At 38.8% G+C, this 114,166-nt stretch overlaps 2 protein-coding genes and 2 pseudogenes across 3 annotated transcripts; all 4 read right to left on the bottom strand.

The window, feature by feature from the left end:
• Nucleotides 1–323: 323 nt before the first annotated feature.
• Nucleotides 324–68,862, bottom strand: CR1 (complement C3b/C4b receptor 1 (Knops blood group)). Of its 2 annotated transcripts, XM_045536119.1 has the most exons (31): nt 68,730–68,862; nt 63,452–63,635; nt 62,704–62,799; nt 58,184–58,269; nt 57,331–57,726; nt 56,148–56,324; nt 55,955–56,057; nt 54,555–54,640; nt 52,445–52,663; nt 49,232–49,411; nt 48,571–48,670; nt 45,291–45,376; nt 42,988–43,383; nt 41,414–41,590; nt 41,221–41,323; nt 40,722–40,807; nt 38,939–39,166; nt 37,062–37,241; nt 36,338–36,437; nt 26,105–26,190; nt 23,767–24,165; nt 21,456–21,632; nt 21,260–21,362; nt 19,868–19,953; nt 17,509–17,736; nt 16,336–16,512; nt 14,076–14,261; nt 10,610–10,633; nt 9,778–9,853; nt 4,613–4,717; nt 324–813 (listed from the first exon to the last, which is right to left on the bottom strand). In XM_045536119.1, the coding sequence occupies exons 1-31, from the start codon at nt 68,845–68,847 to the stop codon at nt 801–803; spliced, it is 4,761 nt and encodes a 1,586-aa protein (XP_045392075.1). In that variant the 5' UTR covers nt 68,848–68,862; the 3' UTR covers nt 324–800. The 2 variants fall into 2 exon arrangements, with proteins under 2 accessions (XP_045392075.1, XP_045392074.1); XM_045536118.1 differs by lacking the exons at nt 4,613–4,717; nt 63,452–63,635; nt 68,730–68,862 and having other exon boundaries at nt 62,704–62,797.
• Nucleotides 22,160–22,918, bottom strand: LOC123626917 (annotated as a pseudogene).
• A 7,339-nt stretch (nt 68,863–76,201) lies between the features above and the next one.
• Nucleotides 76,202–102,566, bottom strand: CR2 (complement C3d receptor 2). The gene is made up of 20 exons (XM_045536120.1): nt 102,498–102,566; nt 97,327–97,716; nt 95,767–95,955; nt 95,581–95,680; nt 95,256–95,338; nt 94,331–94,738; nt 93,534–93,710; nt 93,363–93,453; nt 92,995–93,071; nt 91,703–92,110; nt 91,130–91,306; nt 90,968–91,052; nt 90,520–90,602; nt 89,625–90,023; nt 88,382–88,567; nt 87,117–87,302; nt 86,441–86,473; nt 85,677–85,749; nt 79,705–79,813; nt 76,202–76,925 (listed from the first exon to the last, which is right to left on the bottom strand). The coding sequence occupies exons 1-19, from the start codon at nt 102,553–102,555 to the stop codon at nt 79,720–79,722; spliced, it is 3,297 nt and encodes a 1,098-aa protein (XP_045392076.1). The 5' UTR covers nt 102,556–102,566; the 3' UTR covers nt 76,202–76,925; nt 79,705–79,719.
• Nucleotides 102,567–106,882: 4,316 nt separating this feature from the next.
• LOC123626808 lies at nt 106,883–107,623 on the bottom strand (annotated as a pseudogene).
• Between the last annotated feature and the right edge of the window lie 6,543 nt (nt 107,624–114,166).

The raw sequence follows: 114,166 nt of genomic DNA, 5'->3' as shown, positions 1-114,166 counted from the left end.
TTTTAAAATAACAATTATTCTTTTAATTTTTAGTATGTTTCTTATGCAGAATATAGTACAAAGTGCTTTTAAATAGAGCTTAGGAAATATCCAAAGCTTAATTTTTTTCTCTTGAGTCATCTCTACCATTCCCCCCATAATCATTTAATGCCTTTTAGGTAAACAGAAATTACTTTTCTTCCCTAGAGAAAGTAAAAACTGATATAGCATACATCTTATTCCAATCTGTTTAAAAGAAGTGGGTTCTGCTCTATAAAATAAAAGCAAACTAAGAAAAAAGGAGATATATATGTAATATATGTAAAGAAACATATGAAAAAAGATTGGCAGAAAATAAATTTATTAACAGTGGTTATCACTAGGTAGTATAATTATATGTGACATATTTATTTTTCATATCTTCCTGGATTTTCCAATTCTCCTTAATGAAGCCATTCCATATTATGAATATTTTAAAATAAGGAAAAATGACAAACTTGTAAACCAGAAATCCTAGGCGACACCGTTTTCCTTTAAGTAATCCAAACTGTGTTCTGTATCCTAACTGTAGAATTTCTCCTGACTAGATGATGCGTGCTTTTAGCGTGAGGACAGAGGGTGAGGGTATCACAAGAAAGTGGCCTAAAGAAGAAGGAGCTTCGCTAGATGCTGGGAGAGGTTCAGCATCTTCAAGTACACGTCATCTCTGTGAATTCACTTCAACGACATTATGACTCTCAGATCTTACTCTGTTGAAATGAATTGGCTCCTTTCCAACCAACATTTCATTCAAGGTGTTCCCGGCTTCATAGCATACTTTGTCAGGCAAGGACACTGAAATAGCAGGATATGTTTATTTTTATAACAGCACGATCGCCAACTGAACTACTCAGAATTTATATGCTGATAATCATGCTAGCATTACATATAAATGACAAGGTTATTAGAAATATTTATCGCCCTCTGTGGCGATTGCTGTGTAGGGCACAAGAAAGTATGGCATAAAGTGAGACACTGAGTAGGTAAAAGATTAATGAGTAACTTGACCCTTTCCTTTTTTCTTTTGTCAAAGAAAAAAGTATTCTCAGAGTTGAGCAACTAAATAAAACGAGCCTGGTTCCCAGAAAACATACAGGTCACTCATAACACAAAAAGGTATTTTTTGAGTCTCTTCTGAACCAAGGTAGTATCAGGGAGCAGAAATAGGAGCTGGTAGTTTTAGAGGAGGGTCAGCTTCAGAAAGCCTGTCCTCTTCTAATTACAGTCAAGAATGAGCTAGGGTCGTGTACTCAGTATGGGATACCTGACTGCTTCTCTGGCCATACTGGAGCCTCTCTTCTCAAGGCCAGGAATGGAGTCCTTCCACCGGTGGACAAACCCCAGCCCACCAGCTCACCTGACCTCCCCTTATGACAGCCGCCTGATTCCTTATCATTATTCTCTATCTCACAAGACTTCCCGATACCACCTGTTACCTGCATCTCCTCCAAGCACTCTCATGTCCTTCCACACACGCCTGTGTATTTGCAGCCTGCCTCTTTAACTGTGTCACCCACTCCACCCCGGCACCTGGTCCGGCTGCACAGCTCTTACGCCTGGCACAGACTCTAACTCATTCCTCACCTACCATATTTTGCCACAAATGATTAACCTTGTTCCCGTGGAACACTGTGATAAAAATCCCAATCTTAAAAGGGAAATTTGTGACAAAATTATTAAGGACATCCTACCTTTCTATTAAAAGGGAATCAGTAGTCAATGTACACAATTTGAGGTGGACTTTTATGTAAAAGAATGTTTCCAAAAAGTTGAGAATAAGTGAAATTTTGATGAATTCATTCTCAAGTATTTACTGAACATTTCTCATTTAAATTCACTATACTTAGAGGGTTTTGGAAATTTAAAAAAATGGTCTCTACTTACAAGAATTAATAATTTAGCATGGGAAAGAAAACACCTAAATCACAATGTATGGTACACAATAAGTGGTTAATGAATGAAGAATAAACGTCAAGTATTAATAGATGAATGCATTAGAGTTAATAGGCAAAATACAACACATGAAATGTCAAATACTATGAGGTATGTTTATATACAGTTTTAACAGTGGGAAAAATATTTGTCATTCGGTAAAAAAAGTAGGATTTAATATTGTACAATCAATATAATCTCAAACGGAAAATTATATGCGAAGAAGCTTAAGAATGCTAACTACTGTGTGGAGGTTATTATAGGTAATTTTTATATATTTTATATTTTTCTCTATTTCCTCTTTTTAATAATAAGCTTGTATTACTCTTAAAAGAAAACAATTCATTTTAAAAATGGTACAGTCCAGAAGTGTGAGTTTCAAAGAGAGTCATAATTTTGGACTGGAGTTGTTTGGGAAAGCTCCTTGGGTGAGTGAATTCTGAGCTGGGTTAAAGAAATTTAGATAGGAATCAAGTTGAAAAGTGTTCTGAGCAGGTTACCTGCCAAGAATGAGGCAAAATCAAATTACTTAGTACTGTGGAATATTTTAAAAATGAACTCTTATAAAAAATAATCATTACCCTTACAGTCTGCTGTTATTTTGTCCGTTTATACTTGGTGGCAACACAGCTGGCTTTGAATCAGTTCTGCACAACTTCCCCCTCAGAGCACCCCAATAGTAAAGGAGAATGGATGCCTCATCTAAGAACCTTGCAGGCATAAGTTAAAGCACCCCGGAAAGCATGATATTATCTATCTTATTTTATCTTAAAATCTCCTGCATTATTTGCCTTTTGTTCCCTTATATATGTATTTGTGTTAATATAGAAATAATGCTATTTTCCTTGGAACTATTGGATTAACATTAGAAAAGATATTCTCCTAGGAAACCATGCCAGTTTCATCTCGTGACTTTCATATTTCCCCTTGGTATATTAACCAGGCATCCCCAAGGCACACATGAGTGCCCATTTGAAGAAGGATCAGATGAAATGATTATTAAAAAGTAAAATATCAGTTCTGAATTTTTATAAAAGCAATGCCTATTTCATTTATTTTCACAAACAGTAATGAAAAATAAGCCATAAGATAGAAGCAAAGTGACTAGGAAACCAGATACTAAACAGGTCATTGCAAATTCATTTCTATTACAGAAGAAAATAGGACATGACCTGTATTTGCTTTGTTTGGAAAAATTTGAATTGCCTATACTTATATCTTGCTTAACTATAAAAATGCCTTTCCCAGCCCCTTACCTTTTCTGTGGCCTCTTCTACTATTCTCTGTTAAATTTAGGATTTCTGACATGTATGCAGGTATAACATGCCCAGTTTAGATTAATGCACATTGATACAAGAAAGAGGTAGGACATAAAAAGAAATTTAGTAATGAATGTGATACTTTTGCTTCCACTTTCTATAGGAGCGGCCTAATTCCTTTCTAGGGCATATGGTGGTGATATTGTTTCTGAAAGTGTCCTGGATACCTATGGTCAGGAAATTTTAGAATTCCTGGGCATAGCCAGAGTGAGCAAGAACCAAATGAATTGCTCTGTATGATAAAAAAAAAAAAAAAAAATTGAGTTTTGAATTTGCAAGAAGCCCAATAGTCAAATGAGGTACCCTGAGAATGCAGTAAAGATTTGAGCAAAAGGGAGGGGCATCTAAAGAGAAAGAGGCCTGGGAAAAGGATGGAAAGCCAAGGCTCAAGGGAGGACTAGCCAGTGAGAAATTCCTCATAGTAGGATATGGTTCAGGGGTTACCACATTCTTCCACTAAAAGGCCAGATAGTAAAGGTTTTGGCTTTAGGGGCCATGCAGTTTCTGGCTCTCTGTTGCAACTGCTCAACTCTGTTGTAGTGCAAAAGCAACCACAAACAATAGGTAAATGAATGGGTGTGGCTGTATCCCAGTAAAGCATTGTTTATAAAATCAAGTGGCCAACGAGATTTGACTCACAGATAGTAGTTTTCCGATCCCTAGTAGAGCTAGTAGCTTTTTGGTCCAGTGATTTCTAATATTCAGTTTTTTGTTGCATGCCACTTTCCGTTGTGGTTTAATTTCCTTCTTTGCCCCACACCTTTAGCAAACATGTACTATGCAACAGCTTGCGGGAAGGCTGCCTTGAGTTGGCAGAATGCAGGGGTAGATACTGAAATAAGCCCAAGTGGAGGGGGACAGATTGAAGAGAGCCACGTGAGGCCAAGTGAAGTAGAGAAGTCAGTGAAAGTCAGAAACGAAGGAGGCGGCAAGGCACAGGGAGGCAAAATAGAAGTCTCTGGAGGACCATTAAGAGACCCTGCGCATTTTAAAGGAAGTTGGATGACTTGGAGGTGCACCCAGGCAGCAAGTGTTTGGGTTCCACAAGAAAAAGAAAAACATGCTATTCTCGAAGGCTCACAGCATATGGGTACACAGAAGTACAGGAATGCTTTGAACACACAGTGCCTGTGCACAGCACCAGCAGAGTCATCGCCCAAAATCATGGTAAATAACAGTAATCCAAGGGGAAAAAAACAAAGGAATTTCTACCTCCTGAAGTACTTTCTAACTTCTTTGGTATCAATGACCTACCTAGTGTAAGATCCTATTCAAATCCCCTTAACATTTTTAATATTTGAATTGTTGGAAACATTTTGAATTTGAAGTGTATGTCTAGGTACCTGCTCTTCTCTTGATTTGTTTGCAGACTTTGAGGATGATCGCAGTTGCCTTTCTGAGGATGTAATTGGATAATCACTTCTTTAGATTTTTCATCTGTTTTATTGCTAATTGGCAGAAAAAAATAGAAAAAACTATCTTAATCATTTAAGTTTCTGTCTTGAAAGAAATTATTGACCTTCATTTTGAAATTTAAGCTATAATTTGCCTCAAGTTCCTGATATCTTTGCAAGATGTCTAAAAGGAAAATCATAACCAAATCTCATCTTTCGATACCAAATAAAACCTGGAATAGGAAATAATACCCAAACGACCCTAGATATTGTGTCAGAAGACTCTTAAATTATTTCTAGACAGGTGTCCATGCCTTAAAAAAAAACATTTCACAATTTCTAAGATAATTTGGATAAGTGAATATGGTTTACCCCCAAGATTTTGACACTTAAGCGTCACAATATAAGTGGCTTTGCACCACAATCTTACACAAGGCTTCCTTTTTCTCGTAAAGATATATGTTCTGTTTTCTGTACAAGCAATAGACACAGTTAGGAGAGCAGCAGTGGCTGTCATGAAGGTATATAAGAACTGACAGTTAAGTATTTAATCATTTTTTAATATCAGTAATAACAATCGTGTGTAAAATAGCTGCTAGCATTTTCTAACATTCATCGTAAGCAAGGCACTGCGTTATGTGAGGTAGGTACTATTATTATCTCCATTTCACAGGCGAGGAAGATGAAGTTTAAAGAGGATGAGCAAGAGTGAGACCCTGTCTCTACAAAAAAACAGAAAAATTAGCTGGGCATGGTGACACCTGCCTGTAGTTCCAGCTACTTGGAAGGCTGAGGCAGGAGGATCACTTGAGCCCAGGAGTTGGAGGTTGCAGTGAGCTATGATGATGCCACTGCACTCTAGTGTAGGCAACAGAGTGAGACTCTGTCTCAAAAAGTAAAAAAATAAAAAAAGAAAGAGAGAGAACGAAAAGAAAGAAAAAGGAAAGAAGGAAGGAAGGAAGGGAGAGAAGGAGGGAAAGAAATGGGAACAGGTTAGAGGCAGTAACAAGAGGAAAGGATTAATGCGCTCTGAATGGAGAAGTCTAGACAGTATTATTCTTCCGCGATCAGTGCATGACTTATCTTAAATTTATCATAAATTATTGTCATAGTAAAAGCATAGTGAAATATTGAAATATGCAGATAGCATTTTTTTCACTAGTGAAATGCTGAGCCAGTAAGGTTAAATCACAGGAGGAACTTTCAAGTTTGTGCGAACAAACAGGAAGATTTTCACTAAATCTGGAGAGATGCCCTTAAGGAAACATTTTAATTTTCTTACTGATTAATAACTCAGAATATAAAGTCAAAAAGGAGAGACTGAATACTGCTCTCTAGAGAGATACTGGTTCAATAATAAACCAGAGTAGCTAAAACAAATCCAGTAAAATATAGGTGGGAAAAGAATGTTGAAAGAAAAAAAGGAAATATTCTCTAACTTTGGACTATACATAGTTCTAGACACTGAATTTCAGTAATATAGAATCAGATTCAGAAATGGGCAACTAGAATAACATTATCAAAGGAATAGCATAAAGTGTTCAAGATTTTGAGTCAGATAGTCTGGACTAAAGCCCTAATTCCTAACAGCTTCCTACTGATATGATTTTAAACAAGCCCCTGAATTTCTCTGCACCTCAGGGTCTTCTCCGCTTTGGGAGAACATAATTGGGCCTAACTCTACCTCACAGGACCGCTTTGAGGATGATCAATGGGAAAACATTTTGTAAACCAACTCACTAACTATTGCTACTCCTATTAATCTTGACTACTGTGCAAGGGGAGATCAAAAAGCATTACTTAAAAATTATTTTGAGTGGCTATAGGTGGTCCCCACTCACAAGGGACTCACAGTCTAGGAGCGGGGGACAGTGAGAGTGAGTGCAGTGCAGACCAAGAAGACAAGAGATAATGTTAATAGAGTGTGGAAAGGCCAGGGAGGAGGGGGAGGGGGAAATGCACAGAGTGATTAGATATTTCAAATCTGGGAAAGCTGAGAATGCAGAAGGTATATGAAATCATCAATAATGTGATATAAATTTAAACAGATTTTGCTGTTGATACAAGGGACTGAATCTGTCCCCCCAAATTTATATGGTGAAATCATAACCCCTGATGTGATGGTATTAGGAGTTGGGGTCTTTTGAGAAGTAATTAGGTCATGAGGGTGGAGCCCTTATAAATGGGATTAGTTCCCTTATAAAAGAGACCTTGGAGAGCTCACCCACTCCTTTTCTGCCATGAGAGGACATGATGAGAAGACCGTCACCCTGTTAGCCAAGAAACAAGCCCCCAGCAGACAATGAATTTGCAGGTGCCTTGATCTTGGACTCCCCGTCCTCCAGAACTGAGAAATAAATGTTTGTTGTTTAAGCCACTCGGTCTATGGTACTTTTCTTGCAGATGCCCAAACAGACTAAGACAGCTGGTATATTAGAACGACAAGCATCCTTGAAACCAGGGATAAATTTAGGGCAAGTTAAAGATGTACCATTTAACTTGGTAGAAAGAACAGAATGTTTCGTTTTGCACCAACACTCACAGGGGTGTTTAGCACACCCATTCATTTAGCAAATATTTATTGAACACCTCTTGTGCCAGGGACAGTTCAAGTCTGTTTTGTATCTATTGGTGACGGTAAGACAAAAACCCCTGACCTCATGGAGTTTACATTTTAGTGGAAGGAGAGAGACAATAAAAAAAGAAACTTAATTGCTTAACTAATTAAAAGAGCAAATAAGGCTATGAAAAAAATAGAGCAGGATGAGAGAGATCAGGAGATGCAGTCTTTAATGGGATAAAGCGGGCCTCATTGAGGAACGTTCTGAAGAAGGTGAGATCATTTCTGTGTGCGTGTGTATTCTTTCTATTTTGGTCTCAGTGTCTTAGTAAGTCTTCAGACTGCTTTTGCAGTTCCTGAACTGTCTCCTGTGTGGGAGGGACACTTCATCCTGCACCCTTCCAGGCCTGGTTTGATTGTAGGTCTCCCATGGAGCAGGTCACCTTGTTCTAAACTAGTCTATTAATATCTCTGTCAGTCGTGTTTAGCTCTGAGATAAACTGCTCTCTGGGCTAGATGACTGCTTAGGTACTGCCCCCTTTTATAGTCTGTGTTTCTCATTCAAATTCCTTTTTCTTTACTTTGAGGACCTCTGTGCCCTCGCCTTCCTGTGGGAAAAGCTTGAGCTCCAGATAAAGAATAATCAGTCCTCCCCACGCAGCCGCGCCGACTCCGCTTACTGGCTACACCCCCTGAATGATTAATCAGCCCAACTGCTTCCAGGAGCAGGGCCTTCTGCGCTCTGATTATTCAAGTTTAGTACTTCCTCTCCCCAGTTTTAGCCATGCATCACTTCTAACATGCAAATAAACAGCATTTGTTACAGTCAGGCCCTCACTATCCCAAGAAGTCAAACAGGCCTAAAATAAAAATTCAGAAAATGGTTTGAAAATTTCCTGGATTACACATACGTAACAGGTTTCATTGTGGCTTACTTAGATGAGTGGGAGGTTTCCCTCCCTGACCTTGAATGCTAAAGAGGACCGTGATCTTCCTCCCTGCCACATCCCTGGTTGCCACTGGCTGGAGAAAGACTGGCTGTGCAATGGGCATTATTACACTTTGAAAGAATATAGAAAAAACAGGAGGCAGGTTTTAAGGGATGGAAAACATCTTATGAAGAAATGGTATATGTTCTGAGGTTGTTCAGACAAGACAATCATTTCTAAGGACATAATTTTATGAAATAATTATTGTCATGTTTATGCCTAAAGATGATTAATAGGAGGAAATGATTTTAAATTACATGGGTGAAACAAGTCAGTAATGAGATTTGGGAATTTGACCCTCTAGTTGATTAACCAGGAATAGGCCACAGCAGATGAAGAATGAAGTAGTTAGAAGGACAGAGGTGTTTTTAAGAGGAAGGGGTAATCATTTTCTTTGGGTGGCTTAACTGGAGACTGGTAAAGATCTAGAAAAATTAAAAGCCCCAACTTCTTTAATTCAGCCTTCGTAAAAATTTTTAAAAGTTAACTCACAAATTATAGTGGTACTTAATGAGAAACTTTAAGAGGAAAAGTATATTGACACAAGTACTTTTATTAACATAAAGCATCAGGCTACTTACCTTTTCTTTTTGTAATGAAAAAGGGCAAAGAATATTTACATGTCGAGCCACAAAATGTGGAGAACATCAGTTAGGAAGAAAAAAATTTTAACTTAAATTTAAATCTCTACTAATTTGTTATTTTTTTTCATGAAATACAGTTCACGACTACATTGTTTGCAGGAAGGTTTACCATGACAATCGACTTTTTAAAAAGTGTATTGGCTTCCCTGTGAAATATCAAAACTTTGACTTCTGCAAAACTGCTGGTAGGAAACTACATTTAGAACGTTTGTTATAGAGAACTATTCACTTAAAAGTTATGAGCTGTGATTCTCATGGGTGTAGAATTTGCTCATCAGCTTTATAACATTGATATCAGCAACTCTGACCTTACTAATTTTGCTATAAATCAATCAATCGGTACCAAAGCTGTCTATGTTCTCTTCCCTGGCCAAAACATTTCTTTATTCAGATCTTAATCTTTGTAAGGCTCTTTTTTTTTTTTTTTTTGCAAGCTTCAAAGGAAAATGGTGCTTACAGCAGCGATTTTTTTTTTTTTTTCAAATACCCTCTGGAAAGTCTCAATTCTTCCACATTGGCAGCCTGTGATACATGTGCCAGTGGGAGACACAATCTAATTTCTAGTGCTGTGATAGGATCTGGGTTTAGAGGTCAGTGTCTGCAATGTCTCAGCAAAACTAGGATATCAACAGCCTCACCCATATCTTTTTAAAAAACTCCTTCTATTTTCTCTTCATGTAAAACTCAATTCCCTCTTAAAATGCTAAGCTTAAAAAAAGTATTCTTAGAATTATATATATTTCCTTTAGTGTGACTACTTCTGTCTATGAAATGTGTAAAGGACCTTCTTTATAAGAATTACTTCATCTGTTTATGGAGCAATGTTTTTTGTTTTGTTTTTAAGTTTTCTTTTATCTCCCTTTGACTTCCAAGAGGAGCAAGTACAATTTATATTTTCCAGGAAAATATGGCTGTACTTACCCTTTTCTGTGCTTTGGAATTATCCAAGAGAAAACAATGATGAATAAAATAAAGACGGTCATACCAAAGATAGTGCCTAGGGCGGTAAAACAAGGTAATTAAATGCATGGAAAATATAACACAGAGGTCTTACACTCGATCTTAATATCCAGTCCCACTAGGGGTTGCCAATGTTTTTTTTAGATGTAACTATAAATTCTGCTTTACTCTGGGTTCCATCTAGAGCATTAGTCTTACTACCCCAGGGTTATAGATAAGGGGTGAGCAGAGCAGTCCTGTAATCTTTAGTCCAATAGCAACCTTTCAACAAGCAGGTGAGAACCAGCAGTGGGGCTGCTAGACTCCAGCTCTCCATGCCCTGCCCGTGTTTCTTGTGCAAGACATAAGACACAGGCTATTCTGTGCAACAGAAATGCCCGTGGAAGCAAACTCAATTACAAAACTCTTCTTCATATATAGGCAGATTATAGAAATGGGCTCAGAAAACTGGTCTCGTGGCTTTCAATTAGGCATGACCACCATCTGCAAGCATACACCCAGGTTATAAACCAAGGAGGAAGTTGCATTCTTCAGCCACATTAAAATAAAGAATTTTTGACAGTGATTAATATTAGTTTGTAATGGCTCAAAGATGGTAAGGAACTTTTGATGAAGGTTACTCTATATGCATGGGAGGATGCCAGTTTCACCACACCCTAAACTCATCATTCTTTTCTTTCTAATTGAATTGACAGTTCAAGATATTTTGCTCTTTTTACCTTTCTTTCATTATAAATGGACACTTACTGTTAAAGATGCTAGAATTCCTCAGCAAACCCTTCATAGAACTTACCAACTATGAGAGCATCATGTGAGCCTAAAAGGACGACAAAAGCCATGAAAACATCAGTCTGGCACACATGATTGAACAGGATGCCTAGTGACAATTAGTCCTAATTTTTCTTCGGTACTCTGGCTAATATTTTTTCTAATACAAAAAGCCATTGGTTTCACTCACACACTCTCATTTTATCTTGCACACTCAATGAAGACTTTTTTCTTTTTAAATTAAAATTCTTGTCATAACAGTTATATAATTATACCCTAAAATTTGTAAAACAGAACAAAAGAAAAGTATCACCCATAATCCTAATACTCCAAAACGTTTTGGTACATTCTCTTCTGGTACATTTTCTCATGCATCTAAGTTTTCACATAATTATATAATAGAAATGGAAATTACAACTGAGGCAAACTAATCTATTCTAGTAGATGTAGCATAGTGTATTCCATGATTTCTAATGTGTATTTAAGTTGTTTCTAGTTTTCTTGCTCATGAAACCCTTAATAAAAATGCATAAATTATTTTTATATTTTACCTTATATCATTAGATTGGATTCCTAGGAGGGCTAACTGGCACAAATATTTATATTATTCTCTACATATATTAGATAATTGTTTTTTCATAAATGTTTTTGCCAATTTATAATGGTACCTTCAACATACAAGGATATCTGTTTCATCACATCCTTGCTTTTTATTGGGTGTTCACATAAAACCCTTTTTTGATGTTAACATAATGGGCAATAAAAAATGATACCTTGTTCTTTTCTCTTGCATTTTTCAGTTCTAGTGAGGTTTAACAGTTTCCATATATTCATGTGCCAAGGTAAAAAGATATTTACGCTCCTTCTCCAAATCCTGCATTCTAAGACAGTTTCTGTGTTTCCCTGCTCCCTTTTTAGGGCTGTGTTGTGTTAAACTGTGCAGAACTGCAGAAACTCCATTGACCTTAGAAATGGCATGGAGATGTTTGTGAACTAAGAAGATCCACGAGGTGAGGGGACTCTTAGGAGACAGATAAGCTAACTTGTGTTGGAGCTTTTGAGAAACAGTCTGGGTGGAAGAGAGAGAAGCTAGGTCCTAGGAAAGCAGTTGCTCTAATGAATGGGACTCTTGAGGACAGAAATAAGTGAAGTGGATTTTAGGACATTTTACGAGTGTCACATATTATAATGCTTCTTTAAGCCTCTCTGATGGATTCTTATAAAAACTTCTCTTAGCTTTTACATCTCTTCTGGAGTTGAACTTATTTGTCTTACATGTAACATTATACTAACTATTAAGTAATCTTGAGGTAGCATAGTTAAATATGGGTTATGTGTATTCATTCTGGCTTTAAAAGGGAGCTCAAGATCACTCCTTGCATTGAGGAAAATGTTGATACATGTTAGGCCTCTGACGTAATTAGGCATTGAAACCAGCATATAGTAGATCTGAGCATTCGAGTAAATTCTTCACTTTCTGATGCTCGTACTTTTCCTATTTTGATTGCTATTCTCTCTCAAAACTCTCTATGGCATGTTATTCCAAGCCTGGACCACCTCCCCAATTTACTTCCTCATCTTCTACTTTAGGAGGCCTAGGACTAGTATCTTGAGCAATCCATCCCAAGTCTTAGGAATAAATCCTGTTTTGTTTTGTTTTTTCCATGTTCTCATCTTTCTTTGCCACTTCTCACTACAAAGTGGTAAGATTTTAAAAACAAGACTAGATAGGGTAATGAGATGAGGAACAAGAATGCAAAGGGGGCTGCTTTTAGTCCACATCTGAGTCCAGAAGGACAGAAGGAGTTCACATGTGGTCCAGCCTAATTCTCGAGGAGTCTATGCTACCATCTGAGCTCCAAGAACCCACTGGTTAACAGTTATTTGGCCCATTCTTATTCTTTGTATATATCTCCTTCATCAATCTGAAGAACTGCTTATCATCTGGTGTTTGGGACCTTGGCTTAATACCTTTCCATTTCATTATGACAATACTAGATTTTTTTCTCTCGTTGAGTTACATAGTTAGGTTCTTTGTCCACTTATTTATTGCTAAAGTACGCAGTCCCTACAGATAGGTAGATTGCCTGGTTAGATCCAGGCTACCCCATTTTGTGGGCAAAGTACCTAAACCCTCTATGTCTCAGTCTCCACATCTGCAAAATGGGGATAACAAGAATACTACCTTCCTCAGAGGTTGTGTGCATTGCATTATAACCAATCAACCTAGCTGTCTAATCTTTGAACAGTGACACTAAGTGCTTGATCTATGTTAACTGTTACAACTATTAATCTTACTGCAACCCCCACTGCTGCTACCTGCAGGGTAACACTATTAACACCCCACATATGTCCCATCTATCTAGCGACTTCTTATTTATTTTTCAAAGTGCATAAGTTCTAAGTCAAATTGGTCAATAGGTAAAAAAAGTCAATACCTTTTGTGATTTTTTTTCTATCAGTTCAAAAATTTGGCTTCCTTCTAGTTGTTTGGTAAATATTCTTTTTTTTTTTAACTTTAGCTTTTCTATGGTTTGACTCTCTGTGGTCCTTCAGATCTAGTATAACTTTTAGATCCATTATAACTATTCTTGTGCTGGCACAAATTGATTTATGTATTTTGGCTTTGTATTTTGTTTTAATATCTGGTAGGGCTTATTGTCCAATTATCTGAATTTTCTATCAGTCCCAGACAGATCTTCAGGATACTCTAAAGGTATTCAGCAGGTTATCCAATGAGCCTCTTGCCCAAGTAGTGGATATAATTTGATATTAAGGGAGTGTCAAGTTTATAATATAGAAATATTAAGGGATTAACTGTAAAAATGGATATACACAATCTTGGTATATAACCATGTGTTATAAATTATAATCATAAGAGCTGGGGAGAGGGGAAAGTATAGCACTAACTTGGAGTAAGAAAGGTCATTCGTTATTCATTTTGCTCATCTGTTCCATGACGTGCACAAGTATACGCTTCAGGATTTTCTATCTTACAGTACCCTCCAGTTGCCAGCAGAGGGCTGCTCTCCTGCAGAGCTCAATGATGCTGATGTCTACATCTGCTGCATCCAGATGTACTAGTTTAAAATCCTGTAACTTACAACAGTGAGGGAGATTGGCTGGTTGCTCTCTGCAGCTTGGAAGGCACTCCCTGACTCATGCCGAACATTTATTGAAGGCCTATTCTATCACGGTTGTGCTTCTGGCTTTTAAGGCTCACAGGCTGTAAATAAATCATTACTGTGTGATGCATGCAACTGTAGCATGATACGAACAAAAAACGTGCAGAGATGGGGTGAGGACTGTGAGAAGAGAAAAGCTGGCCTTCCTCTCATTGTAATGGGCTTTTGGGAAGAGATGGGGGCTTATATTGTACTCCTTAGCTCCTAGCATATGCCATAAACATCACACCACACTTGATGCCAATGTGAATGAATGAACAGTAACCATGACTGGGAAGGGCCTATATTTCTTGCACTTGCACTTACGAGATGTACATATGGCCAGAGGAGGGTCCCATCTGTCATCCGCCTGGCACTGGCTCCAGGGACTGCCTTTCAGAGTATACCCATCTTCACACTCCGAAGTTACATTATCTCCATAGTGATACACTTTTCTCATTTCCAACTCCTTCCGGATTCCATTCATAAACTGTGGGAGGATACAATTTACCTCTGAAATTTAAAAAACCAGGAGGAAATTGATATTTTATTGTTAATTGTTGGTTTCAACTGCCATAATAGAAAGATCTATGACCCCAAACCTACTCTGCCCTTGGCAAAGATAGGGAAGATTTTCAATCCGGAGTGATTGATTTTCCTCCCCCAAACATTTAAAATTCTCTGACTTTCATTTCTTAATGTAAAGTAAGAGAATATGGACTGGACTGCGTCTCCATTTTTTATTATTAATAGCTCTGGAACTGGAAAGTTGTGGAAAGATTAGGAGTTAGGACAACCACGTTCTAGCCCTGCGGCCACGTGGCCCACACCATGAGGAATCGGGAGCACCTTGTTAACTGTCTGGCTTCACAAGAAACACTGGTGTTTCTGCTCCTGATTAAATGCATGCTGCTAGCCCACTTCTACACGTAGGACAAAGAAGTTGGTAAATCATGATTCTGAATTTAAGATACCATGTTTTTGCTTCATTTACTTTATCCCATTTAACTCATCCTTTGTTTTGCTTTCTTTTTCTGCCCAGCCATCAGTACCTCTTTCAACTTTAAGCAAAGCCTTTTTTTTTTTTTCAGTTGTAATAGTCTCAAAATTAGCCTAAAAGAGTTGCTTACCCGCTCTGCGGTGGGCCCTACTTTCCCTACCTCTAAAATGAGAAGGCTACAAGGATGAAAAGATTCTGAGACTCTGAGGACAGGGAGGGAGCTACGCTCCTGCAACCAGACCTGCTCCTTACATTTGAAACACAGGCATGTCTCAAGTCCCTCCCTGCCCTTAGTATAGTATTTCTAAAAAGAAAGCATAGACAAAAAAAAGAAACAAAAAGCAAAATCACTTAACTTATAGTTTTGCAAAGTCAAAAGAACCACATTTAAAAAGAGTACACAGTGCAGTGTTTCAAAGCAGGAGCTGAGCTGGGGTCCAGCTCGTACCACTGCTCACAAGCCATGTGACGTGGACTAGTTACTGGATCTCTCTGAGCTTAATTTTCTCCTTGGTAAGATAGAAAGTGTTCCCACCTCATCAGATTCTTTTGGAGACTAACACAAAAAAATTTTGTAAACACCTCAGAACCCATCCTAGTCATACAATATTATTTTTATTCCTCATTTTGTAGCTTTTAGAACATGGACAAGAAAGATTTTAAAGTCAGGTGGTGTTTTTACAAACATAGCCTGGAATAAAGGAAATAATTTGGCTGGGCATGGTGGCTCATGCCTGTAATCCCAGCACTTTGGGAGGCCGAGGCAGGAGGATCACTTGGGGCAGGAGTTAGAGACCAGCCTGAGCAAGAGGGAGACCCCATCTCTGCAAAAAATAGAAAAATTAGCTGGGCATGGTGGCGTGTGCCTGTAGTCTCAGCTACTTGAGAGGCTGAGGCAGGAAGATTGCCTGAGCCCAGGAGTTTGAGGTCACAGTGAGCAATGATGACATCACTGCACTCTAGCCCAGAAGACAGAACAAGACCCTGTTTCAAAAACAAATGAACAAACAAAAACAAACAAAAAACCCCACAAAAAACAAACAATAAAAGGAAATAATTCTTGGGGACTTGTTCCAAGGAACAGATAAAATAAATGCTTTTCCCTTTGGTTTTGAGGTTGGTAATGAGGCCTTGTACTATTCCAGGAATTAATTGCTGGGTCTCTTCGCTCATGTGTGCTGGACGAGACACTGCCTCGCTTCTACCTTCAGTATTCCTCACAGCAAAGAACCTTCCAGTCCTTTATTTACCTTCTAAGGGTATTTCTGAGGACTCCCTGTGATGCTCTGAGGTCCTTTAAAGCTATTAGTTAACAGCCAGTAAAACATTTAAAATCGGTGTCTAATGTCTATCGTGTTACTGGCAATTCCATAGATTCTTCCCACTTACTCTGTGGAGCTGAGGATCCGTAGGCAGCCCTCCTTTCTGCCTTCTGTCCGGCTTTCTCCTTCCCTACTGACACTCAAGTCACTACCCTCTGGGCCCTTCAGTCACCATCTTTTGAATGACCTCTCAGCCTTATTAGCCTCATGCATCCATTTTCCATAGAAACTCAGCAGGGATAAGAAATACCAAGAAATGAGACACCTTTGCAATAATGATCAAGTTGGCTCCAGGTTCCCCGGTCTGTACAGAAAATGAAGGCCTTTCCCACCAACAGGTAGCCACGGTCACAAGCGTAGCTGAGTATCATCCCGGGAAGATACGGAGATGCACGTTGTCCGATGAGATGCCCGTTCTGGATCTTGGGTGGCTGTGGGCATGCTACGAGCAAGTTCCCACACAAACACAAGAAAAGACAGTAAGTTAAACACAGAAGTACGAACATGCTAACTCATCTAATAAAATCTCGGGCTGGTAGAGGCACATGAAGACCTGAGTCAGGTAGGTCGTAAGCCACTAAGTGTCAGCTGATCAGTGGAAGACTGATTCTTTAAACCTAGACCTCTTGGCATTTAAACACCATCCTCTGTATTCTCTACCTGAAACCTGTATCTGATGGATACACCACAGGGATCTATAAGCTACCAACTCAACGCTCTTCTGTCCTGACTAGAGGATGACACTTGCGTGGGCAATCACAGCCATAAATGAGCCTACAACTGTCAGGTGCTGTCATTTAAAGCCAGACAGATATGTAGAAGGAATGAGCTACTGAGGCTAAAAGCACGGCCTTAAACTCCGCTTCTGTGTGGTATCCTGAGTGCCCTTGGTTAATGGTGAGGCGGAGGGCAACCAAATGCAGTCAGCGGCTTGAACAAAACACTTGGAAGTAACACAAAGAGTATAAATACCTATATCCGGGTTTCTTTAATTACTTTTATAGCATCATCAATTCTGAAATATTAATAAATTTTGCCATCAGCACGTAGTTTCTGCCAGCACACCCATCTAGCTAGTCCAAAGACAACTAGGAGCAGAGATGGCATAAAAGGGTCTTTCCTTTGGTATTTGTTTCCAGTGCTTTGAAAATATTCTCTACAAAATCTGACCTCAGTGCTTCTCTCCACACTCTACCCCATCCTCTCCTTGACCACCCCACACTCCGCAGCCCATGGGAAGGGCCACCAGAATGCCACCAGTTGGGACACAGTATGGCACGTCCAGAACCCACCTGTCATTCACATGAGAGATAGTTCTGTCTCTGACCTTCATAGCAAAGCCATGTTCACAAGCACAACTGATTGTCACTATAGAAATACGGAGGTTCTTGCCTTGACAGTGTGACCCCGTTTAGGATATTTGGAAGCAGTTACTGACCGACAGGAACAGAAAGCTCACAGCGAGGGGCGGGGCTGCTCCAAATCCCATTCCCTCGACTGTCACTTGTGCAGCGGATGGTGCTTGCCCCGATGAGGTCGAAGGTCACCCCTGTGTCTGGGTAGGAGTCACACACGTAGGATATTTCTTTTCCATAGGGAATATCTCCCAGAGGAGTGCCTGTGTGTCTCCCATGAAGGATAGCCGGAGGATCTGGACAAAAGATTTCTAGAAAGAAGACAAACACTTTAAGTTCTATTAGCTTTCCAATGAAGATGACTACACAATAATGGTGCCCTGCGTGCCATGAATAAATATTTTTCTTTTAGAAAGAGCATAACTAAGGTGGATGGAATTTAAATATGTAAGGTTTTTTTTTGTGAAGGAATTAACTGAGATGAGACCTAAATTATAGTTTATTGCAAAAGCTTAAAAGACAGCACTCCTGGAGCATCCAGGTAGCCAAGTTTATGATGAATTTGGAAAGTAATTAGTTTTTTTAAACAACCATTTGTTTGTCTACTTTACATCAGGCATAGTAAGAGTCCTGGGTTGACAATGGGGTTCAAGAAAGACAAGGTTTCAGCCCTCAGAGACCTTAAGTTCCAAGGAAATCTTTGTGAAGTTTATTAAATATGCATTACCATCCTTAGCAGATGTAAATGTTTTTTGGTGACTCAAGACCATTATCATCAGTACCAGTACCAAATAGCCCAAAGTGTCATCAAAGTATGTCGGCAACTAGAGGGATCTTTAGACTGAGATCAAATGGCTTCAGAGACCTTTTATTTTCTTTCTTTCTTTTTTTTTTTTCCTTTTTTCCAAACAACCAGCTGTCATTTCTTCCTGCTTTAGTATATCTGCTTGGAGCAGTTCCCTCCCTAAAACTAATTTGATGCTTCTAATAGTGTGTGAATTTAGGAATAGACACCTAAGTTTATCATAGTTGTGTATATAAACAAAGTAAGAGCCTTAGCACATCAAACAATGATTGAGTTCTCGTGCCTAAATTTTATCTGTCTGTGTTTATCCGAAGTTTACTTACATATTTATTTTTAGCTTTATGTGTCTCTGGAAGGTTGAGTTTGTCAGATACATGAGTTTTCCTATGTATTAAATGTTTTTATAAAGTTTCATCAATATACACCACAGGATATCCAAAGTAGGGTATTTTAACAAAATTCAAATTAAAATATACATTTTCTAATCATCAGGAAAGAGAGATTTAAAAAATATTCTTGTCTTGCTTTAGTAAACAGAGAATAAATCAATAATGTCTTGGGATATAAAATATGTACTTTTATCTATGTATCAACTTTTTTTGTTTGTTTTTTGTTTTTTAGAGACAGAGTCTCACTCTGTCACTCAAGCTGGAGAGCAGTGGTGTGATCACAGCTCACTGCAGCTTTGAGCTCCTGGGCTCAAGCGATCCTCCCACTTCAGCCACCCAACCCACGTGTGCACCACTGTGCCTGGCCAATTTAAAAAAAAATGTTTTTGGTAGAGATAGGGACTCACTGTGTTTCCCAGGCTGGTCTCAAACTCCCAGCCTCAAGCCACACTCCTGCTTTGGCCTCCCAAAGTGCTGGGGATTACAGGCATGAGCCACTGTACCCAGCCTATTTATTAATTTCTGACTCTTTGCCGTGTTTTATTTAATGAAGTGAGTGGTTTGGAAATTTAGGGCATCTCATCATTTCAAATATTGACTCGCCACCCCAACTCCCTGCACCGTATTGATTTATCATATAACTCCGTTTTATTGTTTCTATAACACATCACTATTTAACATACCATTTATATAATTCTAATTTTAAAAAATTTGTTTACTTATTTATTTTCATGTTCATTGTCTGCTTCCCAACTAGAAAACAAACTCCATGAAAGCTGCAATAAATCTCTCCTGTTCATTGCTCTTCCCACACATGGGAAGTCCCCGCACCTGGGAGGCCTCCCACCAGTAAATACTACAGACTAAGTAACAAGCTGATTAAATAGATATCTGAGGGGATAAAAGGACATAAGAACTTAAGACAGATTACTCCTTGATGACAAAACTAAAAAAAAAAAATGAATAAATAAAATCAGGTGCACCCTTATCTATTTTCTCCCCACGTCTTCCCCACAAAATTTAACACTGTCGTTAAACTAGTGATTTACAAATCAGTAACATAAACACATGATCTATAAGACCTGCAAGACCTTTCTTGCAATTCTTCCAACAAAGAAGTATTTTTATCAGTAATTTAGTTAAATAAAGATCCAGACAACAGGTGGTTCCATGAGGCAAAACACATTAGAAAAAAAATTGAAAAATAAGCAGAGGTACCCAGGCTGCACAGTTGTGCTTTCTACTCACGTTCACACACAGGAACGCTGCTACTCCAAAGGCTATCCGTTCCAACCAAGACACAGTGACTAGCAGAGCTGCCTTTTAATCGGAACCTAAAGACAAAAAGCGGTAGCAAATGCGTGAGCGATTCCCATCTTGTTTTTCATTTCTTCCCTGAGAGATGCCCAGCTTCCTCACTGCACCTTCCCCACTGAGTAGCATTTGGTTTTCAAGTTCAGGCTCACCTAAAAGTCTCAGTTCATTAGTGATCTGAATTCAGTAGCTGGCAGCAACTAACTCAGAGGCCAAATTATTCTAAAGAATCACAGTAGCCTATGACCGGCAAAGCAATCAGAGCTGATGTGTTTAATCATACAGACCAAGCATCACCTACAGAAGGGAGTGAACCTTCCCCCACAGAACCAGACTTCTCCGTGTGCACTAGTCCCATCCCTTCAGGGGTCATCCCTCGCCGATGGCCTCTGACATCCCGCATGTGCTCACTAGTGGGTTATAAGGAAGAACAGCTCTCGATTTGGTGAGCAAAGCAGAGAACATCTGGAAAGAGAACGGGCATTGTGCTCCTTGCTACTACAATTGTTGGGGGCCAAAAGGAGGCTCACAGAAGGACACTGAACCAAATGTTCTAGGACAAAAAGAAGGGTGAGGGAAGGAGTCTCTGCCACCCTGAAATGCCTCGCACTATTGGATCCTGCTGTCCTTCTGAAATCAGAAATCGTTCTGAAATTGGAAATCATCACTGGGTGGTGGACTTTGTAAATGTCAAAGATTCCTTGGAAATTATTAGAAATAACTACTTGATTTCCCAATCTTGTTATCGCGCATGGACTGATACTGCACACCACCAAGAGTAACAAATACACATAAACAACTAATAATAATACCTGAAACAGTAACATCAGCTATTATGGTTCCAATGTCAAAGCCATCACTGGATAGATGATTGGATTAAAACATACTTTTCCATCTGCTATTACAAATTCCACTATTGATTGGTTTTAAGTTTCCTGAAACAACGCTTGCCTGACTCATAGGGCAAAAAATTTTGGTCTTATTCATCAAACATTTTTTCTAGAAAAACTTCCATAAAATTATGTGGGTTTTTTTGCCTCCAAATAACTACTTACCCATTCACTTCAAGTTCCAACTGAGAAATCAAGATCAGTGACTGTCTATACGTTTGTACTTGACATTGAGTTATACGTGCCATTTTCTCTTTATCTCCTGGTAGAAGTGCCACTGGGTCCCCACCCGTAGTTACTTCAAAACTACCCTTCCAGAAATTAATCCCCCTGAGTACTTCCTTTCCATTAGATCAGCCCCCTTTGGATTAGCCCCTGAACTCAAGAGAGTCACTGCAGCACTGAGTCCCTGGTCTGTATTCTGGGTGACACTCACCCTTCATTACAAACAAAGGACACCTTGGCCCCAAGCTGGAGATTAAGTGGAACTAGCACCCGGCCATTAGGGAGTTGGTCCAGGAAGTCATCACAGGATTTCACTGGAGAAAAAGAAAAACAAACGGAAATAACAGTGGCATGTGGAGAATAAAGACACAAGCTAGAAATGTCAAGCCAGATAAGAGTCTAGGCACCTGCACATGTGGGGGCTCCCGGGCTCCAGTCTCCCTGGGGTGTACAGCGCAGAAAAGCTGCCCCTGTGAGGTCAAAGCCGGGCTCACAGCTGTAGAACACTTCCTGTCCAGGCAAAAAGTCGTGTTTGTTGCTTGGGCTTTGCTCACCATGTGGGATTTCTGGAGGAGGCTGACACACTGTGGAAAGGACAGTTCCAATGTACTTGTTAGTTATGGGAGAATTTCTTTTGCTATCCCTTGTGCTTGCCAGAGAGCTTGAAAAATCATAATTACAGAGTGCAGGTGTTAAAGGAAAAGATCTGGTAGTTCAGTACTCACTTTTTTTTTTTTGAAACTATAACTAAAGAACATTTATTTATTTTTCACTAAAACTTTATCTTGGGGACATAACTATGTTACCACCCCCCACCCCATCCTGAAGAAGAGTTAGTACAGTGCATGTTATAAAGCAGATGTGAACAGTGTGAAGGACTGGAACCAACACTAACTGACTAAGAACAACTTCCACCTACATCATCATAAAAATGTTTAAGGAAAAAGGGGGGCAGTGAGGGTTTGAGATTGAACAAGATCCTCTCATTTCAGCTAATATAGTCAATCTTGGCTAGAGCGTAACAAAATGGAAACAGGGTTACTCTAACACAAACCCTCCACTACAGCACGCTGTCCACACCTGTGTTCCAAGCCCACCCCCAGCCCCCTGATGCTTCCAGCTCAATTATTTCCCGGCCTGTTGGGCCTGCGTAGATCTCTTTAACCCAGGCTTCGTTACAAGGCTGGTGTGTCTGGGTATCAGGCCGTGGACCAGGCGGCTGAGGTCTGCCAGGTCATCGGTAAAATCAAACACCTGACTGACATCCTAGGTGATGGAGGGCTGTTGGGATTCATTCTCTTTACGAACACCTTCCACGCACCCATTCACGGATTCATAGCCAGGATAAGTTCTGCCTTCTGGCCCCTTGGGAGGCTGCACCAGCAAAAGGGTGCAAGACAGCGTTTCAAATTCTCATCGCTGCAGCTGCTACACGAGCTTCCGGTACTCACATTTCACCACCCAGGAAACTAAGGATGCAGAGCAGAGCATCTAGGTCTCCCCGACACCTTGTTTGTGTTTTTTCCTACTGAAACACGATCCTAAGGCTACAAGGCAGCGTGGCTCCTCCTGCTTTCAGGTACTGGCGGTTCCATACAGAGTCAAGAGTGCTGGTGGCTTGTCCCCCTCCCCTTCCTAGAGAGGCAGCCTTTCAGGCATCACCTTGAAGGCAACACAAGGGACACCTCTGCCCGGGCTTCCTCTACCAGACTCCCTCACCCGGCCCCCCCCTGCAGCCAGTCACAACACCTTCATTTTCCCTCCCTGCTCGTCCTGTAGTTACCCAGGGGCTGCTCTGGGTACAGGGGACAGCTTCCTGGCTGTCCCTATCCAGTCCTGACTCTTCCCACTCCACCGCTAAGCTGGCCATTTCAGGATGGGAAGACGAGAGAGACCATCAAGAACAAAATCCACTAAAAGGAAAAAAAAGCTGCAGACTTTGAAAATGAGAGGACCTATTGCTTAGAGCCTATTTCGACCCAAAATTTGGCTGTGTCCATATACAGCCCAGTTGGTGCTCAGGATGTCAGAGTGCATCGGCACCTCAATCCGAACCGTATATAATATAACTGAAGGAAAAGGAAAAAACAATGTGTTTGGATTTGAGCAAGGCATTGCCCCTTTCCAAGCTTCAACTTTTCAGTAATAATGTGGAGGAGTGGAATTCCAAGGCCTTTTTAATGTGATGTTATCATTTTGGTCCCATGGCCCATTTGCCTACTGCCCCCCTCCAATGATAGAGATATGATCATTATTATTATCCATCATACATTTCACTATACATCATCATTAGGCTCTGGTGTCAGAAAGACTCTTGAATTCCAGGCCTTGTTCTGTTTTTTACTAGCTCTTTGACCTTGGAAAAGCTATTTAACATCTCTAAGACTCAGTTTTGTCAATGTAAAATGGGGATAAGAATAGTTGCTACTCCATATATTTGTTGCAAATATTAAATTAAACAATGCACATAAAATGTGTGTATTATATATGAGACAGAATAAACCAATATTTTTGGACAATTATTAGCAGAGATAACAGATAGTGGAGCTTGTATTAATTTTAGAGTGTTTATACCAATTTCATAGCCCTTACACACACACACACACACACACACACACACACTCATGTACACACATACACTTCTTCCTTAATTTCAACAACTCCTATCACTTATACCCACTTTCACCCCCTGGCAAAACCTCAATGGCTCTAACTCACCCCTGACGCAGCGTGGCAGCTCAGGTCCCCATCTGTTGTTGGTCTGGCACTGCACGGTGTCCCACCCTTGCATGACAAAGCCAGGCTGACATCTAAATCTCACGATCTCATTGAGGGAAAATAAACTCCTGTTTCCAGATACTCTAATTCCATTTTCAACTTCTGGCACTGTGCATTTATTAACAGAAACACACCGAGGAGGAGGGCTGCTCCAAAGACCAACTTGATTATTTTTGGTGGTGCAATATATTGACTGTTCTCCCACGAGGTCAAACAGCTTTTCCCCACCTGGCCCAGTGTGACACCGGTAAGTTACCACTGCTCCATTGTGAAAAAATGTTCTGTTGTTGCTATAGAAGTCGCCATTGGATATGGCTGGAGGTGGCTCACAGGATATACCTGAAAAAAGGGAGAATGTGGTACAAACAGCTGGTTATTTTTATAACTATGAATTATTTTACTATAAGTTTAAATCACAAATACACAAAGTCAAATAATTTCCTAAACTGTAACTAATTACAACAATGTTAATAATCAGACATGTTTTTACATAGTTGAAATTTATGTGTGCATGATATGGCTTCTGCTCATAATCAATATTTCATATAAAATATCCCTGTATTATTAGGGTTTACATATTTGTGATTTTAAGTGGAAAATTCACGCGACTTTATCATAAAGTGTTAGTATTTACTGCTGGGATACTTTATTCTGTTGGTTATTAAATAATATCTTTGCAGGTTAAATATCCTACTTCTGGTATTACTTATCAAGAAAAAGAGAGAAAAGGAAATAAGAGATAAAGCATGAAAAATGAAATAATAATAGATTCAGGGGTAAAAAAATGATAGATGTATACTATGTTCTGTCATAAGATAATAATGTTGAAAATATTGGTATAAGTGACTACACACACATACAGACATATAACCAATTGACTCAATCAAATGATTATTGACCTATAGATATAGAAATGGAAACACGTTTTGTGGAAGATAGCCCCCTAAAAAAGTTGCCAGGCCTAGAAAATTTTTATAGTAAACTGATAATTCTTTAGTGATTTGAATTTTTTCATAGAACTTTAAATTCTTGGCAGGTAAAGGAGGCACCTTGTATAGTTTCTCATTCATTTCTTTGAATCTTCAAAAGTCTGTTATTGTCATTTTGGAAATACTTGGAAATTTATAAAATATGAAAAAACAAAAAGAAAAATGTGAAAATGGTCCAAAGATAACTATTCTTAACAACTTAATGTATATCTTTTAAGATCCGTATGTGTGTACATGCATATGCGTGGATGGATATATTTTCTGTAATATCATATTTGGTGGCTGAATAACACCCAGGCTTGTAGATGTATAGATATACTGTCTATGTCCACTTGGAGGAGGCATCTCAATCTTTGATTTCTCATGTTACACTTTGTTACCTTTCTTAAAAACTTATCATAGCTGTTTTAAACAAACCTTATTTCTTCTACTAGCTATTTTCAAACATGCTGAACATTTAGGTTGTTTAACATTTTTCACTATCATAAATATTGTTGCATTAGTATCTTTAGACCAAAATCATGGGAACATGATTTGGGGGATGGAGAGATAAATTCTGGGAAATGGAATTGCAGGGTCAAAGTGTATTTGCTTTCAGGGTTTTGTATATGTTGGTCATTAGCCTTCCAGAAGTTTGTGCCCACTTTTGCTGCCATAGACTCTTGTGTGTAACGCTAATTTCTTTACACCCTTAAGACTTTGCCAGATTGCAATTAGTCATACTTTCATGTTCTCAAAGTTGTGGAGGTTCATTTACAAATATCACATGGGAAAGATGGAGGGTCAGCTAATCAATTATAATACAAATACAACTAAGAGCATGAGCCTGAAAGAATTTGAAGGAAGATTAGAACTCAAAATGGCCAGAGGCTTGGGAAAATTGCATGGATTATGAGGAACATCTCCTTTCATCATTCAGAGTCAGAGTAATAAGAACAGGAATAGCTCATTTCTTAGAACTGTAATGTGATAGTAAGAGTTGACACAGACAGATCTAATTTTATCTAAGATCTTTAAAATTTATTCACTAAGGAAAATCATCTTTATACTGGAAGGAGTTTACTATCAAAGTAGGAAAGTAGGGCTATTTTACCTGAGTTCAAGTCCACAGTTCAGATAAATTACCTTTTAAGATAAAGAAAAGATAGGAAGACCATGAAGGACCTCATTCCTATTTTCAAATATCTGAGAGATTGCTTTGTGCAGAAAGGACTAGATTTCTTTTTGTAACTTCAGGAGCAAGTCAGCATCAAATGGAGGGATTTATGGAGAAAAATATTTCAACTCACTCTCACAAATAGGTGCCTCCTTATCCCATGTGACATTATTGCCTGAGAGGACACAAACAGTAGATGGGGAACCAATGAGTCGATACCTAAAGCAAAGAATGAAAAATGATTATGCTCTACACATATTAATATTTCCCATTTAAGTCACCATTTGGAAAATAATAGCAAGTAGACATTACAAATTACAAGACAGATTGCAACATGGCAGACCTCGGAAGAAAGAAACCCCATCTCTAGCTGCTAAGTAGCCCTTTATTTCAAAGGACAAGTTTAAATTTTTACCTCTTTAATTCACCTGTATTCCTAGTCCCTCACAACTGAATGAGCTAATTCTCTTATTCATCATGGGACATTCCAAAATCATGATTTTGGTCTTTAAGAAACCTCACAGAGTTGTTTTCTCCATGCATACTTCACCCAGGAGACAAGCTCCTTGACTGGTAGGGAATATGTCTTACTGAAATACCTAACACTCTACAGCATATAGCTTAAAGACTTGCAAGCATGGGGTGCTCAAAAAGTATCTGTTGCATGGAGGAAAGAATGATGGCTTTACCATGAAGAGTCAGTACATGAGAGCCAGAGGAGACAGCAAAACATCTTCACACTTTAAATATAAAATGAAAAGCAGGATACTCATTTTGCAATAAAACTATTCAGAGGAGGCCACACAACTTGGAACACTTCATTATCATTTATTTTTTTATTAGGTATCTATAATGTTACCATGAGGAATGTCACAGAGAATGCTGAGCTAAGCTATTCATGTGTTCTAGTGTACAGAAGGGCTCAAAGTGATCAAGTGAAAGTTACAGGGCATAATGCATTGTCGTATGACAATGAGGCAGTTCCTAGAAGAGTGAAGAACCTTCCTCTTGATCATGTAAGATATGTGATCAGGAAAGCAACCGTTTGTAGCAGAGACCACTGGTGTCATCCCCAGTATCCACTTTCCTCTCCTTCATTAGTAATGGAAGCTTCTATTTTTAACTGGGCCATTGGCCACCTGTAATGAAAGCTTCATTTCTCACCTTCACATACAGCCAGGTAGAGCCACGCTGACTTGTGGCCAGAGGAATGTAAGTGGAGTGAGTGTCTTGTGCAACTTCTGGTAAGTGTCTTTAAAGGGGTTGGCATTCCCTTCTTCCACTCTACCTCTTTGCTGGCTGGAGTTTGGACCATGAGATGAGATGGACTCTTGTTTTGAGGAGGTCAGAGTAGCAAAATAGAAGGAACCTGGGTTTCTATGAATTATGGAGTCACCCTATGTATAAGCCCTGGACTGCCTCCCTTCAGAGTTTTTAACCTAAGACAGAAGTAAACTACTATCTATGTTTAAGATCCTATTGTGTGTTTTCTTTCCCTTTTATAGCTGAATCCAATCCTAACTGATATACCAGCTCTTCCCAAAACAGTGACATGAAGCTGGAGGGAACCATGTGAGGATGGCAATGACAGTGAATGTTTTGGAGACACAGTGAGGCACTTTCATGTTTAGGTAGTGGTTGAATTTTACTTACTGCTAACCTGTTTAGTATTAGCTATGTTGTCAGATCTTTTCAAGTATGCCAAAAAAAAAAAACCTTAATTTTAAAAATTGCTGCAAACAAACAAGTTGAGAACCACTGGAATAAGGGAAGAACATGATAATCCCTCCATTACGTGTGTTTCCCTCTGCCTGTATGCTATCATACACTTAAAAGTTGCCTTAGGAGTCCAGGATCATGGGTGTCCTCTGACTTTTGATCTAATAGAGGTTGCTCTTAATATGCTCAGTGTGGCTAAGCTAGAGTGGCAAAGTGAAATATATATGCATGTCTTCCTCTTTCTTTCCTCTTTCTTTCAGATTGCTCCTTCTGGGAGAAGCCAGCTGTCCTTTGAAGAAGCCCATGTAGTGAGGAACTAAAGTCTCCTGCAGTCCAAAGACACTACCAAGAGAGTGAAAAGACAAGCCACAGAATGGTAGAAAACATCTGAAATCATATACCTGACAAGGGTTTACTATTCAGCTGTATAAAGAACCGCTGCAACTCAATGACAATGAAATAAACAACCCAATTAAAAGATGGGCAAAGGACTTGATTAGATATTTCTCCAAAGAAGATAAATAAATGGGCAATAAGCACATGATAAGATGTTCAACATCATTAGTCACTAGGGAAATGCAAATAAAATCCACTGAATGCCTATTTAGGATGTTATAATAATAATTTAAAAATAAAAGCAGAAAATAAAAAGTGCTGGTGAGGATGTAGAGAAACTGGGACTCTCGTGCGTTGCTGGTAGTAACGTAAAATGGTGCGGTAGCTGTGGAAAACCATTTGGCGATTCCTCAAAACATTAAACATAGAATTACTGTAGGACCCAGCAATTCCACTCCTGGATATATGCTTAAAAGAATTGAAAATAGGGACTCAAACAGATATGGGTTTATCAAGGTGTTTTGCCTATTTTTAAGTACATCCTAGTAAATTGTATTTTTTCTATGAAATGGTACATTTCATGAATGTTTTCCATTTTATTAGAATAGAAAAGATATAATAATATTTTTATAAAGTATTGAATTTCTTCAATATCTATAGTTATATCTTCGTTATCATTCATGTGTATTTGTAGATTTGTTATTTTGAGAAGGTATAATTGACTCAGTTCTGTTCATTTTAATTGGTCTCTGAAGAACTTGCTCTTCAATTTATTTATTATTTCTATTATTTCCTTTTTTATTCATTAATTTCTTTATTAATTCCTTAGTCCAGCAGTCTTCATATATATATGTTTTTAATCATTGAAAAATTCATAAGCAAAATGTTGTGTTCATTTATTTGACATTTTTTCTTGTCAAGTCATAAAAGCATTGAAAATTTCTCTAAGGATAGTTTTGGCATCAGCACCCAGACATTTTTATCAGTAATGTGTGTTTCAGCATTCATAATTAAGAAGCTGAATAAGGTAGGGTGACCCATTACAGGCTGCTGAGCCAGATTGGCAATATTCAAATTCTAACCTCAACCTCTGTCATATGAATTTGGGCAAATTACTTAAATTAGTTAAATCTGTCTCAGGTTTTCTCTTCTGTAAAATGAGGGTTATGCATATCTACTTCAAAGGGTTATTTTAAAGATTAAGTAAGTTAATGCATGCAAAATACTTAGAAGAGTGCTTTTGGCATGTGTACTCAATAATCATTAGCAATTGTTATTCTGCAGGTAATCTGCAATGGCTCTTTTAATTTCCTTTTTGATCAAGATCCAAGGTACTCTGTCTTCTAAAACTAAATTTTTAAATTTATTCTTTTATCAATTCCTAATTTTGATATATTGTGATGAGAGAATATAGACATTTTGATTTTTCCTATGTACAGATTTGTCAAGGACAAACTGTGGAGTGATATAATATCAACTTTTATAAATGGTTTTTGTAACTTTTATAAAAGGTACAACGGTGAACACACGTGAATCAGAACAGCCTTATTCTTCAACGATTTACTTTTTTGTGCACTTCTTTGCCCAATCTGAAGTTTCCAACTATTATTACTATTTTACCAATTTGTCTTTTTATTTATTTTAAAAACTTCTCTGGCTTTGAATAATGACAAGAATTTAAAGAAAAATAATGTTCACAATCCCTTCATCTAACGAGAGATTGGCAAACTAAGGCTCGCAGGCCGAGTGTGTCCTGTAGCCCGTAATTTGTAAATGCAGTTTTATTGGAATATAGCCACACATTCATCCATGTGTTGTCCAGGGCCACTTTTCCACTGCAACAACAGAACCAAATAGATGCAATGCAATAGGGATTGAATGGCCCACAGAGTTGAAATTATTTGCTATCTGGCTCTCAGCAAAAAATTCTGCCATCCTTTGATCAAAACAATCTATGTTTCATTTGTCCACGTTAACATCTACTCCTGATCATATGCTTATTTAAGTTGCACTTGTTTTCAGAAATTTAAAAACATAATTTTACAATCTATGTATTCACTTAAAATACCATGTATATTTTGTCACCCCCAACCTTATCTCAGGTAACCCCAATTTTTCCAAGCCCAATCAAAGACACATATGTGTACAGGCTATCTTTTCCAAATTTGTCATGATTTTTCCAAATTTAAAACAAACTATGCTTCTCCTGCAAATCGTTTTTCCCGATTAACATTGCATCATGTTCACCCATTCAAATCACTAGAGATCTAATTAAGTCTTTTGGATTGCTGCCAAATAGGTCATAATGTAGGTATCTTACAAGTCATTCAACCTACCGCTAATAAAAAGGATGTCAGGGTTTGCTCTTTTTGCTTATATAAACAGTATTGCAGTAAATGACCTTTTGCAATACTCCTTTTCCCAAGAATGAGATTAGCAGGTCATAAGATACTTGTGGTTTCACAGTTTGTGGGTGGTGTGAGGTTATTTTTCTAAAGGCTGTAGTAATTCACATTCATAGGAGTCAGCATGAGAAGGCTCACTACCCTCAAATTCCCTTTTACATCTATTTCCCTCTTTTTAACTTTTTACCAGTGTTACCAAGGAAACACGAGACGTTGTTGCTTTAATTTGTATTTCCCTAAGTGATAGTGAAGTTGAACATTTTTGGTTAAATATTTAGTAGCCATTTCTATTTTTCCTTTTCTGAATTGCCTGTGCATATTCCCTGTTCATATTTATATTGAGTTGTCTATTGTTTGTCAATTGTTATGTGCTCTTAACTTTCTTTATGTTTTACCTAATGCAAGTTTCCCTCTAGTCTATTGTTTGTCTCTTAATATATGGTGTATTTTTGCACTAAAATTTTGATTCTTCCTTATGTCACTCTGTTGATACTTCGATCTAATGGCTGATCTGGTTGGAATGTGGCCATCTTCTTCCTCCCTCTGCACTCCTTTTCTGGCCAGACAGATGACCAAGTTAACCCTGGTTAACTCTGGTTGACCCCAGGCAGCGATGTGTTTGGTCAGAAAGTACCTCCTCTCCAGGGGTGGAAGACAGTTCCTTAGTTAAGAGTATGTGTGTTGCAGAACTTTATCTTTAAAATTACTGAATGAGCTTTCCTATATATATTAATATTTGTTTGATATTTTTGTTTTCATCCTGCACTGGACCGGGTCTCCAAATCTTAAAATAAACAAAATCTTTTAATCCTATTTGATATTTTTGATTGAAATTCTTATTTTCCTTATATTGTCACCCTGTTTTTTTTTCTTCCCTAATATTTACATCATATATTAAAAAATTTTGTCTGTCATTATTTTATTGTAGTAAAAGAGATATAACTAAATTTGCCATTTAAGCCATTTTAAGTGTACAAGTGGCATCAATTACATTGACAATGTTGTGCAACTATCATCACTATTTCCCAAAATTTTCTCCACCCCAAACAGAGACTTTGCATATATTGAGCAAAAACTCCCTATTCTCCCCTGCCCTGAGACTCTGGTAACCTCTAACCTACTTTCTGTCTCAATGAATTTGCCTATTGTAGGTATCTCATATAAGTGGAATCATATAGTATTTGTCCTTTTGTGTCTGGCTTATTTCATTTAGCATAATGTTTTCAAGTTTCATCCATCTTGTATTATGTATCAGAATTCTTTTCCTTTGTATAGCTGAATAATGTTCTGCTGAATGTATAATATATACCACATTTTGTTTATCTATTCATCGATTAATAGATACTTGGGTTGTTTCTACCTTTTGGATATTAGGAACAATGCTGCTATGAATACTGGTATTTGAGTATCTAAATCCCTCTTTTCATTATTTTGGGTAAATACCCAGGAGTGGAATTTCTGGGTCATGTGGTTATTCTATGTTTAACTTTTTGGTGAATTGCCAAACTGTTTTCCCCACTGGCTGCACCATTTTATATTCCCACCAGCAGTGAAGAAGGGTTCCAGTTTCTCCATATATTCAACATTTTTTATTTTCCATTTTTTAAAAAAATAACTATTATTATTCCATCCTAACAGGCGTGAAGTGGGTTTGATTTGCATTTCCCTAATGACTAATAATATTGTGCATCTTTTCGTGTGTTTATTGGCCATTTGTAGATCTTCTTTGGAGAAATGTCTATTCAAGTCCTTTGCCCATTTTCAAATTGGTTTTTTTTCACTTAGTTTTAGGAAGTCTTTATATATACTGAATATTAAACTCTTATCAGATATATGATTTGAAAATATTTTCTCCTGTGGGTTGTCCTTTTCACTCTCTTGATAGTGTCTTTTGATGCACAAGTTAAAATTTTAATGAAGCCCAGTTTATCAATTTCTTCCTTTGTTACCTATGCTTTTGGTGTCATATTCAAGAAACCATTGTCAAATTCAAGGTCAGGAAGATTTGTCCCTATATTTTCGTTTAAGAGTTTTATAGTTTTAGATCTTAAATTCAGGTCTTTGATCCATTTTGAGTTAATTTTTGTACATGGTGCAAGTTAAGGGTGCAACTTCATTCTTTTACTTGTGGATATCCCGTTTGTCCAGGACCATTTGCTAAAGAGATTGCTTTCTCCCCATTGAATGGTCTTGGCAACTTTATTAAAAATTCAACTGACCATAGATGTGAGGATTTATTTCTGGGATATCAACTCTATTCCTTTGGTCTATACGTCTAGTCTCATGTAAGAACACAGTTTCAATTACCGTAACTTTGCAGTAAGTTTGCAAATCAGGAAATATGAGTCCTTCAACTTTGTTCTTTTTAAAAATTATTTGGCTATTCTAGGTCCCTTGAAATTCCATATGCACTTTTACAATTTTTTTCCATTTCTGTAAAAAAAATACTGTTGGGATTTTTTTGTATTTTTTATTGATATATCTTAGTCGTACATATATTGTGGGGTATGTATGATATTTTGATACATGAATATCATGTGTAATGATCAAGTCAGGATAACTGTGATCTCCATCACCTCAAACATTGATCTTTTCTTTGTGTTAAGAACATTACAATTCTTCTCTTCTAGCTATTTTGAAATATACAATAAATTATCATTAACTATAATTTCGCTACTACTGAATACTAGAATTTATTCCTTCTAACTGTATTTTTGTGTCCATTAATCAACTTCTCATTATTCCCTTCTCTTGCCTCCCCAACCTCTTGTAACCATCATTCTACTCTCCACTACCATGAGATCACTTTTTTAGCTCCCAAAAGGGAGTGGGAACATGTGATATTTGTCTTTCTGTGCCTGGCTTATCTCACTTAATGTAATGACCTCTAGTTCCCTCCCCATTGCTTCAAATGACAAAATTTCATTCCTTTTTATGGCTGAATAATATTCCATTGTGTATATATACCACATTTTGTTTATCCATTCATCTGTTGATGGACACTTAGGTTGAGTCCATATCTTGACTACTGTGAATAGTGCTTGATAGGGATTGCATTGAATCTATATATCACTTTGGGCAGTATTTTCATCTTAACAATGTTACGTCTTCCAATCCACCAACACAGGTGGCTTTCCATTTATTTAGGTCTTCTTTCATGTCCTTCAACAGTGTTTTATAGTTTTCAGTGTACAAGCCTTATGCCTCCTTGACTAAATTTATTTCTGTTTTATTCTTTTCCATGTTACTGCAAATGGAAATTTTATGTCATTTTATTTTAGGAATGTTTCTTTTAAATATTATGTAGTTAGACGTTATTTTTTTTACTATATTTAGAAGTCATCGTCTTTGAAAAGGGGGAATTTAAGTCATTCGCATTTACTGTCAGAACTGACGAGTTTGATCTTGCTTACAGCATTCTTTCCCTTTTATTTACTTAATAATTCCAAAGGCTGCAACTCAGCACTATAGAGGGCCAACTCCATTCTGCTGATGCAGGTTTCCCATAAGAAAAACTTCCTTGTTCTTGTTTCTCTCACTTCTCTTTTGCTGTGTGGACCAAATGGTTTCATTTTTTTGGATTGTCTTTGTGATTTTGAATGTATATATTTTCATTTTATACTGGTAAAGAGTACCATTTTATCTTTAGTTTTTTATGTCAAAAATACATATTATCTACCTATCCCCTATGTATTATGAGTTTAACATAGTTTTTATTATTTCATCCCTAACTTCCTACTTGTAGTGATAAATCTACTATTTTATATCAAGTTTATGCTGCTTCTTTTCATGGTAAATAAATTCTCTTTCAAGAATTAGTCCTGCCATTCACTTTAAAAATGACAATTTTGGTGACCCCATTTAACTAGTTTTGTGCCTCATTAGTATTTCCTTGATATGACACCATTCTAAATTTTCATTTCTTCTTTAAAAAGTCTATGCATAGGTTTGTGGGAAATTTTCTTTCTTTCTTTCCTTCCTTCCTTCCTTTCTTTTTTTTTTTAGACAGAGTCTCACTCTGTTGCCCGGGCTAGAGTGCTGTGGCGTCAGCCTAGCTCACAGCAACCTCAAACTCCTGGGCTCAAGCAATCCTCCTGCCTCAGCCTCCGAGTAGCTGGGACTACAGGCATGTGCCACCATGCCCGGCTAATTTTTTCTATATATTTTTAGTTTTCCAGCTAATTTCTTTCTATTTTTAGTAGAGACAGGGTCTCGCTCTTGCTCAGGCTGGTCTCGAACTCCTGAGCTCAAACGATCCACCCGCCTCGGCCTCCCAGAGTGCTAGGATTACAGGCGTGAGCCACCGCAACTGGCCAGGAAATTTTCTTTTTGTAGGCAGTATATCTATTTGGTATGTGTTTGCAGTTTTTGCTCACATAAGATTACATATCCATGCCTTGCAGATGAATGGTAGCTTGGTTGAGTACAATTGTATAATATTCTCTAACAAAATACTAACTTCTGCTATTTAGTGTTACAGAGTAGAAGATGGATACTAATATGAATTTATTCTTTTTTGTTGATTTTCTCTCTGGATAGTGACAGTATTTTTTTTATATCTGAATTTTGTATTTTTTCTTCCATGCCAGGCCAGGGCCCATTATCATTAATCTAGCCTTCAAGAATCAAATAACCTAGTCTTTTCCTTTCTAGTCTTATATTATGTGCTTGTTAATGCTTCTCATTCTGATTTCTTTTATTTTTTATGGAGTTTGCTTTTATTTCTCTCTGTGTGTATGTGTAATTTCTAGATTGGTCCTTCATGAATTCTGGATAATTCAAACTTGTTTCTTCATTATCTCTTTGGTTTTTTCCCATAGAATCTGATTTACTGGTCACCACTTCTTTATAGACTCTTGTGTGTTTACATCCATATGTAAACTGTTCTCATATTAGATCATTCAATCTTATAAACTGCTCTTATAGTTCCACAGATTCTATGCTGCAAACACTGGAGAGATTTCTAAAAGATCCTATCCTGTTTATTGGAGATAAACTGTTTTGCAGATGAGTATTTCTCTGACTTCTCAGATTGGTTTCTTTTATTTTCAGTTGCTGTATCTTACCTTAGATTTAGTGATATTCTGGTTTGCTCTCCATAGAGAAATCTATGCTTATTCACAGTGGGAAGTGAGAAAGGGTTGGTCAAGAGATTGGGTGAAAAGTGGTTTAAATTTCCTAGGCTCAAACAAAGAGAGAAAGGATGAATTTACCCAACTTTAAACTAGCTGGATCATTGGACAATAGGTCAGAGGGAAGAGAATAGAGCTGATGACCATGGGCAGTTTTTGCAGGAAAATTTAATATATATGTAATTTTTTCTTCTCTGAATTTATTGTGGCAACTGAAAATTAGTATACATTGTTTAATAGCTCCTTCTAAGTTGAGGCAATGGCTTCTGATATGGTTACCTGTCCCAGGAGAAAGTCAAGAGCAAGAACCCCATTCATGTTCCCTTAACCCCTCATGTGTACTTGAATGCATACGCTTCCCAGAGCTGCTGTTACATTTAAGATTTACCTTTCCAACCCCTGCTTCGAGGTTCTCCAACTCAACTATAGCACTTACTGAGCTCAGGTAAGGAGGTTGCATGTTTCTACTACTTTTTTCCTTTTACTTATTTGCAGGCTGGTCCTGTTCGTTCAATGAATACCTTACCAGGTTTTACATGTCCTGCTGGCAGGAGCATGGCCCACTCACCTAGTTTACAATACAGATGCAGATTGTTCCTTCCTTTTTATATCCCTTTGGTCATATGCCTATGTCGAAGCAACCATCTCTGTCCAGGATCCTATTGCTTACTTTTTAAAGTACAAGTGGCAGTAGTCTAGTTTATCTATGACTGAGTCAGAGGTTGGCATCGCTGTTCTGGAGCTCATAATCAAGAGATAGTGCTCCCAACTTACCCTTCATTACAAGAATAATTAACTATGGATCCAAATTGGGTATCTGTGTTTATATGCACCATTCCATTGAAGGGTTCTGGAGGAGCTCCACATGATTTTCCTAGGGGGAAGATGCAGAATTTTAGGACTCAATGTAGAGTTCAATTTACCTGTGCTTATAAGGTTCAAACTGAGTGTAGCATATTGAACAGCATATATAATTCTGATTGTCCCATGGAATTGACTGCTTTGGGGAAACTTATGAGACAACCTCAGAGTCAAGCAGCTAGGGAGTACCACTTTAAAAAAAGACTACCTTGCATCTCTTAATAAAGGTCATTTATGGCTAAAAAGTTGTACTCTCATCCCGCCAGCTGAAATCAAAGGCCTTAAAATTTGGGATTTCCTCCCTGTCTTTAGCTAGCCAAGTATAGTTCACTGCAACACATAGACTTTTCTTTCATACCCCTGTTTCATTCATTTCATGGTTTTAGCCAGCAAGAGTGATCTCCAGTGAATGGAAATTTTCTCTTTAATCTCTGCTAGGAGAGCCATTCCCATGAAATGAATATATAGTCAAGGTGTAGAAACTCCAAGCAATAAGAAGGAGTGACCTACAAGACCACTGTCCGTGTAAACACCTGGGCAAACTTGGACATCTTGATTCTAAATTTTAAACAAATTAAATCTGATCTCACAGATGCTTGGACACACAGGAAATAGCTCCCAGGGCAGGGTTACTTACGTCTACAGATGTCTTTGACACTCGACCAGACCAAGTTTTCTAGGCAGGTGATAGAGAACACGCTCCCAAAATACCCAGGGTGGCATTCATAGTTCAAAGATGTGCCAACTGGAAACTTGGACCCATTGGTTGGGGTTATAGGACTGGCAAATGAAAACTGCTCTGGGGTTTCACAGTGACCTGGAGAACAAAACCAGAGGAATGCCAAAATTAGCAGAAAGACTTCCACCATACCTCTTCTTTCTTTTCAATTGAGCTGATAGGACCACAGAAACAAAGAGAATTACAATAACAGTAAAAGCTTTTCCTCCCCTTAGGATGGAGCTTTTAGTGGCATCTGCTTATCAGGAAATTTTGACTACTTGGAAGACCATTCAGCTTCTGGTCTTTCTGCTCTTATTTCACCACAGTGAGGACTTCATCCCATAGTATCACATATCAGGCCTCCTACCATAGTGATTGTATGCAGAGTTAACCATTAATATCCTCATTTATCGGTGCTAATGCACTCATATGTAGCAGAGCATATTTCATCATCTCTCTCCATCTCCTCCTCCTTACTCCAGTCTCAGGGTGCTCACTATAAGCTGCCTCTGTGGCACTAAAAAGCAGTTACCATGTGTAGTGGTTTGAATGTTGTCCCCCCAAAATATATACCCACCCAGAACTTCAGAATGAGAACTTATTTGGAATAATGGTCTTGTCTGACGTAATTAAGGTTAGGAACTCAAGATGAGATCATCCTGGATTTAGGGAAGGCCCTAAATCCAATGGTGTCCTTATAAGGGAAAGGAGAGGAGGGGTTGAGACATAGAGACACAGAGGAGAAGGCCATGGAGGATGGAGGCAGGGATGGGAGTGATGCACCCACCAGCCAAGGAATGCCAGGAGCCACCAGAAGCTGAAAGAGGCAAGGAGTGGGTGTCCTCTTGAGCCTTAGGAGGGAGTGTAGCCCTGATTTCAGACTTCTAGCCTACAAAACTGTAAGTTAATTGATTTCTCTTGTTTTAAGCCACCTGGTTTGTAGTAATTCATTACAGCAGCCCTAGCAAACTAATACACCACTCTTCTTCTGATGCTGAGCCAAGCATTTAAAGACAAGAACAAAACAGGGACCCCCTGAGGATGGTGTCGTGTTCCAAGGCTGCTGTCACAGGCCTAATCTACTCTAGCTTCCCTTCTCAGAAAGGCCTAACGTTTGGCCTGAAGGACCAGGCAACTTTCCCGTCCTCAGGAAGAAATAGCTTCTTCCTTTTTGTACTCTTTTCTCTGGATTACACTTTCCTTGCTTCGCACCCCCAGAGTGGAACAGTTCAAGTACAAGGATGTAGATGGGGCCCAGAGGCAAGCTGACAAATGGGCGTACTTTTAGCATGGTCGTAAGTTACAAAGACAAAGAGAACCTTTTGGCTACTTAGCCGATCCAGCAGAAGACTAGCTAAAGCCTGAGCTAGATAAATTCCATATTGCCGGTTTTGTCCTTCGCATGCACGTGTAGCCCTCATGAACTTGTGGAGAGTGTGCATCAGCTATCCTGACACTGCTCAGTGTTTGTAGGCAGTTGTTCTCATGTCCTCTTCAATGAATGCATTTTTCTTCCTGATTTGTATAATCCATGCCTTAATGCCTCCTCTCCACCCCTCCCCTCATTCCTTTCACCCCACCTCGCTCCAGTCCACCAGCAAGAAGCGTTATCAGCTCTTCACCTATTCAAACACATCTTGGCACTGCTGGAATCCATCCGCTTTAGCTGTGGCGTGTGATTTTGACACTTCCACTTAGGACGAAGCTAAGCTCACAAACACCATACTCTTATTATAGACACATAAAGGACTGGGTCTGGTGTTCTGACCCCAGGATTGGGTCCAGGTACTGACCGGCAGGAACAGAAAGCTCACAGCGAGGGGCGGGGCTGCTCCAAATCCCATTCCCTCGACTGTCACTTGTGCAGCGGATGGTGCTTGCTCCGATGAGGTCGAAGGTCACCCCTGTATCTGGGTGGCGGTCACACGTGTAGGATATTTCTTCTCCATAGGGAATATCTCTCAGAGGAGTGCCTGTGTGTCTCCCATGAAGGATGGCGGGAGGATTTCGACAAAAGATTTCTAGAAAGAAGACAAGAGCTCTAAGTTCCACTAAAATTTTTAAACTTTACTCTGAAGTGATTCTACAATTATGGGGTGCTGTGACTGTCTTGTCAGTTAAGTCAAAACTTTTTTTCTTAAGGAGAATATAAACTACAAAATAAATGTGTTAGGCTTCTGCTGAGATGGAGCTAAATGAAATGACACCTCAATCAATATTTATTACCAAAGTCCAAAAGTAACAAGCATCTTGAATTCTTCAACGAGTTAAGATTTCTGAATAATAATTGAGTGTATTCCTTTAAAATGAATAAAAATCTTCTTAGCCACATTAAAGGGAAATCACTCATTAATTCAATAATCATTTCTTGAGCACCTACTACATGTGAAATATTATTTTTAGCACAAGATAAACATGACCTTTGATATCAAGGATCTTCATCCTAGAGACGTCTTTCTAGAGTATATAATACATTTACTATATTTGTATTAGTGATTTAATTTTTCTTGATGCCAGGCTAGGATTCTCATAATAAAAATGAGGGATTACAGTAGTGCTATCACAATGAAATGAAATATACTGCATGCTCCTGTATGTGTTTCAAAAGGCCCAAGAATGTTACACCTTTTGAGATACTCATTGGTTTTTGCAGGTATTTTTGTCATTGAAGAAACACACATTTATTCCTCTGAGTGTCTCTATTTGGAGACCCTCCTTCCCCATTCTCATTTTCTTTGGATTTGGGAAGAGGCTCTTACAGCATCAAAGAATTATAAATAAATTAATCAAAGGCTAAAATAGCTTAACCAATGTTTACACTCCAGTAAGTGATTTTAGGTATATCTTTCAGTTCATGAGGCTATTTTCTCTTTCTTTTTTTCACACTTAAGTGTTCCAAGAAAATTGAAACTGTCAAATAGCTGACTTCCAAATATGAAAGATGAGATTATCAAGTTTCATATATAAGTCAGTACAAGACATCTAAATAATTTTAAAGCAAAGCATTCATTGAGCAAAATTCTGTTGTAAACATGTATTTTTCAATAGCTGTGATCAGAAGACAAAGCAATATCCTGTTTGAGTGAAGAACTAAATGGACAGATTGGATATATTAGTAGTGTTTCTCTATTGAACACACTACTTTTCTGTCATCTTAAAACTTAAAAATAATCTCCTTGATCCCATTTCCATCTCCAGCTATAGTCCTATTTCTCTACTCCTTTTACATGAAAACTCCTCTAAGATGTTGTCTAGGACCTGTGACAGTTCCTCCCATTAATTTTCCCCAGAACTCATTCCAGCCAGGCGTTGGCTCCAGCCCTCTATCAGAACTGCCCTTGTCAAGCCACTTATTGTTAATACCTCCAATAGTATTTGTAGGATGGTACCCAAAACACACGATGCTCAGGTTAATTTCCCCCCCAAATATTTCTTGTAATTATTCTAACAAAAACTATTTCTATCAAAAATGGACATAAACAAAGGGACAGACATTAGATAATTCCATGGGGCAAAACACATTAAGGAAAAAACAAAGAGAAAGACCCAGATCTGAACAAATATTCCTGTACTCACGTTCACACGCAGGAACACTGTTATTCCAAAGGCTTCTCATTCCAGCCAGCACACAATGACTAGTGGAACTGCCCTTTAAACGGAACCTGGAGAACAAAGGCAGTAGTGACAGGGTGAGCAGCCATTTCTCTCTTCCCTTCATTGACAGATCTCAGCTTCCTCCCTGAGAATTCCTAAATTAATTGACAATTTAATGCCTAAGCTAAAGCACAGGTGAAAAACTCAACTCACTTGGTTTCTTACTGACAGAGACTCAGAAACCCAATCATTTTGGAAAAAGTGCAGCTTCCAGTGAGGGGCAAAGCAGTAACTACTGGTAAAGCTCAGTAGCCACACAGACTCTATCCCTCCAGCCTGAACTGAAGAAAGAACAAATAGAGACGGGCATTTCCTCGGCACTTCCTTTCCATTAGGTCAGCCCCCTCTGCATTAGCCCCTCAACTCAAGAGAGTCACTCTGCAGCACTGAGTCCCTGGTCTGTATTCCGGGTGACACTCACCCTTCATTACAAATGAAGGACACCTTCGCCCCAAGCTGGAGATTAAGAGGAACTAGCACACGGCCATTAGGGAGTTGGTCCAGGAAGTCATCACAGGATTTCACTAGGAGGAAAAAACAAAACAAAGCAGGGATAAGACTCCCATGTGAGGGGGAAAGACAGTGGTCTGGAAACCCAACGAGAGTCTAGGCACCTGCACAGGTGGGGGCTCCCGGGCTCCAGTCTCCCTGGGGTGTGCAGCGCAGAGAAGCAGCCCCTGTGAGGTCATAGCCGGGCTCACAGCTGTAGAACACCTCCTGTCCAGGCGAAAACTTGTCCTTGTCACTTGAGGTGTGCTTACCATGCAGGATTTTTGGAGGTGGTGGACACACTGTGGAAAGAATAGTTCCAAAGTACCTGTTAGTCATGGGGGACTCTCTTTTGATATACCCTGTGCTTTCTGAAGTCCTCATAGCTAGTAAGAGGCAGAGAAATGGAGCCGAGTTCTCCCCAGCACAATGTCTCAAGTTCACTCGTACGTGTACAAGGCATGAGGTTTCTTTTCCTCGCCCTGGCTATCCAGTGTGCAGTCACCGGCATTGGTGGAGTCTCCACTTACATATTTCCTAGGAAGGCAATCTCAACTTTCAGCCTAATTGTTTAGGTAATGAGAAGGTCACTTGGGCCCAAGTCTATTCAGTGGATTTCCCCTCATCCCTCTTATTATACTCCTGTGGCTGAAGTAGAGTCCTGTGTCCATCTTTATATCTCTCGGTTCTCCCAGCTGCTCTCTCAGTGGTTGCATGGCTGACATGCATGGGTTAGAGAAGAACTGTAGGCTCCTTCTCTGAACCTGTATATCAGCCACCACACCTACCAGTTCACGCCATGCCAGCTAGCACGGCGTAAGCAGACAAGGTAAGCCATCAAGAACGGACGACTCTTAGTCAGCCAGTCCTTGTCATGAGGGGGCATACTATTTACAGTGTACTTGACTCAAGGCCCACCTTCATTTATAGCCCATTAGGTGCATGCTTAGAGCATCATAAGCCATTTTAACATCAATCTAATCTATACCTCATTAAAGATGAATAAAAAAATCTGTTTGGCTTTGAGGAGCTTATTTTCACTCCTGACTTAAGATTCCTAATTATAAAATGTAGGCGGTGGACCATTATAGACAAACTCTAATGCCTTTGTCAGCATTCTGATGCTATGATACCTGTCTCCACAAGCCAGTCTCTTTCTTTCACCAATGGATACTGATAGAAGTATGGCAAGAACCACAGTTTTCTGGCTCTGGGGTCTGACACACATGCCTTTTTAAATCCTGGGTGTGTCACTTAATAGAATGTGACTTGGACAATTTACTTAACCTCTGAAAGACCAAGCTAACTCCACTGTAGCACTACTTCAAAGTGTCGTTGCAAAGAGTAAATAAGATAATGCACATAACATGCTTATCACACAGCTGATCATAAGGAAACTCCTATCAGTCTTCAATATAATCGACACATATTGCAGCTGGCACTTTGCCCCGAGAATTGCTCATTGGAGAGTCCCAAATATCTCCTTTCTTGGCTAATTAAGCTTTTGCTTCTCAAAATGAAGACACATACACACAGGTCCACATTCACCCCCAATCCCCTTAATTTCATGCTTCTTTCTCCCAAATTTCCTCCCCTACCCTGCTCACCACACATCCCTCCCTTGGAACAAACACTGGTCTCCTGACCCTCCAACAACTCATGCAATCTGTAGACCCTTCAAGGCCTCAGGCACACTCACCCCTGGAGCAGCGGGGCAGCTCTGGCTCCCATCTGTTCAGGGCCTGGCACTGCACTCTGGCGGGTCCCTTCATGACAAAGCCAGGCTGACACCTGAACTCCACAACTTCATTTAAGGAAAACAAGCTTCTGTTGTCAGATACTATGATTCCATTTTCCACGTCTGGAGGCGTGCACTTATTAGGTATAATGCACTGAGGGGGAGGCCCGCTCCAGACGCCGACTTGATCGTCCTCGCTGGTGCAGTATATGGAGGCTTCACCCACGAGGTCAAACACCTTTTCCCCTCTCTTCCCACGTTTGCAGCGATAGGTCACCACCATTCCGTACTCAAAATATTCTCCCTTGTTGATCAAATCTCCATTGGCGATGGCTGGGGGTGGCTTACAAGGAATACCTGGGAAAAAAGAGAACAAGCTAAACAAAACCTTGGTTTCTTAAAATTATACTTAATTACAAATTTTGGTAACCAGCTTTTTAAAAAAACTCCAAATTATCAAAAAGTAAATATTCACAATACTGCTCTCATTCAGATTATGTAAACGTAATATTTTGAGTTCTGCTCTTCTCAGTTAACATTATTTCAATAAATGTGTCCATATATTATTATAGTCCACATATTTATTTCTCATTTTATGTGAGAATTTAACTATGTTATTTCAGCATTGTTAATTTAGTTCTCTCTCCATAGAAGATACTTGGCTTTACTCTACTGGTTATTAATATGGTAAAGCATATATTATAGCATCTTTATTAAATAAATGAGAACAAAAATCTCTGGCAGAACTAATAATAAAAAGATAAAGCATAAATATGCAACATTACATATAATCAACACATTAATTGGAGATCCAAAAGTAATAAAAAAGAACTGAATACTGTGTCCTATGCTCATTTGAAAATGAGAATATTAGGGATAAAGATATATTTCACCGATATCGACTCAAGAAAAGGTAGAAATTTTGAAAACCCCACCAATGTAGAAGACATGGAAAATGTACAATGAAGCTACTCCTAAAAAGATAAAAGGCATAGCTAATTTTACAGACAAATTTAATCTTATTTTTAAGTAATGGCTGACTCCTAGGCACTTTAAATCATTCCAAAACATACATACTAATAGAATGTATCTATCATTTTTGGCAGGTATACTTTAATGTACGTACTTATTTTTTCTTAAATCTTTAAGAAAATATTTAAGAAGATGCACATTTATTATGGAAATTCATAAAATATAGATAAAAATCTTTAAGGCCATCATCAAGAAAGAACCACTGTTACTGGTTTAATATATAATCTTTCACACACACACACACAAAAATCATATTTTTCTAAAATATCTTCGTTGGCTGAATAATATTCCATTGTAAGGATGTACTATCCAATTCCATTTGGAAGAGTTGCTCTACTGTCTAATGCCTTCTGGAACAGTTTAAAAAACATTTTTTTTAATAGAACACATGCCTTGTTCATTTCAGTAGATTATTTCCAAAATATTGTTTAGAATATGTTCAACTTTTATGTTAATTTACCTTTTTCATGACACTATCACAAACAATAATGTACGTAACATTTGTATAGTAATATCCTTGCAAAAACCCCTGATGTATTTTTAAGAATACATTATAAACTCCAGAACTCCTGAATTAAAGGCATGCATACAGTTAAGGGTTTTGATACGTGTTGTTTACTGGCCTTATAGTTCATTCCCACCTATCTTCCCACCAATTGGGTTTCAGTGGCTAATTTCCTTATGCCATCAAACCCAGGATTATATCCATTTTATATTCATTGTTAACTTGCAATTGCTTGGTCCTCTAAGCTCCCCAAAGTGTAGAAAGCTCATCTTCCAAGCAACTCGCAGGGAAGATGGTGCATCCCTGTTTAGACAAAGAATAAGAAGGAAGAGAGCTGCACTGCTTAAATGTATGATATGATATTAAGAGCTGGCAGAGAGGAAATACGGCTACTTTCACTAACTTTGTCTTTATTTACTTCACTAAGGAGAATGCTCTTCAACCTGGCAAATGTCCAACCAACAAAAGAGGAAATTAGGGGCTGTTTAAAATGAGTTCAAGACTATAGTTTAAAATAAATTACAACTCAAGATAAGAAAAAACAAAAACACTTCTAGGTGGACCTAGAAGTTTGGAACACTGTGAGCTATTTTAAGGATATGACTGTATCCTTCAAACATCAGAAGGACACTATTTCCGAAAGGGATGAGATTCATTCTTTGTAATTCCAGGGGAACAACTATTGGATTAACTGGTAAAATAAATGGGGAATGAGATTTTAACTCACGTTGACAAATTGGTGGCTTTGTCCCCCAATCAACAGTACTGCCTAAAAGGATACATTCAGCAGATGAGTGACCAATAAGTCGGTACCTAAAGGTAAAAAAAGAAAAATAATTGTGCAGTACACACCTCATCAACTTCCTCACAGCATGCATACGTGACAAATCAGAAAAATTACAATCTGGGAGAAGTCTAAAGCCTAGCCTAAAGCCCACCTGTTGTATCCTGCTTTTTTTTTATTTCTCTTTCCTATTCTCTCTCTATTGAAAGCGTTCTTTCTTCCCTAATTTCTGGCCTGCCCTGCTTCTTAATCTCTTGGCTTCATTGTGCACTGTACCTGGCATCAAAATAAAATAATTCTTTTGTAGATCTGTTTGATAATGTTTGTCTTAAATTCTGTTTTTTTCTCATATTATTGTTGCCATTTTCGTTTGGATTTTCCATGTGTGTGTGTTTGTGTATATAATTATGTATCCAACACTGCTATGCCATTTGACTTGAGGCATGTTCCTTATAAATATCACAAGAGTTGAAACTTTTGATCTTATTTAGAAGACTTTGTCTTTCTTTCAAAAAGGAGATTAAACCTCATGTGCTGAGATATTAATAAATGCTATGTCTGATGTTGCTGTTGTCGTCATTCTACTACCCCTTTCATTTATTTCACAATGTCCAGCGGTGAGGATGAAGCAATGAATGAAACGGATCTTCCCAAACATGACAGGGCTTATTTCTGGAGGAAGAGAAAGATACTTTCCTTGCTATTCCCTTTCTTTCCCTTTCATTTGCTATATGGACCAGATAGGTTCAGCTCTTTAAGTTGTTCTAAGAATTTGGAAGTTAAACATCCTATTTTTTTCTCATTAGGAATCATATATGTGCATGTGTATTATATACATACACAACACATATATTTAAACCTATTTTCTAAAATTTAGAGTCAAAATATGTATAGTCTAGCACTCTCTTCTGTAGTATGTCTAGCCTACTTTTTCTTGCTTTCTCTCATTTTCTAGTTTTATTGATTTATTCTATGACTTTAGAGAGATTGTTATTAAATTATAATTATATTGCAAAGTTTCACTTTTTAAGAATTATTAATAGTTCTGCATTGTATTTAGTTTCATGACTTTGCTAAAAACAATTGAACATGTTTTGTCTACATATGTTTGGTTCTTGTAATCAATTCTCTATCTCATTGATACTTCTCTTAGAATTCATCATTCTCCTTTTTAAAAACTTACGTATGGATTGCCTGGGTTAATCTTTTTTTCCTGAGAAGCATACTTAAATGGTATAATTTTCGGGTCTTAGCTTATCTTTTAATGTGTATCTGGAGCCTCTAGATGTGAATTCTAGCTTGGCTCATTGGAAGCACTATCTCCTACAATTTAGTCTCACATACAATCAATGTGGTGCCAATATAAACTAATTTCTTTTGCAGGTATTATATTTTTTAAATTTTATTTTGAATTCTTGAAATATTTTCTGTATCCCTGAAATGCAGAAGTTTCTCTAGTGATGGCTAGGTATGGCCATGTCTCCCCTTCTGAAATTTCTGTTACATCAATTTTGAATCCTAGTACTATCTTGCACGCCTTCTCTTTTCATTTTTTCTTTATCTTTTTCCACTGAATTCAGGGAGAATTTGATTAACTCTTCTTCTTACTCTCTGCTTTAATTTCCTGCAATATTCAGTGTGTTTGTCATATGTGTGTGTGTATTTTAGTTTGAAAATTGTGCTTTTCATTCATGTACAAATTCTCCTGGCTAGTTTCACAGAAGCAATGGTACAACTGAATCTTGTTAAAAATACGAACAGGAGATTGTGCTGAAAGTTTTCCCTGTTTTTTAGCTGTCACTCTGTTTTGTAGGGGGAAATCTGTCCTGATTTTTCAGGTTGCTCTCTTTTCTATTCATTTCTTGTTACTTTTCATAAGCTCAATGGTTTTCTGCCTTATACCATAGAAAGGTTCACCCTTATTCAGTAATGCGTGAAGAGGGTGTAGTCAGAGAATTTAGATTGTACTTAAAAATGCTCAAAAAAAAAAAGAAAGAGAAAAGAAGAGTTTGGATTTATTCTAATTTTATCTTGTCAGATTCTAGGTACTATGGACTGCGAGGCCGAGGGTGGCAAAGGTGTGAGACACCACAAGTTTCTTTTCAGTGTTTGTTGTGGTGGCACAAATATAGTCCATGTTCTCCAACTGGCTTAGCTGTTGCCATGGCAGCGCCGCCGCTGTGTGCTGAAGCCCGGGTGAGCACAGCCGCAGGACCAACCTGTGAGCACCTCATGCTCTTCCTTTGCATTCACCACTTGCCCAGCTGCTTGGCACAAGAGGCCTAGCTTTCGGCCTAGCTCAGCTTTCCACATTCCTCACTGAGCTTAATCATGGCCAGCTTTTTAAAACAAAAATATTTTTTTAATTTCAATAGAGAGACATGTGACTCTTCCTTGAACACGGAGAGGCCATTGTAGGGTTATTAAGTGGCCTAATTTTAATATTGTTGTGTCTCAGAAAATAAGGAGGCCTGAGGAGAGGGACAGAGATGGGGGAATGGCCTGTGCATGGAGCAGTCAGAACATACATTTATTGATTAAGTTTGCCATCTTATATGTTCATGGCGCCCCTAAGCAATGACAATAGTAACATCGAAGTTCACTTATCACAGATCATTGTGACAGATATAATAATATGATAAAGTTTGAAATGTTGTCAGAATTGCCAAGATGGGACACAGAGGCAGGAAGTGAGCACATGCTGTTGGAAAAATGGTGCTGATAGATTTACTTGATGCAAGGTTGCACAAAACTTCAGTTTTTTAAAAATATAGTATCTGCAATGCACGAGAAGTGAAGCGCAATAAAACGAGGCAGGCCTGCACTCTGCTCAGCAGCCCGAGCACACGGGTGGTGCTGTGACTGTGAAGATTTGTCCTCCCACACAACCGCTCCACGGCCTTCCCTTTCTTCCAGCAATGTCTACTCTGGGTCAGGGCTGCTTGCGTGCTTCGACTATACTCTTCGCCTACTTTCTTCCTTTCCACTCGATGAAGGCCACATTTTTCTTATATGCACTGCCCTGGTTTTTCACAAGGATACAGATTTTTTCCCCGAATCATATCATACCTTTGTTCATTTCAATCAGGAGTTAAACACCTATCTATGTTCAAGCCTTTTAAGAGCAGGTGGCAATAACCTAGCTGTCCCTTCTGAGATGCTACTAGATGGTAGTATTGCTGTCCTAGAATTCTTGAACCAAGAGATCTTTCTGCCAACTCACCCTTTATTACAAGAATAATTGATTGTGGATCCAAACTGAATGTCTGTGATCACATGCACCACGCCATTCACAGGATCTGGAGGACTTTTACATGATCTACCTATGAGAAAGAAACAGAATTTTGGAGCCAAGTAGGGTAATCTGAACTTTTTTTAATACATAAGGTCCCACCTATCTGTAGCTTACTGAAGACTGGATGCGGTCCTGATGACCTACATATGTTGTCACAGCACCAGTTTCAAAAGGACCTTCCCTCCAGATCTGTCTTATCTCCACCTTGCATCCCTTATCAAAATGCAAGTCATTCATGGCCTTATATATTACCACTCTATTTTAAAGTTCTCAAAGGATTTCTTCTCACCTAGTTATTCAAACAGAATTTACATCTCCTTACGTAACTGTTTTTCCTGGTCTAGAGAACCATGAATTATTTACTTTCCCATAGGAAATAGAGATTTTCTCAGCAAATATTCCTTGAAACATTCTCATGAAATGAGCATTTCAAGCAACAATCAGGTCTGACCTACAAGACCACCTCTTACACCCCCCTATTTGAACACTTTTGAGGAAAGGTTTTTCATATACAAAATTGGAAAAAATTAAATAAGATCCTACAGATGTTTTGGCAGACACTGGGAAGCTCCAGTGCAGGGTTACTTACGTTTACAGACATCTTTGGGACTTGACCAGACCAGGTTTTCTAGACACGTGATAGAGAATGGCCTCCCATAGTACTCAGGGCGGCATTCATACATTAAAGATGTCCCAATGGGAAAGTCAGATTTGTTGGTTTGGGTTCTCAAATTAGCAAACTGAAAATGATCCGGGACTGTACAGTGACCTAGAGACCAAGAAATCAAGAAAATCTGAGTTAATAAAAAGATACCCAATGCTTTTCCTCTTTCTCTCTCCCTTGTTAAATTTGACGCCAGAACAAAATAAACTTTTAGTTATGGAAAAATAATTTCCTTGTAACTTTGGGAGTGAAAGTTTCATTAGCATGTTCTCATCAGAAAATATATTAATACTATCTGGAAGGCTAGTTTGCCAGCTTGTCTTTCTGCTCATATAATTTAATGTAAAGATAGCCCAAATTTAATTTTTCACATTTTTAGAGAGCCAGAAACAGTGCCTCTGCCCAGGTTCCACCTTTTCTGTTTGGTTTCCTTGTACTTCAAGGCATCTAAACTCCCATGGAAGGCTCATGAGCAATGAGCAAAGAACCCAAGGTGTTTTCTGGAACTGGGAAGCAGCTACCAGTCTTCGAGGTCTGATTCCTAAGCCAGCTATTTCAACAAGGAGGAGACTCCTTAGAACAAAAACAAGGAGGAGATAAATGGCATCTCCTTAGAACAAAAACAAACAGCAAAAAACTACAGTCCTAATTACAACAAAGCATTGCACAAAGTATATTTTGAATCAAATATATCGAGCTTTAGTTCCACAGCCCTCTGGCCCATTAGCTTTAGGCTCAAGAATTTGAATTCAAGAAAAATGAAATCAGAAAAATATGTATGCTTGGAAAACTAGGAATCATTTTCACTTGATTTTGGCAACACCTTCTCTTTTAGCTTCTGTTTTAGCAGTTCTCCACCTCCCTTCCAATTATCCATTCAAAGAGTAAAAGTCATCCTAGAGCTAATTCTGCACCCAGAGAATTCTCTGGAAGAAGACTTACAAACTGAGTTTTCATCTCTTGACCATAATTAAATAATCTTCCAGTATAAAAATTTATCTTTTTTCAAAGCATCTTCACAGGAAATCTACCTATATTGCCTATTTCCTTTCTATCTTAGAGCTTGAATATCAGCTCTACTAGCTTCTAGTTCAAGGAGTCCACATCATGACTGAAACCTACCATTTCAGGCCAAATCACACATGATGTTGATCTGGCAGGTCTCCAGTCTAAAATCTAACTGAAATCTAACTGATAGACTAGGAATGCAGTCTCAAAATGGGGTTCTGATGAAAAAAAATCATACCGATAAATATGATTCACCACATAAACAGAAGCAAAAAAAAGATCATATGATCATCTCAATAGATGCAGAAAAAGCATCAGCATTGCTATAGACTAATAACAGTCAAGCTGAGAGTCAAATCAAAGACTCAATACCATTCACATGGTACAGAGAAAATAATACTTAGGAATATACTTAACTAAGGAGGTGAAAGATCTCTATAAGGAGAGCTATGAAACATGATGAAAGAAATTACAGATGTGACCAAAAAATGGAAAAACATCTCATGCTCATGGATTGGTAGATTCAACATTGTTAAAATGTCCATACTGCCTAAAGTGATTTACAGAGTCAACCCAATTCCCATCAAAATATCAACATCATATTTCACAGATCTAAAAATAATGATTCTATGCTTCATGTGGAGCCAAAAAAGGGGCTGAATACCCAAAGCAATCTGAAGCAAAAAGAATAAATCTGGAGGCATCACATTACCTGACCTCAAATTATATTATAAGGATATGGTAATCAAACAACATGATACTGATATAAAAGTCGGCCAATGGAACAGAATAGAGAATCCAGATATAAAATCATCTGCCCACAACCAACTGATCTTCGACAAAGCAGACAACAACATACGCTGGGAAAGGAAGCCCTATTCAATAAATGGTGCTGGGAAAACTGAATAGCCATATGCAGAAGAATGAAACAGGAACCTTGTCTCTTGCCATATACAAAAATTAATTTAAGGTGGATAAAAGACTTAAATTTAAGGCATGAAACCATAAAAATTCAAGAAGAAAATGCAGGAGAAATTCTTCTAGACACCATAGAACTTAGAAAATTGCCTCTGTCCGTTGATTTGGTAAATCTAGGTATTGGATTTGTAAATAGGTTCATAGGTGCCAAAGAGTGTTAGATGGGAGAGTGAGGACAAAAATGGCTTCTGAGTGGTTAGTACTTGTTCCCTTTCCTTTCCTTTTATTATTGTTATTACTTTTAGAGATGGGGTCTCTATATATTTCCCAAACTGTTCAGTGGCTATTCACAGGTGTGATCATAGCTCAGCCTTGAACTCCTGAGCCCAAGCCATCCTCCTGCCTCCGCCTCTGGAGTAGCTGGGGCTACAGGTGTGCACCACCACACCTGAAGGTCCCTTTCCTTTTAGAACAGCTCTTCTCTCTTACAGTTCCCCACTGATCAGTGTGTTTTGCCAGGACTAGGATCCCTTCTACAACTTACTTCCTCCTTCCTGTCTTCACTTCCTGAAGGTGGGTGTCTCAGGGGATTGGGTGTCTTAATCAAGCTTCTCCAAATCTTAGAAATTCACAGTCTCTTTATTTTGCATTTTCCCCTTTGCTTTTTCTTTCCACCAAAGTAGAAAGACTGCAAGGGCTAAAACTTGTGTGGGGCTAAGCCTTATTTTAATTTAGAACTTAGCCCAAGAGGGCTAAGGGAGTCTGTGGTGTGTCGATAATGCAGCCCAATTTTCAAAGAGAATACACAGGGATCTCAGGACAAGTAGGTAATTAAAATAGATTTTGTCTGGCTTTGTTTCCTCCTGGCCTGTGCTTCCCTCCAAAATCTGTGAAGATGGTACAGCTTACACTAGTTAAGATTCATAGATATTTGTTTTCAATTCTTGTGGTTTGAAAATTTTTTTTTCTAATTTTAATTAAGGACACTCCCACCATCCACCACTTCCCTCCCTTTTCACCAGCCCCTCCAGCTGCAGAGGTCATCAGAATCTTACGTGTTGACATATCTTGGAACCATTTATTATTGGTTTGGCATTTAATTGCATCAGGAGCACAAGTATTATAAATACCACATTGTAATTACAGGAATATGGAGAGGGCCTGGTTTAGATATTCTGAACCCATTTGAGATGTGGGGAAATGTGCACTAACCCGGAAGTCCACAGCGAGGGGCGGGGCTGCTCCAAATCCCGTTCCCTTCCTGGTCACTTGTGCAGCGGATGGTGCTCTCCCCAATGAGGTCGAAGGTCGTCCCCATGTCTGGGTGGGGGTCGCATGTGTAAGTTACTGCTTTTCCAAAGGGAAAGACTTCCAGAGGTTTTCCTGTGTGTCTCCCATTAAGGATAGCTGGAGGACTTGGACAAAAGATTGCTGAAAAGAAGGCGAGAACTCTTAAGTTTCATCAGGGAGTTTTTATCAGAGGTATTGTACAATCATAGGATGCCATGATTGGTGCTGTTTAAAAAAATCTAAGGAGATGACAGTAGACATTAAGCTTTTGAAGACATGGACCAAATGAAATGAGATCTCCATCAAAGTTTCTTTCAATTGTACAAAAGGAATTTGCCTACCCTTTATCTTCTGGATAGTTAAGTTTTCTGGATAATAGAAACTTTACACCTTTAATTAAATACCACAACCTTTAAAGAAGAAAAATAGCCATTTTAGAGGGTGACTTGCTCATTTAGTCACCACAGATTAATTCAGCATTTATTCTGTGTCAGCCACTCATCAGCGCCCTGGGGACAGAGTGCTGAGTAGCAAAAACAAGGTCTTTGTCCTCCAAGGAGCTTCCCAAGAAGTATTTCTAAAATGTATGCCTGTGTGCCAATCAGCTTAAATAGATAAAACCTTTCCTTGATTACTTATTTATATTGACCATTAATCTAATCACTACCTTAGCACTGTCACAATGAGTTAAAAAACACACAAGTCATTATAAAAAAACTCTAAATGGTTTCAGACTGCTTTGCTTTTTAAAATTTCTGGATCTGTTTATGACTTATTTTCTCTCTTTACTTTCTGTCAGGCTTCAAATTGTTAATTTTTTCTAGCGTCTGCTTATTTGTTTAGATTACTCCCCTCCTTACTTCAAATTGGTATTTTTCATTAGGGTTGGAATTTGGAAGAAGCTACTTCAACTAGTAAGGGTTGTGAAAAGTAAGGAAAAGTCAGAGTAGTGCAATCAGTAACTGAGCTGTGATACAGGACAGTAGAACACCATGTGCCATGTTACTTCAAGGAGCACTGGGTTTCTTAGACAGCAAGGATCTATTAATGTATATAATTTGTGTTCTTATAAAGTTTTATTATAAAAAGCACTATAAGATGTCCAAGTAGATTTCTAGCAAGGTAAATATTTTAGTAAAATTTGATTGTTAAAAAAACTGATATTTTCCAATCTTTAGCATCAAGAAATGAAGCAAAGTCCTATCTTCTATTGGGGAAAACATAAATGGGTAGATTAGGAGAAGTCAGTAGTGACTCTGAACATGAGACTCATTTTCTAAAATCAATTCATTATTTATGAATCTCTCAGCATAATTTATTTAGGTACGTTTTGAGAGTTTAAGGAGTCAAACCACCTACCCTGTTTAATGTTAATCCCTACTTTTCCCTCATTCCTCTGTGCTCAGATCTATTATCTCCATAGCATTTAATTTGTTTATTTTTTTCTTGTCCATCTCTCCACCTGAGTATAAACAACATGGGGACAGACAAGGAATTAGCTCATCTTGTTCATTGCTATAACTGCAGCACATAGTATGTGCTCAATAAATAATGAATTGACTAAATGCGCATTTAATACTTGTGTGTTAGCAAATATATACACATTACAGAGTGACTGCACCTTGATGAGGAAACAAAACTAGACAGAAGGAAGAAAGGAAGGAACAGGGGAGGGAGAGAAGGATGGACCGAGGAAGGAAGGAAGGAAGGAAGGAAGGAAGGAAGGAAGGAAGGAAGGAAGGAAGGAAGGAAGGAAGAAAAATTTGTCAAAGCTTCACATCGTCTAATCTCTCCTGATCTAGAAGCAAGCTGCCATAGGATTTATCACAACAGAACACAGAATTCAAAACGAGAGAGACTGATCGGATGTGATGCACACATTGACTCACAACAAGATATTATTAAAATAAGCAATTTTTTAGCAATAATTCAGACTAGAAAATAGAAGAATCACACTGGGGGAAGCCATCGGTCAAAACAGTAAACAGATTAAGGAGCAAGATTGGCCTGAAATGTTACTCCTTTTACTCACGTTCACAAACAGGAACGCTGCTATTCCAAAGGCTTTGCATTCCAACCAAGACACAATGCCCAGTGGAACTGCCTTTTAATTGAAACCTAAAGAAGAAAATGGTAGTAAATAGGTGAGTTGTTTCAGTCAAAAGGCCACTGAATTCACACTCTGAGGCAGCTAAAAATCTCAGGATCTTGACGATCTGAAACCAGCAGGTGACAGAGGTGCAGAGGCCACGTCATTCTGGAAAAATCTCAGCCTCCAGTAAGGGAGCAATATAGAATGCCAAAGCGTGGTGACTTGGTCACATGATAGTCCTAGCTTGAAGTGAAGAAGGCAGTCATGGCATAGGTGCCGTCTCCTTGACCCTGGACCCAGACTCAGTCTCACTGACAACCCTGACAGATCTACTCTTTGTCATTACTGGAAAGCCAGTTTTCTGCTGCAGCATCCTGCTAACTGATGCTGGAACAGCAAGTAAAACAGCTCCTGGTTTGCACTGGAAATGTGGAGAATAACTGGCACGAGAACAGAGACTGTCCTTTTGTCCCTACATTTGTGATGGCTGTGAAGAGGGCTCATGACAGCATGTTGGGCTATCAAAGAGTAGTTTGAATATTCCAGGAAAAAAAGGAAAGACCAGAGATAGCTTTTGTATGAAATCATCCAAAATTCTTTATGTGAACCCTGATGCCCGCCTAAATCTTACTGGGTGCTAGTGTTTGGAGCCCACCAAGGATTCTTTGGAACATTTCCAGAGAGTGTTTTTTTTGCCCATGCCTGATAGCTCCCATGTAGGGATATGCACCCCTGTGAAGAGCACTAGAGTCACAAAAACAAGTTCATAGCCTTCCCCAGAGTATGAACATCAGCCATCATGGTCCCATTTCAGAGCCCACAGCCCATTACTTACCAGATGATATATGATTGGATTTTAAAAAATGTTTATTTTTACAATTTCACTGTCATTATGTATTTCACTATTGATGGTTTAAAAAAAAAATCCCTGAAATGATTGTTAAATGAAATTAGCTATTTGTAATAAGCTTTTCATTACATATCAGATTTTTTTTGTGGGACTCTCCAAATTACTCATATATTCCTTCTGGCTTGGAAAATATAATTTTTTTTTCACTTAAATGTGTCACCTATATATATTTGCCTTTGAACTTGTCATTTAATGTATGTCTCAGTTTCTTCTTCATATCTCATGTTATTAGTTCTACGTGTTCCTTCTCTTACTTCCTATATACACTTTCAAAAGTTATCTCTGTGAATATATATATGTGTGTGTGCAGGTGTGTATGTATACACACACACACACGCATATATATTCAAGCCACACCAAACCTCCCTTTCTTGGACTAGTTCCAAACCCCAATTTCAATGCCCAGCAGGTCAGGCAAGCTCATACTCACCCTTCATTACAAATGAAGGACACCTTTGCACCAAGCTGGAGATTAAGAGGAACTAGCACACGGCCATTAGGGAGTTGGTCCAGGAAGTCATCACAGGATTTCACTAGGAGGAAAAAACAAAACAAAGCAGGGATAAGACTCCCATGTGAGGGGGAAAGACAGTGGTCTGGAAACCCAACGAGAGTCTAGGCACCTGCACAGGTGGGGGCTCCCGGGCTCCAGTCTCCCTGGGGTGTGCAGCGCAGAGAAGCAGCCCCTGTGAGGTCATAGCCGGGCTCACAGCTGTAGAACACCTCCTGTCCAGGCGAAAACTTGTCCTTGTCACTTGGTGTATGCTCACCATGTGGGATTTCTGGAGGCGGCTGACATACTAGGGAAAGAGAACCAAAGCCATGCCAATGAGTCTGGCTTCAGCAGGATCAGTTATATTCTGGCAGTAGTGGTGGCTTTTGCAGCATTAGCAGGGTTCAAGGAGGTGCTTGCTCAGCGGCAGGGGTGGCCATTTCAGCATGAGGGAGGTCTAGTGCACTCTAGCCCAGGAGTAGCAGCAGCTTCCCCTGATGAAATCTCTCACTCCTTGAATGATCCAGACTGATTTGAGGGATTTTTTTTTTTTTTTTAGATGGGGTCTCGCTTTGTCACCCAGGCTTGAATGCATTGGCAAAATCATAGCTCACTACAGCCTTGAACTTCTGGGCTCAAGTGATCCTCCCACCTCAGCCTTCCAAGTAGCTGGGACTACGCATGCATGCGCCCATGCCTGGCTTATTTTTCTTATTTTTGTAGAGATGGGGTCTCATTATGTTGCCTGGTCTCAAACTCCTGGCCTCCTGGGATTACAGGTGTGAGCCCCTAGACTGGATTTTGGTTTCCTGACTCGATGCTGACTGGCAGAGCCAAGGCAGAATTGACTTCCAGTCTTTAGTCTGCAGGTTAGTGTCTGTTTCACATCGGAAAGTTATCTAACCTCTCTCTAAGACGCATTTTCTCTGCAAAACATGGAAAGAATAGTAACTACCTCATGGCTTTAAGACTTAAATGCACACATAGCCTGTATTATGATGCCTGACTAGAGGAATCACTCATTAAATATTAGCAATTATTATGCTCAAGAGTAATGGATAGACCTGTTTATGAGAATTCCAAGGAAACATCACATTCCTTGCCAAGATTTACCTTTGCTTCTCAATTTGAGCACATGGGCAGGTACACACATGTATAAACAACATGCATTCTTAATTTCCTGTTTCCCCCCAAGAAGATTTCCTCCCCCACCCTGCTCACCACACATCCCTCCCTTGGAACAAACAGTGACCTCCTGACCCTCCAACAACTCATGAAATCTGTAGACTCTTTGAGGCCTCAAGCACACTCACCCCTGGAGCAGTGGGGCAGCTCTGGCTCCCATCTGTTCAGGGCCTGGCACTGCACTCTGGCGGGTCCCTTCATGACAAAGCCAGGCTGACACCTGAACTCCACAACTTCATTTAAGGAAAACAAGCTTCTGTTGTCAGATACCATGATTCCATTTTCCACGTCTGGAGGCGTGCACTTATTAGGTATAATGCACTGAGGGGGAGGCCCGCTCCAGACGCCGACTTGATCGTCCTCGCTGGTGCAGTATATGGAGGCTTCACCCATGAGGTCAAACACCTTTTCCCCTCTCTTCCCACGTTTGCAGCGATAGGTCACCACCATTCCGTACTCAAAATATTCTCCCTTGTTGATCAAATCTCCATTGGCGATGGCTGGGGGTGGCTCACAGGAAATTTCTGCGAAAAGGGAAAACAAGTTAAATAATAGTGAATTTAAACACTAAACAAGAAAAATCTAACAAGTCACTAAACTGTAACTATTTTTACATTCATTCTTTTCTTTTCTTTCTTTCTTTTTTGAGATGGGGTCTTGCTATGTTGCCGGGGCTTGTTTCAAGCTCCTGAGCTCAAGGGATCCTCCTTCCTCAGTCTCCCAAGGGGTCTCACTCTTGCTCAGGCTGGTCTTGAACTCCTGAGCTCAAGCGATCCTCCCACTTCAGCCTCCCAGAGTGCTAGGATTACAGGTATGACCAACGGCACCCGGCCGTCCTCATAGGAATTTTGAAAACATTACAGCTGTCTTCAGCTGTCAGAAGGACAGACTGCGTAAAAGGAATTTGATTAAAATTTTTATAATTCCAGAGGAGATTAGAACTTATTGGTAAAAGGAATAGAAAGGAATATTTCGACTCACTCTGACAAATAGGTGTTTCATCATCCCAAGTGACAGTATTGCCCGAGACGATGCATGCAGCAGAGGAGGAACCAACGAGACGGAATCTGGAGGCAGAGAATAAGGAATGTTATATTCTAAACACACAGGTTGTCCACTTGCTCAAATTGTCCCAGAGATTACAATCTCGGAGAATTCAGAAGGACATTTTCCATTTGTCAAAGCCCTATATGTCACTTTCCGAAATTTCCCATTCTTCTTGGGAATTTTTTACTTTCTTCTTCATGACTTTTCAACAGGATGGGATTTATCTTCTTTATCTTCCTTATTTATTCTTATTTATCTTCTTTATTATCTTAATACACACTTTTATATAAATCTAAGGTCAATCATAGTTATTTCCTCAAGCTTCATTTTTCAAAAAGATATCATAAGCTTCCTGAGTGCAGGGAACCTTTCACATGTATATATTTATTTGATTCCTGATTCAATCTTCTAATTAATTATTGGTCTGTTCAAATTTTCTATTTCTTCATGATTCAGTCTTGGAAAATTATATGTTTCTAAGAATTTATCTATTTCTTCTATGTTACCCAATTTGTTGGTGTATAAGTGTTCATAATAGTCTCTTATAAGCCTTTGTATTTCTGTAGTATCAGTTGTAATGTCTCCTCTTTCATTTATAATTTTATTTATTTGAATCTTCTCTCTTTTTGCTTAGTTTAGCTAACAGTTTGTCAATTTTGTGTATCTTTTCTAAAAAACATCTTTTAGTTTCATTGATCTTTTCTATTGTTTTTCTAGTTCTATTTCATTTATTTATGCTCTACTACTTATTATTTCCTTCCTTCTGTTGACTTTGAGCTGAGTCTGTTCTTTTTCTAGTTTCTTGAGGTGTAAAGTTATGTTGTTTTTTGAGAACTTTTTTCTTTCTTAGTGTAGGTGTTCATTGCTATAACCTTTCCTCTTAGAACTACTTTTGCAACATTTCATAAGTTTTGGTATATTGTATTTCTGTTTTCATTTATCTCAAAATATTTTGGACTTATCTTTTGGTTTCTTCTTTGACCCACTGGTTGTTCAGGAGCGTGTTGTTTAATTTTCACAATGTTGTGAATCTTCTAATTTTCCTCCTGTTATTGATTTCTAGTTTCATACCATTGTGTTTGGAAAAGGTGCTTGATATGAGATTTTAATTTTCTTGATTCGTTAAGAAGAATTTGTGGCCTAACCTATGATGTATTCTGGAGAATGTTCCATGTGCACTTGAAAAGCATGTGTATTCTACTGCTATTGGGTGGAATGTTCTATATACATTTGGTATATAGTATTGCTCAAGACTGTTGTTTCGTTATTGATTTTATGTAAGAATGATCTAGTATTGTTCAAAGTGAGTTATTCAAGTCCGCCACTTTTATTGTATTGCTGTCTATTTATCCCTTCAGTTCTGTTAGTATTTGCTATATATATTTAGGTGCTCTGATATTAGGTGCAAAAGAATTTACATTGATATATTCTCTTGATTAATTGACCTCTTTATTGTTACACAATGACCATTGGATTTTGTGATAGTTTTTGACTTACAGTCAATTTAGTATAAATATAAGTATAGCCACTCTTGCTCTGTTTTGATTTCCATTTTCTTGTAATCTTTTTCTATCCCTTTGCTTTCAGACTATGTGTGTCCTTAAAACTCTGTCTCTTTTGGCAGCATGTAATTGGATCTTGTTTTTTTAATCTATTCAGCCACTCTATATCTTTTGGTTGGATAATCTAATCTATTTACATTGAAGTAATTATTGGTAGGTAAGAACTTACTACTGACATTTTGTTAATTGGTTTCTGATAGTTTCATAGTTCATTTGTTTCCTTTTTTTTCCTCTTGCTGTTGTCCTTTGTGCTTTGATGGTTTTTTTGGTGTGTGTAATGCTATGCTCTGATTCCTTTCTCATTAGCTTTTGTATATCAACTACAGGCCTTTGTGGTTACCATGAGGCTTACATAAAATATCTTATAGTTACAATAAGTCTATTTTGAGTTGATAACAACAACTAATGCATATAAAACCCTACATTTTACCTCCTCTTCCCCCTACATTTTACATTATTGATGTCACAATTTACATCTTTGTATATTGTCTATCCATTATAAATTGTAGCTATGGTTATTTTTAATACTTTTGTCATTTAACCTTTATACTACAATTAAAAGTGATTTATACATTGCAGTATAGGTATATTCTGAATTTGACTATATTCTTACCTTTATAGTGAGTTATATACTTTCATATGTTCTCAGGTTGTTAGTTAGTACCTTTCATTTCAACTACAAAAATTCCCTTTAACGTTGTCTGAAAAGGCAGGTCTAGTGGTGATTAACTCCAGCTTTTTTTGTTTGTCTGGGAACGTCTGTCTCTCTGTCGTTTCTGAGGAGTAGCCTTGCTGGGTATAGTATTCTAGGTTGGCAGGTTTTTTTTTTTTTCCTCCCATCATTTTGAATATATCATCCCTCTCTCTCCTGGCTACAAGTGTTTTGCTTAGAAATCTGCTGATAGTCTTACAGATGTTATTTTGAATGTGATAGGTTGTGTTTCTCTTGCTGCTTTCAAATTTACTCTTTGTCTTCTGAGAATTATTTTATTATAATGTGTCTTGGTAAAGATCTCTTTATATTTGATCTATTTGGGGTTCTTTTGGCTTCATGTATCTGAATGTTCTTTTCTCTCTCTAGATTTAGGAATTTTTTTGGCACTATTTCTTTAAAAAAGCTTTCTGTCACTTTTTCTTTCCCTGTTCCTTCTGTTGAAACTCTCTAAGGAATTTTTCAGTTTAGTCATTGTGTTCTGTAGCTCATCCCTCTCTCTCTCTCTGTGGTTTAAATTTACATTTCCCTAATAATTGTGATGTTTAGCATCTTTTCATGTGCTTATTCGTCATCTGAATATTTTCTTTGGAGGAATGTCTTTTCAATCCTTTGTCCATTTTTAAATTGGGTTATTTGTCTTCTTATTGTTAAGTTTTAAGAACTCTGTTTATATATTCTGCATACAAGACCCTTATAAGAGCTCTGATTTACAATTATGTTTTCTATGCTGTGGGTTGTTTTTTTCACTTTGTTGATAGTGTCCTTTGAAGCACAAAAGTTTTTAGTTTTTTTGAAGTCCAATTTATCAATTTTTTTCTTTGGTTGCCTGTGTGGCAGCACAAATTTAGCCAATATTTCTAACTGGCTTAGCTGTTCACATTAAGAATGTGATTGAGGCAGTGCCTCCACTGTGTACTGAGCAAGGGTGAGCATCAACAGCAGGACCGTGCCCTGTGAGTACTTTATGCTCCATATTTTCAAAGAGGGTTCTGTTACAGATTGAATTGCTTCCCCAAAAGTGTATGTTGAAGTCCTACCCCCCAGTCTCTGTGAATGTTATCTTATTTGGAGATAGAGTCATTGCAGATGTAATCAATTAAGGTGAGGAAATTAGGATGGGCCCAAATCCAATATGACTAGTGTCCTTATAAAAACAGAGAACTTTGGACCTAGACAAGCACAGAGAGGAGAACACCATGTGAAGACACAGACACAGAGGGAAGATGGCCATGTGACAACACAGACAGAAATTAGAGTTATGCTGCCACATGCCAAGGAAGGCCTGGGGCTACCACAGCTGAAAGAGGTAAGGCAGGATTCTCCATTAGGAGCTTTGGAGAAATCATGGTCCTGCTAACACCTTGATTTTGGATTTCTAGTTTCTAGAATTTTGAGAGAATAAATTTCTTTTGTTTTAAGACCCCCATTTTGAGGTACTTTGTTATGGCAGCCCTAGCAAACTGATAGAGCTTTAAGATTAAGATTTATTCTCTAACACAACTGATCCATGGCTTCCCTTTCTTCTAGCAATGTTTACTCTGGGTTAGGGTTGTTTGTGTGCTTTGACCACACTTTTCCACCATTTTCTTTCTTCCCACCCAGTGAATGCCACACTATTCTTATATTCACTGCCCTGGTTTCCAGCAAGGATACAGATTTTCCCCCTAATCATATCATATCTTTGTTCATTTCAATCAGGAGTTAAACAACTATGTCCAGGCCTTTTAAAAGTAGGTGGTAATAGCCTAGTTGTTCTTTCTGAGATGTGACTAGAAGGTAGTATTACTGTCCTAGAATTCTTTTTTTTTTTTTTTTCTGAGACAGAGTCTTGCTTTGTTGCCCAGGTTAGAGTGAGTGCTGTGGCATCAGCCTAGCTCACAGCAACCTCAAACTCCTGGGCTCAAGTGATCCTCCTGCCTCAGCCTCCGGAGTAGCTGGGACTACAGGTGCGAGCCACTACAACCAGTTAATATTTTTTTATTTTTAGTTGACTGGCTAATTTTTTTTCTATTTTTAGTAGAGATGGGGGTCTCGCTCTTGCTCAGGCTGGTCTCAAACTCCTGACCTCAAGCGATCCTCCTGCCTCTGCCTTCCAGAGTGCTAGGATTACAGGTGTGAGCTACCGCACCCAGCCTGTCCTAGAATTCTTGAACCAAGAGATGTTTTTGCCAACTCACCCTTTATTACAAGAAAAATTGATTGTGGATCCAAACTGAATGTCTTTGGTTACATGCACCATGCCATTCGCAGGATCTTTAGGACTGTTACATGATCTACCTGTGAGAAAGAAAGAGAATTTTGGAGCCAGGTAGGGTAATCCAAACTTTTTTTGGTACATAAAGTACCAACCTGCCTGTAGCTTACTGAAGAGCATATGCAGTTCTGATGATTCCACAGAGTTTTGCACCTTGAGAAACCTCACCAGACTGCCTCAGGATCAGCTACCTACTAAGCACCACTTTCAAAAAATCTCCCCATCCAGATCTGTCTCATAACCACATTATGCCTCCCAGAAAAATGTAAACTTTGTTTATTACCAAAATGTTATACTCTGTAATTCAACCAGTGTAATTCAAAGATATCAAAGCCTGAGATTGTCTCATCTCCTAGTTTTCCATTCTACTTCTCTTTCTTGTCTGAGTTATTCATTACTTAATTTTAGTCCTGAAAATGGGAGACCCCTAAAGAATAGGGATTTTCCCTCAGTCATGCCTTGTGATGGTTGTTTCTCATGAAACAAACTTGTAATGAAGGTGCCAGGAAGTCAACGCAGTAAGAAGTTGTGATCTACAAGAATAACTCTCACCTGCACTGTTCTTTGGGCAAACTTATTGTTATATGTGTCTCAGGTCCAAAATTTGAACAAATTGAATGACATCTTACAGATATTTGACTGACACAAGGGAGTTCCCAGTCCAGTGTTACTTACGTCTGCACTTGTCTGTAGCGTCTGTCCAGACCAAGGTTTTCAGGCAGGTGATGGAAAAAGGTCTTCCGTAATAGCCAGGGCGGCATTCATACTTCAGAGATGTCCCAATAGGAAACTCAGACTCATCAGTTAGTTGGGTAGGCTTGGCAAAAGGAAGCCATGCCGGGGCACTGCATTGACCTAGATGGAGATTAAGACCAAAGAAACAGCATTAATGGAGAACCTTCTACTCTACTGCCTCTTTCTCTCCAATATTCTTCATAAACATGATTTTAAAAAAAAGCAAAAGAAAAGGAACTCTTCAGTAATGGCAAAGGGTTTATTCCTTTATAAGGGACCTTAGACATGAGCTCTTTTTGAAAGATAAAAAATCAGCCTCCACCTATTAAACAGTCCCTGCTATTTTGGAGGCAATTCAGCTATTTATATTGTCTTTCACTGAAGAAGAAACTCCATTTTCAAAGACAGATCACATGTTAGGGCACAAAATAAGTCTTTAAAAATTCAAAAATATTGAAATCATATCAAGGATTTTCTCCGATCACAATGGAGCAAAACTAGAAATCAGTAACAGAGAACATTGGAAACTACACAGACCCATGAAAATTAAACAGTATGTTCCCAAATGACCAGTGGGTCAGTGAAGAGATTAAGAAAAAAATTAAAAAATTTCTTGAAACAAATGAAGATGAAAACACTACATATCAAAATCTATGGGATACACAAAAACAATAATAAAAAGAAAGTTTATAGCAATAAATGCCTACATCAAAAAAGTAGAAAAGCTTCAAATAATCTAATGATGTATCTCAAAGAACTAGAATAACAAGAGAAAACCCAACAAAAAATTAGTAGAAGAAAATAAATAATAAAGATCAGAGCAAAAATAAATGAAATTGAAACAGAAAAATACAAAAGATCAACAAAATAAAAAGTTGGTTTTTTGAAAAGATAAACAAAATTGACACACCTTTAGCCAGACGAATAAAAAAAGACAGATGACCCAAATAAATGAAATCAGAGATGAAAACGGAGAAATTATAACTGATACTGCAGAAATCCAAAGGATCATTAGAGACTACAATGAGCAACTATATGCCAATAAATTGGAAAACTTAGAAGAAATGGATAAATTCCTAGACACATACAACCTACTGAGATTGAACCAGGAAGAAATCCAAAACCTGAATAAACCAATAAGAAGTAACAAGATAGAGGCAATAATAAAAAGTCTCCCATCAAAGAAAAGCTAAGGACACAATAACTTCCCTGCTGACTTCTACTAAGCATTCAACGAATAACTAATATCAATCCTACTCACACTATTCCAAAAAATCAAGGAGGAGTTAATACTCCCAAACTCATTCTATGAGGCCTGTATCACCCTGATACCAAAACCAAAGACATAACAAAAAAATGATAGACCTGTATCTCTGATGAACATAAATGCAAAAATCCTCAACAAAATACTAGCAAACCGAATTCAAGAATACATTAAAAAGATTATTGATCATGATCAAGTGAGATTCACCCCAGGGACACAAGGATGGTTCATCACACGGAAATCAATGTGGTATATAATATCAACAGAATGAAAGACAAAAGCCATATGATCATTTCAATTGATTCTGAAAAAGCACTCAATAAAATTCAACATCACTTCGTGATAAAAACTCTCCAAAAACTGCGTATACAAGGAACTTAGCTCAACATGATACCTAGATAGAATGAACAATATTCGATTGCATAACAAAGTGACTATAATCAACAAGTTAGGGTATACTTTAAAATAACTGAAAGAGTGGAATTGGAATGTTCCTAACCCAAAGATATGATAAATGCCTGAGGTGATGGATACCCCAATTACCCTGATCTGGTTAATTCACATTGTATGCCTGTATCAAAGCATCACATGTACCCATACACAACAATTATGTATCCATTACAATTAAAAATTAAAAGATTAAAAAATATATTTTAAAAAGCATGTATGTCTGTGCATCCTTGTTAGGCAGGAGGAGATTTTCAACTTTGCCATCTTGTCTGCTGGAGTTGGCCTTATTAGAATTATTATATCTTCACCCAGTATTTCTGTGCAGGACACTTCTGAAATTACTTGTCCAAAGGTGAAGTTTATTTTAGGTAAAAATAGATGATAATAATAAACCACAAATCCACTCATCTGAGCATATGTAAACTGAAATAGATCACCATCACAGAAAGCATATTGCAACCCCCTTTCTTTCTACCTTGCATCTTTATACGGTAGGGAGAATAGAACAGGACCCAACAAGGAGACCAGGTGAGGGCGCCAGAGTCCACTCTATATTAAATACTGTCCTGGACGCGCCTAGTGTGCTGTTTTCATACCTCAGCGTGTGGTCTGCTTCCCTGAATGTGAGCCTCAGAAGAGTGTATACTCTGCTGTTGTTGGATGCAGTAGTCTATATATGTCAATTATACACAGTTGATTGATGGTGCTATTGAGTTCAACTTTGTCCTTACTGACTTTCTACCTTCTAGATCTGCCTATTTCTGGTAAAGCAGTGCTGAGTTTCCAACTGTACTGTGGATTCATCTATTTCTCCTTGCAGATCTATCAGTTTTTGCCTCACAATCAGTAGGTGCATACATGTTAAGGATGGTTATGTCTTTTTGGAGAACTGACCCCTTTTGCGTTATGTAATGCCTTCTTTATCCCTGATAACTTTTCTTGGTCTGAAGTGTGCTCTGTCTGAAATTAATATAGCTATTCCTGCTTTCTTTTGACAAGTGTTAGCATGGTATATCTGTATCAATCCATTTACTTTTAACATATGTGTGTCTTTATATTTAAAGTGGGGTTATTAGAGACAACATATAGCTGGGTCTTATTTCTTGATCCAGTCTGACAATCACTGTGTTTTAATTGGTGAATTTAGATCATGGATGCTTAAAGTGATTATTGATATAGTCAGTTTAATATCTACCATGATTTTTATAGATTTCTATTTGTTGCCTTTGTTCTTAGTTCCAATTTTTGTCTTCCATTGCTTTTTCTTCCCTCTTTATAGTTTTAAGTGAACATTTTATATAATTCCATTTTCTCTCCTTTATTAGCATGTCAGTTATATTTCTTTTTGTACTTTTTTCAGTGATTTTCCTAGGGTTTGAAATATATATATATATATATATATATATATATATATATATATATATATATATATTTACACTAATCCAAATGCTCTTTCAAATAACACTATTCCACTTCATGGGTCTTATTTCTTATAATAACAAAATAATCCTAATTTCTCGGCTGTTTTTTAATGTAAAAATAAATATCCCCATGAATCAAATTATACGACTTGTTTTGGGATTCACTCTTTAAGTACTGCTAAAGCCATGCTCCTTCCACTCAGCCTTTTCTGGTCCTTGGAGCTAAGATTTCTCCCTTTTCAGTGATCCTGTAGTCTTGTGTGACTCCTCAGCCAAGCTTTCGTATATATGTATGGGGGTTTTCAGATTACAAAACTGTCACATGCACATCTGATTTTCACAATAACCCTCTCAGAGAGCAGAGTGTCAATTATGTTCCTTTTATACAAGTGGACACTGAGGGTCAGGGGTGTGAGTTGACTTGCTGCGTCCAAGACTCCAGCCAGTAAATAGCAGAGGACGGGAAAATCAGAACTCAAGTCTCCTAATTAAGATTTCATAAAACCCCACCACCTACTTCTGTATGCATACACTTTGGAGACATAGCTCACTCTTATACTTCGTTTAAATTCCAGAGTATGGTGCACACTGCAGGCATTCTAACAGCATTTTTGAAATTTAAATTACTTCAGCAACTAAATTACTAGATAGTTTAGGATGTTTCATATTTGGAGGTTATTGCAATAACCTCAAAGAATATTTTTTTTGCAATTAATAGTGTCTGGGATTGTTTATAATAGTAACTTAATAAACATGGGCAAACTATAATAACATTCCAGTAAGAAGGGGGCCAGATACTTGAAAGAATGACAAAAATACCTAAATATTGACAACAGATTGCTTAACTCACTTGGCATGCTTCTCTTCTAAAAATAAATTTTTAAATTTTATCACATCTCTTCACCTGACAGGTTACTTTCTAATGTCTAAGGAGATAAAATATTAATAACTTTTGTGGAAACTTGGTTTTCTTTTGTCCGTACTCTCTTAGAAGAGAGGAACAATCAAAGGATAAAAATGCAAAATATCTAGTGGCAGAGAAGAGCAAATCCTGAGATGTCAGGAAAAGGCTGGGCAAAAATAATCAAGACTGTCACTTCAACTGAGATGCTGCTAAGGAGTCTAAGCAACCAGGAAGACCTCTGGGGAGGCCAAAACTAGTAAGAGAAGAGTTCTAATAAAAGATGTTTACCTATTTGACATTACAAGAGAGGAAAAGAAAATGCGGCCTCAAAATTTCCATACAGTTATAATAGGCTTTATTTTGTACTGAACGTAGCATTAAATTGCCATATGTAAACGTCTTTCCTGTCCCTTCTACCTGCAACTGGTTGCACTGAGCGTTCTGGAGCTTCACTTGCTCTTCTAACCCCCAAGTTCCTGGCCTGAAATCTGTCTTAAAGTGGGCTCTCAATTGAATGCATGGTGATGATGGTGGCGGTGTTTTGGGACAAGGGGTGAGTTCGTTTGGACGCAGAGTAGTTTTCAGGTGAGAATTGCATCCCTAGGATTGCTTGTTTAGACACCCTTGGGAGCCACGCACAGAGGTAATGGTTGGAGGATAGAAATTGATTCGGTCACAGGTACTGTGTTTGGCACTTGACACGCTATGTGCCATTTAGGTAGCAACACCATGACATAGAGGTAGCAGTCCCTGTGTTACAGATGAATAAACAGACTCAGACAGATGGATTGACTTTCCTCCCGGTTAAATTTCTGGGATTAGAACCCAGGTTTGTCGGATTCTCCAACCCGCTTTCTTTCACTGTGATAGTGCCACACTCCGCTACAGCCAGTCCAGACAAAGGCAAGGAATTCCTGCGGCGCCAGTTGAACCTGTCTGCGCTCCTCTGCGCTGGGCACGACACAAAGCCCTGCAGCTGGGGACTCCCCTCTTACCCAGGGGCTGCGAGGGGCTGCGGTACCCAGAGGGATCCCGACCCGTCCTGCCTTCTCGCGCGCCCAGCCCACCTGCGGCAATGCCCGTGCACCTGGGTGCCCTGAGCGCCGCGCGCGTCCCCCGCGGAGCCCCGGCTGCCGCGCCCGCCCCGCGCCTCCCCGCGCCCGCCCGCGTCTCACCCCAGGCCGCCGCCGGCAGCGCGAGCAGCACCAGAACCGCCAGCCGGGCTCCTCGGCAGCAGAAGCGGAGAAGGGACGCCGGCGGCCCGGCAGGCTCCGGCATCCTCCCCAAGCACATCTAGAGACCAGATGTGACCTGGAGGAAAAACGCTGTAAGAGAAAAGCGCAGCGAAAACAAGAGGGACCAATCGTTGGGGACCGCGCCCAGTGTCTGGGGAGGGCTGCGGGGTTCCGGGGTTCCGGGACAAAAGGCTTTTGACCACAGCTTCCCCTTCATGGGCAAAGTCTTGTTTACTCTCCATCTGCGTTGTTTCTAAGGAGTTTCCCTCCCAGAGCCCACCTTGGGGACCCAGGTACAGCAGCAAAACAGGACAATGCGTCGGCTGCCGGGTGGATTCCGCGCGGGCGCGAGGGGGACCTGCGCCTCCAGACACGGGCGGTGGATGATCGCAGCGCGGCTTGCGCACAGCCATGCATGACTTTTTCCCCTCTGTGACAATGCGTGTGGGCAGACAGCTAGCAAAGTGCTTGCTCTCTGTGTTGAAGGGCAACTGCAGGCGGTGTGTGCAGGGGATATGAAGAACCAGCTCGCATTGAGATACGCCACGCTATTGAAAGATTTTTTTGAAAGGGAGTGACAATCAGATTTACATTTTAAAAATATAATTCTCTGTGTAGTAAGGAGACTACTAATAGATTAGATTGGGGCAATAATAGATGGGGAAGTCCAGTAAGGAAGCTCTTGCCATCATGTAAGGGACGTTTGATGGTGGCCCTGGCTGGGTTGATAAAGTGGACAGTTAACAAAGATACTGGAGATGGAACAGTATTTGCTTGTGAACTGGATTTGGTTACTTCCTTTCTTAAAGTTGGTGGTGAAAAAAAGAAAGGAATCAAGAGTTAGCCCCAGGGTTAGAAATGAATGGTGGTGCTACTTAATGAAACAAGAAATATGAGGGAGTGACAAACTTAGGGGAGGGGATTGAGAATTCAAGGATAAACTTACTCCTCCTACCTACCTCTGACTCTGTATCCTTTTAACAATCTCTTCCCCTTCTCTACTCCGTCCCAGCCTCTGGGAACCACTACCCCTGTGAGACCAGCTGTTGTAGATTCCACGTACGAGTTATATGTTTGGCTTTCCATACCTGGCTCACTTCACTTAATATATTGTCCTCCAGGTTCATACATGGTGCCACAAATGACAGGATTTCATTCTTTTTATGGCTGTATAGTATTCCATTGTGTATATATACCATATTTTCTTTATCCGTCTATCCATTGGTGGACACTTGAGTTAATTTCATATCTTGGCTATTGTAAATAGTTCTGCAATAAACGTGGGAGGGCATATATCTCTTTGACATAGGATTTCAATTCTTTTGGGCATATACCCAGTAGTGGGATTGCTGGATCGTATGACAGTTCTATTTTCATTTTTTTGAGAAACCTCCATACTATTTTTCATAGTGGCTGTACTAATTTGGGTTTTCACTGACAGTGTATAAGCATTCCCCTTTCTTCATATCCCTGCCAGCATTTATCTCTTGTATTTTTGTTAATAATTATTCTAACTGGAATGAGGTGATATCTTATTGTGGTTGATTTGTATCTCCTTAGTAATTAGCGATATTGACCTTTTTTTATATACCTGTTAGCCATTGTATGTCTTCTTTTGAGAATTATCTATTTGGATTTTTTGCCCATTTTAAAATCAGATTATTTGTCTTTTTGCTATTGAGTTCCTTATATATTCTGAATATTAACCTTTGTCAGCTGTATAGTTTGCAAATATTTTACCCCATTCTGTAGGTTTTCTCATCACTCTGTTGTTTCCTTTGCTGGACTCCATAAATATGTACAATTATTATGTGTCAATTTAAAACATACTAATAACAAAGAATTCAAGAATGAGAGAAATGGAGGTGTGTGGTATGCTGAATAATGTCCTCCCAAAGATATTCACATGCAAATCACCAGAACTTTATATGAGTGTTACCTTATATGGCAAGAGGAACTTTACAGGTGGATTAAATTAAGAATATTGCGGTAGGGAGAGACTCACCTGCATTAGCCAGGTGTGCCTGATATAATCACAGGGATCCTTATAAGGGAAAGGCAGTAGCTCAGAAGGCGGGGAGTAAAGCAGAGATCAGAGTGTTGCTGCTATGAGCCAAGGAATGCCAGTTGCCTCTAGGAGCTGATAGAGGTAAGAAATACATTCTCTACTATAGCAGAAGCAGTCCTGCCAACACCTTGGTTTTAGCCCTGTAAGGCTCATTTTGGACTTCTGATCTCTGGAATTGTAAAAGAATAAATTTGTGTTGTTTTATGCCACAAGCTAATTTGTTACAGTAGCAATAGGAAACTAATGGGGTGAGGGGTTGCTCCATTGAGGGAGAGCATCAAAGATGGCTTTTTTGTTGTTTTAAACTGGGGAAAGACTTGGGCATGGGACAGATGGGGTTTTGTGAAGGCCAGGAGGTGTGGGAATGCTAAGGAAAAGGTTGAGAATATGGGTAATTTGTTGTTTACGACTCTGGACTTCCAGAAAGGTATAAGAAGAGGACTTTTTAAAAGGGAATGGATGGGAGATGGGCAGAATCACAGGAATTGGTGAGACTGTCAAGTGAGAATATATAGAATAAATAAAAGGAAAATCAGAATGGAAATCTATGAGTCACATCCATGCAGGGCTTCTTAATATCTTTGTGTGTCATGTATATCTCTTTGCCTGGCTGGGCAATCTTACAAATCCCTTCTAAGAGCTGGTTTTTTTATGCATAAAATAAAGCACATGGGGTTATAAAGAAAGCCAATTATATTGAAATAGAGTTCTAGTCATGGACCTTTGAAATTCTGTGGGTCCTAAGACAAGACCCTGGATTTATGGCTTGGTAGAAAGAAACAAGAGTCAGGTTTTCCTAATGCTAGAGTTGGAATGAGTAGTGTGGAGAGTGATTCCAACTATCAAATGCTGTAGAGAAGAAAGTAGGATGACGGTTGAAAAGATATTGGAGCAGATATTTTAGTAAATGTGTTAGTTCTTTTCTCCTCCATGTATAACTGTGATTCATGTGAAGTCAAGATGCTTAAGGCAGAAAGCTATACTCTACTGAATGCAGCTTCAGTAATGGAGGACACATATGCATGGTCCAACAATCATATACACTCAGCATGGATAGTCTTAGCTCACACAAACATGCCAGAATACTGCCTTACTTCATCTGTCCCTCTTACTCGGGTCAGCTACCCCCTCATCAGTTGAGAAAGTGTCAAGTGTTCCAAGGCTAAGTACGTTTCTTGTTTTTCACTGGTTTCCACTAGCCTCTCTCCCAGGACCTCTTTGCAAGAAATACCTACTTTGATCATATCACTTATCACCTTTTTAATATATCCAATGTCATTCTTTCAGGGATCTGATGTTATCCTTTCAAGTTATTCTCAACAGAGTAGTGGGAGAAGAAGCCAGATTGTATTAAGCTGAGGAAAAAAGAAGAGGAGAAGGTTCAATTCCCCACACCTACATCATATGCCATCAGAACCTACCACTTTTTACCACGTGTTTTCATTCATCTCCTAGCATCTGCTTTCTCCCCTCACTCCTTGAAGGTTCTAGCTCCTGGCTCCTGGCCACCTTCTCCATTATGACTCCTGTACATATTCCTCGGTGATTTCAATATTCGTAGCAATGGTATTTTCAAATCCCTGAACTTTCAGTGCCTTGACCTCTTCTCTACCAATGGTCTTGTCCTCCACTCTACTCTGCCACTGATGTTCATGCCCATACCCTGGAAGCTGTCACACCCCTGCATAATTTCAACTGTCCTACTCTCCAACTACCAATTCTATCCTCTAGTTCATCCCTAGTGCCCTGAAACTGAATCCAGCAAGCTTTGTCTCACTCAGGATAGCCCACTGATCCTACTATTATGTCTCGGTCTCTCATGTCTTCACTTTCATCCTGGTTAAATTCCATGCTGCATTATTATGATCACCATCTTGCACAAAACCTAAGCTCCCTTGCCCTTCTCTGGCTTTACCATATTCATTAGACAAAATAGCAATCCTGGTTAGATTCAATTCCCCATTATTTTGCCCCTGTACCTGTGAAACTGAATGTAGCTGGGAAAAAACACATATCCATGATGATTAGTTTAAATTTAATGGCAACTCATTTCAAACTGACCGTTGTAATTCTGCCTGGTATTCCCACTATTATTTTCTAGTCCATTTACTCCCCCATACTCCTAAATGACTATTTATTTATTTAGACAGAAAGTTTCATTCTGTTGCCTAGGCTGGAGTGCAGTGACATCATCATAGCTCACAGCAACCTCAAACTCCTGGGCTCCAGTGATTCTCCTGCCTCAGCCTCTTGAGAAGCTATGACTACGAGCATGAGCCACCACACCTGGCTGATTTTTCTATTTTTTGTAGAGACAGGGTCTCACTATGTTGTTCAGTCTGGTCTCAAACTCCTGGCCTCAATCAATCCTCCTGCCTCTGCCTCCCAAAGTGTTAGGATTACAGGTGTGAGCCACTATGCCAAGCCTGAATATTTTTATTTTAACATTGAACTCTGACATTTCTTCCATCATTTTTAATCTCTGTTATTAGCTTTGTGCTTCTTTTTCACTGAAAAGAATAGAGGCAATCAAGGGAAACTTCCACAATCTTCTATCATCACTCCACCCAAATAGCTGTATTTGGCCTATATAGCCTTCTTATCTATATGTTAACTATGTTAGTAGAGTTACACTGTTCACACCTTTATCTAAGGATAGCCTCTCAACTTGTGCCCTGGATTCATTTTGTTAATATTTGCTCAAAGATATCACTCCAAGAATTCTTCTTCTTTCTAGCATCGTTACTTTCTCCTTTCTACTGGATTTTACCATTAGCGTGCAAACAAATTATTTCTCCAAATAAACAGGTGTATTTCCTCTTAAGCTCTTTTTCCACTTAATGTTCCTTTTGCTTGCAATGCTCTTTGCCCAGATAGCTGTATGCATGGCTAGCTACCTCATCTCCTTGAGTTCTTTTGTTCAAATGTGACATTCTCAATGAAACTTTCTTTGGCCACTATTTAAAATTGTACATCTATTCAGAAATCCCTTTCCTCTTTCCCTGCTTTATATAATTTTAAAAAATTGTATTTACCATGTTTTCATTTTATTACTCTCTGACAATATGCTTATTGCATGTTCCTCCCACTAGAATAAAAGCTGTATGAAGACAGGGCAGTTTATGCCCACTAAATTCCATGACGTAAAGTAGTGCTTAGCACACAAAATGATTTCTGTAATTATTTATTGAATGAATGACTATAATCGTCGAAACAGCTAAGGTCAACTACTCTTTCAGAAAGATTGGTGGTAAAGAGAAGACAGATGGTTTAAAAAAGAAGCATGGATGGCTTGGGGGAGGATTTGTTTTCAGGTGGAGGTTATGGTGTAATTAAATGGGCTCCTTTAAATGGGCTCCTTCCTCTGCAGTTTGCCCTCAGATTTTTCCACTGGGAAATTGTCTCTTTCCCCAGGTCCTGTGAGGTTCAGGCAGACTACAGTTTCTCAACCTGGATACTATTGACATTGTGCACCAGATAATTCTTTGTTGTGGGGGAGCTGTCCTGTGCATTGTTGGATGTTTAGCGGTACCTCTGGCCTCTCCCCACTGGATACCAATAACGCTCCCCTCCTATAGTTGTAGCAACCAAAAATGTCTCCAGACACTGCCAAACGTCCTCTGGGGGGCAAAATCACCCCACTTGAGAACTACTCAGAGGCTGGACAGGCAACTCAGGCCTTGTCATCTGCTTGTTTCCCTGCCCTGGCCCTAGTAATTGGTTTATTTGGGGGCATGTGACCCCATTTAGACAAATGAGAGCTATTGAAGGGATATTTGAGGGAGTTATTGGACAAGAGAAACTCTACATTGGAACGCTAAGCTGACAGGATGTGCATTGACACTGTCAGCAACTACTCTGCCAACTTTTCGGTTTCTGTCAGAGGATGAAGCCAGCAAGGGAAAGCAGAACCAGGAGATATGCTAGATTCCTGAAGATATGATTTGAATATTTAATTCCTGTTTTGACAGATGTCAAGGACGCCCTGGGTCTCCTCTGTCATGTGATATAACACAATTAGGTTTTGGTCTAAGCCAGCGGGAGATGGTTCGCTACCACTTGCAGGCACACCTGGCTGGAGGAAGTTTGTAGGTGGAAAGAAGGAGCTGGTGGTGGGAGATACTGACGGAGCCATGCCCTGGAAGTGGCAGGAAGGGATGAGAAGAGAAAGATAAAGTCTGAAAGGCGGTAGATGGAAGTGAGGGTAAGGGACAGTGGGGGTAGATAAGCTTGGAGGTGGAGGGAGCAGTTGAGAGAATGACCCTGGGATGTTTTCATCATCCCCTAAGAGGAGGAAGGAGGGATGAAGGTAGCGTAGAGTAGATGGTTTGAGGTGAGTGAACAGACAATGTGGAGAGATGAAAATGGTACTGACTGTGAATGAATAAAAGATGCAGCCCACTTCTGGGTATGGATCCAAAAGAACTGAAAGCAATGTTTGCACACCCATGCTTATAGCACCATTATTCACAATGGCCAAGAAGTGGAAACAACCCAAATGTCCATCAACCACTAAATGAATAAACAAAACTTAATATATACATGCAATGAAATATTACTCAGCCTTAAAAAGGAAAGAAACTCTGACACATACTACAACCAATGGGAACCTTGAGGCCATTATGCTGAATGAAATAAGCCTGTCACAGAAATACAAATACCATATGATCCCACTTATATGAGGTTTCAAGAGTAGTCAAATTCATAGAGGCAGAAAGTAAGATGGTGGTTGCCAGGGGCAGGGAGAAGAGGGAAATGAAGAGTTATTGTTTAATGGATATAAAGTCTCAGTTTTACAAGATAAAAAAATTCTGGAGCTCTCTTGTACAACAGTGTGGGTATACTTAACCCTACTGGACTATACACTTACAAATGGCTAAGATGGTAAATTTTAGGTTATGTGATTTTTTTTTTTTTTTACCACAACTCAGAAAACAAAAAAATATGCTGAACAACATACCTAGTCTAGGGGAAGGTAGAGAGAGTAAATTTGTGGTCACCAGTGGGCAAGGATTTATTTTCTCAGTAGTTTAAAGGCTGGAACAGAGAAAATTCACAGCTAGATCTAGGGTGTGATGGGAGAGGATGAGTGGGCCAGGTGAATGTATTGTCTGGACAAATACAGGAGAAAGTCTTGAGGGCGAGGGAATCAGAACTGTAGGTTGAGAGTTTGGCTAAAATGACCAAGAGGTGGGATCCAGACTGAATAATGATTAGATCATGAACTCTAAAACCCCTGAGACTATGTCTGTTATTCAAGAGTTAATTGACCATTGACTCCACACACGAAAAAATCACATAAGGCAAATGTTCTTTTATACATACAATTTATTTGAATGGCTAATGTACACAATATTAAATGACATTATAAACAACTAGAGCTTATGACAAAACTGCTGAGGAAATATACAAAACTTGAATTGTACACCAAATCTTTGGAATTAAAACTTGACTCCCATAATTTCAAAAAACTTGTGCAAATTGGAATCACTGAGTGATTATGGAAAGATAGATTATCACAGCATTGTGCAAAAATCTCAAACCAAGTGTGGATGAAAGTGAAATGTTTACTGATATCAAAGAAGCAAGCTACTATTAAAATAAAACTAGACATCCAAATAAAAAGGTATACCCCTTAGAACCATGGGAAATACTTATGCTTTATTTAAATAATTAAAACCACATTATAACCCAAAGCATATGGTAACATTGAGTACGCTGTTCACAAAAAGAAGATGGGTCTAGATATGAGACAGCTCTTTTTAGTGCCTTAAAAAGACAACACTTTTAGAGCCATGTAATTGTTTATGGCCATAGCCTGGCTTCAGGCACATCATAAGTGAGGCTTCAGAAAGTCATTGACGAGCACAAGGCAGTGAGACTGGGCTCCCATCTTTACCATAAAGATGTTCTTCTTGACAATAAGTGCATATAGGAAGTGATAGCTTAGGAAATCGTTTCGTTAATCTTGAGACCACGCAAAGAGACTTGCTGATATTAGAGTGGTTTCTTTCCAATCAATGTTTAGCCGGATTTCAAGCAACGAGGCACAGTGAAATCGATCACTTCTGTTTAGGAGGCAACATAAATAGCAGTGATGCAACTCCAAGTTTAGATGAGAACATCAACATTCTCTACGTACACCAATTATACTTGTTATAATCAATAAAGCATCAAGGCTATTGAAGGATATTATTCTTTTAAGAGATCCTTCTCCAGAAAACATGACCTGGAATAAATAATAACTACATTTTATACATATATAGTTGAAATTGATTGATAAGTTGATAAATATGAGTAAAACCAAATGAGGGGAAAATGGAAGCAATATTCTCATTCTCATTCACATATTCATTCAACAAATATTTGTGTGATAGCTTTACTCTAGACTTGGACTGGTCTGGATTTAGAGGTCATTGGCATGATCCTCCCTCCTTTTCCTCTTCCCCTTTTCTGCAACTCATCAGCGGCAAGTACCCTGTTCTTCCTTAACTGCCACAACAGCTTTTCTGTAGCTTGTTTATGGTACTTATTCTTACACTAGGTAAAACATGTAGAAGTCTTATTTGTCTTACTAAAATAAGTTACAAGAGGGCAGAGGTGGTATCCTTCTTATGTTTTATAGATTATATAGGAGGAAGAAGTTTAAAGTCAGATTTTAGCTTGAATTTTACCTTTTCCAATTACTGGACCTAAGACCTTGGCCAAGAGAATCTTTCAGCCTTGGTTTTCTTATCTTGGATATTATTTCCTCATCATTGTACTATCTTTAGGGTAATACCCACCTTTCCAAGGGGCAGTGAGGGCTAAATGCAAAAAGGCATAAATGACCCGTAGCATAATGCCCGGGCAGAGTACTTTTAAAATGTTCCCCCCAATTTTCTCTGGGAACCCCAGGTGACCCCTCATGTTGCCCATCCACCTTCCTGTGTTCCCCGTCATTCAATATTCAACTCTCTGGTTACTATTTAATGCCTTCTCCTTCCTCCTTGACTTTCTAACATCTCCTTTCCCGGTCTCACTCCCAGCTGATCAATTTGCTTTCCATTCACTGAGAAAACAGAATCCTCAGAAGAGAGCGTCCACTGTGCATTGGCACCCCTGCTCCCACCCACCCTCAGCTGCACCGTCTCTCCTGTGACTAAGCACACACCCCTGTCCTCTGCTTAAGCAATATATCCTGTCCCTTCTGGCTCACCCAGACCTTGCTCCGGCAATCCTTCCCTCTCTCTTCCCCGATGTCACTCTTCCCCTTCTACTAGGTCATTCCCATCAGTTTATAGAATAGACATAGCTGCTGTTTCTTCATTCTTAAAAAATATTTCCATTGACTTTGCATTTTACTCTAGCTATCACTCTACTTTTCTGCTCCTCTTCATAGAAAAACTCCTCGAAAGAGTTGTCTATGGTTGATATTTGCAATTTCTCTTCTTTCATTCTCTCTTAAGCTCACTCCAGTCAAAACTGTCTCGTCAAGTTCGCCAACAAGTTTTGTGCTGCTAAAGCCTGTGGTCAATTTTCACGATTCATCTTTCTTGATCTACCAGTAGCTCTTGTTTGAAAGACTTGATCCTCCCTAAAATTCCTCCTTCACCTGACTCTGAGGTTTTTCTCCTGTGCCAGAGGCTGCTTGTTCACTCCTTTGTTGCTCCCTTCTCACTCCGTGACTCCTAATGCTGGAGGAGCAGTGGCTCAGTGCTTGGAACTTTTCTCTTCCCTTTGCCTCTTTCACCCCTCGCTGGTCTCATTCAGCCCCCTCGCTACATACATCCACACAATCACAAGGCCCACGTTTGCATCCAGCCTGGACCTATTGCCTGAAACACAGAATGTCTTCTTGCCACTTCTATTAGACATCTCACACTTAACATCTCTGAAGAGGAAACTCTGATTTTTCTCCCCAGTCCCACTCTTCACATTCTCAATCATCTTAATTAATGCTAATTCTAGCCTTCCAGTTGCTTGGGCCAAAATGCTCTGGAGTCATCGTTGATGCCTCTCTTTGCCTCTCATATTCTGATACAAACTGTCAGCAAATCCTATTGTCACTAGCTTAAGAATGCATGTGTCATCTGACCTCCTCTCACCAGCCTAGTGGTAGCCACTCATACTGTCCTGCCTGGACCATTGCAGTAGCCTCCTCACTGATGCCCATCTTCCACCCTTGGTTTGCTATAGTCTGTTCTCAACACAGCAGTTAAGGGGATTGTGTCATTCCTCTGCTTAAAACCCTTCAGTGGTTCCCATCTCAGAATAAAACCAAGCTCATTACAATGACCAGGCACGCTCAGTAGGATCATCCTCTCCCCACCCCACCCCCTTCTCTCTGATCTCATCTCTACCACTCTCGGCCACATGGGCCTCCTTGCTGTGCCTCCAACACAACTGACACACACACACGACTTACAGCCTTTGCACCTACTGCTCTCCCTTCCTGGAACGCTCCTCCCCCATATGGCCACATGGCTCACTCCTTACTTCCCTTGAATCTTTGCTCAAATGCCATTTTCTTGGTGAGGACTTCCCTTGCAAACACCCTGCTCTCTCTATCCCCTTGCCTACTTGATTTCTGTTTGTAATGCTTATCATCTTGTTATGTTATTCTTAGCTGTTTTGTTATTTAGTTTAATATTTGTTGAATGGAAGAATGGATTTAAAAAAAACCACACACCAGGAGCATTAGTTGGCCATATGAAGTAGGTAAGTTAACAAGGGCTGTGCATGATTACTAGAGACGCGTGCCATAGTCAGAACCACATGTCCTGAGTACTATGCTTATTGATAAGTATAAGTTGAAGGAAATTTTGACATATATGTTAATAAGAATATTTCAGTTTCATTAGATACCAGTTTGTCCTCTGATTAGCTTGCTGGGTTGTATGGATCAATAGAATATACTTCTCGCGTTTCTACATGGACAGCTTCTTCTTGAGGGCTTTGGTTTGTATAATAATTGCTAAACAGGAAGAAGGAAGAAAAAAATAAAACATTGACTCATTGAACATGATTACTATAAATATGTAACCATTCTTTGCTTTCTATAATTCCCAACGCATGGTAAGTATTTTTCATGGATGATTTCAGTTTATCGTCAAAAGTATCCTATGAAGTGTAAACACTATAACTCCATTTGTTGGAAAGGCACATGAGATCAATAACTTGCTAGGCTTGTAAGCGTCCAAGTCAGAAGCTGACATGAGGCAGCTTTTCCTCAGATCCACATATGACTAACAACTACAAATCCCAAATTGAAGAAAAAAAATCAAAAAGTAGCTTTTATTTTAGAATATGATGATAACTTTACCCTTTTGGGATACAATCTTCCAGTCCAACTTAAAAGAAAATCTTTATATTTTATGTTTAATTCACAATTCTTACGTGGTCACTTAGCACTAAAAGCTTTAAACAATTTTCAAGAGAATGTTTTCACTTTTGCTCTTTGAAAGCACACATATTTTGCTGTATTTCTAAAACCGCCAGAATTACTGAATGACAATACAATGTGACAATCTACCATGTAGAACTCTGAAGTAAAGTATTACAAAATTACTGGGGAAACAATATTACTGCTAAGGGCACTGACAACATGTTACTCACTACCATATTTAAAAGGTCAGAATATAGAAGATACAGTAAGAATATGATAAAATGGTAATTTTTAGGTCCATGTGAAATTTAGGCTTTGTGAAAATATTTTAGATGACTAGAGAAGAATAGCATGGTCTCTTTCAAATGTGTGGGTGATTTTTTGAAACATTTAATTTTGTCACTCGACAGTCATTTAAAAATGATTACTCATCTCATTTGCAAAAAGTATTTAAGGCAGCTTAAATGTCTCTATGATTTATCAGAAAATAAATTGAAGTAGGTTAGTAAATGGAAATGAGTGACACAGGAATTTAGTTTAACAGATACATTGGTTTCATATCAACTGAGGCACTTAAATATAGTAAATGATATAATCGTGTTAATAAACAATAATACTAGAATATTATGAATTATTTGAGCTTGTAGGCATTCCCCAAATTTGCAAATTTTCCTACATGTGCAATGCTCTGATAGCAAACTTAGTAGCATGAAGGAAAGAGATAGAGACCGCATTTTCTATTTATTCAAATTTCAAATTACTCTTGGCTAAAATTATCTTCTAACTTCCCGTGAGGAAAGTTGTGCAAATGACATCCCTATTTTTTTTCTTTTCCTTTTTTTTTTTTTTTTTTTTTGAGACCGTTTTCTCTCTTGAATCCCATGAAAACGACTCTCTCCTGGTTTTCCCTCTGCCTCTGGCTGCTTCTTACCCTCCTGACTTTTAGGCATTACCATCCCTTTGAGGTCTGTCCTCGTCTCGATTTTTACTTCTTCTGCTCTTTTTGGTCCCAAGCCTTCCATTCTGATTTCAGTGTCACTCACCTGAGTCCCAGCCCTTCTCTCAGGTCCTATATCATGGTCAGAACTGAATTCATCTTTCCCCTCAAACCTGCCCCTCTCCTCTTTTAGTGAAAATGAAGCACTGGGTCCACCTAGTCACCTTCGTGTCTGTCATTCCATGTGCCTCCCTCTCACCATATCCACAAAGTCACCAAGTCCTGGGGAGCACAACCTTGTCCCTTTTTTTTTTTTTTTTTTTGAAGACAAATCTGAACCTTATTTCCTTGCTTAAGATCTTATAGGATAAACTCCAGGGTCTTGCCCTGGCATGCAATGCTTTTGATGACCTAGCTCCTAAAGACCCTTCTAGATTTCCCCAATGTCTGCTAAATGGAACATCAGTTCCGCGCCATGTTAAAAGCATTATGTGACAAAAAGAGTTCTGCGGTCCAATTAAGTTTGGAAAATTCTTGTTAAAAATAAAACAAAACAGGTTTCTTTGTTGCCAGATCTTAAATATTCTCATGGTGATTGTGAATCTCCAGAAGAAAAAATACATAGTATGCAATATTTCCCAATCTTATTTGGCCACAGATCACCATTTCTCCTGAAGTCATTCACAAAACCAGGACTGTGTGGCACACGTTCTGGTAAACGCTCCAGTCTAAGTACATCCCATTGAAGAGGTTGGCTCTCCCAGGCCTAGAACAAGCCACACAGGTTCATAGATGCCATCAGTATGTAGTTTCAGTGCAATTTCTTCCTGTCTGACGCCTAGACGAGGCATTATGCAACTATGAACAATGGCATCAGGCAGCACTGGTGGCATGGTGAATGATAGATCCATGTGACTTGGCGTGCTAAAGTAATTTTGCTGGTAGTTTTCGGGTGACATGTTTGAGGTTGCATGACTTGGTCATCCCCTACTTGAAGTTACTGAGACTTGGTAAGATTTCACCTGATTATCTGCTGTAACACTAGCACACATGGAGACTCAACCTACGCACACAAAACATTCCCAGGCTGACACCTGGTGATACCCTTTGTAAAGATGGATACTTTGCACATATCAGTATTCTGTAGTTTCCATGGGATGTATGTGTCGGGACTTTTCATGCCATGCCTCCACCTAAACCTAAGCCACTTTTGCTTCAGTCACTGCCACACACACACACTATTCCCCAGCCACGTCAATTTGGTTATGTAGTTCTCACAACACGTGGTGCAAAGTCAAGCTTCTGGGCCTTTATTCAAACCTCTCCTTCTATCTGGAATACTTTTCTCTCTTTGTCTACATTCTCTTGAGGCTCACCTGAAACATCTCCTCCACTATGGAATATTTTCTGATTAAAGCTCCCAAGTATTGACCATTTGTTTGTGTCCCTGCGAAGTATCATATAATCCCCTATGGTAATATTATTTTATGGTACTAGTTTCTTTACATGCTTCTTGTCCTCTACCAGTGACCTCCTTGATGACAGAGCCAACATCCTACTAGGCTTTGCGTAGGGCTAAAACGTAGTAGGCACCCAGTAGTTATTGTATAAAAAAGAATGAATGGACACGGTCATTATCTCTTTTCATATCACTTCTACTTCTCTAACATTACTGGTCAAATTTTTAAAAAGCCATGCATGTATAATGCTAGATAGAGCAACATGTGCAAGTGTCTACAGCAAATTGCTGATGTTCATTAACTTAACATGTTGGGCTTTGAATGTACCAGGGGTCGTGCAGTGAAAGAGACGGTTCAGTTTCTTTAAAAATGATTTAATTTGTCATAAGCATATTTACTTTCGTATTTTAAAAAGACATAATTATAAAAAATTTATAGTGATAGAAAAGATGTGATTAAAAAAGGGAAATAAGAAAAAAATTTCTAGTGATTTCATAAGGGAAAAAACCCAACTTTTGTGAGTAGGAATAGAAATATACTTCTTCCCGTAACATAAAAAACAAACAAAAAAAACACCAAAAGCATCCAGCATAATTTTTAGTGATAAAACACAAAAGACTTTACATTAGAAATCCAGGGGAAAATATGTCAATATTCCCTACTATTATTGAATATTTTCTTGGAAATTCTGGTTCTAAGACAAAAATAAGTAAATGATGAGGTACAGTCAGTGGACATGATGTGACAATAATAATTGGTAGAAAATATAGTTTTATACTTAGATGATTTGGTAACTCACTGAAAAACTATAAAAATTAATAACTATATGAAGATAAGCTTTCCTAGATATAATTTGAAATTAATCACTGGATGTAGCAGAAAATGATTCTATTTATAAAGTCAATAAAAACAAGTTACTTAGATTTTAATGTAGTTTATATGAAGTAAGCTATTTTTTTTTTTTTTTTTTTTTGAGACAGAGTGTCGCTGTGTTGCCCGGGCTAGAGTGAGTGCCGTGGCGTCAGCCTAGCTCACAGCAACCTCAAACTCCTGGGCTTAAGCGATCCTACTGCCTCAGCCTCCCAAGTAGCTGGGACTACAGGCATGCACCACCATGCCCGGCTAATTTTTTCTATATATATTTTAGTTGGCCAGATAATTTATTTCTATTTTTAGTAGAGACGGGGTCTCGCTCTTGCTCAGGCTGGTCTCGAACTCCTGACCCAAGCGATCCACCTGCCTCGGCCTCCCAGAGTGCTAGGATTATAGGCGTGAGCCACCACGCCCGGCCATTTATATGAAGTAAGCTATTAATATTACATTTTAACTAAGAGATATAGAAAAAGCACCCAAATCCATCATCTATGTTTCTGGAAGGAAATAGTGAATATTTTGAAGAAGTCCATTCTTTCCACCTAAATACATAGTTTTAAGGCACTTCCTTCAAAATCCTAACATTTGATTTCTTTTTCTGGGGGTGTGGCTGTGGTTGTCATGCAAATAATTCTATAGTCTACCTGCAAAAATGAATAGAAGAAAACTTCAAAATAGTTTAAAGAAGGAGAAAGTTGAACTATCTCAGAAAAACTATTATGAAGCTATGGTTATTAATAGAGTAGTGCTGGTTCATAGATCAGTGGAACAAAATCTATCTTCTACATCTAGGTCAGATAGCTCTGACATAATCCACAGTTTATATAAGAATTAAAAAGGTACACTTTATCTGTTAAAGAAAACTACAAACCAATGGTGAGGAGATGGTTTACTCAAAATAGTCTTTGAAAAAAATGCCTATATTAAAAAAAGTACAAGTGGGTATACTTTGACCACCATACCACAAAATAAATCCCTCATAGATTCAGATGTTAAAAAATAATTAAAAATAAAATGTAAAAGTATGTCTAATTTCTGGATAAGAGAACAAAACATAACAAAACATAGAAACCTAGTAATATATTGAAGTAATCATGAAAACAACAACTGAGTGAGAGAAAAGATTACTTGAACAAAGGGAAAGATCTAGAATGTTTCTGAATGAGAAGACATTACAGAAAAGATGCCAATTTCTCAGAAATTAATCTATCGACTTAAATGCAATCATGGTATGTTTGATTTTACAAAATTACAAATGATTCTAAAAATCACCTATAGGAACAAATAGAAGAGAATAGAGAGAAAAATTGCAAAAACTTACAGTGGGGGTTCCTGTCTTGCCAGATATTATTAACACAATATAATACTCTAAACCTATACTAATTAAACACAAAGTGATGTGTGATGGAAGACTAGACAGATCAATGAAGCAGAAAAAGGGATTGAGAAATACAACATATCCAGGTACGTTAATTATGGGATATATTATCAAGTTAGAACAAACTTTCTGGAAAGTCATTTGGCAATGTTTATTAAGCATATTAAATGCTCATACACTTATCCTTAGTAATTCTAGAAATCTATCCTAAGGAAATAAGTTGGTATGAAAAGGTTTATTCAACGGTGTTTCTCACATCTTTATATATTATCAAAATAAATGTGCGAGTAACTTAAAAATTTAACTTAAAATTAAAGTAACTTGAGATTAAACTTAAAATTTCTACAACACATAAATACATACAATAGAATAATATGCAATTAAGTAACTAAAAAGAAAACATAATTTAAAGACATGAAAAATATTAGTATTAGTCTAAATGCAAAAAAAGGAGATGATAATGCCAAAATTTCAGTTTAAAAAGAGAATGTAAGGAAAAGATCAGATAGAAATATACCAAAATATTTGTAGTTGTTCCCACTGGGATTGTTGTTTGTTTCTTTCTATTCTCTAGATTTTCTACAACGTATCATCTGAATAAACATCACTCAATAAAATAAGCTAAGTGTTTATAGTATCTTTTAAGTCTTAACAGAAAGGGCTTCCTTCTGTATAACACAAGATACTTTATTCCAGTTATCACATTGCAGTATTCATTTCACATAACTTGTGCTTCTGTATTTAGTTTCAGGCAAGAAGCCCAAACATTTTGTGCATTTTGGTCAAGTGTGCATTTGAACTTACCGTTCTCTGTGTTTTACTATGTGTACCGTAACACCAATCAAGCAGATAAGAAGTAATGCACATGCAGAAATACCTAGAAAAAAAATGAGTATTAAATGCCAGAAAAACGTGACCTATATTGTTTTGAACTGATTGTGGGGGCCCACTGCTAGTGGTGGTGAAAATGTTATGTGACTCTTACACTTAACCCTTCTCGGCCATAAATACTGAATTCCTGAATAATCATACTCGGGCTTAAGTTTTTTCTGATGTGATCCAGCTCAAATTTAATCAAAAGCACCAGGCACTTGACCAGGGAGTTCCAGTCAACTTTCCATGGAGTTTTTATGTTCCTTTCACTTTTTTTATTAACATTCTTGTTACTGGGGTGAAATTACGAGCACAGGACACCATGTTCTTATAATTTTGCATAACAACATTTAACTCTCAGTTGCTAAATATATTTTGCTACAGCAAAATAGGCCATCCTATTTCAATAATACCAAATCATGCAAAAGACCAAGAGTTAATGAAAACTAAAATATCAATTTAAAAGGAAGGAATAATAGGCTATTCAAATTATTTATCCAACTCTATCTCATGCTTATTATGCATATTATGCATAATATGCCATGCATATTACAATATCTTTAAAACACCAAAAAATGTCATTTCCTATGAGTTAAAGTAAAAAAATATTAACAGATAGGATACAGGACCTGTAGTTTTATGTATTTTTATAAAACGTCATAAAAGCTTTTCTTCAAGTTTTAAAGAAAACTTACCAGAAAGAACAGGAACAGATGCATCTAAGGAGACTACAAAATCATGAAAATATTAGTCTAGTAGCATAATTCAATGTAGCCCTAAGTCCCATGGTAATGTCCCAGAAGTCAACACTCAGCTCCCTTCTAAGTCTATTTAAAAAATATATTGGAACCCTGAGTCATCCCCACTCTTTTCTTATGTAAAAACTTACTGGACTTTTTGGTTTTGTTTTTTGTTTTCACTTTAATCAGGTTGGTTGTGGGAGTTCACCAATGGAAAAACCCAATATACTCAATTTCATAATCAGGGATTTCTCAGGTTAGAATGCAAATATTAACTGTCATACATGGTTAGTTAACATATTTTTGGAGCTCCCTGTCAAATTAGTTTAAGTGCTTAAAAATCAAGATGCGGCAAGTAGGGCAGTCTCCACAGTAACTAAGGTGGTTAGTTTTGCATTTTGGTTCCTTTTAAGGTAGTGTTCCTCACGATTTTCTTTTATTTACTTCCCTCATCCTCAGACAGCTGTGCTTGTTCTAGAATAGACCACCCACTTCAAGTTCTTTTGTCACTGTACCACTGGTCACAGACCTAGGTCAATTTAAAACCCCGGAGACTCCACATTGAGGGAGACCCTCGCTCTCTTCTCTCCATGGGCCAGGTACCCGCAGCAGTGAAGCCCTGGGCTCTTACAGGATTTGCAAACAGCCAGGGGAGGGTTCCACTGATGGTCGGCCTGGCACTGGCTCTGAGGACTGCCGTCTAGGGTGTACCCGTCTTTACACTCCAGAGTTACGATGGCTCCATACTGATACATTTTCCTAGGCTCCAGCCCCCTCTGGACTCCGTTGATATTTGCTGGAGAGCTACAGTTTACCTCTGAAATTAAAGAGATCTAATTAAGGCAGAGTCACATTTTGGTCTTCCACCAGGAAAACAGAGACTGCCCTTAACAGAAAGGTTTATGACATCAACTTATTTCATTCTCAGCAAGGAAAGCTTCGTTGAAATAGGCTAAGACAATATCCTAGGCACAGTCGTTAAGTGTCAGCCATCTATCTCAATAACCTCTAGGTAATTTAAGCCAGATTATTTTCTTTCTTTTTGCTTCAGTTTCTATGCTGACAGTGTTGGATAATTTTAACAGCTTCTTAGAGGAATGATGAGGGCTGAACGGGTAATATTAAGCATTCTGAATTGTTTTATCTGCTTCTGGTCTTACTAATTCTTCATACTTGTGCATGCTTTCTCATTTCTCCTCTCTGCAATGTAGGGGTCAATAGTACAAGATCTTGGATTTGAATCTTGACTCTAGTTCTTACTACATGTGTGACTTTGGGTAAATTACAAATCTCTCCATGTTACTGGAACCTCATCTATAAAACAAGGGTAATAATGGCACCAAGCTCAGGTGGCTTTCATGAAGACTAAATGAGAAAATGCAGGTAAAGGGCTGTGCACAGTATCTGGCATAGAGAATAAAGCACTCAGCAAAAGATATTAGCTTACTAGTCATATTTCATATGCATTGTTTATGATAATGAAAATGACTTTCTGAAACTTTTATAAAAAATTTACCCATAATTCCACCGTGACTCAGAGGAAATATACTCAAAAGATCATTGTGCTTTTTACTGGTACTTTGTCAAATACACACTTATAACGGTAACCACAGTAAAAATACGATCTGTGCTTTAGTTGCTTAAGTTACAAAAGCACTTCAACTTTCTATATGCAAATGACTACAGAAGTGGTCATTCACTAGGTAGACAACAGCCTAAGACATTTTTCTTATTTTGAGATCTTTAGATTAACAAATACATTAATCCAATTAAATGCATTTAATTAGATGGTCCAAATGATGCATTTCTTTGGCTATTTTAAGATGAAAGCACATAACTGAATATATCTATTTGGCACAAATTTGATTTAAAAATAAGAAAAAATAGATAAAGTACCTTTACAATAAGGGGCAGGTTGGCTCCAGTTTCCCTCATATGTGCAAACGAGGAGTGCCTCTCCCACCAGCAGATAGCCTTGGTCACAGCTGTACAGGATTGACATTCCAGGGAAAAACTGAGCTATACTGCCACCAGTATGATTCCCGTTGGGGATCTTGGATGGAGGTTGACACCCTAAGAAAGCTTAGACACCAATAAGAGAGGGTCTTTAATTCAGCACAGAGAAACACATAGCCAACACTATCTCTGGGTGATGGTGACACAGAAAGGCAGCAGGCAGCAAATCAACTAACTGGGATCCAGAAACACCCATTCATTACACACAGACCAAGCAATACTGGACAGAGATCTGCATTTCCCATCTATATCATATTAATATATGATCTGAAGAAAAGTGTCAAAAGTAAGATAATGAAACATCAGTGGCTGTGGTCCACAATTGTAGTCCATCAGCCAACAGCATTCTTTTCTTTTCCCTTTAAATAGCAGGCAGGCTATAGTCTAAGGTCACACATTCAAGTGATTCCAGGAGCTAGGAAGGGAAGCCACCAGACGAAAAATCAGAGAGGCCCATCCTTCTAAAATTGGCAGCCACCACTCAGCTAAAGTTACTACTATATTACAGGGAGGTAAATGGGGCCTTCACTGCTTGCAGGTTTACTATTCATCTTGGGCTGAAGATGGGTTTCACTTAAAATAAGACTACTCTGCTGGCCAAAGAAAACAGTTCTGGGGAGCAGGATTCAGGTCATGGGTCACCAACTGGCAGCCTCTGGTGCAGCCACTGAAAGGAATGAGGATGCCAAATGATAGCTAAAATTATGAGAAAGATAATTCAGTGGGTTTAAAGGCTGGCTTCATTCTCCAGAACACCCAAAGTTCTCTTTCTGGCTGGTATTATAATATCAAATTATCAAGCAATATTACCACCAAACATTTGCCAAAAAAATGATATGTGCATTTTTCTTATTCTAAATTCATAAAAATAATAAATTTGTAGATTCCATCAATTTGGAAGTTAACCATGATTCTCTCATGTACTAGCGTGCAACACACTGAAAAAGGAAAGGGGAAAAAAGAAATCAGGTGAGAAGATAAGAAAAGGCCGGTATCGTGTAAAACAATATAATTGCCTTAGTTTTGAGGTGCTTGTCTTTAGACACCATGGCAAGTGCAGATTCAAAAACCTTTTGCTTTATTCTGTACAAGAACCCATATATTATCCCTTAAAATATCTTACCCATTCTGATACAAGTTGGTACACCTGGCATCCATGTGTTATCCGTATGACACTTAATCAAGTGACTGCCATTCATGATGAAGCCAGGATTGCAGGCAACATACACTATGTCATTGTGGGAATATGCAGAATGAGTTTCATTGAGCATGTATCCATGTTTGACTTCTGGGTTAGGGCAATGAGGAGATTCTACAGCAGGAGATTCTAAACACTGAGGGGGAGGGCCACTCCAAGATCCATGTCCTTTAGGGTCATCTCTGCACTGTAAGTTTTTCTCTCCCAGAAGATAGAATCCTTGGTCGCATTCATAAGAGACTTCATGTCCATATACAAAGGGTCCTGCCATCATGCCTGAGTGCCTCCCATTGTCAATCACTGGTGGAGGTTGACAGTGAATAACTGCAGAAGAGATTTAGGGAATTCAAATTCAGCTAGTACATCAAGGTGGATGGCCTTCCTTCAGGTACAAATGATACTATATAACTGCGTATATTTCATATAACTAGAAAATTATTTAAGTTTTGGAACCTCGATTATGCTTTTCTAAAACAGCTTTACTAAATGTTATAATTATGAGCCATACATCTTCAAAAAAAATTTTAGAAATTACAGTAAATTAAGAAACAAATACAGCTATGTTCCCATGACCTAGCAATATGAGCTATATATTTTTCATTGTTAGCAAAATTAGCAGATATATATGGCAAATAGCTCCTACTTGACAATGCTGTTTCCCAATGCCAGTGCTGACCAAGCACTGTAAGATTTTTCTTATCTTACTGCCACTGAAGGAGAGCCCAAAGGCTGTATGTAGAAGCGGTGGTAGATTAGCTCTTCAGTGGCCTCGCCTAGCTAACGGTCTGCTACCACTGTCAGGTTTTTTTTCCTAACTCACCTTTACAAAGTGGAACTTTTTGGAACCAAACCCCCTTGCTAGCATTTTGACACTTCCAATAAGCATGTCCAGTCAACTGGTACCTGCAGAGAGACAGATTATAATACATTTCATCTTCCCAATATTACATCTCTGCAACCTAGCCTCTTCAAAACACAAATTCAGAGGGACATCTAAACAAGAACTTCGGTAGACAGGGCTTGAAGCGCTCCATCTTCCAAGTAAGAAAACTACTTTAGACTTAGAGTCACTCACAGCAAAGCCCTTTCCATGTCAAGAAAGGACTGAAAAGTCAGAGTTGCTAGTTGGGCCATTGGAACCTCACATTCTCTGTGCACATGACAATGAGGAGCCTCTAAAGGAAGTCACCAAGACAAGGTGAGGGTAGAGTTAATATGCAAAACAAGGGGGGGAGACCCTTTCTCAGATTCAATCATCTCTTACTCACCCGTCTGGACAGGACGTATTAACTGGTTCCACATGTGAAACAACTGGAATTTCCTGAAGGTACTCTCTCACAGGCTGACATGCCTCTGTAGGAGCAAAAATGGAATTGCAGTATTTATAGATGCCTCATATCAAAGAGAAAGACAACTGGAACTCAAAGTACCTTCACACCGTGGGGCAGAAGGACTCCAATGTCCCGAAGGCATACAGTGAATGGATTTGTTTCCCACAAGCAAGTAGCCAGGGTCACAAGTGTAGTCTACAGTCATCCCAGAGACAAAGAAGACCGTATTTCCACCTGTATGCTGACCATGGTGTATCTCAGGAGGTGGCCGGCAGTCTGAAGAGAAAACTCCCCACATAAATACCAACACACAGGAATTTTGACTCAAGAACATTACAACATTTCACAATAGACAATCTGCAACTTCAAAGCCAAAGACCACGAAGCTCTAATTCATCACTGAATGTTGTCTGTTCTTTTGAAGGAACTAGGCCCCTTTAAAGGGTGCTCTTGTTATCTGCCCTGAATAGATGACCCCAGATCCAAGGGGGCTTTTACACAAAGACCACACACAACGCACAGAACATTCTATCACAGAATGGAAGACGTGGAAAGTAATCTGTGCCCCCTTGCCTTTGTCCATAATACAGTTTTGGTTGAGAAATAGTGAACAAGAATAAGTAAATAAATTTCTCTCTGTTTTTTTTTTTTTTTCCCTTATTGGGTTTTTACCTTTTTCACAAACTGGTATTTCAGGATCCCAGGTGTTATCGGCTTTGCAACGAATCTGACTACTGCCCTTCAAAGTAAATCCATTCTTACACTTGAATGTCACAGTGTCATTGTAGAAATATGGGGCTTCCTTGCCAGATATCTTGAATCCATTTGCAACGTGGACACGTGAACATTGGACAGCAGGGAGGGAAAGTTCACAACGGGGTGCAGGGCCACTCCAGATGCCTCTTTTTTGATCATCGCTTATACAGCGGATGGTGCTCTGTCCAATGAGGTTGAATTGCACTCCTCTCTCTGGCCCAGGGTTACATGTGTAAGTGACCGTGGTTCCATATACAAAATCTTCTGAGGAGCTCCCTGTGTGTGTCCCATGGTGGATAACAGGGGGTGGTGGGCAAGTGATTTCTGGAGAGATGAAAAGATACTGTGGGATTCTATTCCAGTATTAAACACCAAAGGATAGAAACGAAACTGGTTACGAACCTGTTGGTTCCTGGAGAGTTTAGGTCAATTTTATGTCAAATCTCATATATGTAAAATTCAACTTAGATTTCACAGGAAAGAAAATCTTTATTGAAAGTGAACATGCTTGATCAATATCATATTCTGAGGCAGTAAGGCCCAGTAGTAAATGGCTAATTAAAAGAAGAATTCTTTCTTAAATAGCCAATAGGAGAATAAAAAGCACAGGGGAATACAATTATGCTTTCTTGAGTGCTGTCTTTGTTCTGAGGTGATAGGATAGTCTATATGGTTACCTAAAAATATTTATGGCTGATTGAGCACCTACTTTGGGACAGGCACTATCCTCATCTAGAAAGTAGGGATAGGATCTTTAATTCTAGTAACTTTGAAGTCTGTAATCTCATGCCAACTTTACAGAGAGGCTAGACTTCCAGAGAAGTTACGTAAATTGCCCAAGGTTGTATGCCTATTAAGCAGTGGAAACAGAATCTGAGATCAGACCCAACACCAATCCCCTGACCTCTCCACTAAACTGTGGTGTACCCAAAATGAAGATGGTGGCTCGTATATTCACTGCTGTCATTATTCTTATAATCCTGAGTCACAAAAGAGAATCAGTACTTACGTATGTTTAACTTAACTAATTGAAGCAGGAAAAGGTGACAACAGAAAGATGTCGCAAAACTGTGCAACTTTAACTGTCAGCAAACCTAATAGAACAGAATCGAATACTCTAGTTCCCATAACATAGCCTGAAACAGAAATCTTCCAGGCAGTGCATAGATCTCACATTTTTGTAGTTCTATGTCCTTTTTGCTACTCACCATTGCAAACACGAATCTCCATAAACCAAGGAATTTTGTCTTCACACGGCTCATAAACACTTTCTCCTAACCGGTACCTAGAGACAAAGAGTCATGTCATTTTGCCACCAGGTGACCACTAAGCTAAGCAAGAGTCTGCAAAGCAGACTTGCCACTTTCAGGACAAGAAGCAACAGGAACAAAAATGTAGCCAACATCAGCACCGTCCATACACTGCACAGGCATAATTTCCATGCATGGAAGAATAGCATGATTGACACCTCCATGAACACATGACAGGGAAGGACCATGGGACAAACTCTGACATAGAGCTCACAGTGTGCACTTACAAGCCAGACCTGGTTTAGGCTGAGACAGCCTTCACTCACCCTTCTTTGCAAAAAGGGTTAACATGTGGTCTAATAAATTGATTCTGGGGTTTTGTAAAGAGCTTCTTTCCTGCAGGTTTACATTCTGCCTCTAAGAAAAAAGACTTGGATGAGAAATGGACTCAAGGCAATCTCAATACGGGCAAAACATCTACATTTGAGACCTGGCACCTTTGCATTTGGGGGCAGCGGGTGTCCACACTCCCTCGTGGGTACAATGTATGGATTCTTCTCCCACCAGCACATAGCCAATGTCACAACTATATTTTATGGATGTTCCAGGGTCAAAGTGGACCATGTGTCTATCTTCCTTTTGCCCATTGAGGATTTCAGGAGGGGCCTGGCATTCTAAAGAAAAGGAAAAAAACAAAAAAACTCCTTAAGTAAACAACAACAGAAGAAACTGGGCCAAAGAATGAACACTACAATTCCACTCTGGTAGCAGTTGTATGATACAGAAGATATCTTGCAGTCCAGACAGAATTGGGTCATTTTAGATCAGTGTTTCTCGATCTTTTTTTTTTTTTTTTCTCCGCTGAGACTGCTGCAGATTTGGTTCAGTTCCCACATAGTGCTGTAAATCCTCTCCGATCTCTTCCCTTCTTAAAGAATCTTGTTTGCTTTTATGGAAGATTCTGATACACCCCTGGGATGGTGGCTTTGATGACTTCCCTTTTAAGACATCTCTATTAAGACAAACAAGCATTTTTCTCCCACTTATTTTTATCTCTAAAAAAACAGGCAATTTAGTGATTCCTAATATTTTTCCCAGGCATATTCCCACAAAAGGCAACAATGGTAGGGGGATGGTGTTAAGCAAGTTCTCTATAAAACCCATATTCACTATATTTAGTATAGTTAAGGGGCGTAGAAACTGGAAAAGGCCCTGCTTAAAACCGAAAACCGCTTCTTCTAATTTTTTAAAAAGATGAATCAGTGACACCTTTTCTGAGTATTGGAACACTCACCCTTTTCGCAGACTGGTGCCGATGGCTCCCACGTGCCTTGGGCATTACATCGGCTTTGCTTGCTGCCCTTCAATGTGAAGCCAGACAGGCAAGCAAATATCACAGTGTCATTATAAGTGTATTGATCTTTCTGTGCACTTAACATCTTGCCTCTTAGGATCTGGGGAGGTGGACAGTGAATCGCAGAAGCAGAAAGTTCACAGTGTGGGGCAGGGCCACTCCAGGTCCCAGTCTTCTGACTATCGGTTGTACAATGGATAACGTTCTTCCCAATAAGGATGAACTTCACTCCTTCCTCTGGGTCCGGGTCACAAGTGTAAGTGACTGTTCTTCCATATGGAACATTCCCTGAAGAGCTGCCTGTATGTCTTCCATTGACAATAGGGGGAGGCGGTGGGCAAAAAATTTCTAAGGAAATTACAGAGAGAAATGACAAGATCACAGATGCACTGCAAACAATGCCTCGGATGCTGCTTGATGCCACTCTCACATCCTAGGACAGTGATATCTGAGTCTGTAATGAATCAATCGAGGCAGCTATTGAAAGTATGATTTTAAAGCTTCATTCCTGAATATACCTACTCTGCCGATCCTTTGATTTCTTCTACTAAATATACAATCTCCCTGATGCACATGGCCTGGCAGCCTACTTAGCAAGTCCACGTAGCTTTCAGAGGAGGAAAATCCCAGAAACCCCATTTTACTTGAGGAAGCAGATGATAAGGAGGTAAATGAAGGATGCTTCAGTGAAGACCATCTCTCTTAAAGATCTGTAGGAGTTCTTTGCTCTTTAGGAGTCTTTATGGTAAGAACTGAACTAGAAGCTTTTAGTTAAGCTAAGAATGCAGGGTGCTGTTGGACTTCCGATCAAGAAAAAATCAGAATTTGCCACAAATTCTGAACAAACCTCAGTTGCCTTACCTACCTTTACATTCGGGCATTTTGGTCCAAACAGCTTGTTCTCCAGCAATTACACACCGACTAGAAGCTTGGCCTTGTAATCGATACCTGGAGACAGAGGGTTGTCATTCAGAACTATCAGGCAGTTTGTGCTGAAGAACAGCAGCCTCTACCTAAAATCCAAGACAAGACTTAACTGCTGTGCACCCTTTCTATCAGCATTGTCTCTCACAACCTCACCCCAGGCTGTCCATAGATCCTCCCAGAGGAGCCTTCTGCAAGTTCCACAGTCCACACCATGCACATGTAACCCAAATAAATTAAGTCTCATAGACCCTCCTGACACTCACCCTTCGTTACAGGAAAAGTTCACAGTGACGCCAACCCGAAAACTTGGCGGCATCTCCATCTGCCCATTAAGCAATCGTCCTGGAGGTTTGCACTGTGCCTCTAGATAAAGCAAGCCAGAGATGAGAAAAGCATGGCAAGTAACAGAACAGCCCAAATGCTTAAAATCAGCTGTAAATTTTGGGTACCTTTACATGTGGGAGCGACAGCACTCCAGGCTCCTGAAGACAAACAGCGAATGATCTTTTCTCCAAGAAGCAAGTAACCAGGTTCACAGCTGTACGTCACAGACAATCCTGGAGCAATGGGGCCCACATTCTCCCCTGTGTGATGTCCGTTGGGGATCGCAGGAAGTGGTGAACACTCCAGGGGAAAATCTTTACACACGCACACAACACACACATCAGGAAAAAAAGCCATCAGATGATGCATCCTTCACAACCGAGATGTTGACTTACGACATAGATCCAAATAAATGACACGCACATATCTATGGTAACCAGTTGTCATTGACTTTCAATGCAGCCTCTTAAAGATCAAACAGGTGTAGTTTAATTGTATCCATTTTATGCCATGAATAGTACAATATTTTTCATTTTTAGTTACACTATATGTATTACATTTGCCTTGTGAAAAATTTCAATTACCAAAAAAAGTCAATTTTCACCTATATTCTTACGATATCCTTAAGCCTATTCTCTTTCCAAATGTAGCAAGCTACCACTTAGAGGGTTATCCTGGCAGACATTAGTAATATGGTTTACCAGAATCCTATACATAGTATGTATATACACATACATTGTATGTCTGTGTACCTAATACATATTATTCTATCCCTTACGCCTTTTACTTAGTAATATGTCTATGATATCTTTCCATGGCAATGCATATAGGTCTACCTAACTCTTTATAAAGGCTTAATTGTTTTCTATAGCCACTCCATTCTGTTAGTATCCTAAGATCTACCTCCAAGACTATTTATCAATAGATTGATAAACAGAATCCTATTTCTAATAATTGAATAGCTGTTTAGCTCTTTAATCCACTTAGAATTTATCAATATTGTTCTTTATTAAGAAAACAGATACCTAATTTTGACGGTAAAGATTCTTGTCAAATATTGTCGATTCTTGTAATTGTAGAATTGAAATTCGTATTTAGGTTTCAGCAGCAACATAGACCAAACCAAATGAGAAGGAATGAAGGATTGACCATTGTCCCTATCTTCAAAGGCATTTGATTTGAGATGTGATGGCTCAGGAGATAACTTGGGGAAACAGTGACTCACTTCAGAACGTGCTCACAGAGAGCAGGACATCCTCTGTGCCGGACTCTATTAACAGCTATCTGTAGATTACTTTTAAATCTGTTGGGTGTATTTCTTCTCGTTTTAACAGTAACCTGGATACGCCAGTTTAAAACCACCCAATTCTCATGGCCCCAACAAACTCTCACCCCATTCCTGTGAGACTTAGTTCTACTCAATTATTAGCTATGTTCAATTACAGTTTCCCATTATACTTCAAACTCCTTTGCTCAATTAATGTTCTTTGAATGAGTAGTTATATTTCTCCACAACTAAGAAAACAAAAAAATCAGGAAACCACCATTTTCACCTTTTCCCTTGCTTCCTCTCCCCATGCCATCCTTACACATTCATACAGTTCTCCCTTCAGAAGGGTTCAAAACACGCTCTGCACAGAAGTGCAAGACCCCGACCTTCAACTCGGCTTTATGTTCATACTCACCACTCTCACAGATTGGTAGTGGCGTCGGTCCCCATTTGGCATTTGTTTGGCACCAAACAGTTTTGTTTCCTTTCATGGTGAAGTTGGTTTTGCAGGCAAATGTCACGGAATCACCATGTTTGTATGGTTGCCTAGAGTCTTTACTTATGTAGCCCCCTGGTATGCTGGGCCGAGAGCAAACAGAGTTTTTATTGTAGTATTCACATACAGGAGCAGCTTTATCCCAGATTGCTTTCACTTGGTCTTTAGTTATACAAAAAATATTTTTTTCTCCGATGAGGCGGAAGCTATTCCCACAAGTGTACCTTACAACAGTACCGAGAGCTATGGGTTCAGAGTACTGACTAAGCCAACCATTTTTGATAGGAGGAGGAGGGCCACAAGAAATCCCTGGAAAGTAGAAAAAGAACTATGTAAGCATACTGATCATAGCAATAGAAAGATACAAATGTAGATAAAAGACCCAAACACAGGTCATATCCCTTTTCTAGAAACAAACTTAGACATTTGTCTAATTTATTTCTTACTCATAGTCCCTGCTTATTCCCAAGCTCCTAAATTCTCACCTCTCTCTTGATCCTCAACAAATAAATCCACATAAACCATCTTGATTAAGCAATAACAATGAAACAGAATTTATCCCAAAGTTCTGAGACTAATCAACTTTAATAATGAAACAAAAGACAAATTTGTCACATGAAAATAACATTAATTACATGGTAATTACATGTGGGGAGGTACCATGGACTAAGGAAACGTGAGCTCAGTAGATCTGGTTTCAAATACCCACTGCCACTCAGTAGCTGTGTGACGTTAGGCAAGTCTTACCCTCTGTAAGCCTCGGTTTCCTAGTCTCTAGTATAATTCAAGCTACTTCGTAAGATGTGGTGAGAATCCAGAGCTAGAGGTATGTGAACAGGGCAAGTACAATATCTAGAACATACTAAGTATTCAATAACTGTTTCAAATACACAACTGGGGCTACAAATAGTAACCACATTTGGTCCTGCTACTAAAGGTGTTACAGCCTCACTACAGGTCATTTGTTATCCCTTGACACTGGAATCGCTTGAAAAAGTCACAGGAAGTGAACAGAGGTTTTGAATAAAAACCTCATATCCTTCCTTGTCCTAATTAGCATAAAGGATATTAATTGCTTATAGCTACTTTGGTAGATGCACACCTGTTCTGAGTGAGTCTCAAGAAAAACTCCAACCTCCAGAACTTCCAGTTAATTTCCCGTTGGCTCCAAGAGGAGGTCCTCAATAGAAAAACTGGTAATAAAAGACACAGCCAAACTGTTCCAGCACATCAGTGCTATACAGTTGGTTCCAGCAAAAGTAACTTTCGAGAACCTTTATTGTTATAATTACAGAATCTGCAATATAATATTTAATCAGCTGAATAAATTTAACATTCTTGGTGTGCACTCTAAAACATAGAGAAGAGTGACATATATATGTTCAAAGCACACATAATATGTTGCAATCGATAAATGCATAAGAATGCACCAAAAATCAAGAGGCAAGACCCACGTTTGATTATTTTCGTTTTCTACTCCACTCCACAGACAAGAAACTTATTATTCCAGAGTGCTGTCATTCCTTCTGGGACACACTGATTAGAAGATTTGCCATTTAACTGAAACCTTAATAAGGGGTAGCACATCATCATCAGAATAAACCAATTTTCAGTTGCATGGAATTAATTACTTCTCTCAGTAGAAGATGCGCCTCTGACCACTTGGATGTGTCCAGGCAGGTGATAAAGAGTGACCTCCTGATATCCCCACGAAGGCATCTGTATTCCCAAGATGGCCCAACAGTAAACTTGGCCTTAATCACTCTGAATTTTAGGCTTGTCCAAAGGATGCTTTGGCAGGAACTTACACTGACCTGCAGACAAAGACCACACAAATACCAAAACTAGGAGAGGCTAAGACTTCCCCCCTGCTTTTGTTTTGTCACCAATTATCCTGCCAACTTTGAGCTTTAGAAAAGATGTCTAAAATGGGACAATATTTCCTGGGACAAAAACACACATCATTGCAGTATGGGTGAATATACAGAGAAATAAGCTCAGAGGTGCAAAGAATCTTTAGAACAGGCTTCAGAGGAAGAGCTGGAGGAAATCATTCTTCACAAAATTTCCAAAAGATCCTGGAATTGTTCAATCTTCTTACAACTTTATACGTAAAAATCAGTGGGTTTTGTTTGTTTGCTTAAAAGTGGAGTCAGAGCCTGGGGGCAGTAGGAAAGGATGAGCACATAGGTTTTGATCTGGTTTTCAGCTTGGGGTTTTTTGTGGGAGGGGATGTTAATATTTTTTTCCAGCTTTATTGAGGTATAATTTTTATACAAAAAACCTGTATATAATTAATGTCTAACAGTTTCAGATGGTGACAGTGGTCCATACGGAACAGAAGTTGGTTATGTATGAGAGAGTGTTCTGTTGTAGGGGCTACTGCAGACCAGAGTCAGAGAAGAGCAACACAGGGCTGAGCCTTGAATGTCAGGAAGGAGCCAGGCAAGGGATGGCCTGTAGCATGAGCATCTCAGTAGAGCGATAGCCAGCGTGAAGGCCAGGCACACACGGCTGTGTTCAAGGACTAAAGGGAAGGCCTGTGGGGCTGGGGCAGAGGGAGTAGGCAGGGTATAGAGAATTTCAGAGAGAGGCAGAGGCCTCAGAGTAGAGAATAAGGGGCATGTATTTCATTCTAGTGCGATGGGAAGCTCTAGCAGGTTTTAAGCAGGGAGCGCAGGATCTGATCCATCATGGAGACAGGTTTCTGGATCAACTGATTGGAAAATGGGAGAATTCTTATTTCACGTTCTTAGTGTAGGATGAGATTAGGTTGCCAGTGAAGGCTTGAGTGAAATCTAAGAGTCTAGGAAATTTGAATCTCTTTATAAAAATAGACAAAAGGAAAAAGTGGGAAAACACTAAGAAGCAAATGTGCTTCCCATTGCCTTTGCTAAGCAGCATGCCTTATAAACACTTGCTTCAGAATCTTCTAGAGTGCTTGTTAAACCTCAACTTTCTGGGCCACATTCCAAACCTATCAATCTCTGGAGGGTGAGGTGGAACCCAGGAACCCACATTTTAAATAGGCACTTTAAGAGTTTCTTAAGCACACGAAAGTGCAGGAACTGGCAAGGAGCCCAGAGATGATCTGTAGCACTAGCTGCACAGTAGCCGTACAAGTCAGCAGGGGGAGTGGCAAGGCTGCGGTCCCCAAACCTCGGGTCGCAACCCATCACTGGTCCGTGGCCTGTTAGGAAGCAGCCGCGCATCATTGCCTGAGCTCTGCACCACCCCGCACCTGCCATCCCCGGTCCATGGAAAAATTGTCTCCCATGAAACCAGTCCCTGGTGCCAAAAAGGTTGGGGACCGCTGTGGTAGGGCACAAGCAATGGTGACAGGTGGGCAAGAGGGTAAGCCGCACACACGTGATCACGATGGGGAGTCAGGACACATGCACAGGTGAGGACCGGCTCCAAAGGGCTTAGGCGGCCGAAGAGATTAGATTTTCTCCCACAGGCAGGACGAAGCCCTTTTATATTTTTGATCCAGGGAGTAAAATAATTAAGATACACATATTTTTAAAATTTTGGTTTCCATGATTGGAAAGGTTAAAGAGACTGGCAGTAGAGTGACCTGGAAGAGAGGACATTGTTACACAAGTAATTACAGTGCTTAGAATTAGAATATTGATATAAGAATGACAAAAAGATAACAGATGTAGCTTTAACGGTTGACAGGCAGACTTGGTCTTTGGAGTTAAGTGACCTAGACGATGACCTTGCTCTGTACTGGGTGCATACTTGGAGGGGCAGATGAATTGGCAGGACTGGTGAAGCATTTGATTTTTAATTGATAATATCCTCTCTGAAATTTAGAAACAGGTGAGAAGCCAGGTCTGGGACTGTACCCCGTGGAGGTGTTAGAGAAAGTTGTGAATGGGCATTTGTTCAAAGGGAATGAATATGTAGAAAAAAAGAAAGAGCTGAAGATAATGGTTTTGAGAAATGTGTAATTAAGGGTCAGGAGACAGTTAAATGTCAGGAAAGCAGACAGAGTAAGTTGTAATAAGCCAATATATGCAATATCCCAGACACCTTATCAAGCTGGGCGTGGTCGCTTAAATGCTGGCTATATAAAAACAGGTATATACTTATTATAAGGCTTATTAATGATATTTAGTAGTGACAACTAACATCTGACTTCCATTTGCCTAGTTTCATCTAATATTCAGAACAACTCAGTGATGTGATAGGACAATTTATCACCAGTTTCATTATGCAGATGAAGAAACTGAGGGTCAGGTAGCTAAATGACTTGCCCAAAGTCACCCAGTTACTGAGGTCTGTGTGCAGTAAACATCTTATGAACTAGGAACTCACTGTACCCTGGAGACAATTAAAAAGTTAGACCTATCTTACAGCCAAGAGACTCTGCTTTTAACAAATTATAATACTTTAAAATCAAGCCAATCTGGAAAAAAATGTTATAATAAACATTGAATGAGACCTTCTGGAAGCCCAAATCATTACAGAAAGTAAATAACAGGATGAAAATTATAGTTTTAATTCATGTATCCACTTTAAAAACTAAGCACAGATGTTTGACGTTTAGGGTCTCTTTACCAACATCACATCAAAGTTCAGAAAATCCAAGAACTATGCTTGGGAACCAGGTATTATTCTTATTTAGGGAAGGAAGTGGAGGCGCTGCTGCTTTTACTGGGCAGAAGCGGAGCTCAGCGTGTACAGAAACCCCTGCGCTGAGCCCAGCGCGCCGCGACCTTGTGCACAGCCTGGGCAGGTTTGGGGTTTGTGACAAGTGGTGGCGCCGGCGACCTCCGGGCAGAGAGCAATGAGCACCTGCTGAATCCCGGGGGCGGGCAGTTCGCCATCAGCCACACCCGGCATGTCAGACAGCGTCCCTCCGTGGCGCAGACTCCAGTTCTGGAGGTCCCAGCTCCTGGAGGAGCCAGTGGGGACATTCAGGACCGGGAGAGATCGCGGAGCTCCCCGTGCCGGCGGGAGACAGGCGAGCGCCCAGCACTGCCCGCACTTTCTCGCTTTTGGTTCCCTGCTTTGCATCGCGGCACAGAAACCTTCCCTGCCCCACACGCGTCCCTACCTCCGTCCTCCCCCTCCCAGCTCACCGAGGACGCCTGGCGCGACAACAGCCCAGAAAACCCAGAACAGGCCCGCGGTGCCCATGCCACGGCGGCAGCCCCCGCAGCGAGATGCGATCCGAGACCCGCGAGCCTCTGGCAGCTCCGAGAGGACAGGGGAGCAGCAGGCAGCTGCGAGCCAGGGGAGGCGGGCCCTTAAATAGAGTCTGGCACCGTGTGCTAGGTTCGCGCACACCTGCAGGTGGCCGGGGGCGGACGCCACGCCGGTGAGCAGAGGCGAGGCGGGGAGGGGCGGCCCGGCAGCAGGGGGCGGGCAGAGGAACGCCAGTCTGTCTTTGGCGCAGACTGGCCCCTCCGTGCGGTGGCTTTCCAACTTTTTTGACCGCACAACCCACTACACCCACTTTTTTTCTTTCTAGAACAAAAATTGCACAAAGTAGCACTCACCTTTACTAATTTGCACTGCTTGCCTTTGATGCTATGCCGAGCCATGCCATGCTGTGGTATATTATGCTATCCTATCCTTTTTTTAAAAAAAATTAATTTGGATCCACTAAACTCATTTCAAAACCTATTAATGGATTCAACCCCCAGTTTGGAAAAAGTTTATTTCCTTAGGAAATTTAGGAACAGCAGCCACCTCCACTATTAAGTTCTTTTTATTTTGAAGTAATTTCTACAGAAAAGTTTTAAGAATAGTACAAAGAATTCCCATGTACCTGTCACCCTGGTTCTCTAAACATTAACATTTTACTATATTTTCTTTACCATTCCCTCTCTCTTCTCTCTAGATATAGATATATACATATATATGATTATATAATTATTACTTTGGACTGTTTGAAATAATTTACAGGCATTTATCTCTCCTCTAAATACTTCAGTATGTATTTCCTAAAAACAAGGACATTCTCTTCCATAAGTACAGTACAGTGATCAAAAATAAGAGATTAATGTTGATAGGATGTTACTTTATAAGCTACCGATTGCATTCAAATTTCAACAGTCATCTCGATAGTCTTCATTATAGCAAAAAAAAAAAAAAAAAACACAACAGCAGCAACTTACCTTTTTTTTCCCCCCAGAATCATTCCAGGATCCTGTGTTGCATTTGGCCATAATATCTTTTTTTCTTCTTTAATCTGGAAAAGTGTTCTCAGTCTTTGTCTCTCATGACCTTGACATTTTTGAAGAATATACAGCAATTATTTTTGCAGAATGACTTTTAAATTCATTATCTATTGCATAGTAACAACCTCCCATAAACTTAGTGCCTTAAAACAAGAATAAACACTATCTCACATAGTTTCTGTGGGTTGCTTAGTTGTTTCTGGCTTGGAATCTCATGAGATTGCAGTCCAGACATCAGCGGGAGCTAGAGTGATCTGAAGGGTTAACTGGGACTGGAGGATCCACACCTAAGACGGCTCACTCACCTGGCTGTTGGCCAGATGCCTTATTTCTCTACCCTGTGGATCTGGCCACTGTACTGGTTGCTTGAATGTTGTGTCCTCATGACATGGCAGCTAACTCTTCCCAGAACAAGAAAGGCAGAAACCACAATGTCTTTTATGAGTCATCCTCAGAAATCACACTATGTTATCTCCGGAATATCCTATTGATTACACAGATCAGCCCTTTTCAGGAGGGCATTGTATGTGGATGGAAATACCAGGAGGCACAGATTGCTGGGGGCCATTCTGGAGGCTGCTCCCACATCCCTCAATTTGAGTTTGTCTGTAATTTCTTCATGATTAGATTCAGGTTATCGAATCTAATTTTTTGGCAGGATTAGCAGAGGGAATTGTGTCCTTATCAGGAAACACATGTTATCTATTTGTCCTATTACTGGTGGTGATAACTTTGACACTTATTTAAGGTGGTATCTGCTAGGTTTCTATAATGAAATTTAGTATTTCCCCTTTGTAATTAGTAAGTATCTTCTGGGGAGATACTTCATGTAAATTCATCATTTTTCATCAAATTTTTACCCATTAATTTCAGCATCCACTGATGATTCTTGCCTAAATCAATTATTACTATGTGAGTTGTCAAGTGGTATTTTTTTATGATTTAGTCATTATTTCTCTATTCATTATTTGGCATTCTGCTGTAAAGAAGAAGCTTTCACTTCTTGTCTAGTTATTTATTCATTTATTTGTCTGTATCAGCATAGGCTCACTGTCTATATCAATATGAATTGTATTTATTTATTCAATGGGTCATAATCTACTGCTGTCTTATTTATTTTGATGCTCAGATTGTCCTTAATTTTGCCAGTGGGAGCTCTTGTCATTTTGACCTGTTCTTATCATCCTTTGAGCATTTCCTTACTTTAGGGCAAAAGGAAAAAAAAGATGCTCGAGACTCACCTTGTGCTTCTGCAGACCCAGCAGTGGAACATGCCAGTGCTCCAAGGAATGCTGGCTCTTTTTAATAGAGAATGGTATTTAGAAACCAAGATTGGGATGCTGTATGTCTGTTGTTATTGGAGTACCATTGTTTCTACACCCTCTCATCACACAGAGCAAGGAAATATGTGTATAGATATCCATTCCTATGTCTATTTAATCCTATTTCTGTCTACATTTATATCTAAGTCTTAAATTCATACCAAATCTTCCAATTCTAGTCCATTACCATGGATTTCATTCTACGGTTCCCTCTTTCCAAGTGTTTCACTCCCTTCTTCAACAATGAGACACCTGGTTCCACAATATACTTACTTATTTACTCAATCTTAGAATACACAGAAAGAACTTTAAAATGGCTAACTTCGCACCATGGTGGAAATCAAACCTACTATTTTTTTAAATTTTATTTTATTTATAGCCTGAAAGTATAAAAACAATATTGCTGTGTTCAAAAGTTATACTGAGATTGGCCGGGCATGGTGGCTCACACCTGTAATCCTAGCACTCTGGGAGGCCGAGGTGGGAGGATTGCTCAAGGCCAGGAGTTTGAGACCAGCCTGAGCAAGAGCGAGACCCCATCTCTACTAAAAATAGAAAGAAATTATCTGGAAAACTAAAAATATATAGAAAAATTAGCCAGGCATGGTGATGCAGGCCTGCAGTCCCAGCTACTCAGGAGGCTGAGGCAGGAGGATCGCTTGAGCCCAGGAGTTTGAGGTTGCTTTGAGCGAGGCTGGTGCCAGGGCACTCTAGCCTGGGTAACAGAGTGAGACTGTCTCTGGAAAAAAAATAAAAAAAGTTACTGAGATTAATTATCCCCTCTCTTCAGTGTGATTATGTTATTCCTTTGAAATACAATTAATTTCTTTGTGTATTCTATTTTATTTTTTCCACTCATTTTGATTTTTGTTTGCATAGGTGAAACATTAAGGTAGTTCTGAATGGCAGAGATATATAAAAAGATATAACCAAGTAAATATTACTTCTCTCATCACTTTTCTTCCCCCACACCTCCCGTAAGTACTCAATTTCTGTAGTTTCTGGTTTATCTGTCTTTACTTTTGTCCAAATGGCAGATAACACATTTGTCTTATTTCTTCTCTTTTATTACATGAAAGAAAGCATTTTATAGTTGCTTTTTACACTTATCAGATACGCTGGGATTCACTCCGTATACGTTCAGAGATAGCACTCCTTCTTTTCTACAGCCACTTCATTGTGTGGACATACCATAGTTTATTCAACCATTCCCCATGTGTGGACATTTAGGTTGTTTTTAATGCTGCAAAGAATAACCTTGCACATATTTATTTTCCTGCTATTGGAAATGTATCTTCAGTTTAAATTCCTGGAAGTGGGATTGCTGGGACAAATGATAAACACATATGTAGTTATTTTAGATATTGCCAAATTTCCTCAATAAATGTTGTACCAACTTACATTCCTCCAGGAAGGTATGAGAACACCTGTTTCCCCAGAGCTTCATTAACTTCATGTGATGTCATCATGGTTTTAAATTTTAGCCAATCTGATAAATGAGAAATTGTATCTCAGTGTAGTTTTAATTTGCATTTATCTTATTATGAGTGAGCTTGAACATATCTTCATAGGTTTAATAACTACTTTATTCTTTTATGAGTTCTCTGTTCATATTTGCATCCATTTCCTATCATGTATTTTTGCCTTTTTCTCCCTCAAATTTTAAGACCTTTTTAAAATATAAATTAGGATTATTTGTCCTTTATCTGTGATATATTTTGCAACATTTTCTCTCAGTTTTTCAGTTGTCTTTTGACTTTGTTTATGGTGGTGTTTTGCCTTGTAAACATTTTCTGTGTTTATGCAGTCAAGTTGATCAACTTTTTCTTCTATTGCATCTGGATTAGGATTCTTAGTTTAAAAGTCTTTATGTATACCCAGGTTATAGAATAATTCATCTATGTTTTCTTTTTGGGGGAGGGGGGATATGGTCTTATTTATCATTTAACTCAAAAAATCTTATTTTTGACTGGATTCAGACTTAGAAATAGATGCTCTCAGCACAGCCTACGTCTCATGGCAATCTGTTCCTGGTGCTTTTCTTTGGCCTCCTTCATTCTCTTGGCCAAAACTTTTAGCATATTCTGCAGCCTCTTCCTTATTTTTCTTAGCATGCTGTTTCTTCAGAGCAATATGCCAGCGTTTATGTTGCAGGACACGTGGAGTTACAAGTCGCTGAATCTTGGGTGCTTTGGTCCTAGGTTTCTTTACCTTCTTTGTTTCAGGGCTTCCCTGCAACATATTGGCGAACATCATAGACAGACTGAAAAGTTTGAGAATTCTGCTAGCTCTTTTGGGCCCCAGATGATGAGGTACTATAGTATCAGTCAGTCCAGGGAATATCCTTCTTTCCTTTTTTTACAATAACCAAATTGAGAGCACTCAGGTTGGCATCCACAATACAATCCCGAACAGATTTGCACTTTCTTTCTCCAGTTCTCCTTGGTCTATAACAGGAATGCCCCTTACTCAGTAGCAGGCGAACACAGCTGTGGGTCAAGACACCCTGCTTCACGGGGAAAACTTGCTTGTTGTTCCCACCACTGATTCAGTCACGTAACCCTTCCATTCTTCACCCAGAGCGTCGGCAGCAACTTCCGTGGCCATACACGTCTCATAGAAAGCATGAAATTTGCATTCCTCATCCACTTTAATGAGTGTCTGGCAGCCAGTGGCTGGGAAGGAGATATTCAGCTTCATCTTGAAGCAGCTGATCGCCTCCCCATCTGTGTTTTCTTCTTGCATTTGTATCATTTCATTTATTTCACAGTTAGAGTCATGATACATTTGATGCCATGTCCTTGTGCTCCTTCTTGGATTTCCCAAATATATTCCTTTACAAATAAACATCATTCACCACCATTGAATCTCAAGTCCTCTTGCTCCGTTTAAATGTTTGTCAAAAAGAAAAAAATCACTCCTTTCTGCTTCAAACCCTCCAATAATTTCCTATTTCATTCAAAGTAAAAACCAATGTCATAAGTATCGACCTAGTCAGTACCATATGATCTGCTTTCCTTTAACCTCTCAGTTCATCTTCCGCTACTTTTCTCTTTACCCCTCTGGCCACAGTTGCCTCTGCTGTTCTAGAATGCACCTTCAAGCTCTGAATGGGGTCCTTTGCCCTCAGAATGTTGTATTTTCTCTGCCCAGAATGATGTTCTCCTGACTCTCCCACTGGCCAGCTCTCTCTTTTCTTTAGTCTTTACTCAAAAACACCTTCTCAGTGAGATCGTCCCTGGACATGCTCTTATATTTCTACCTACCTTTTCATTCATATCCCATTCTTTAGTCTATTTTCCTTCTCTTAGTACTTAGCTCTATTGAACACATTAGATATTTCTGCACTGATCTTTTCTGTGTTTGTTTCTTTCTATAATGTAAGACCCATGAAGAAGGATTTTTTTTTTTTTGGTCTATTTGTTATTCTATGTCCAAACCCCCTACTTCATGAATATTGCTTGGCACATGGTAGACACTCAATAGAAATATTTTGAATGAATAAATACACAGATTTCCTGAGGAACGGGGTTTCTACACAGGGTTATATCACCTTGTACTACACTTAAGACATTAGCTATCCATTGGAAGGATTCTGTAGCTGTTTATAATAAACAAAATCCAGAATACATATGTGTTGGTGCCAGTGAGGACAATAAAAAAATCTACATGGAACTGAAATTGGAGCAGTGATTTAGAGGGATACACAAAAGGAGGTTGCCCTATGGTAAATGTCATATTTTACTATAATTGGGAGACTAAGCTTTGCATGTAGGGAATTTTATGAGGTAAGTGATTTGACCTAAAATTGTTGACTTAAGCTTGGTAACCTGGAAGGGAGCTATTGCAGTCCTCTGGCTTCCAACTGAAGGAAATAACATTCCTTTTCAGAGGATGCATCCTTGATGGAGACCACCAGGTTTTTCACCAATTAAAATCAACCACAAAGATAAACTCACAAAATATTTAATATAATCTAACAGATTTTTAAAAACCCTCTTAACTAAAAAGAAATAGAAAGAAACTTCCTTAGCCTTATAAAGGTATTTTCAAAAATTGTACAGCAAATATCATTCTTTATGGTGAAATATTAGAAATGTTCTATTTTAAACTAGGTTCATTTTAAATCTGAAGAAGATGGGATGCTTACTGGAAATGCATAATAGGAATAAATCTAACAAAAATATGTGAAACTTTATGGAGAAAATCATAAAATATTCAGATAAGTTAAATATGATCTAAATAAATGAATAAATAAACACATTCGTGGATAGGAAGACTTGATTAAAAAATATAACATCTCTCTCAGGAGTTCGAGACCAGCCTGAGCAAGAGCAAGACCCTGTCTCTACTAAAAACAGAAAGAAATTATATGGACAGCTAAAAATATATATAGAAAAAATTAGCCGGGCATGGTGGCATATGCCTGTAGTCCCAGCTACTTGGGAGGCTGAGGCAGGAGGATCACTTGAGCCCAGGAGTTTGAGGTTGCTGTGAGCTAGGCTGACACCACGGCACTCTAGCCCGGGCAACAGAGTGAGATGCTGTCTCAAAAAAAGAAAAATACCAGCCTGGACAACATAGCAAGACCCCTCTCTACAGGAAAAAAAATTTAAAAATATGATGCTATCTATCTATCTATCTATCTATCTATATATATATATATAACAGCTCTATACAAACTGATATATACATTCAATGAAATTTTAGTCAAAATTTAACATTTTTCAAGGAACTCAACAATGCTATTCTAAAATGTTTAAGAAGAGCAAAAGGACAATAACAATCAAAGTGACACTTGGTGATGCTTGTTCTCTTTGGTACCATGACATAAATTCTTAATATTTAGGACAGTGTGTGGTATTGGTAAATGGGTAGACAAATAGATTAGTGTACTATATCTTAGATTAATTGAACAAATCATTCCACTGAAAACAACTCAAAATGCTGGAGTATGTGTATGTGTTTGGATCTATCTCTATAAATATATATAATAAGAATATATAATTGAAATTATTAGGTCAAAATAAAAGAGAAACGGGAAATCCAGTAGGGCATTTTAGGAGTGTTGGAGAATTTTAACTTTGAGTTTTATAGACTTTTGGGCCACTGAGAATGGAAATCAAGGCTCACTAGGATGGCTAGACTAAAGAAAGTCAGGTAATAAATTATAATCCTCATATACCACTGGCGGGAATATAAAATGGCACAGAAACTTTGGAAAACAATCTGGTAGTTCCTCAAATAATTAAACCCAGCAATTCCTCTCCTAGGTATATATCCAAGAGCAATGAAAGCTTATGTCCACACAAAGACTTGTACATGAATTTTCATAGCAGCATTATTCATAATAGCCAAAAAGTGGAAACGATCTAAGTGTCAATCAACTGATGATGGATAACCAAGGTGTGGTATATCTATGTAATTAAATATTATTCAGCCACAAAAAAGAATGAAATGCTGATAAATGTTACAACTTGGATGAACCTTGTAAACATCATGCTAAGTGAAAGAAGCCAGTGGACAAAAGTCCGCACAGTGTATGATTCCATTCATATTGAAGTCCACAGTAGGGAAATCTATATAGACAGGAAATAGATTAGTGGTTGCTTAGCAATGGAGGGGAGATGATGGGAGGATTAGAGAGTGATACTAAAGAGTACAGGGTTTCTTCTTTAGGTGATGAAAATGTTCTGAAATTGATTGTGGTGATAGCTGCACATATTTGTGAAAATACTACAAACCATTAAATTGTGCACTTTAAATGGATGAATTCTGTGGTATGTGAGTTAGAGCTCAATAAAACAGATTTTTTTTTAAACAAAGAAAACTAAAGATACAGGAAGCTTGAAAATCAGCAATGGAAAAAGATGAATCATGGAAACAGTAGTGAAAGAAATGTAATGGAGTTATATCTATTGTTGACAAAATAGAATTTAAGGAACAATTCACTCAGATAATGTAATGATTTTAAGTTTGCATGTAATAACTTATTCTCAAGGCATTTAAGGCAAATTCAACAGAACTACAAGAAGAAAAAGACAGATTCAAAATGAAAATTCAAATTCACAGATACATTTCAACTTATCTGTCAATAATTGACAGAATAAGTAGACAGAAAATTAGCAAATATATTAAAAATTTGTACAGCATGATTAACATGCAAGACATAAGGGTTGCATAGAACACGTGCAGAATACACCTTTTTTTTTCAAGATACACAGGGCTAATTTATAAAAATTGACCATAAACTAGATCATAAGGCACGTCTCAAAAACATCAAAGATTGAAATCATGCAGCATATGTTCTCTGACCTCAATGTTGGTAAGCTATTAATACAAATCAGTAACTAAAAGGTAACTTTAAAAAAAACATGTATGTTTGAAAATTAAGATAGACATGTCTAAATAACACATGGGCCAGAGAAGAAAATCAAAATCATAATAGAAATTAACATATATTAGTATGTATTTCAAACTGAACTATAAGGGGAAATTACATATTAAAATTTGTGGGATATAGGTTTTAGAAGGAGGTTCAATTAGACTTACATGGATATATTGAAAAGAAAGAAGTCTGAAAAGCGTCTATCATAAGAGGTTAGAAATAAAATTTCAAAGAAAGTAGAAGGAAGGAGATACTGAAATTAAAAGGAAAAATCAACCAAATAGAAAACAAACAAGAGTCAAGTTGGATTCTTTGCAAAGTCTAGTTAATTTAATAAATGATTAGTGAGAATGATGAAGATTAGAGAGAAGGATAAAAATCAAAGTAATGATGAATATTCTAAATGTACCAGGGGTCATTCCTACAGTTGGATCAAGAAGACCTGGTAAGTTTGCTGAATGAAGTAACCCAGAACTTCCTAGCAAAATGCTGTCCAATCTGTGATTTATCCAAGGATCATGAATCTTGGAACTTCCTGCCTTCTGGTGAATTATAAAAGAGATTGACATTAAATCATCCTAAACTATCTCTTTCTAGCCCTCCTTTCTTATAGCAGAATTACATCCATGCACAAGGTACCCTTAGACCATAGGTTGTGGATGGGTTCCTTGTTCCAGAACAAAGCAAAGCCATTGTGTAAGTGGGACTAATACATCTGCAAGTTGTGGTTCTCAGTGTTGATGGAGTCTGGGGCCTGAACCTTCTGGGGTATTGCCAAGAACACACAAGCACAGTCGGTGGAGGAGGGTGGCAGAGAACACAAGGAGAGCTATTACGCAAGAGAAGAAAGTCATTCTCCCTGAGACTTAACTTTTCCCAATTCAAATATTTTAAAAATCAGTTACCGGTTTCTGTCATGCCACTGACATGGAATTTCAAAATATCTGTAATGTTTTACAACCTAATTAAACTAACATTACTTAGCATATGGGTATCTTGCATACAACATAAAAGTCATATGTAAAAAAAAAAAAATAGATTCTTAGAAATTTCCTGGAAAAAAAAATTTGGTCAGTTAATCTAAAAAGAAGAGGAACTGCCCCTTTGGGGGTTTCCACACTGGGTCAGGAGGTGTGGAATGTTTGACCCTAAATTGTGAAAGAAGTTCATTCAGGAGTCACATAAGGAGGAACATTCTTTCCCCTTTATGAAGCAGAATTAATGTAATATCAAAATGAATAGAATCAGTGTCTAGATGCTGGCTAGGATAATTCCTTTCCCCTCCCAAACCACTGGATTATCTTAGTGAGTGGCCAGTTTAAAACTGGTACCCCCCTCTGGTAATTTACATCAGAATACTTCTATCCCATAATGCTAATCAATGAGCTGTCCACAAAAATGGTCAAATATCTATTTGCAGTTCAGACCTTGATACCAGGTGGTGATGCTGGTGGTGCTACTGGTGTGGGGTAGACTGGAGGATGGGGACAGGGACATTCACGGGGGCTTTCCATGCCACCTCATGCTTGGCAGGCATTTCATCACCATTTCTCTTTTCATTCCTTGGAAGTCAAGGCAAACAGAGGTTTTGCTGTCATTTGAACCTCCTTTCCTGCAAAACTCATGGATTTGCACATCATATTAATATTTTACCATATTTAACCTATTTCAGATCCTTTTTTTATGAGGTACTGAAACAAAAACTTGACCACTGACAGTTTTCAGGGATACAGAATACCCGGACATTACCCTGATGCCATTGGGAACGGAGGCTGTCATCGTGGCATCCCATGTCTGCCTCTTGAGGTGGCCGTGACTATGAACAGTGAGGGAACAGTAAGTAGTGGAAGAGGGTGTCCTTTCACACTCCTTCCAGACTTCCCCACCCTTTCTCAATAGCTCCTTTGTTCCTCTTACTTGGGGTTTATCCAGATTTTTATTTATACAGATATACTGGGCTTCAAAAAGACACAGGATTAAGGATTAGTCATGTCTCATCATCTGTATTTCTGTCTCTCCAACAACTTTCCCTTCCCCAATTTATGCAGCTATTAAGTATTTGCTTAAAAAGTTTTTCACCGGAGATTCGAAGATTGAGAAAAGACAGGGCCAAGCTATACAGATTATTGGTAGTTAATTGAAATATATATACAAATTTACAAAGAATAAGAACAAAGTGGGATTTTAAAAAGGCAGCAAAATGATTTTCCTAAGTTAGAGTTCAGATTGTATACTAGGAGGAATTAGAAAAAATCATTCTCAGTACTGGAAATAAAACAAAGAGTAATCAAGTGAAGTAGTTTTGAATTTTTCCAAAATCAATAGGCTGTGAAATTACTTATTAATATGAAAAATAGCATAACTTAACCCAGTGAAAAATTAGGTCTCTTTCATTACAGAAATAACGGAATACATAAAAGTTGATAAACTTATTAAAGCAATTTTAACACATCTGTAAGAGCTCAAATTAGTATGCTCACTTGAGGTTATAGGATTTTTTGAAGATTAAAATAAAAGCAATTTCTCTAAACTTGAAAGCAATAAAAAACAATAGCAACAATAAACCTAATATTAATAAAATGTTTATAAACAGTTTTAAAAGTCCCTTTTAAACTTCCTAGATCATTGGGTAACAAAACAATTTGAGATTATGCTATTTTCATATATATGTATATATACACTTATCTATCGCAGAATAGATCAATGATAGCTAAAATTTGGAAATATAGCAAATAGGTGAACAGGTCGAAGTTCAGAAAGGGTCTATAATTTATAATCACACGACAACAGGGAGTCAATACACTGAAGCACATTTACACACGTTCAATGTCATTTTTAATTCCAGTTAATATGAA

The sequence above is a fragment of the Lemur catta genome, chromosome 23 (genome assembly GCF_020740605.2).
Source record: "Lemur catta isolate mLemCat1 chromosome 23, mLemCat1.pri, whole genome shotgun sequence".
NCBI classification, from domain to species: domain Eukaryota; kingdom Metazoa; phylum Chordata; class Mammalia; order Primates; family Lemuridae; genus Lemur; species Lemur catta.
The sequence above is the reverse complement of the archived record's forward strand: the minus strand, read 5'-3'. Positions and strand labels throughout refer to the sequence as shown.

Excerpts from the sequence above, each read along its gene's own strand:
- CR1 (XM_045536119.1), bottom strand. The coding sequence starts at position 68,847 with ATGTGCTTGGGGAGGATGCCGGAGCCTGCCGGGCCGCCGGCGTCCCTT. Across the intron at positions 36,438-37,061 it reads TGTCAAAGACATCTGTAGAC|GAAAATCATGTGGAGCTCCT; the intron begins GTAAGTAACCCT and ends TCTTCCCCCTAG. Across the intron at positions 19,954-21,259 it reads TCCTTTGTTTGTAATGAAGG|GTTCCGATTAAAAGGCAGCT; the intron begins GTGAGTGTCACC and ends TTTTGTCTTTAG.
- CR2 (XM_045536120.1), bottom strand. The coding sequence starts at position 102,555 with ATGGGCACCGCGGGCCTGTTCTGGGTTTTCTGGGCTGTTGTCGCGCCA. Across the intron at positions 94,739-95,255 it reads CAAAATGCCCGAATGTAAAG|AAATTTTTTGCCCACCGCCT; the intron begins GTAGGTAAGGCA and ends TAATTTCCTTAG. Across the intron at positions 91,307-91,702 it reads AATACCAGTTTGTGAAAAAG|ACTGCCGGCCACCTCCTGAG; the intron begins GTAAAAACCCAA and ends TTTTCTCTTCAG.